At 46.4% G+C, this 144,179-nt stretch overlaps 1 long non-coding RNA gene across 1 annotated transcript; it reads left to right on the forward strand.

Moving 5' to 3' along the window:
- The first annotated feature begins 18,345 nt into the window (after positions 1–18,345).
- LOC144106243 (uncharacterized) lies at positions 18,346–103,868 on the forward strand. The gene is made up of 2 exons (XR_013308940.1): positions 18,346–18,638; positions 102,344–103,868. It is a non-coding gene; the product is annotated as an uncharacterized LOC144106243 (long non-coding RNA).
- Positions 103,869–144,179: the final 40,311 nt, after the last annotated feature.

Genomic DNA, 144,179 nt, shown 5'->3' on the forward strand with positions numbered 1-144,179 from the left:
GCCGATGTTACGGTTGAGCGTCTGATCTGTTGTCTGGATAAACAAAGACTCCAGATATTGGCGTGACATCCAGTTTTTCTCACGGCCGATAATTGCCGCTTCTTCCCAAGCGATATCATGCTTCGTGTTTTCAACGTGTTCAGCCAGTGCGTTGGAACAAGCCTTCTTTTTCTTGACATCATTCTTGTGCTCATTCAGCCGTCTTTCAAAGTTTCCGCTTTCTCCTATGTAGGAGTGATCGCAGTCTGAGCAGGGGATTTTATAAGTTACTCCGGGAAACTTTTCCTTTTTTAGCTTGTCCTTTACGGACACCAACTCGTGACGAAGCTTGCACGCAGGCACGTGAGCTATATGCACATCGTAGGTGCGAAAAACGCGGGCCAATGACTCGGCCACGCCTGGCACATAGGGTATTGCAGCTCGGGCACGGCAAGGTAGGCGAACGGGCTGAGCTGGTCTCGTTGTCTGCTGTATTACAGCGTTCACGAAGTGCTGTGGGTAGCCACAATTGTTGAGCTCGCGTCGCACTTGGCGTATGTCAGAGGCTTTTTCTTCGGGTTTCGAGCATATTCTTTCCGCACGACGGACGAGGGTAGAAACGACGGAGCGCTTATGGCACGTAGGATGGACTGAATTAAAGTGAAGGTATTGGCCTGTGTGCGTGTCCTTTCTGTACACCTTGAATGATAGGCGGTCATCACGTCGCTCCACCATGACGTCCAGAAAAGGAAGACGGCCAGAAATCTCCTCCTCGACGGTAAACTGGATGGAATCTTCCATGCTGTTCAAATGGTTCGTGAAAGCAGCCAAGGCATTCTTTTTGATTATGCAAAAGCAGTCATCAATGTACCGCAGGAAAACCTTCGGGCGCGGCTCGAACGAAGCCAAAGCGCGGCTTTCCAGTGCTTCCATTGTGAGGTTTGCGGTTGTGACCGAGATAGATGCTCCCATGGCAGTGCCATGAACCTGCTTGTAGACAGTGCCCCGAAAGATGAAGTACGTGTTCTTCAAGCAAAACTGCAGAAGCTTCAACAGGTCCGATGGATCGATGGGTGTCCTAGCACTCAGTCCGTCGTCGTCCCGAAGCGCTGAACGGCATACCTCCACCGCCAGACGAGATTTCGTCGAACCTTAGATTTCAATTTTCAGAAGTTTTGCACACCTCTCTTTCTTTGTGATTTTCTTTTAAAACTCCTTCGTTTCCCACGGCTTTCGAATATTTTTTATTCATTTCTCGCTCTTTAGAGACAGTTTTTTTTCCGGCGTGAACAAACAAGAATACGGCCTAGATGGTGTTGCGGGGTGAAACTACCAAGATATCTGCAGGGCACTATGGTACACGCAATAAGGTTCAAAGGAACGACATGAAAATAAACGAGGAGCACATCTCCTCTTATGTGTTGTGTCCCCATGCTGTCCAAGCACTTTAGTTTCTCACTGTGTTTTTCGTCGGTTATAGTACTTTATACCATAGGATGTAATGTCAGCACTGTTTCAGTGTACAAGCATCGAGCTGTGCACTGTCATGCCGCGTGCTGACGACATGAACGTCAGGCACTGCAAAGGCAGGAGATGGACGAGTGCTCTTTGAGTTCCTTGGTCTGTAACTTCTGAGTGCTGCCGTAAGTGCCAGGAACTATCGTCTTTCTTCTGCCTTGCGGAAGTAGTCCGTGGTCAACATTTTCCGACTTCGCCACCTGTCCATCAAGATTTGCATTTGCACCTGCACAGATATTTACACCACCTGCTTCCGTCAGAATTCTCCAGGGTAGCGAGGAGGAGCTTTCAGCAGCTGTCATGCAGGTTCTAGCCATTCGTGACGCAGCTATCACCTTGTTGACAGCAGCAGCCTTCGAAATTATTAGGCTACCTGCGGATAGCTATTTTGAATGGAAAACTCCACACACCTTCCATGTCGCCAGTCCGTAAAAGGCAGTGTCGCACACTCCAGGCCGGTCTAAAAACCGGCCACAGGCGGAACTCATGGGGGGCTTCTCAAAGGAGCCTGCGTGTACTTTCGCTGAACTCATTGCGAATGCCCGTTCCGAGAGGCAAATATACCCACCTCCCCGACTCTTTCCTCACTACCAGGGAGAAGACCTTTGGCGATGTCTGCAAACGCGGACAAAACCTGCCCCTCTCTCCTCTCCCACCACAGACCCATGCCACCTTCCTGCCCTCTGTGCAATGGACAGACGGCAAACCTGACCCATATCCTCCTGGCCTGCTCGGCTTCGCCTCCACCCGGCGGGCCGGTGCCACTCCAAACATGGGAGGACTGGGAGACCTCACTACTCTCCACGGATCTGGCAACAGAGAAGGTCGTCGCCAGCCGCGCTGCCAGCGTCATGGACCTTTTGGGCATGAACGTTTTAGTGTGGTGGGGTCGTGCGGGGACCCAGGAGGCATGGGAGGCCCGAATTCCTCTGCACAATAAAGTTTTTTTTATCTCTCTCTCTCTCTCGCCAAGAGTCAGTGCAAACGTAATACTGGTCATAGCCGAGCAGGTGAGAGACACTAACTCATTTGAATGAGTGCATTCAAACGGCGCTAACTTCGAGACGACGAAGTAAAATATATACTGTCGATGCTCGCATCTCTGGACTTATAAGCCTGCATGAAAGCACACTTTCGGGGAGACTTTCGGCTGCATTGCACAGTTATTTATTTTATTTTCATTTAATGCTGCGGAGTCGCTGGACTCCAAGCACGGGTGAGCACAGGTAAAAGGAAAGAATAAATAAGATATACACGAACGTCATCCAAACGCAAACAGATGATGCGATAAAAGAAGCAAAAAACAAGGGTTTCACATACAAAAGGCTCTAAAATTATCAACAAACATTTCAACATTCGGGCTACTCGCTACACACTTCGGAAATTCATTCCACTCTGTAAACGATTTGACAAACAATACGTGTTAACTGTATTAGAATATGCACGAAATCCTTGCGGCATTTTTCCATGGTTATAGTGCGTATACTTACTCGCGAAACAGGAGTCATATAATCATGACTGTTTATTTTAATCAGATTATTATACATTAGGCGCTGAAATTTCCACCTTGTTTCAGGGCGCCTTGTCTGAAGAGATTCTAGGCCAATAGAACTGATCATTGCTGTTACACTATCTGTTCGTTTGTATCTGTTGCAAATGAAACGGGCTGCGGTCCTTTGCACTCTTTCAAATTTTGAAATATTCTTGGCTGTAAGTGGGTCCCATAAATAACAGGCATATTCAAGACGAGGCCGCACCAAAGCCTTATACGCTGCTGCAGTTTCACATATTTTGGAGCTTTCGGCTGTTTACGCCTCTATCACCACTGCGGCTTCGGTTGTAAGCGTACCGAAAGCATCCTCAATTACCACTGTCGCTATAAGTAACCACACGCTTTGTTCCTTCACTACCTGTCGGATCCATGCACATTGGCCTGTGCATTCCGACGGCGACACATCCGACGGATGGACCACATCCATCGTTGCGGCTGAGTCGCGCAGCATCTTGCATTGCTTCCCGTTCACTACCAGGCCATGCATGTAAGGTTGCAACAGCTTCTTGTTTTCATCGCAGTTAATGACATACGAGAACGCAACCTTTCCTTTTTGGCAGTTCCTTGCAACGTGGCCCGGTTCATTGCATCTGTATCAAGTGAGCTGCCTCCTAGCCTCAAACGCGACTTGTTCTTTCTGCGCTTTGGCCACGTTTGTACCCTTCTCATTGTCATCCTTTCTCTGAGGTTTATCGAGAGCAACCTTTCATTCCTCTTTCTCGACTGTAGATCTCCCAAAGTGCCTCTCGTGACGACAATTTGCACTTCTACCGAAATTATGAGGCTATCAACTCTAGTGTTGTTGCTAAACTGCCGGCGTGAAGCATACTCCTTAATGAGTTCGGCAGCTTTGTCGCAGATGTTACGTTGTCCCGGTCAAGTAGCCAATTTCTTTCCTCTTGAAGGGGTTGTAAAACTGCTCCAACAATATTCTCTCCACTACAACGTCCCGGTCACTGCAGGACTCAGTGTTCTTTAATCATTCGACCAAGTTAACTTTGAACTTGTACAAGAAGTCGGGATAGCTCTCGTCCCTCGATTTCTTACCTCCCCGAAACCGTTGCCTGAGCGCTTCGGCGCTAAGTCTGTATTTTCGTAAAAGGCAAGCCTTGACCTTCTCGTAGTTGTCCGCGTCCTCCTTCCTGAGCCGCGTGACAACTTCCGCTGCCTCGCAGGGCAGAACCGTCAGTAGCCCCTTTGAGACCAAGTGCCTCGACTTAATGACAGTTTCTCGCACGTTCGTTCGAAATTTGCGAGATACAGACCGATATATCCCCCGATGCCACATAAGGCTGCATGTAGCTACACATCTTGAACTCAGACTCCTTGTTGAGAAGAGGTAACACTTGCTGAGGACAATTGCCCGACTCTTGCTCAAATCCATTTCTGTCTTACGGAGCCCGATCTCCCGCTCCTAATTTTTGCTCACGCCATTTCTGCTGTCTGAGCTGCTCTTTTTTTTTGTTCTATAGGCTCCACGCTTCACTGAGCTCCTCATTATCTGCCCCCAAATCAGTGATTGCCTGAATTATCAAGGGTTTTCGTGCCAAACCGTTTGTATCAATTCCCAATTCTTCACGCAAGAGCAACAGGTCAGTCTTCTGCACCTTCAGTAGGTCCATAAAAGTTCTCAGTCCAGGCTATTTCCAAAACAACTATTCAAATATACCAAACCGCGAGGATTTAAGCACGTATCTCTACGAGTTCTAAATTTTAATCATTTTTTTTAGAACCTTGTCCACATCAGAGGAGAGCCGAGCACTCACCCACACATGTGATCATGTCCTCAGACAGCTGCTCTCTCACTGGCCGACCGTTGTTGCCGCTTGTAGATTTCGATCCCACCGCTGCCACCAGTTGCCGTGGACGCAGGGTGTTGAAGGTGGGGATCTGGGTCGCTGCTCGACGCAACCTCGGTCAAGACGACGCCCGCTCCGTCCCGGACAGGAGTGCTGCTGAGTGAAGAAGTTCGTCGGTGGAGAAAGAAGACTTGGTTTTAATTACATATGTACAAGCGTCAAGATTCAAAAGTGAGCTGACTCAACTGCAGCCGCTGTCTAGTTTTATATCCTTCTTCCCTAAATTCCCCAGATTGAGGACGCCCTCGCCGAGGTGGGAGTGGCCAGAAACTTCCACTCGTGCGCACAAACTGACACCTCCGCACATATGGACACGCCCCCGTCACATGTTGAGCCCGAGAGAGAGGAGGAGGCCGTCGGGGTCATGCCGACCGCGGTAGGTTACGTCAGCTGGCCAGCCAAAGGTTGCCACGGGCTGCGAACCCTGTTCTTCATTAGAGGAAACCGACGCGCAAGGCCGGAACACAAGGTCGGGAAGAGAAGCCGAAAGTGGTCGTGTGATTTTATAGATGCCGGCGAAGGTTGGAGACGATGACGGCCGCTTGCTGGCTGCGGCGGCGTCGGAGACTTCAGAAAGGGGTTGTTCTCAAACTTCAGCTCTCCGCTCTTTCGGGCCCCGCACCACGACCGGGCAAAGCTCGGTAATTGCAACTAGCTGACCCTTGGGTCCTCTCCGTGTCGTCTTTGACGACCGGCCTGGGTGCGACCCTCGTCAAGTTGCTCGGAGCCACACAGCAGAAACAGATGTGCTCGCTGCCAACAGGCGAGGCTTGCTGTCTGCGTTGCTAATAACGAGACTTGATGTCGCTGCTCCTAATAAGGGGCACTCGAACCCGGGCTCCAATTAGGTAGCATGTCCGAGCCTTCGGGCTGAGGAAGCAAGGAACTCGAAGTTTGGAAAAACGATAACAAGCGGGTTTAATGACACTTAGAAGAAACTTATTTACATAAGAAGAAAAACAAACAGTGAAAAATTCAAGCGTTTATGCGTTGAGAGTCTGGATGAGCCTTGTCGACAGGGCTCAGAGCATTCGTTCTCAGTCGACACGCTCCTCAAATCCCCTAAGCTCCACCCCTTCACCCGGCGGTGACCAATACCTTACGTGGCACATTTCTTCAATATGGGAGAAGTTGCACAGGACGTAGCAAGAGGAGGCGCTCGTTGCAGAGTCCACGAGTGGAAAATGGCGAGGAGGAATCACAAGGCCGCTGCTACTTGGCAAGGTGGGGCGACAGTATTGCAAGCGGCACACAGGTGATTCGTGCGGCGCTGCGGGCCACACGAATAACCAGTCAAAGGGAAAGCCATTCCCCCCCTCCTCCCCCCGCCGAGCCAAGCGTGGGACAATCTCCGCAGGTAGTTTCACAGCCAGGCATCCTTTTTTTGTGCGGACACCGGATGACATATCGTCGTATTGCCAGCAGGGTTGTAACAGTGCATAGGCCGCACGACCAGCCACGGCGTGAGCCCGCGCCCCCTCGTGCGTTTGCACAACGATCATTGCTGCTCGTCCCAAACCGCGACACAGAGAGCTAGTTCCAGCAGACTTTGTTCGTGCACTGTGCATGCCGTGCAAACCGCTCAGCCGCGTCCGCCGCTCCGCAAGCGAATGGACGGACGGACGGACGGACAGACGGACAGACGGACGGATGGACGGATGGACGGATGGACGGATGGACGGATGGATGGATGGATGGATGGATGGATGGATGGATGGATGGATGGATGGATGGATGGATGGATGGATGGATGGATGGATGGATGGATAAATCAGCCCTGCTACTTTCCACTGCAAGGTGAAGCCCTTTACACAAACGTATCAAGTGTTCAGCCGTTTCCTCCTCCTCTCCACACGCACCGCACAGCGTGTGTATCTCGTGGTAACTTACTTGATCTGTCTAAGTCCGCAAAACTTCAGTCCTGGTCTCAACCAGAGCTCCCCCTACAATTATCATAGATATTTTCTTTAGCAATTTCCTGCTTAAATATACTGTATGTTCCCAGTGCGGACTTCGTCAGCATACCTGATTTCCAAAGAGCTCTCTCTTTCTCTTTAACATTTTTGTTAAACGATAATTCCTGATTTGTCCCCAAATTGCCGTCCATATATTTGCTTGTAAATTTTCTAGTTTGTTTTCTCCCTTTTGTGTCCAGATTCCTCATGTACAAGTATAAGAAAATGTTCCGAGCCCCCCACTGCTTTTCCCCCCATTTTTCTCAATCGCTCCTCAAATGCTATCTTACTGCTAGCTTCTCTGCTCTCGAACGTAGCCCAACACTTATCACCCTGTACCCCCTGATTTAGTGTATCGCCATGTGCTCCCAAAGCTAGCCTCCCTACGCCACGTTGTTTAATTTTGTAACCTTGCTAGAACATCTGGTCTCACCATCACCCCATTTCTGATCTCTCTCACCACATAGTACGTATTGTAATTCCACAGTGCCATATTTTTATGACAGCTGTATTACTTCTAGCTTTAGTCATTACATATTTTTCATGCTCTGTCATTTACTTAGCGCCGTATTTTATCCACACCCCAAGCTACTTGTACTCATCGACTACTTCTAGCGTGAACTGCTGCATTTTATGCTCGCCGCCCTCTTCATTAAATATCACGACTGAAGATTTTTCTTTACAAAAATTGAAACCTAATCTATCTCCTTCTGTACCGCAGATGTCTACCAACTTCTGCAAATCTTCCTTGTGGTCAGCCATTAGCACTATATCATCAGCGTACATTAGGCCCGGTAATGACTGTTCAATCCCTTATCCTTGCTTGAGAAAAGAAAGGTTGAAGCCTAGTTTGCTCCTCTCTAGTTTGGTCTCTAACCCTTGTAAGTCCAACATGAACAACAAAGGAGACAGAGGGGTCGGAGTCATGGGCATCTGGATCGGGGAGCAAGAGGGGACGGCTGCACTCCCCTGAAAATTTGGACAATTTTTTTCGCTCGAGCTAAAAAGTTGATTAGCACACTCAGGTTCCTCATATCCGTAGAAGCGCCATTCAGGATCGCGAGCAAACTTTGCACTCTGCACACTATTGTCACGTAGTGGTGACGGCAGTCGAAGCAGCGATGAAGACGGACGAAAGGGTCTTCTAAAAGAAAACGGTTTATTGGGCCGACTTGCACCCAAAATGGACTGAATCACTCGGCGGCGGCGAAGCGACAAGCGTGATCGGCGGTCGTCGAACAGAATGCCCGCCGCTGTCGGCCGTGCTCAATTTAAAGCTGATAGCGAACTTTCGAGATAAAGCGCGCAAAGTTACTAGAACATTCCGGAACAACGTAGAGTCAGCTCTGCCTGGCTGCGATCAATCGAGATAAATCTAGTCGCGTCTTGCGTCGCAAACAAAGCGATAAAGTGGTGTGGCGGCAGATTTCAAAAACGAACAAACACTGCAAATATTCGCCGCATTACTCCCCTCTCACAGAAGCATCGATCCGATGCATTAAAACAAATAATGCGACTAGTAAGAGAAAAAGAAACGGATCTTTAGAAAATAGAGCATGGAAATGCAGCGGTCTTTAGCGCGCATAATACGGCTTCAGACGGACTACATGGACAACTTCTGGTCGTACGCGGCGTCGCTGGGATGCAGTCATTGCGTCAGGGATTACTTCATAATCCAGTTCACCCAGCCGACGAAGAACCTTGTACGGGCCGAAATAGCGGCGCAAAAGCCAGGACCTCCGACTTAGAAGTGACTATCGACGGCCAGAAAGTTACCGCTTTAGTCGACACAGGAGCCCATTACTCGGTGATGAATGGAACATTCGCTGCGCAGCTGAAAAAAGTCAATGGCTTGGGACGGCCCACAAATTCGCACCACAGGGGGCCACCTCATTACGCCTTCAGGACGATGCATAGCGTGAGTGACTGTCAAAGGACATACCTATCCTGCCACCTTTGTTGTGTTACCGCAATGCTCCCGCGAAGTGATCTTGGGTATGGATTTCCTTAATGAGCAACAGGCGATCATCGACCTCCGATCCAAGCAGATCACGATTTCGACGGACAAAGCCATCGCTTCGATGAAAACTGGGGAAAATCACGTTGCCCTGAGTGTCCTGGAGGAAGAAGTGAGCGTCCCACCCCGATCAAGCGTTATCGTGACCGTAGGCGCCACAAAAGCCATTAACGCTGAAGCCATCATCGAGGGGAACATGCAGTTGCTTCTAGACCGAGGAATCAGCATCGCAAGAGGCATCGCAAATTTCCGCAATGGCCAGGCCGAAGTACTGCTGACTAACTTCAGCGAAGAATACCGGCAAATTAACAGGGGAACGACGATTGCTTTCTTCGACGAAATATCGTACGTACGAGACTCCTTCGCCCTCTCGGACCCCTCCGCAGAATATTCGCCTGACCAAGAGAACTCGCCCACTTTCGACATCAACCCAGCCCTGCACCGGAACAGACAAGACCAGATCCGCAATCTGCTCAAAGCTACAGTGAGTGTTTTTCGACATCGCCGAAGGTGCGACCGGCGCCAATTGCCAAGCATCGCATTATAACGGACCAACACGTCCGACCTCTCCGTCAAAGCCCCTACCGTGTGTCACCGCGAGAACGACAAGCCATCCAGGACCAAGTCGAAGAAATGCCTCGCGACGACGTCATTCAGCCTTCAAACAGCCCATGGGCGGCACCGGTTGTTCTAGTGAGAAAGAAAGACGGCGCACTTCGATTCTGCGTGGATTACCGCCGCTTGAACAACATAACAAAGAAGGACGTCTACCCCGCACCTTCACCAGATGTCACGTAGTGGTGACGGCAATCGAAGCAGCGATGAAGACGGACGAAAGGGTCTTCTAAAAGAAAACTGTTTACTGGGCTGACTGGCACCCAAAATGGGCTGAATCACTCGGCGGCGGCGAAGCGACAAGCGTGCTCGGCGGTCGTCGAACAGAATGCCCGCCGCTGTCGGCCGTGCTCAATTTAAAGCTGATAGCGAACTTTCTAGATAAAGCGTGCAAAGTTACTAGAACATTCCGGAACAACGTAGATTCAGCTCTGCCTGGCTGCGATCAATCGAGATAAATCTAGTCGCGTCTTGCGTCGCAAACAAAGCGATAAAGTGGTGTGGCAGCAGATTTGAAAAACGAACAAACACTGCAAATATTCGCGGCACTATGACGTAATCTTGCTGGTGATGGCACGGGAGTGAAAGAATGACAAGCTGAATATAGCAAACAATTCTGAGAGGAACGCTTGAGGTTTTCTATCTTGAACTTAGTACGCAGTATTATCGCGAGAACTTCCGCTTTCTCATAAATTGCCGGCTACATTTAGGGAAAAGGCTAGACCGCCAAACTTAGTAAGAAAAGTGTGGCACCTTCCCGTGGCCTCACATTTGCTTGTAGGCACTCCTTGCCGAAATGACGAAGTTGCTACTACCCCGCCACCCCCTACCAAGTCAATATAAATCCGCCCCTCAAAAAGCTTGTACGCTTGTAGTGCACTGAAAGCCTAGGCCAGTAGTGGCATTATGCGATCCATTTCAACGAATTAAGATAGGACCACATAATTATTTTGGTCCCAGATAAATGCAAAGGCAACTAAATTTTGTGTATTGCTACCTATCAAAATGGGATCGTCAATTAAATCAGCTTTTTATTATTAAAGGAAAAGTGTAACTCGTAGGAGTCTTTGCTTCGGTGCATTTGCTGGTTATGAAAACGATTTTCAAGCGCTTCGGACGATTTTATACAATGTAAACACCCATGAAAACGGCTGCAGTGCGTCTGCGATATGATCTGCCGGAGAAAGGGGAAGAAGGCAACGTTTTTTTCTCATACATAAAACGTTTTCGACAGAAACACCAAAAGCGGAGGCCCGCGTGCCTTTTCCGTACTGTAATGAAAACAGGTATAAAGGAACGCTGCAGCTAGGCTTCAGAGAGAACGAGTAAAAGCATATGAAACGACCAAACAGGGTAAATGACGGCCATAAAAAAGAGCCGGCACTCTTCGAGAACGGGCGCTGGCAAACGCCAGGACGCTCTTAATGACCAGCGAGCCAGCGACTTAATAAGGGAGCCGAGAGGACCTACAACGAGCAGATCCTGCTTTCGAAGCGCCCGGCCGATAACGCAAAGTAAAGTAAAACCAAATACACGGCGCAGTATGTCCGTACACCGTGACCAAATACAAGATCTCTCTTTCCTGAAAAGGCATCCGAGTGCTCTTCTGTCGGTAGCCTTCTCTTTCGACCTCCTCTTCTCCCCCCCCCCCCCCTCCCCCCCGCACATCGCCGCCGTCATCCTCGCATTCAGTGTTACTGCGACGAGCCTCCTCACTCAAACCGTGAGTGATGGCTGCGCCGACGGCGAAAACGTAGGGGAAAGCGCCGCATGCCAGCCAGGGTAAAAACAGCCCCGCTTCCACGCTTTGGGTGACACCTGCGAAGTGCCGCGTCTGGGCACGCGTCGTTCCGCCGTTTTCAAACGACGCCATTGTTAGCTCTGCTGAAGGGCGACCTATTGCAGACATACAGCGGCACCGGTGAGCATGTGTTTCGAGCCGTCTTGAGATGGGTGTCTGTTTCTTTGATCTCTAGAGAGATGGCGACACGGAGGCAGACAGTGCACAGGGCATCTTGTTTTCGCCTTCGCCGCTTGTTATAATCAGGATACGTTCGTACGTTGGCCACTGAACCGGCAACCATTGTGAATGTGCATTTGGCTGAGTGCCCCTCCGGCGTGAGGGGCCTCGCCACAGCGGCGGCAGCGAGTAAATAATTCCGACCATCTTCCCGCAAGAGGAGTCGACACGACCACGTGTTTCCCAGCACGTGAATCTTTGTACAATGAGAAACCCTTTGGGTGGATCCTTGGCAGGCTCGTATCGGGCAGAGTGGCGCCGCTCTATCTTCTGCGGGGTAGGTGTCATACACTAATAAAAATGAATGTAGCCCAAACAAGCATCGGCCTTACAAATACATTAAGAACATTGAATCAATGTTCGACCAAACAAAAAGTAACATTGCTATAATGTTCTGGTGCTACCTGGAAAATTTGCACATAGTCATCAACAAATTCAGGGCACGGGAAAAATGATAGGAGAAAACTTGGAAAGGAAGGACAAACATATTCCAAGCTATAGATGAGGCAATTGCTACCGCGCACTAAAAATCGTTAGCTATTGCCCTCCACATCTTCGCACCATGTCCACTGATATTGATCCCATGTAGGACCGAAACATTATAACAATATTACCTTTTTTTGCTTTAGTTGTGAGTTAACTGTAAGTTCTTGATGTACTTTTTCTAGTGTTTATGCAATGTTATATATTTAATGTTTTTATAGCACTATATAAAAATCAATAAGAAATAAATGCAACATTTTCAAAAATGTTAAAGCAACCTCCCACGAGCATGCGGGTCCACAAGTTGTGACGATACACAAGTTGACACTTTTCAAAGACAAACGACGGCGGTGGCACTTGAGCTCCACTCACAGCACAGCATACAATTCATACATTCGCCTCCGAACGAGTACTCTCGTGCCAAGCCTGTACACCCGTTACCAACGGGTGGCTGGTGAGTAATAGTGACGAATGGGCAATAAAGAAAGCTTCCTAACAAGATATTGGATCTGTGCATAGAATGCATGGCAGGCACAATATAAGAGATTTAGTTGCAACGTAAAGGTAGTCGAATATTCTATTTACTGTAGGAACAGTGATAAAAGGTCTGGGACAAAAATATTGCCCTTTTGTTTGTATTTATGATTCCAACATTGTAATACAGTTTAGAGGACTATATTAAAACAATGTTCATTTCGAACATTAAAATAATGTTTTGGCAGAACATATAACATTGTATTGTAATGTTTAAGAGTATATTAACATTAAAAAGTCACCATATCAAAATAATGGTTACTCTCACTGTTTAACTAATGCTTTCTTTATAACACATAATGTCATTTAATAATGTTCAACACTAATGTAATATTCCAATGCGGCGCTTAACGTTACTGCCATTATTGTAATGTTCGGCGTGACCCGCGACTCATACACATCCTATGAAAGCTATTGTAATTGAGCGCCCTTTAAATCGCGTCCTTTCCGTGCGTATATGTTTGTTTCTGTGAGTGCCTCCTTTACATTTTGCGACCGGAGCCTCGGCGCGGTGGTTCAGCCGGTAGTGCTCTCGACTGCTGAGCCCGAGTACGCGGGTTCGATCCCGGCCGACGCGGCCGCGTTTCGATGTAGGCTAAATACAGAAGGCTCCCATGTACTGTGCGATGTCAGTGCACGGCAGAGAGACCCAGGTGGTCGATATTATCCGGAGCTCTCTACTACTGCGTCCCTCATAGCCTAGGTCGTTTTGGGACTCAAACCCCATAAAAACACGCAAAACAAATTTTACGAACTGAGTGGCGAGTGTCCCCCTCGGAAGTCACGCGGCGTTTCTTTCACCCCCAAAGTGGTGGCTGGTGAAAACTTTAATGGACACAGGGGAGTTTAGGACACCTAGGTCCTTGGGCCCCCGCACGGACTCACTGCACCCAAAGTGAGCATTCGGGGACATTGCGGTAAGTAAGCCCCTGCACGTGTGCGCGCCTCTGTTTGTTCGTGCTTCGGTGTTTTTAAGTGGCCGGTTGTCAACGGAGCTGAAAACAAACACGGCAGCGGACGAGAGAGCGACGAGCGGTGAGCAGTATGTGTGCGGTTACTCGACTGTGCGGATGCGCGAGCAGGATCGAGCGAGGTGTACGAAGATGCGAGCGTGCATTTATCCTGTAAATAAGTTTTCGTTGTATATATAGCCATTTTTTGTTTTCAACGCACGCGTTCAACTGTTTTTTCAATCAATGTGTATATATTTTCTAACACTATCCACCGCGAGGAACTCCATAGCCAGCTTTATCTCGCGCCGTCCCGAAAGTTGGACATCCGACGCTTCTTCAAGCGTCAGCGGTTGTCTGACGAAGCGTTATCCAACTGCGCCCCTGAAGATTCTGGTGTGACATGTGACAACGGTGTAGCATTTGACCAGAGTGATGCAAGCTTTCATCAGCGGGCAGTAGCTTATGTCGTCGACTCCACGCAAGGGACACCGCCAACAGTGAGCTCCAGTAACGCAGCAGGCCGAGATGATTCCCTTTCTCCTTTGTTAGGATTGAAGTCCGGATTTCACCAGAGAAATGCAAGCTTTCATCACCGGACAGTAGCCGATGTCGTCGACTTCATGGAAGGAACTCCACCAACAGCGAGCTCTAGTCTCTCTAATCAGCAGAGACGATTCCCTTTCTCCTTGCTTGGGATTGAAGTCCGGAGACAACAGCAAGAAAACAACTATCTTGCGTCACGAATGATTTAGGAGAGTTTCTAGGCCTTTTTGCCACCAATGGATGGGAGATTATGGCCCTTGGCTTGCGTACCTAGCGACTGCGAAAGGCGCCCTTTGTCGTTTTTTCGTCACTTTTCCTCCACGTGTTCACCGGGGTACTCAAGGTAATTTTATCGCGCGCGCTTTCAGTAACTACAGAAAAATGGACGAGGCATGCAGGGATCATGTAAAATCCCCATGGCACCAGGAGGCAATGACGGCCTCACTGAACTTTATGGATGTGATGAAAGGCAAGCAGCTACCCCTTGTACAGCACCTGAACAGAGCACTGCACGAGCAAGTTGAAACGAATTGTGAGAAACTATTTCCAATAGTTTCCACCATCGTCTTTTGCGCGACGCATGACTTGCCAATTCGCGGCAAGCAGTCCGATAGTGGAGTCTGTAGCAGCAGCAGCGCCCTTTCGCAGCAGGAGCAGCACCAGCAGTCGGAAATGATGACGCCGAAGTGTGATGGATTGGAAAAACTTTATTGCTCTAAGTACAGTTATTTAGTAGTCCAGCAGAGATCTTCCATCTTCAGATGGTGTCTTTTGTCTTCGCAGGGTAGGCGCCCCTATTCCAGGGGTAGCTACTCGTCGGGCGTGCTGCATGAGCCCCCGTTGTGTGCACGGGGTGCCGCTGGAGAGCGCCCTCCCCACTGTTCCGCACTCGAATTTTCGATCTGATGGAATGCTTTGTTTCCTTTGGATTCCCATGTGATGTGGTATAGCGTGGGCTTTTCGCCGCACCATAGGCATGTTTCCGCCATTGTACCGCTTCGGGCTCGTTTAGCATATTGTGGGGTGGGGTATATCTGATCCTCACCCCTCTGAAATAGTTTAGTATGTCTTGAAAGCCTGGGTGTACCGTTATGGGCTCCTCGAGGTCGGATGTTAAGACCGCTCGGTTTGTGTGCACTCGAGCGGTCTTGTCGGCCTCTTGGTTGCCCGCAATATCGGTATGCTCTGGTATCCAGAACAGTGTGTGTCTGATCTGATTATTGAAGCCGCATGAGCGTAGGATCTGGAGTGCTCTGCGTCCTATTCTGCCGTTCATGTAGTTTCGGCAGGCTTCTTGTGAATCCGTTAATATTTTAGGGGACTTTTCGGTACGGTAACCCTCCGCGGCCGCTAGAGCAACAGCCATTTCTTCCACCTCTGTTACCGTACAGTCCTGTGCCGACGCGCAAGTGATTTCTTTAAGATCCGAGCTTATCACTGTCTCGACAATTTTTTGTTCTTTTGTTTCTGGACCTGCTGCTCACCCTCGGTCCTCCGCCGCCAAGTAGTGCTTTGCTGTGCGACTTCCGCGCCGCCCTCAGTCGCCTGCAATCCAACGGCCGCGGTACCCCACTAATGCAGGACATCCGCTCGTGCATCGAGCGCCTCGCGCAGAGAGGATGCGCCGTGCGTGCACAGTGGGTGCCCGGTCACTGCGGCATCGCCAGCTACGAAGAAACTGACGACCTCGCGACCGCCGCACATCAACTACCTGCCAGCGATGTACCCCTTGCGGTGGAAGACGTGCGTGCGGTCATCCAGGACCACCTCCGAATGGAGCACACCGACCCATGCATCGCCGGAGGTGAGCGCATAGACAGCTGGATGGAAGGATGCATGGATACGGCTGAACCCTTTAAATCGGGCGGTGGCTCAAGCCACCTAGCCATGACCTATGAAATTTTACTCTTCTCTTGATTTTAGCCACCAATCAGACAACCTTCGCTTGGTTATTTCTACCCGCTTAAAATCTACTTTCCCTTCACTGTCCTTAAACCCCAATGCCTTGGATAAATCAGCCCCGCTGCTTTCCGCAGTAGGGTGAAGCCCTTTACAGAAAAGTATCAAGTGTTCAGCCGTTTCCTCCTCCTCTCCGCACTCAATGCACAACGTGTCTATCTCGTGGTAACTGACTCTATGTGTCTTAGTCCGCAAAACTCCCGTCATGGCCTCAAACAACAAAGAGCTTCCCCTACAATTATCATAGATACTTTCTTTTGCAATTTCCTGCTTAAAAATCCTGTATGTTGCCAGTGCTGATTTCGTCAGCATCCCTGTTTTCCACAGAGCTCTCTCTGTTTCTTTATCCTTTTTCTTAGCCGATAATTGCTGATTCCCCCCCCCCCCCCTCCCCTACTGCTGTCCAGATATTTGCTTGCCAATTTTCTAGTTCGCTTTCTCCATTTCGTATCAACATTCTTTATATACAGGTATCTGAAAACTTTCCTAGCCCACTGATTTTCCCCCATTTTTTTCAATCGCTCCTCAAATGCTATTACTGCTAGCTTCTCTGCTCTCGAACGACGCCCATCCCATATCACCCTGTACCCCCTGATTTGGTGCATTGCCATGTACTCTCAAAGCTAGCCTCCATACGCCACGTTGTTTAATTTCTAACCTTGCTTGAACATCTGGTCTCATGCACAGGACCGCACTACCGAAAGTCAGGCTAGGAACCATCACCCCTTTCCAGATCCCTCTTACCACTTCATACCTATTGTAATTCCACAGTGCCCTATTTTTCCTGACAGCTGCATTCCTACTAGCTTTATTCATTACATATTTTTCATGGTCTGTCAGATACTCAGCACCGTTATTTATCCACACCCCAAGATACTTGTACTCATCCACTACTTCTAGCGTGAACTCCTGTATTCTATGCTCGCCGACCTCATCGTTAAATATCATCACTGCAGATATTTTCTTACTAAACTTGAAACCTAATCTATCTCCCTCAGTACCACATATGTCTATCAACTTCTGTAAATCTTTCTTGTTGTCAGCCATTAGCACTATATCATCCACGTATATTAGTCCCGGTAATGACTGTTTAATCAATTTTCCTTGCTTGTAAAAAGAAAGGTTGAAGCCTAGTCCGCTCCTCTCTAGCTTGGCCTCCAACCCTTGCAGATACTACATGTATATCAAAGGAGACAGAGGACGTCCTTGACTAAGCCCCAGATGTATCTCTACAGGCTCTGATACATTTTTCCCATTATATAAGCACTCTGGTACCTATATATATATATATATATATATATATATATATATATATATATATATATATATATATATATATATATATATATATATATATATATATATATATATATGCACAGTGAAAAGGTCACAACTGGTTCGATTATCTAGGTTTATTCACCAACGGTTTCAGACGGTGGACCGTCCTTCATCAGGGTAAAGTCTGACCTTTTCACTGTGCAAGTTTTCACTGGCCCGTTGAGCAACCCTGACTGCTTCCACTATATATATATATATATATATATATATATATATATATATATATATATATATATATATATATATCTTTTAAAAGATTAATTACTCCATCTCCCACGTACAATGTGCCCAGTATGTCCCATAGATACTCTTGATTAACGTTGTCGTAGGCTCCCATAATATCCAGAAATGATAGCCATTGGGGCCTGTGTTCCTTTTCAGCATTTTCAGCAATCTCTATACACTGCGTCAATGAAAACAGATTGTCCTCCAACCTCCTTTGTTTCGGGAACCCATTTTGTAGCTCCCCTAGCACACCCTCGTTCTCCACCCAAGCGTGCAATCTGTCCTTTATAATCTGCATCACCACCCTTTAAACCACAGATGTCACTGTTATGGGACGGTAACGGTAGTTACTTACGTATCACTGACTGTCGCGCACTCACGCGGTGGCAACGTGCACTGATCCTCCGCGCGCGCATTGGCTGCGTGTGGCCCGTGGAACGACGGGAGCGTCACGGAATCGCGACGAGTGCTGTGTGTGACGGATGCGGTGCAGTGGAAAAACTGGAGCACCTGCTCCTTCGTTGTGCCAACATGATAGGAGACTATACTGAATAGAAATAATGCGCTATGAAGGCATGGCAGGCCGCTACACATCAAACAGCGCGCGCCTGAAACAGAAACCAGAAGTCTCTTGCCTAGCCTCTTGCTGCGGTAAAGTGGCATCAAGCCAACTCTATCGAAAGACAAATTTCAAAATTTAACGTATTACTTACAGTGTGCCTCACTTATCATAAGTAATTTTAATATTTGGTCTTGTACTGTTGCTGCACAACGCTCGAATTAGTAGGGTGTTGAGCGGTTTGGCTAGTTTGGCTACCGACCCACTCTAACGTTACTAGACTAGACAAGTCTAGTAACGTTGACCCTCACTTTCTATGCTGCTGCAGTCACTCTCGTACTTGGTTCCCGCTGGTTCCCGCCTTCGGTGCTGTTTTAAATCCTCCTCGCGTGGTGTGCCGCTTGTGCCGCGCATTTGCCGTGTTTCGTTCGAACGTGGAAAAGTCTAGTCTTCCGTGTGCCGTTAATCGACCTGTCAGTTCAGTGGAGAGGCAAGACATCGACTTTATTGCGGCACTAGTTCTGCATAGGTGGGTATATCGCTTGTTGCATCAAATTAGTCTTGCATGGCAGTGCGTCAGTGAATGGTGTTGACTTCACTGCCGTGCATTGGTAGTAATATAGTTGCAACATTTACAGACGCTGTTTTCGCTAATTTGACATGCATAAGTTTTAACGCACGTCAGACGTCACTTTGACCCGCACCGCCTACTCCAGGCAGGTATGGTTGTCTCTGAAGCTCCATTCTTTTTAGGGGACAAGTAATTTCTTTTTACCTTGCATTTAAAAATAATAACTGGTATCGAACGCATACTCCAAGTGGCGCAGTCGAACGCGTGCGGGAAGGCGTCTAAATACAGCGTCAACCACGCTCATTCGACGAACGTGGCGCATTCACTGCACTACCTTTAAATTATGCGGACTTCAGGTAGGCATCGTTTACGTCGCTGTTTTTAGTGGCTTGAGCGATTCAGATGTTCTAGAGGCATTCAGGGGGTTAGATTGACGACGCCATGGACAATGTGCGAGCGAGTGTGCGCAGAATTCAAACTTTATTGGGAGGGCTTGCGCCCACAAAGAACTGAACAGCACGGCGGCGGCGGTAGCAACAGCATGCTCAGTGGTCGTCAAACAGAATTCATACCGCTCTCTGCCGCGTTCAAGTTAAGGCTGGCAAGGACCCATCAAGATAAGGCACTGAAAGCAACTACAATAATCTGAACAATGTAGAATCAGTTGCATGTATTGCGATCATTCGAGATAAATCTGCTTGCATCTCGCATCACAGACCATGCGATAAAGCCGAGTGCCGGCTGCTTTGAGCGTGAACAAACTGTACAAAGATCCCCAACATTATGCAAGATCTAATGGAGGAAACCTGAGTGGCGACATCGTTGGCCATTGCAGCTCTTATGATGGCTATTCTATATAAACTTCAAAGTGTCATGATTCTAGCTTAGAGTCAGCACCATAGCATCTCAAGCACCAGACTCTGTTAGACTTCAGCTGTTACCGAGATAGGAAATCCGTGAAAAAAGGATTTCGTCGTGCTCCCAGTGGCTTCCCTCTTGCGTTGGAGACAATGGCAACATGGCGGTGGATTCGCTTGCTAGAAGCTTGGCCACAAGCACCATCAGTTACAGTTCTAAAGAAAAAGAATTTTTCATTTTTGCGGCACAACACACTTTCGACTGCCTCTGCATATTCCTTACCTATTACAACAGAATGCCACTGTGTTGTCTGTGCACCAATTTCACCCGCACGCCAGCACAGCTGCACAAGGTCTATTGTGCTGCTGTACCCTCTGCCCTGTACTGGAGTTGTGCCAATGTGGGCGACATACATTTCTTCCCAGTGTGCCCCTGTTTTTATGATGCGGTAGAATGTGCCATTGGACAGTGTCTCTTGGAGCTCCCTGCATGCTCGGGGATTAAAAGGCATGCAAGGGTAGCTATCAAATTTTCAGATGACACTGTCTCTCTGGGCAGTGCGAGGAGTTATATTTTGTTTAGGTTATGTGACAAAGGCAGAGCAGTTGACGACATGCTCAGTGTAAGGCTAATCCCCTACAATGACCAATTTGATGATGGCGCTGCCCTGCTCACAATTTTTAGGGAGGAATTGCATTGCATGCATGATTACCTGAACAATGTGCAGCAGTAGGTTTAAATATTATTATGAATAAAAGTGAGGTAATGCTCAACAGTGTGGGTAAAAAGCAATAGTTTGGATTAGGTAGTCTGCTGTTGGAGACAGCCAAAGAATACATTTATGTAGGGCAGTTAGTGACCGCAGATGTGGGCTATGTGAGCAAAATGACCAGGAAAGTAACAATTGGAGTGCATTCGGCAGGCACTGCTGAGCATTGAAGAGCTGCTTACTGATATTTCTCACTTAAAAGGCATAATATTTGCGTCTCATCAGGTGTCACCACTGGGGCTATAATTTTTGCAGTTTTTCAGCCTATGATCGTACCTACCTGTACTGCATTTCCTCCCCTATAGTTTGCGGGCACCAGTGTCATTGCATCGCTCAAAATGTCACTGTAGATGCATACATATGAAATAGAAGCAGAATAAAAAAAGACAGCTTAGATTTGGCTACTAATTCCTGCTGTTTAAAATATATTCTTCTGTCATACTTAGATATTGAATGCAATCATCGGATTGGTCTTTCTAACCTGATAAAGTTCGGAGGAATTGGAAATATTGGAATAAATATGTCTTGGCAAAGTAGTGCGTTAAAGAAAGCGAACTCATTTGCCGAGTTGGCCTTGTAGTGCGTGGCATTAAATTTGGGCTAGAGTCTGAAGCTACTTTGATTCATTAATGGGTGCAAAAATTTTAGATGTAGAAACTTGCATCTTCATTGGAGGGTATATGGCCGCCACCGCGGTGGCTTAGTGTGGTTATGGTGCTCAGCTGCTGGCCCGAAAGACGCGGGTTTGATCCCGGCCGCGGCGGTTGAATTTCGATGGCGGCGAAATTCTAGAGGCCCGTGTGCTGTGCGATGTCAGTGCACGTTAAAGAACCCCAGGTGGTCGAAATTTCTGGAGCCCTTCACTACAGCGTGCCTCATAGCCTGAGTCGCTTTGGGACGTTAAACTCTCATAAACCATAAACCAATCATTGGAGGGTATGAATTTTATCGGTTGCTCTGACAGTAGCTAGGAAACTGGTGGGACCATACTTGTACATAAAGAGCTCAGTGCTGAATTATTTCTAATGTGTCGGTGTTGTTTTTCAGTGAGGGGGCCCCAGTGACAAGTGTATTCTACTTTCAGAGGTATCAAGAGTAGTGTATGCTGGCTAGCTAACTTCAAGTGCCATGACTTTAAGCTTATGACTTATTAAGCAGAGTTTGCCTAAGGTCTATGAAAAAAACATCACTGATATCAGTTGTCAAGCTCAGGTCACTTGTAGTCACTCCCAAGTATCAGCATTTTATTTATTTATTTATTTATACATACTGCTAATCCCATTTGGGATTGTTGCAGGAGGGCAAAATAGGGTTAGTAATAACAGTTCAAAAAATACATCATTTTGGTGAAGATCATAAAATAGACAACTAATAGTAAGGGTAAAGCAAAGGCACTGGCACTTGCGTGGCCCAGCCATGAAATAAAAATTCATGACAAGGCAGCTGATGGTTCTTTAAGGTAATGGAATGCATTCCAGGAGGGGGTAAACATGGCAAGGGGCGTCGAGAGTCGGGTGGGTGGAGCAGCTTAGAAAGTTGGCAAGGGTGGCCGTAGCTGGCATAGTACAGGGTTAATTGGAGAGATATAAGAGGGGTCTTTATCCTATAGTGGACATAGGCTGGTGATGGTGATTGCAGTGAGGTGATTACCCAGGATAGCATTTGAGAACTGAAGACAACGTTTTCTCTTTTTTAGTGATGCGAAGAGAGGCTGATTTCTCAGTTTCATTTCATTCCGCACTTACCAGTCCGCTTGCTGCAAATGTAGTTAGTTTGTGAGTGAACAAGTTTTTAAGGGTTCACAAATTTATTTATTTATTTTCAAATACTGCCGGCATCATTGCTGCCCAAGCAAGAGAGGATTATAGCAAGTGGGCTGACAATGATTGCGCAAAAGCATTTAAATCGGAACAGTCAACAGCCGACACTGGCAGACTATTCCACTCTTCTGATGTGAGCAGGAAAAGGATATCCGGAACTGCTTAGTCTTCGCAAAGTATGGGCGAATAATATTCGGGTGGTTAATTATAGATGAGCTGTGTGGTGCAGGGGAAATTAATTTTCGCGCTGCAAGCCACTTCTTTTGTAATAGATTAAATGAAACAATTTTAGTCTCGCAATCTTTCGGCGTACATGAAGGGGCTTTAGATTCAGTTGCTGTAGCATATCGGTAACAGAAGAAGAGGATCAGTAGTCTGATGCAATAAATCTGGCAGCAAGTCGCTGATTTCGTTTCACTTGTGCAATACATTTAACACAGTGTGGCTCCCACACTGGGGAAGCATACTCAAGGACTCGGCGAGCTGCAGTGCGGTATGCCTCCAAATTAACACCTGGCGGTGATTTTTTAGTTTCCTGCACAGAGATCACTGTTTGTTCAGGTGTTCTTCAAATGTTTATGCCATTTTAGATCACTTGTGATAATTAGTCACAGATATTTGACAGACGGGACTGAGTGAATATGTTTATCAGCAATGTAATATGCATGAGATTGCAGCCTTTTCTTGTTGGTTATTGTCACTGAAGCTGTTTTGTCAAAATTAATTTGCATGCCATTTCGTTCCCACCAGTCCGTCAGTTTACAGAGGTTATTGTTGAATAACGTTTCACAAGTGGAACTTCTAACACACACAATTATAAGCACACAATTTCACAATAACAGTTATTGACGTTAGAAGCAGTGTCATTTATATAAATTAAAAATAACAAACGACGAAGTACAGTACCTTTAGGTACTCCTAACAAGAACGGCACATCAACAGATCTGACACCAGCACATTCTACAAACTGTGTGCAATTCTTTAAATAGGCCTGCAACCATAGGACCAATTTTTCGGGAAGCCTGGCATCCCTTAGCTTGTCATTGAGTAAACTGTGTTGCACTCGATCAAAAGGTTTTGACATATCTAGAAAAATTGCATCTATTTGTTCCTGATTGTCTAGAGCTGAAGCAAAATCATGTGCAACTGACAATAATTACGTAGTTGTTGAGACAGTCTATCAGAAACCTTGCTGATACTCAACAAAAAAGTTTTTTGATTTGAGGTGCTGCAATACATCGTGAGCTATTACATGTTCAAGCAATTCACAGCATGTGCTTATTAAAAAAATTGGTCTGTAGTTGCAAGCATTTAGTCTGTTACCTTTTTTAAATACAGGAATTACTCTTGCCATGGGCCAATCTGTAGTAAAGAGCTTTGAATTAGTGATGCATTAAACAAAACGTAGAGATAATCAGACACAATCTGAGTATCGTGCAAGGAAGGCATTCAGTATGCCGTCAATGCCGCATGAGTTTTTCTCTTTAACATTTAAAAGAAGAGAAAATGTGCCTTCGCGACCAAGAGCTAAATCAGGGAATAGGGTTGCAGTGGGTGTTATACCAGAGTTCTGTGTTCGTATATAGTGAGCATTTGGCCTTGCAGTAAACACATTGTGAAAACTTCTATTGAATTCGTTAACAACTGTAGTAAGATTTGTACACATAATACCTTTAATTTTGAGTTGGTTCACGCCTGAATTGTAGCTTGAAAAATAGCGCCAGAATTTCTGGAGAGATTCTTTCAAGAAAGGTGTAAGAGTTTCTCCATAAAACCTACTACATGCAGTCTTCAATTTAGGAACCAACTGATCTTTAATAGCGGTTATTGTTGATGAGACTTTGTCCTTCCTTTTTCGTTTAATATGATGCTTTAGGTGGATGATGTCACGACTAATCCATGGGTTCCAACGGTTTGTATCCTTTCTGCGCAGAGGAACAAACCTGTCAGTGCATGACGACATTAATTCCTTGAACTTACTCCAAAGATGGGAAATGTCACTAGCAGGCTCAAATTCAGAAAGCGAAAAAGGCGAGGACAGGTTCATGATCTGCAGCAGAAAAGTCGCGAAAAGTTTTAACTTGGGGGAGTTTTAATTTTTAGATTTGGCTGAACAAGCTTATGGTCCGAGATGCCATCAGCAGTAGTTAAGAAGTAATCATCAGAAAAATTTTTGAGAAATGTAAGGTCAAGAATCGATTGTATAGTTTCAGTGATCCGAGTGGGGATGGTGACTATTTGTTTCAAGTCATGGAAAAATGAACACTCGAGAAGTAGGCGTGCATTGTCGGCATCATCGGGCCTCGAGATAACGAGTGCATTGCAGTTGATGTCTGGTAAGTTAAAATCGCCAGTGAGTATCAGCTTGTGAATCGGTTTGAGCATGTGCTCTAGGTAAGCTGCCAACACTTCTATGTATGACAAAGAGCTCTTTGGAGGTTGGTAAACCATGCCAAGCAGAGTAGAAAAATTTTTATAGTTTAGTTTACACAAGGTATTTTCATGATCTGGAATACCTTCAAGTTTGACACATTGCACTTCATTTTTTTTTATTATTGCCACGCCCCCTCATCATCTTTTGTGGTCATGCTTATTTTATAGGACGGTAGAATAAGTTCATCATCCTTAATATGAGATGTACGCCATGTTTCGGTTAAGGCAATTATATGGGGATCGGGAAGAAAAATAATGTCTTCAAGATGACTGGAATTATGGCCAGACTGTGGAGACGTCTTCAAACAGGCGTCTACCCACACTAGATACTAATTAAACATATTATCCCGGAAATTGAGGATGACAAATGTGGGAAATATGGAGCGAGAGGGACCCTCGACCATAATATTCGGGAACGCACACAATCCCTAAGCAGGGCAAATAAAATAGAAGAGGCGCCTGGGAGACCTCGCTGCGTAGCCCAGACTCTGAGCACCAGCTCCGCGCTGCCCGACTGGCTGAAGAGGCCGCCAGGATTCAAGAAATCCAGGCCAGCATCTGACACGGCGACCCTGTCCACCCCAATCCCTCTGGGCTCTTATCTCTCGACTGAGAGGGAGAGCCGGAGGGTAGGATGAGATCATCTTCTGTTGGACAATAACGTCTTTCACTCACTCACTCACTCACTCTAGCATTAAGCAAACAATTCTGACTTCTTTCATTTTGGGTCAGGGGGGTGGTCATGTAGGTTTAGGTCTATGGACCTGGATGGCCTGTGAATTTACTTCATCTCATATATATATGTCGTCATCTAAACCTAGCCAGTCATAGTCCCGTAAAATATTTCATGCCTGATGTTTAAATTGCTTGCCATACCGCCAAAGATGCAAACGTTTAGTCAGAATTTGCCTTAGAGTAATCGTGATATGTCGGTATAACTTTCCTTGAGCTTAAAGCAGTTCTGCAGAACATGCACTTTTTCATTGTAATAAAAAAAATTCAGCATAACAGGCTTAGTTTTATTGACACATTTTCTTATTTTGTGTATTCTTTCGACAGTGTTGGCTGTGACGCCTAGTTTTGCACAAAATACATTATCAAAAACCTGCTTTCTCAAGTCACTAGTGCTCTCGTCTGTTGGTTCTTTGAGGCCATGAATAATCAGGTTCCTTTGTTGACTTCAGTCCTCCAGGTTATTTAACTTTGGTTGTTGATTGCTTATAATTTTTTTCAAAGAAGTGATCTCTGACCGTAACTGATCAAGCTCCTCTGTATGATTTGCAATGACACTGAGTGTGTCGTTCAGCTGATTGAATCTGTCGTTCACTGTTTTTTCAAGAGATGACTGTGAAGCAGAAGCGCTGTTTATCGAGGCCTGCAGGGCTTCTTGAATGTCATTTAACATTTGCTCAATATCAGGAAGCCCAGGATTAACTTCCACATCCCCCGCCAGCAAAAGAAAAAGCCCATTCCAAGCCTCATCAATCAACGATAAGCACAGAGCCGGGCATGGTGCGACAGTAGGGAACCTATTGTAACTACAAAAACACTTAGAGGAGCATTGCACACTGACCTGTGCTAAAATGAGCAGCAGTTTCGTTGATGTGCCTATGACGGTCTGGCCATGCCCTCTGAAGTAGTTCCTGTCGGCGTCGCTTATATAACTCATTGAAGGCGCTGCCACTTTGTCAGGTTGATCAGGCGTCGTAACGAAAGTTCACCTTCCATAGGCGAGCATGTGGTGTAGGTCGTCGGTTATCAAAGTCGTCGCATCCGATGCATTTCATGCCAGTGCTGGCGCAGTCGCAGTCAACATCATGATGACCTGTGCAAAAAGAGCAGCATTTTCTTTGATGTGCCTTGACGGTGCCACCATGCCTTCTGAAGTGGCTCCTGTCGGCGTGGCTTATATAACCCATTGGGGGTGCATTTCATGCCAGTGCTGGTGCAGCCGCAGTAAACAGTGTGACCACCTGTACAAAAAAAAGCAGCAGTTTTGTTGATGTGCCCATGACGGTCCCGCCATGCTCTCTGTATGCATGCCCTCTATATGTACATTGTTGTTAAAAAGTAGCAAAAACAGAAGACGTCTCATGACTCTTACCTGAGGTACTCTTGACGTGGCTAGTAAGTTATGTGAACTGTGTTCGTTAATGCTAACATACTGAGAGTGATCAGTTAGGTAAACGGAAACCCAGGCAGTTAGAAAAATCGGATAGTCCAGGTGTTTGTAATTTCAGAATGAGTTGGTCATGAGATGCATAGTCGAAAGCTTTATTACAGTCTAAAAATATTAAATCCACCTGACCTACTTTGTCATGGAAAGAAATGAAGAAACAGAGAACTGTTGATAGCTTAATGACAGTGGAAAAACCCTTTTACAGTCATGCCTCATTCATATGGACACTATGGTTCCCGAGCAAAACTGTCCATAAAGTGAGTCGTCCGTAATAACAAATCACGCTGGAAAAAAAAAACGTTGCGATTAAGGCCTGCTTCTCTAAATGGTGGTGTCCAGGGAAGTTGAGCTTAGGCATTGTTTTCGGAGCTACAGGCCCATTATCTTGGTCGCCATTGTGTTTAAAATAATGCGCTGCAGCATTACATGCCTAGTGGTCTGTGATATGCTAGAAGGTGTCTCGTGGCTAAATGACCTGACTACTACGACTGCTCACATCTCACAAACCGCCCAGTCGGCCGATGGCTGCTGAATGCAGCTTTCTACGTGTCACAAGCTGGACTGAGTTTTCACAGCAATCATTCATGCAATATGGAAAATAGTGAGGCGCTTGAATTGAGTAACTTTGTACTGTAAAGTATGAAACCACCAAAGAAAAAAAGCCATCACTAACCCTTTCGCATTTTGTCATTACATTCCTCTGATGTCCTAGCTCAAAATGTAGAAATCTAAACACTTCGTCGGAGCATTAGAGATTTTGTTCTCATTGCCATCCATATTATAGAGACAGAAATACATGGGCCCTATTGGCCACTGTGCATTTTCCCCCTGTCCAATGTCCGGACAACGATTTTCCATATTAATGAGGCGGAAATACATTGAAAATGTTTGGCGCCCAGAAAAACTGTCCATAATCCGAGTCGTCCTTATTAATGGTTGTCATATTAATGAGGCACGACCGTATAATAAGTCTGTGCTGAAATGGTGATAACGTGCTATGTTCATCTAGGAAGTTATTGACTTAGGTTGCAAGTGGAATATAGAAATTGGTGGTAGTTACGAACAGAAAAAGAGTCACTTTTTTTAGAATCCGTTAGCCCTTTGTCGGACAGCGCACATTTTTTACAAAATTGATTAAAAATTTTTGATTGCACGGGCAGATGAGGTACACAGAAATGACTTTCAACAAATTTCAGAATTTTAATGCGAATAATCCAGTGAAAAAAAAGTCGGTCATATTTGTCCCATTGGCACTAAATGGGGATAAAGAAAATGAAACGTATTTGCCTCATTGCCAATGACCTACATGGTTTGCTCATTGATTTTGTTTGTGCTAACCACTGCATGAACTTGTTCACTTTTGTTGGCTTGTTGTTGAACCTGTTCGCACTACCTTTCCCTTCATAGAACATCACTGGCATCTACGCCTTTGTTCAACTTTCACATGGTTGTGTTCTTCGCTGATAAGCCAGACTTCACCCGACACGTTAGTGATTTTTGGCCATTTCTTTTACCCTCCTTGTTCATTCAGAAGGACCTCGTGCTGCTGGTAATTCTAAATATTTGGTCGTTAATGATTTGGCACCCAAGGACAAACTCTGCACACAAGATTTGAAAATTAGCACTCAAAATTCAGACATGCGGCTGAAGTAAATCTCCAACTAATTTCAGCATGGTAAAAAAAAAGTGCTTTTCTCTTGCTACTTGTCATCCCAAATCTTCAGAAGAAGGGCACATTGTGATCTAGAATTGTTCCTCTCTGTGCAAAAAAAGGAATCACTTACTGGGCATTTTGATTTTTGTTTTTGCCAGATCAAATACAACCAAAAACTTGGAACGCGCCCGCAAAAAAAAGAACGAAGGTTCAGGGTCTCGACTTGCTACTTCATTTAGTGGAGGCAATTGAAACCATTTTTAAACAAAGCATTCAGACTGTAAGATAGGTGGCAGAACAGCACAAGTGGTACTTCTGCGTCCCACTGCTTCTATGAGCCGTTTAGGGTGAAAAAGAAAGCGGAACGTATGTGTCCCATAGTGGCACGGGCAGGGACATTTTCTTTTTCGTTCTTTTTATTGTCCCCCAATAATTTTTGACGCACAAAGGGGTGTGCAGGCAGGGGCTTATTATTTTTCAATCTTTTTAGGTTGCCCCAACCTAATATTTGTCCCACAAAGAAATAAACTTGTACAGACTTGCAGTGCTGTGCCGGTGTTGCGTATCACTGTGATGACTAAAACGTCTACGAGAAACGTAGCCAGTGCCTCTGCATAACATTGTAAGAAAGCATTATGAATTCTATATGGGCTGGGTGAAGATTTCACACTTAACTTGAGGAGCATGTTAACCATGTCTTCGTGTGCAGCAACAAAATTATTTGAAAAATTTGAGGAGTTTGCTGTCAAGACGGTGAGCTAAAAAGAGAGAAAGCACCATGAAAATGAGAAATCAAATCAAATCTTTATTTAACATTATAGATGGTGGAGGGCACAGTCAATAAGCCAGTTAGTGGCTTGACAGAGGCTGTGCCCCATGTACAAGGCATCAGTAGCACACAAATTTGTATACATTGTTATTCATCACTGCAAAAAAAAACGACACGTTTTGGAAATATTTGAAAACTGTCAAAAGTAAATGTGCAAGAGCAGTACAGCTCAAACATAGTTTCCAGCACACCTTTAGAAACACCTCCCAAAAACACACATTTAAGACCTGCACATCCATGATACGAGAAGAAAATTCACAATACATTTTTGAAAGGAAATGGGTGAAATGTAAGTATCCAGTGAAATAAAGCATCAACAAATAATGCGCAGTTTGGCTAGCATGATTTATGCATATGCCGTGGTAAAAAACTTAACTCTAATCTTAGCAGTGTTTGCTTTGCCCCCAAGAGAAAACTATACAGCACTTCAGCAAGGCGGAAATTTGGGCGAGTTGGTAAGTGTTCATTTTCGCTCTCAGCGCAACACGAACGGGACACAAGACGAAGGACTAGCACAAACAGGCGCCGACTATCAACTGGTTTTTTATTGAAGAACGAAAAGCGTATAAATACAAACAGTGAACTACTTATCAATCCACAAAAGTTATCTGGAAGGCACGTGGGAGGTCAGATAGCTCTATTCCCTCTCGGATAACGTTATGGAAGGGCTGTTGATACATTTTGCGCCGTTGTGGTGAATATAAAAAGCTTCCATTACCTCGCGTGTTAATTTATTGTTATGTCGGAACAGAATGTGCGTGTTCTTGTAATCGGGAACACATTGGCACTTTTTGCACTGGAAAGACGCCTGGGCAAGGGGGTCCCTCCCCTTTAGCTCTCCTTTCTGCATGATCCTTTTCATGCCTGCATTGGCATTGCCTGCTGTGGGAGCCTGTGTGAGACAGGGGGTCATTTTTCCTGGTGTTTTTTCCTGGGTACCCAGATAAACTCATTTCCAGGGCAGCGGAGAAACTTCTTAGGCAGCTCAAGAATGGGGCTCAGCCGAAAGAAGCCAAAAAGAAGAAAAAGCCGGTTGTGGTCCCGTATGCACACTGCTTGTCACATGGGCTGAAAAAAGTTGTGGGCAGATACGACGTTGATGTCGTCGTTTCTGCACCTAGCAAACTTAGCACAATGTGTAAGCAGGTCAATCAGAGGCACTACGGCAAGAGCAAGAGGGATGCTTGTCAGGTGCGTCATGTGTCGCCATCTATACCTTGCGAGGTAGGGGTGGTATACCAGGTCCCCTTCTCCTGCGGTGCCATGTACATTGGCCAGACTGGCAGGTGCATTAACAAATGCTTGATGGAGCATGAAAACACCAGGAAAAATGACCCCCTGTCTCACGCGGGCTCCCACAGCAGACAATGCCAATGCAGGCATGAAAAGGATCATGCAGAAAGGAGAGCCCCTTGCCCAGGCGTCTTTCCAGTGCAAAAAGTGCCAATGTGTTCCCGATTTCAAGAACACGCGCATCCTGTTCCGACATAACAATAAATTAACACGCGAGGTAATGGAAGCTTTTTATATTCACCACAACGGCGCAAAATGTATCAGCAGCCCTTCCATAACGTTATCCGAGAGGGAATTGAGCTATCTGACCTCCCACGTGCCTTCCTGATAACTTTTGTGGATTGATAAGTAGTTCGCTGTTTGTATTTATACGCTTTTCGTTCTTCAATAAAAAACCAGTTGATAGTCAGTACCTGTTTGTGCTAGTCCTTCGTCTTGTGTCCCGTTCGTGTTGCGCTGAGAGTGAAAAAAAATACAGCACTTGTATCTTACTGGTCCTCACCTATGGGGAAAAGCATGGAGGCTAACAAAAAGGGTTCACTTTAGGTTAAGGACAATGCAGCGAGCTATGGAAAGAAAATTATAGGTCTAATGTTAAAATGCTGGGAGCGGGCATTGTAGGTGAGGGGACAAACGCGGGTTGCGTAATGCGAAGGCAAGATAACCGCTGGTCCTTAAGGGTAATGGAGTGGATTCCAAGAGAAGGCAAGCTAGCAGGGGATGGCAGAAGTTAGGTGGGCGGATGAGATTAAGCAGTTTGCGGGCATATGGTGTCTGCAGCTGGCAAAAGACAGGTTTAATTGGAGAGACATGGGAGAGACCTATGGCTGGCAGTGGGCATAGTTAGGCTGATGATGATGATGATGATGCTTTTGTGCAAGTCTGCTCATGATTGAAGATGGATTACTTCATAGCAAAACACATGTAGCACTTGTCCTGTCTACCCTTTTGTGCTGTCCTGTGCCTTAAGTAATCCGTTGATTAACTATTGTTTTTCTTTCTCAAGCTTTTTGAAGTCATTTTCTGTATCCCAAATTCAGAAATAGGTTTTAGTATTGTCGAGATTTTAAAGTTTGGCAGTTTTTACTTCACTTCAGAAATTTGATTGCAATGTCACGAAACCCTCAATTAGGGCTTCTGTTCTGGATTGCAACTGGGAGGAGGACGACGCAAAAACATTTATTGAAAGCAGTGCGGGCTCAGGAGGAGAGCCCATTGGCTGCCACCATAATCCGACCCCTCTCAGCGAATGGTTTCTCATAGAGTAGGCTGTGGCTATGGAGGGTTACCTCCCAGCCCTCATCTCTTTTATCGGGATTGTTGTCCAAGTCTGTGTTTTCTTGACCCTCTAGAACTGTGTTGAAGTATGCAAACTACGCCACAGCAGGGGCAGGATAAATCGTATTTGTAGGATATCATTTACTCATTAATTATGGATTGGGTATAGTATTAGTTTATAGCCGCTTGATTATGTGTTCTTCCGATTCTCTAAGGCTTTTGCCAGGAAGAGGATATTTCCTTCTCATCTTATAGTACTCCCTAATTTCCGTATAACTTAGGTGTGAAGGGGTGCAATGGTGTTAGAGGCTGCTTACTGGATGATTGGAGAAGGAGAGCTTGAGCAGCTGCGCTGGCCGCCTCATTGCCCGTTATTGAGAGGTGTCCTATTGTCCAGCTTATCTGGAAATTCAAGGGATTTGACATTTCCAAAATTTGCCTACATGGAGCACCCACTCTCTTCCCAATGTGTTTAGAGCCCGTTTAAAGAGACACTGAGGGCAGTGCTATCAAATTTTTGTGTTTGTAAAATTCGATAGTTCGGCATTTTGTGGCATTTTTGCCGCTTGTCTGGCAGCGAAAGGTGCATTTTTTGCTAAGAGATTTGGATTCGAAGTTGAAACACTTTTTCCCGCCACTACGACTCAAACTCTGAACTCTGTGATGACGACATAGGAGACAGATAGATAGATAAGCTTTATTTTCCATCAACGATGGGGGAAGACGAGCTTAAAAGCTGCAATCGCAGCTTGATTGGTCCTCGCCCCCCTACATAAAAACAACAGGTGACACGTAAGAGCAATAACATACAAGAGAGAGCATCAGAGACGCAGCATTTAACATGGGAACGTACCATTTGGATAGCGGCTTATAAGTATGAACAACATGTGCAGCTCATCAGAAACATGAAAAACACAAAATTGTTTACATGGTAATGTATGTACAATGGAGAGAGGGGGATATAGTATGAACAAAATCAGTCAGTAGAGGGGATTAAGATATCAAAATTTTCAAAACCATGGAAAAAAACAAAAGAACACCACCAAAATGAGGTGTCAGTTCATGAATTGTAGAGTGCTGTATCCAGTAGCGTATGACACAGGTATTATTGAAGAAAAATTTTCTTAAGCTATCTAGTATTCAACTGTAAAATGTTGGTATTATTAGATAAATAGGAATTTAAGAGGGTGGGAAATGCAGTCATTTACTGTTTGTGTAGCATAGTTTGTTCTGCAGAAATCATCTTGATGAAACTTCAGCAGTTAATGTCCCTAAATTTGTGAGGATGATAGAGTTTTGCTTCCTTTCTCTTATTAGTGCCAGGCATATATTGTAATTGTACATGACTTCCACATGTAATAGCCCAAGCTTTGAAACAATGGCTGTACATTGCAGTCGTATGGAGAGCTTGTAATAATTCTAACGGCCTTTCTCTGTAATCTGCTGAGTTTCTGCATACTGGTCACTGTATTTGTACCCCACACGAGTATGCAATAATTTAAATTAGACAGAAGAAGTGAGTTATATAAGAGTATCATAATATTCTTGGGTAGGAAATACTTGTTTCGGTGCACCATACCAACTACTGACGAAAGTTTTGACAATATGTAGTCAGTGTGCCGGTCCCAGGACATTGTTTCCGTAAAAAAGACACCTAACGTTTTAAATTCACTCGCGATTTTAACCTCCGAGCCATAAATCTTAAGTTTTAACTCCGATGAAACCATCCTTGTTTTTGCGTGAAAAACAATTGCTTTTGTTTTGGAATCGTTTATTATTAAACCATTCTGCTTTGCCCATTCACCTACTTTAGATAATACAGTTTCCAATGCTCAGCAGTTCTGTACAATTTTCCGAAACACAAAAATGCTGGTGTCGCATTGGCGTAGATAACAAACTTAGCTTGCAAGTCCTCATTGGCAATGTCGTTTAAGTAGATATTGAATAAAAATGGCCCTAAAATACTTCCCTGGGGAACCCTCGAGTGCGTACAAGTTAAATTTGAAGAATGCCCGTTAATCTGAACGTATTGGACGCGATGTGAAAGGTATGATTTAATTAGCTCTAACGGTAATCCACGAACACCATAGCTTTTTAATTTTATAAGAAGGAGATTGCAATTCAGATAATCAAAAGCATTTATAAAATCTAGAAATATCCCTAGTACATATTTCTTACTATCTGTATTTGTTAAAATGTATTCTTTTTGGTCTAGCAAACTAAGTTGTGTAGATCTGAATTTTCTAAAACCATACTGGGCATCGGTTATACGGTTCGCTTTTTCAAAAAATGATTCAAAGCGCACAAGCATAAGTTTTTCTAACCCTTTGGAAAAAAACAAGAAGGATCGATACTGGGTGATACTTATAGTCACCTTATTATTATAGTCACCTTTCTTATGGATAGCCCTTACTTTTGCTATTTGCATGCTCTCTGCAAAGACTCCAGAGTGTATGCATAAATTAAATATGTGTGTTAGGAAAGATACTATAACATCGAGAACATATTTTACTGGCCTAATTTGCATGTCATTGACATCGCAGGTGGTGGTATTTTTTAACTGCATAATTGTTAAATACACTTCACTGTCGGTAACAGCACTGAGGAAAACACTATAGGGGTTTTCATTACTGAGCGGGTGCATGATTAGATAATGTTGGTACCGGCAAATTTGCGAAGTGTTCATTAAAAACATCCGCCAGAGCGGAACCAGATACCAGCTGATCATTTATGTTTCAGCTCACTTATTGTGTTAGACATAGATACACGGCCCAAAACCTCATTTAGTTTCCACCAAGTAGACTTGCAGTCATGCTTGACCGTGCTGAATTTTCAAGATAGTCACTTTTAGCTGTCCTGATTTCCTTATTAAGGCTGTTTCTATATTTCTTAAATTCCTTCAGTTTAGTCGTATCTCGAGTTTTAATAAACTTTTGAAACATGTCGTTCTTGACTCTAATTTTGGCCAATAGATAATCATTTATCGAAGGTTTCCTGATTTTTCTAGATGCGCTAATATTTCGGAAAGGTAAATGTTTTCTGTAAAGATTAGTAAATTTATCAGTGAATAAGCAAAATGAGATGTTAGGGTCTTCTGATTCTTGTACATCTGACCAGTCCGTTTTCTTTATATTGCTACGGACGCTGGGAGGACGACGAAGTGGTTGGTAACGAAGACGACGCTGAGGTGCGCGCTTGTGTGCTGAGAGTCTACTCCAAGCCATCGGCTCCTTGCGCAGCAGGTTAGGTTACCTCTGCTCTTTCTACTGCTGCTAGCCGCCACGTATCATTTGGTGTAGGTGCTGGGTAAAGAGGACATTACGATTCAGAATCACAGCGGTGATAGGGCAGGCGACGTAGTCTCCATCAGGGATGGGAGGAGAAGGCGACAGAGGGATGTAGACAGCAGTTTGTGGCGGGAGACGAGCAAACTCGGTGGATTGAAGGCGAGGTGAGCTGGTGGAGTCGTCATTGCACAGGGGCAGATCCAATCGAAGAAGGCCTGAGGAACAGTCAATAAGAGCTGAATGGGCGGTTAAAAAGTCAAGGCCAAGGATTATGTCCTGAGGGCACCGGGTCAGGACGGCGAACAGAACGGGTATATGACGCCCGGCAATGCTGACTCTCGCAGTGCACATTCCAATCACGGCAGCGGGGCTGCCGCCGGCGACGCGAACCGTGGACATGGCGGCAGGCGTTAAAACTTTCTTCAGACGGCGGCGCAAAGAAGAGCTCAGGACAGACACTTGGGTGCCAGTATCAATGAGGGCAAGGACCGGGACACCATCCACGAGAACATTCAAGAGATTACGTTGGGCAGCGGGGGTCAAGAGAGGATTTTCAGGCCGGGTCAATGATGCGGCGTCACCTCCGGGGGCTGCATCGGCTAGTTCTCCGAGAAATGGCGGGAGGTCGAAGGAGAAGGGCTGCGGCGTGTGGGAGGAGAACGGGAGCGGCGGCCTAATGGAGAAGGTGAGCGGCTGGACCCACGAGCATGCGGAGCGGGCTCGTCAGGGAGCGGATCGGGTCGTGGTGTGAAGCGGTGCGGGCCGTAGTCGTTGCGGCGGTCGACGAAGGAGTAGGGGCGAGGTGGCGGGGACCAATGGCTGCGGCAGTGACGGGAGATGTGTCCGACGCGAGAGCAGGTAAAACAGATCGGCCTGTCATCAGAGGTACGCCATTCGGCAGGATTGCGATATCGGTACCGAGGCGAGAAGCTGCGACTGTAAGTGGCAGCTGCGATCACTGGAGGGTCCGGGCTGGCATGAGCGTTGTCCACGATGCAAGGAGAAGGGACGGCCAAGTTCGCAACCTCCTGGCGAACGACGGCTTGGATGAGGGCCAAGGTGTTGTCCGGCAGTGGCAAGGAAGAAACAGCGGGCGTCATCGCCTCCAGTTCGCGGCGCACGATACGGGTTAAGTTAGCCGGGTCGGAAGGCTGCCGCAATGTTGGCAGATCTTCACAGGAGGAGCTAGCAGCAGTGTTCGGCAGCCGGTCAAAACGGTGAGAAATGCGCCAGTGTTTGGCTTGCTCGAAACGGCGGCACACCTCAAGAACAGAAGCGACCGTGGAACTGTCTTTGCATAGAAGCAGATTAAAGGCATCGTCGGCAATGCCTTTCAGTATGTGGCCAACTCGATCTGCTTCGGACATGTCTTTATCAACTTTACGGCACAAGGCGAGGACGTCTTGTATGTAGGCTATGTATGGCTCGGAGGAAGTTTGGGCGCGGGACGCGAGTGCCTTCTTGGCAGTGAGTTGGCGGCCGATGGGTTTTCCAAAGAGGTCGCGGAGCTTCTGCTTACATATGTCCCATGAGGTCAAGTCATCTTCGTGGGTTTCGAACCACACTCTCGCGGTGCCGGTCAGGTAAAATATCACATTAGCGAGCATCAGCGTTGGATCCCACCTGTTGTGCGTGCTGACGCGTTCGTAAAGGGCCAGCCAGTCGTCCACATCAACGTCGTCTGTGCCGCAGAACGTGCCCGGTTCGCGGTGGTGGGCGACGACGACAGCTGGCGGTGTTGACGGAGAGGGAGATGGCTCGGACTCGGTAGACATGTTGGCGAGACGGCACCCACGACGGAGAGCCAGCTTGAGGGCGGGGATCGAATTTAGCAACCTCCACCAAATGATACGTGGCGGCTAGCAGCAGTAGAAAGAGCAGAGGTAACCTGCTACGCAAGGAACCGATGGCTTGGAGTAGACTCTCAGCACTTTCCCCACACCATTGTCCACATCACCAACAACTGCACCTGCCTCCCTGTCCTCAACTTCAGCCTGTCCCCTCAGGTACTTCCGACCAGCATTTCCCTTGCTGATCTGTCCCCATTGACCGATTGCACAGTTTCTGTCCTGGCTCCTGACCCAACGACTGCCGTCTCCAATGTCCCTACATCGCAACCCTCCCGTGAGGACTCTATTTCCCAGATGATCGCGTCCGATCTGCCCTCTGCTGATTCTACAGCTCTTCACAGGCTTTTGACCTCCTACAGTGATATTTTTGACTTTGGGGACCGTCCCTTGGGTCAAACCTGTGTTGTCGCCCACCACATTGACACCGGCGAAGCCCGCCCTATTCACGGACGGCCCTATAGGATCTCCCTCGCAGAGCGCCGTGTTATTCAGGCAGAGGTGGACAAGATGCTGGCCCGCAACATCATCGAGCCTTCGAGTAGTCCTTGGGCGTCCCCTGTCGTGCTTGTTAAAAAGAAAGATCAAATCTGGCGATTCTGCGTCGATTACCGCCATCTGAATGCCGTCACAAAGAAAGACGTCTACCCTTTGCCCCGAATTGACGACGCTCTCGACTGCTTGCACGGCGCCAGTTACTTTTCCTCCATCGATCTTCGCTCAGGGTACTGGCAGATCGCTGTCGATGAACGGGATCGGGAGAAAACCGCCTTTGTCACCCCGGACGGCCTGTACCAATTTAAAGTCATGCCTTTCGGCCTGTGCAATGCCCCTGCGACCTTCGAGCGCATGATGGACTCCCTCCTGCGCAGTTTTAAGTGGACGACATGCCTCTGCTACTTAGATGACGTGATTGTTTTTTCGTCCACATTCCAAAGTCACCTGCATCGCCTTTCAGCCATCCTTGCCGTCTTCCGCAGCGCTGGTCTTCAGCTGAACTCGAAGAAATGTACCTTCGGCCGCGATCCTTTGCTGCCCTTCGACAGTGTACTGCCCGCCACCGCCTCCACGAGTCCTTACGCTCGGGACGCCATCGCTCGCGCCGACGATGCCCGTCTTGTCGCCCGCCAGCGGCTGTCGGCCTCCCAAGTCAATCAGAAACGACGTCATGACTGTCGCCGTCGTGAAGTCACCTACTCTCCTGGCTCCCTTGTGTTACTCTGGATCCCTTCCCGCCGTGTGGGCCTTTGTGAAAAACTGCTCCCCCGATATACAGGCCCTTATCGGGTCGTACGTCCGGTGACCGCGGTGACGTACGAGATCACCCCGCTACATCCGCCATCTCCGGCCGCTGCACCCCGCACCGACATCGTCCATGTGTCCCACCTCAAACCTTACAACTCGCCGTCTAGCTGGCCTGTGTAGTGCGCACCGGGACGGTGCTTTTGCCGCGAGGGGGGGTCATACTACGGACGCTGGGAGGACGACGAAGTGGTTGGTGACAAAGACGACGCTTAGGTGCGCGCTTGTGGGCTGAGAGTCTACTCCAAGCCATCGGTACCTTGCGTAGCAGGTTACCTCTGCTCTTTCTACTGCTGCTAGCCGCCACGTATCATTATCATCACGAAATTGGTTTAACTGGGATAGCAAAACTGGCTGGTAGATAACTTTGCGATTTACTTGTTTTTCCTATCTACAAGTTTCGCACAGACAAAAATAGGAAGGTGATCACTAAGATCGCATGCAAGGACTCCCGATTTAACTTTATGGGCTGCGTAATTGGTTAAAAATACGTCAAGCAATGTTGACGAACTGGACATAACACGTGTTGGAAGGCATATGGTATTGGTAATGTTTTGTGATTCAAGCAGCTGCTTAAATTCCTTAACAGGACCTGGGGTTGTACTAAGCATATTTACATTAAAATCACCTCCTCAGATAAACCCAAGGCAGCACTGATTGATGCATGTGAAAAGAGACTCAAGAAAATTAAAGTAAATGGATATTTCCTTCGGGGGTCTGTACAGCACTACAAGCACCAACTTGTTGCAACGTAAAGATAATACCTCCAAATCTGTTGTTGATTTCGTGGAAGCTGGGAGCAATTCATATTTTACATCTTTCTTTATCAGCATAGCAACACCACTTCCTCTGCTGTAACTTCGACTAAGATTACATGTCTGATATCCCTGCATACTAAGTGCATCATTATCATCGTGATACCATGTTTCACTCAACATGAGTACACTGAACTGGGTCTTAATCTGGTTTAACAGAACCTTTACTGAAGTGCTTTCATTCCGAGCAGATTGCATATTAGCGTGAAATGCATTAAAGGAAGACTGAAAGTCGCCGCCAACATAGTTGTCAAAATCATTTGGAGATATATAGTGTTGTCTATCCATGAAAGAGTTTGGGGAAAACAACTAAAAACAATCAAGTGAGCTAAACTTGCGATGGAAGGGTACTTACGGCATGCCTCTTCTCTAACCATTCTTCACATGTATCTTGTCGGGTGAAGCGAAGGATAATACCAAGGATTTTGCCGGGCTTGGAAGGAAGGCGATGAATGGTGACAACTTCATGTTGGGCTAATTCTGGAACAGCTATCGTCTTAGCGAGAGCATTGACTTTACTAAGCAAATCTTCCTTTTCAGTTCGGGCAATTCCGTGAAACTCCAAGTTCAGTTTACGGTTCCTCCATTCAAGGTCATTTAATTGTTCCTGCATAGTTTGCACTTCAGTTACTTCCCTTTGGTCAAGCCTTTGTACCTTGGTCTTAATTTCCTTGATTTCTGTCTCGTGGCGTGCAGTATCAGCAAGAATCTTGTCGTATTTATCAGACATCAGCTGCACAGCTTGCTCAATGTTTTCAACTGGGTCCTTCAGGCTGAGAAGGGTTGCAAGTTTTTCCTGTATCTGCAAAAACGAGACCAGTCTGAGGCATTTCACCTGCTGATTTCTCTAGCGCAGCAGCCTCCGAAGCACTAAGTTTCTTCGGTCCACTTCGTGATCGTCCCGCTCGACATGTCTGGCATCGCCATGACTTTTTTGTTGTTTCCCTCATGGAATCGAACTGGCTTTCAGGGACACCAGAGCATTTCCCCAAGTGATACGCATAACTGCAGTCACTACACATCAAGTAAGAATCATCCATGTCAACTTCTGTTGTACATATCAAGCTTATCACTTCATCATCCATGCCTGCAACACAGTTTCTGGCAGCAACAGGGAACACAAGAAGTAAAATTTGTCAAAATGGCAAAAGAAAAATGGCATGACCTACAAAAAGTCAGAACAACGTTTAGACAGAGCTGTCAACGTGTTCCCTGTCACTGCCAGAAATGCCCGCCGGTGCGTGCCGTGTCGACATTATGGTCAGTGCTGCAGGTGGGCGTGACTTCAGGGAGGCTTCAATGCATTGGCTACGGTGACATAATTCTGCAATCCGAACTTCGGAGTAGATAGTCCGCTGATACTCGAACTGATACGGCTTTGTAGGCTGCAGCAGGTTGTGTGGTGCGATGTGCCACTGAAACGCTCTGGATGCTGCAATAAGTTAGAACAATGTTTAGACAGAGCTGTTAACGTGTTCCCTGTCGCTGCCAGAAAGAGTGACGCAAAGCGACGGGAACTGAAACGAGGACTCTGTGATTGCTGGCTGTGAGCGCTGCGCTCCCGCCTAACAGCAGCCGAAATGAGACTACTGCTGGCCGTACACTGAAGGCCTCTATCAGCTTTCATTGCTTCGTTTACGATTGCACCAACGTTACGATGGATGTCGTTCCCGATGGATGGCATGGGGAACCCTGCAGCTTCGGTGGCCGCAGTGGCTGTTAGGCTAACGAAAAAGACAAGTAGAAAAAAACTGCACGCCGGCACAGCACATCACAATCATGTCGCCCTCTGTTGTGGTAAAAGCTACTGGGCATGCAAGCTGGCTAGCATGCCGTATGACTATGAGCTGGTGTGCAAGGTGTTCATTCTTAAAACTACTGTCCTTCTTTCCAGTGCATGCATTGAGAGCGTGTTCAGCGCAGCTGCTTATCACTTCACAAGGAAATCTGGAAAAATTAGGAATAAGAACTTCAAAAAACAACTCCTTTTGAAAATTAACATCTACCAAAATATCAAACTATTAACCGTAGTAGTTCATTGTAACCTGAGTAAATTTATATTATGGCAGAGTACATGGGCGTCTTATTGTGTTTTGCCTCCATCAAAACGCTGCCGCCGCCGCCGCCGCCGTGGTGGCTGAGTGGTTATGGTGCTTGGCTGCTGGCCTGAAAGTCGATCCCGTACGCGGTGGTCAAATTTCGATGGAGGTGAAATTCCAGAGGCCCGTGTATTGTGCGATGTCAGTGCATGTTAAAGAACCCCAGGTGGCCGAAATTTCCGGAGCCCTTCACTACGGCGTCCCTCATAGCCTGATTCACTTTGAGACTTTAAACCCCCGTAAATCGAATCGAATTGAAAACGCTGCCGCCGTGGTTGGGTTCAAACCCGGGTACTCCGGCTCAGTAGCCAAGAGCACCAACCACTGATCTACTGCAGCCGGTTCCATTTGTTTTCCTTAAAACCAATTTTTGAGGTCATGAGGCCTTTCCTTTCCTTAAAACCAATTTTCCAGCGTTAGCAATCACTACTATGCAGAAGCCAGGAACCTTCACCTTAAGATTTCATCATCTTTTTTTCATTTAATTTGTTTTTAGTTTTCCGTGTACAGAAAGCTAAAGGATCAGGGACAAAAGGTACTGTGTACCTGACTAGGTTCCTAAATTCTTTCTTTGTTTGGAAACCGTGCAAATTTTCAGAACAAAAAACACAATTCAAATGTAGCAACTACAAATATAGCACTAAAAGAACATTACATAGATAATTAATAAAGAAGCATTACAACACACACATAATACTTCAAGGAAAACAGTACTAGAAATAATCAACAAAGCAGACATAATTCACCAAGTAAAACAGCACAACAGGTCTTTCACAAAAAGGGATCATGTATTAATAAATTGAAAAGCGTTATCAGACAGAGGTCGCCATTATTAAGACATAAATTCATCAAAACATGTCAAACAGCGGAACATTGCTCAAATAAATAATTAACTATGTCTGTCTTAAATAATCGGTTCAAGAAGTTTCCATTGCAATGTTAATTTCGCTATTGTGATTTAGAAGAGAGGATATTAAGTATTTAAAACTTTGCTGGCCATAGTTGCGCCTATGCCATGGCATTCTATATTTAATTACTCTAAAAGGAAAGGATTCATTTTTTTCAAGGTATAATTGCTCAAAAAAGCACGATTATTCCTCCTCTCTGGATAAATGTGCATTGCAAGTTTATATGTATATAACTGATGCATATATGTACAGCACGGTCTGCCTTCTGAAAAAATGTCTAGTTGTTGTCCCAAGATTTAAACTGTCTATTGCTCTAATGGCTCTCTTTTGAAGGGTTGTTAAAGCTTTGATGTTATTAGAAGTTGTTGTTCCCCAGATTAAAAGGCAGTAATTTAAATGAGACTGTATCAAGCCATGATAAAGGGTTAATTCAAATTTCTCAGGAATTTGGTTTCGAAGCTTCCTTAATGCACCAATTACCTTTGCTAACTTTAATTTTAGGTTGTCTACATGTTCATTCCAAGATAAAAATTCATTAAAGTATACACCAAAAAATTTAATGCGTGACGTTGATTGTATGGTTTTGTTGCGATAATACAAGCTGAAGTTGCTATCTGCCAAGACATTTCTTGACCGAAAAACAACATATTTGGTTTTGTGTGTATTTAATTCTAACGTATTGCAGAAAAAGCACCCAGAAAGTTCTTGTCACCAACAATTCGCAGTTTCATTTATGTGCATTAAGTCAGATCCACTAAAAAGACATTAGCATTATCAGCAAATAGTATTATCTCATCTGTATTAGATATATTGCATATATCATTAATGTAAAGTAAAAATAAAAGTGGGCCTAATATTGAACCTTGCGGGACGCCTATGTATACAGTGCCACGACGAGACAGTCAATCTCCTATCATCACATACTGTTTTCGATTTGAAAAGTAATCTTTAATAAGGGTTAATACAATGCCTCTTATGCCATAACAACTGATCTTCTTTAACAATATATCATGATCTACAGAGTCAAAGGCCTTTCTAATATCAAGAAAAATTTCAACTGTGTACAGCTTCTCAATATAATAATAATAACTTGTTTATTTCCATCAGTGATGGGGGAGACTGCGGATAAAAATCGCTTGACAACAAGCGACTTGACTGAAGCCCGCAGCCTCCCTACAAAGCAGGCAGCGATAGGACAACAACGACAAAAAAACAAAACAAAAAAACTCGCAGAAAGCACAATATTCAAAATTAATGCACGCACACTTGATAGTCACAACAGGTAAACATAACAAAAGGCAAGATAACACTTTTAGTTGTTATTGTAAGCAAGGATTGTTAATGAAATGTTGGCGTAGGGTTCGTACAGAACTATTCATTTCTTTATGGGTCTTAGTGCTAATTCTGTAGATTTGTTCTTTTGAAAGCCGAACTGATTCGAACTGATAGTCATTAGGCTTTCTAGAAATGTGGAAAGCCTACTGTAGATCAAGCGTTCGACAACTTTAGAAAAAACACTTAATATAGATATTGGCCTATAGTTGTTTAGGTCTTCCTTTCCTCCTCCTTTATGTATTACCGTCACTCTTGCAACTTTTAGTTCTTCAGGGAAACAGTCGTCACTCAGAATACAATTACAAATATGCAACAACAGTGCTGCAAGAACATCAGCTACTACTTCTATTGGCAAGGCTTGAATATCATCAGGGCCAGCTGCACCTGAGCTTTTTAATGATTCAGTAATCTCCAAAATTTTCAGCCTCATCAGAAGGTGCTAAAAATATTGAATGTTCGACATGTCTTTTTGTGTATTTTGTTTGGTCAGATAACAACCCAGAATTTGTTTGCCTATTACCACCTGCGAGAAAATGTCCATTAAACTTTTCACAGAGTTCCAGCCTTGATGTTATTTCGCCACCCAAGTTTATGTCAGTTTATCATCATCATCAGCCTGACTACACCCACTGCAGGACAAAGGCCTGTCCCATGTCTCTCGAATTAACCCTGTCCTTTGTCAGCTGCCCTATGCCAGCAAACTTCCAGATCTCATCTGCCCACCTAATCTTCTGCCGCCCCCTCTTACGCTTGCCTTCTCTTGGAATCCACTCCATTACCCTTAAGGACCAGCGGTTGTCTTTCCTTCGCAGTACATGCCCTGCCCAAGCCCATTTCTTCCTCTTGATTTCGACTAGCATGTCATTAACACGCGTTTGTTCCCTCACCCATTTTGCCCGCTTCCAGTTTCTTAATGTTACACCTGTCATTTTTCTATCCATGGCTTGCTGCGTTGTCCTTAACTTAAGCTGAATCCTTTTCGTTAGCCTCCACGTTCCTGCCCCGTAGGTGAGTACTGGTAAGATAGAGCTGTTGTATACTTTTCTCTTGAGGGATATTGGTAACCTGCTATTCATGATCCGAGAGAAACTGCCATATGCGCTCAACCCCATTCTTACCCTTCTAGTTATTTCCCTCTCATGATCCGGATCAGCTGTCACTACTTGCCCTAAGTAGAGATATTCTTTTACCACTTCCAGCACCTCGCTGCCAATTGTGAACTACTGTTTATTTGCTAGACTGTTGAACATTACTTTGGTTTTCTACATGTTAATTTTAAGCCCACTGTACTGCTGTGTCTGTCTAACTCATTGATCATGATTTGCAGTTCATCTGAGTGATTCAGCAAGGCAATGTCATCAGCGAATCGCAGATTATTTAGGTATTCTCCATAAACTCCTATCCCCAGCTGTTCCCAATTCAGGCCTTGGAATACCTCCTGTAAACAGGTGGTGAATAGCATTGGCGAGATTTAGCGGTCTAAAATATTCTCTGCCAACACTGCCTCAGTGTTCAACTTAAGAGCGATAGCTACAAGAGCTGCAAATGTTTACATCGATGTGCTCAGCAAACCTGGAGAAGACCACATCCAAGCATCCACAGATGTTTCCTAAAACATCCCTTCTACGACACAAGCAACGCCATCTAGCTCATGGATCTTGCACTATTATTGTGATTTGCGGCCACCTTCACTATGTCCGGCGTGTATCATTATATCTGTTAATAAATTTTAGAAACGTGTGCATCACCACACAACGAATCGTTTGACACCGTCCGGAACCCCCTGCGACGAATGGTTCAGCCGTATTGGTTGTCTGAAAGTCCTCGGAATGCAGAATTTGGGGGCTAAAAGATCATCATTACGAATCCCACACATATCTTGGGCTTCATCTCAATTAGTAATTTTATCCTCGGGAACATGCCAAGTCATTTGACGAACTTGCCCAGACCTCCGCCTTAACACAGTTGACACCACTTCCAAGATTCTGTGTCAAACAGGTGGGCCCCAGATTTTAAGCAAATGGTTGCCCCCGGGGGGGGGGTCCCACTTCGATGGCCGCTATACCCGCACGTATATAACGGATTAAAAGTACAGGTATGAAATGAGGCGCTACGTGCCCACTGTTGCTATGTGATACGGTATGGTCACGTGGTAACTGTTTTGGTGAATTTGACTTTCATTCCAGACTTATGTGTCCTTGACAAACGTAAGTAGTAAGAGCTCATGCTCTTAAGAAGGAATCTGCTGACTAGAGGTCATCCAAAGAAAAGCAGTTGGTTTAATTTTTCAGATATACAGATCTGACTCCCGAACAGAGCTGATGAAAGATGGTAACATTCCACTGCTTCATATGTACACAAAACTGAACCACATTTCCTTCCTTCATGGAATCTTTACAGGTAAACTTAGTGCACACAGGTTCCAACCTATATCAAAGGCGAGATTCACCTGTCTGTACCTGAGATGATGATGTTAGGACGAAAACTGACAAAGGACACAAAAGGTTAAGGGGACAGTGTATGTGTGTGTGTAGCTGGCAAGTGGCCACTCAGCATTTGTATCCTCAGGCAGGAGAATAAATAGCTGTGTTACAGCTAAATAGTCAAGTGGTGTCAGCATGGTGCTGGAAGGTAACACACTTCAAGCTCGGCCAGTGAGGACAAGTGCCAACAGTGAGGAATGAACGAAGACAGACTGGTGTGTTCAATGTGCGAGAGAGAGAGGTGTACAGGAAGTGCAGGGAGGTTAACCAGGAGGGTGCTGCAGTTGGCCACTCTCCACAGGGGGAAAGGGAAGAGCAGTGTAGAAGGGAAAGAGAAAAGAAATGCGGTCTGGTGCAAGCACACCAAGCTGAGATATGAGCGCTGGAAGTCAGGCCACCACAACAGAGGTCTGCACACCTTGAGGGCTGTCAAGCTCTGTGACTTCAGTGCAACACAGCATTCGTCCTTCACCACCAAACACAGAGCAGTCACATAGTGCAGACTTTCCATCATGAAGCAAGTTGCCAATGAGGTTAATAATGTTGACGATAAAGCAAGACACCCGGATTTCTCGAAACGATGGGGCTGATGGATCGCCATTGTGGTGAAGTGATGCAAGGACCGGAATGATCACGTTCAGCACCTGCAGTGCATTTCGTGCAGCTGGCATGTGCAGGCTAGAAAGCAGTACGCATGGTGTTCATAACTTGCTTATCTTCAGTGTGGATCAGTTCTTGGTCTAGTGCCTGACCATCAGTTGGGTCAGGGCATTCGGCGTGCGGACCTCATTGAGGGCGCGCGGACGTCATTGAGGGCGCGCAGTGCTTTGGTAGCAATGGCCAAAGTAACTTGCAGGTGCAGCCTTGGACTGGAGTTTGGCTTGATGGTGCTTCATTAGCATGTTGACGAAGAAGAAGGAGCGCCGACCAAAGAAAACAAAAAACAAAAACAGACGTTTCGGCTCCCGTACGGGAGCCTTGTTCACATTGAAAAGAAGCAAGCAGCTCAGTGGCATTACATATGCTTGAAAAGAGGGCGCAGGGAGCGTGCGTAGATTGGGTTAAGATTTCCATCGTTGCGGTTGAGGGTGTGACTAGTAGTTTGGGTGATTAATGATTCCAAGTGCAGGCGAGGGTAAAGCTTCTTTTCCGTTGAAAGCACGTGTGCCCGACCCCAGTCGATGTCATGGCCTGTAGATACTGCGTGCTCGGCGATAGCATTTGAATCCACTTTTTTGTTACGTACATCGTTACTATGTTCTTTTAGCCGCCTCTTGAAATTTCCGGTTTCGCCAATGTATGCGTAGTCACAGTCGGAACAAGGAACCTTGTACACTACGCCTGGATATTTTTCCTTGGGAAGGGGGTCTTTGACATTTACCAACGCATGGCGCAGTTTTCTTGTCGGAACGTGGGCGATATGAACACCAAAGGTGCGCATGATGCGTGCTAAAGCCTCGCTTAGTCCGGGAGCATAGGGCACGGCAGCACGTTTCAAGGGTGACAGAGGAGTATCGCTTGCTGGGCGACATAACTGTTTTTCCACAGATTGCACAAATGAGGTCGGGTAGTTGTTGCTTGAAAGTTCTTGTCGTACAGTTTGAAAATCAATGGTCTGGTCTTCAAGGGAGCTGCAGATGCGTTGCGATCGTTTGAACAAGGACATAGCGACTGATTTCTTCTGTGTAGCAGGGTGAACCGAATTAAAGTTAAGGTATCTTCCGGTGTGGGTCGGTTTTCTATAAACACTGAAACTGAGCTTATTGCTGTCTCGCCTTATCAATACATCCAGAAAGGGCAACGCACCATTCGCTTCTTCCTCGGTAGTGAAGTCTATTGCTCGTTCTATAGAATTCAAATGGTGCGAGAAGGCGGCTAAGTCAGAATTACGAATCAGGCAAAAGCAGTCGTCAACATATCTCAGGAAAATTCTAGGAGGTGATGCAAACGTTTCAAGGGCACGGCGCTCGACGGATTCCATACAGAGGTTTGCGACGATCACTGATATAGAGGCACCCATTGGTGTGCCCTGAAGTTGACGGTAAAAGCGTCCTTGGAAGACGAAATAAGTATTATCCAGGCAGAACTGCAGGAGTCTACGGAGATCCAGAACTTCAATGGGGGTTCGTTTAGGTAGAGACTTCTCAGCTTCGAGAGCAGCAGAGCAAACTTGTACGGCCAGGTCGACAGGAACGCATGTGAAAAGCGATTTGACGTCAAACGAGACCATGAGCTCGTCATCGCCCGGTGCTATGTCGCTTACCTTCTTGGTGAAATCAGTCGAGTTGCGAACGTGCGTTGAGCCAAGGCCGACAAGAGGGGAGAGGATACGATGGAGGTAGCTGGATAGACTGTGAAGGGGGGACCGACTGTAGTCTACGATGGAGCGCATGGGCATACTAGGTTTGTGCACCTTCGGTAGACCGTAGAGAGCAGGGGCTGAGCCGTTGGTGCACAGCAGAGTGAAGTAGAGTGGCTTGTAGGTCGGGGGAACGAAACGAAAGACGCCTGAAAGAAGTTTCTGCAAGTCGCGCTGAACTTTCGAGGTTGGGTCCTTGTCAAGACGGGAGTAGGTGCTTTCATCTTCCAGGAGGCTTTCCATTCTGCTTATGTAGTCAGTTCGGTTCAAGAGAACTGTGCTGTTTCCTTTATCAGCGGGGAGTATAACGAGATCTTTGTTGTCTCGCAGGCAGGCTCTTCACGGCTTTTTGCTGTTCTGTGGTAAGCTGGGACAGGTGTTGTCCTGGGCGATACTTGGAGAGGACGCTGACTGCGCGAGTCCTTGCTTCATCGCGGCGCGACGCTTCCACCTGATTCACCGCGTTTTCCACAGCACACACAAGTTTTTTGGGGTGAAGAGTAGGTCCAGTGTTGAAATTGAGGCCAAGGTTTAAAACAGAAATTTCAGCGCTGCTAGGTTTGTACGAGGAGAAGTTTTTGACGATGGTTGTGGGCATAGCTTTTTCAGTTTTTGGGCGTTGCGGAAGAAGGCGATGCAATTTGTTTTTGTGTGCAAGTTCAGCACACCGGGACTGTACAGCTGCCTTGTGATTGGCGTGCAGTTGAATGCTGGCAAATTCTTCAGGGTAGTGTGATTCCAAGCGACGTCGAGTGAAGAATGCCTCGTGTTCTAGAACTCTTAGCTTATCTTTGCATTCCAGTATCCTGGCCTGAAGGAGCGATCGTTCGGCTTTGGCGACAACGCTCAGACCAAAGCGTGTGCAGACTGGACGGATCAAACGGAGGGACCGTGGAATAACAGAAAAGGACTTGCATGTCAGGTTGAACTGAATATGGCCTTTGAACAAAGAGATGCGGGTGATCAGGGACACGTACTGGCGGATGCTTGTGACGATGGGTTGGCCATACGCCCGGCGAAGATTGATGAAGTCGAGAGTTCGACGAAAACTCGTCTGGTCGGGAACAAACATGTTGACGAAGAAGAAGGAGCGCCGACCAAAGAAAACAAAAAACAAAACACGTTTCGGCTCCCGTACGGGTGCCTTGTTCACATTGAAAAGAAGCAAGCAGCTCAGTGGCATTACATATGCTTGAAAAGAGGGCGCAGGGAGCGTGCGTAGATTGGGTTAAGATTTCCATCGTTGCGGTTGAGGGTGTGACTAGTAGTTTGGATGATTAATGATTCCAAGTGCAGGCGAGGGTATAGCTTCTTTTCCGTTGAAAGCACGTGTGCCCGCCCCAGTCGATGTCATGGCCTGTAGGTACTGCGAGCTCGGCGATAGCATTTGAATCCACTTTTTTGTTACGTACATCGTTACTATGTTCTTTTAGCCGCCTCTCGAAATTTCCGGTTTCGCCAATGTATGCGTAGTCACAGTCGGAACAAGGAACCTTGTACACTACGCCTGGATACTTTTCTTTGGGAAGGGGGCCTTTGACATTTACCAACGCATGGCGCAGTTTTCTTGTCGGAACGTGGGCAATATGAACACCAAAGGTGCGCATGATGCGTGCTAAAGCCTCGCTTAGTCCGGGAGCATAGGGCACGGCAGCACGTTTCAAGGGTGACAGAGGAGTATCGCTTGCTGGGCGACATAACTGTTTTTCCACAGATTGCACAAATGAGGTCGGGTAGTCGTTGCTTGAAAGTTCTTGTCGTGCAGTTTGAAAATCATTGGTCTGGTCTTCAAGGGAGCTGCAGATGCGTTGCGATCGTTTGAACAAGGACATAGCGACTGATTTCTTCTGTGTAGCAGGGTGAACCAAATTAAAGTTAAGGTATCTTCCGGTGTGGGTCGGTTTTCTATAAACGCTGAAACTGAGCTTATTGCTGTCTCGCCTTATCAATACATCCAGAAAGGGCAACGCACCATTCGCTTCTTCTTCGGTAGTGAAGTCTATTGCTTGTTCTATAGAATTCAAATGGTGCGAGAAGGCGGCTAAGTCAGAATTACGAATCAGGCAAAAGCAGTCGTCAACATATCTCAGGAAAATTCTAGGAGGTGATAAGGCGGGACAGCAATAAGCTCAGTTTCAGCGTTTATAGAAAACCGACCCACACCGGAAGATACCTTAAGTGCAAGTCAAGTGCAACTTCCCTTGTGGAGAGGAATGCTTGCCAGTTTGCTACCATTACCTAAAGTGCTTAGTATGTCCAGAGACATGGAGTCAGCTGGAAAGAATTTGCATTGTTTTGCACTGCCAGCGGTTTCAAGTAACATGGTGTGAAAGTACAGGCTGCAACATTCCTCGTGACCACTGATGACGATGCAAGATGTGTCTACAAAATATTCCAGTCTGCTGACCCTCGTGATGGACTGAAGGTTGAAAAATAGCAGAACTTTTCAAGTGACACTGCAAACCAGCAATGGACACCACGTATCGAAACTTCAGGTTGTCTACGCGAAATCAACGTGATGATGAACGCTTTGATGACTGGCTCACAGACCTCCGAACACTTCCAATGGAGTGAGACTTTGGTGAGCTACACAACTTCATGTTATGGAGCCGAATCGTTTTCAGAATTAAGAAGCGTCTGCAAGAGCATCTAATCAATGAAGACCGAACTTTTGATCAGGCTGTCCAAAAACGTCATACCGAGGAGCTCGGAGTGCTGTAGTTAAAGGAAATGCAAGGAGGCACAGCTGTTCGTGCTGTTCATGGATAACAGTCACAAAATTGTCCTCGATATGGATATTGGAACCACTTTAGGGGTATGGGCCCAGCAAGAGGTGCGAAGTTCGAAGTCTGTGGACGGAAAAGCCACTTGGCCATATGTGTTGCACACCAAACAAGTCGTTCGAAGCTGAGACAATGCCCCAGAGGAACACTTTCCAGATCAAACAAGCCAAGTCACCCAACTACAACACGGGTGACAAAAGGCTGATGTGTGGCCTTTGTGACAGTGGAGAAGTTTTGGACTGCTGACAGTGCAGGTTTGACAAAAGAGCAAATTGTTCTGTTATGGCTGGAGCACAACTCAGACGTTTGACAAATGCTCGGACGTTGACAAGTGAGAAGCCTCAAGAGCACAGCACTGAGATGGGCTTGTTTTTGGACACAACACGGCAGAAGGCCGTATTGTGCTCCCTGTCACCTATAGCAATGTCAGCATCAAGGTATAATTCTATGCTGTATGAAGGGACGTTGCCACTACTTTTAATGGTATGGTTACAGAATGATGAAACCTGATTAAATGCATCATGTCAAGGGACCCAGCTCTCCATTGGCTAGTGAAAGAGTGAAAAAGTCTTCCATGGACTCTGAACGAGTGTCATGTATAACATGAAGCTAAAGCCAGGTGCCCAAGAGAGAATCCAGCAACCATGCATGGTTCCAGTCACTATTAGAAGTTGAAGAGTCACCTGGATGACCTTGTGCAGCACAAGAGACAATAACTCCAGGGAGACAGAAGGGTGAAAAAGGGTTTCTATATCTGTGCATGGATACTTAAGACATCAGCAAGGTCCTTATGAGGGAGACCTACTACATGTTTGTTAGAGGACGTTGCAACATAGCTGGGTGGTGCAAGATATTTGTGAACACTCTATACAATCGCAAGGTTCTGGCAGACAGAACTTGACATGGCTAGCTCGTACCTTTACACATTTCAGCCCCCATTGGCAGGTACAGATTTCTTTGCAAGCCTTTCGGCAGAACTTCAGCTTCAGAAGTGTAGCACAAGGCTATGGAAATGGTCTTCAAAGGTCTTGATGGAGTGTAAATCATGATCACCCACATTTTGGTTTGGGGCAAAACTGCAGAGGAGCACTACCAAAGATTGTGTGCAATGCCGCAGAAGTGTCATGAGGCCAATCTTCTGCCTAAAGGAAGAGAAGTGCAAGTTCTTCATCAGTCAGATCAAGTATCTGTGCCATACTTTGTTAACAAAGGGATTGTTATTAGGTCCTGAAAAGGTAAAGCACGTCTTGGAGCTGCCATGGTCCACAAATGTGAAAAAACTGAAAATTTGTCCCGTGATTATAAACTTCCTGGGCCGGTTTATACTGAACATGTCAGAAGTGCTTCTGTAAGGCTACTTGTAGAAAAGAATCTGCATGGTCCTAGACAAACAAACAGGAAGCCAGTTTCCTGGCCCTTTGATAAGCACTGACTGTGGTACTAACGTTGCAGTTCCACAACAGGAGGAAATTGGTAATTTTTTCAGCGGATGCCAGTTCCAGAGGTGCTGTGCTTCTTCAAGAAGGACAACCAGTGGCCGACTCTTTGGGGTAGTTGAGCGATGTTCGGAGAAGTATGTCCAGGCAGAAAAAGAAATGTTGGCTATCGTGCATGGTTGCAATCGATTAGAGGATTACATATTTGGAAAGACTGTCATAGTCGAATCAGACCTTTAGCCCCTGGAGGCCATTTTCAGGAAATTCCTTGGCCAGTACCCTCTCAGGTTGTAGAGGATGAGATTTATCTTTCAGAGTTACAACCGTCACATAATAATAATGATACTTTATTGCACCAAATTTTACAAAAAATGTACAAAAAATCCGGCCTGCCAAAGCCTCATAGAACTTGAGTGGCAGAGCCTGACAGGCAGCGGAACTGCGCCAACATACACACAGGAATAAATGCACTTTAAAAATTATGGAGCATCAATTAGTACAGTGGCAAAATAAAAATAGACAGGAAAGCTAAAATGGCATGACAATACATCAGATCAGTGCAAAAAATACAGTAGTAACCAATGAAATCACAGGATTTACTTGACAGGTGGTAAAGCATATGTGTACAACATCTTAAACCCACTAATTAGTGTATCAAGGTTCGTTTATTACATGTTTATGGTACAAGGTTAGGAAAACACAAATACAGAACAAGGTCCCAAAGTCAGAGACTGGACGGGACCTCCTGTAAGAACAATTGTAAAAAAGAATTAGACAGCAGATGCAAAAAAAAAAGTTGTTGGCATCATAAATGAGCAGTGAGTGAAATACGAGAAATAATGCAAACCCTTATTTGAATGAAAGATGATTACACACCTAATAGCATACAGACCGATGCAAAACACAAACCATTTAATGATATAAATGACAAAACTAGTACCATATACCAAGTAAAATACTATTAGGGGGATTGTAAAAACTGATGGAGAGCAGATTTAAAGGCACAGATTTTAGATGATTGCTCAATGCTAACTGGTAATGAGTTCCATAACGTGGCGGCAGTGAAACGAACTGTTTGCTTTCCATAATTAGTGTTAGGTTTAGGGAGTAAAAAGTTTTTTTTTTTGGTCACTACTAGTTAACGAAAAAGGAAGTAGATTTCTAACAGATTTGTACGTAAGAGTACATAATTTGTAGTCGATTATTTTGGGCACCAATAAAATATTGTATGATAGGAGCAGATGAGGGGCATTTGCAGAGTAGTGACTATGAGTGATAATTCGAATTGCTTGATTTTGAATAGTTTGCAGAGAAGATAAATGCGAATGATACGTGTTTCCCCAAGATGAAATGCAATACTGAATATGGGAGTGGATGAACGAGTAATAGAGGGAAATGAGAATGGGAATATGGAAATACGGGTGAACTTTAATTAATACTCTAATACCATACGCCATTTTTCGAGAAATATATGAGATGTGGGTCTGAAATTTAAGATGTTTGTCCAGTACTACGCCCAGAGAGGATATGTGATCAGCTGAAAGGATTGAGTTTGAGCCTATGCTAACAGACGGGTTTTCGCAAAGATTTTTATGAGGTGACCTATAAACTATAAAGCTGGATTTTGATGCATTAATGAACAGCAAATTATTTCTGCACCAATCGAATACATTCTGTGCATCGATGTTAAGTTTATCGACCACTTTATATGTGGATCTGAGGCCAAGATAGTTGTGTCGTCAGCATAAAGAAAACAGTTGGAAATATAAAGACACCTAGGGAGGTCATTGATATATAATAAAAATAGTATCGTGGCATGTTTTTTTATTTTATATTTAGTTTTTGCCCGGCGAACACTTGGAGGTCACCTGTTAAATGAAAAGGGAACGTAATAATCTCTTACTCGCTTTCCATATCTTGTAGGCTCTCGGGGAATACAAAAAGGCTCTTCGGTTGAAGAGACTGTGTGGGAACATATGGAATCTTATACTCACTGAACCAAAAATGTTTCAGTACAATCGTTTCCATCAAAAGGCGATTAAAATCAGGTAGCGAAAATACCTTAAAGACATCAGAATTGGAGTGAAGGCCTAAATCATAGCCAATATTTTTTAACAAAGATCGTAGGAGAGAGTTTATCCTGTACTTCCAGCGAACTACACAGTGACCATAAGTCGTTATGCCATAACGCAGTGCACTATAACCAAGAGCGTCTACAATAACTGCGTATGGAAAGCGGCATGTGGTACCTAATGTTGTAAGGCACACAGGAGACGGTTCGGAGCTTTTTACAAACGTGGGATAAGTGATCATTCCATGAAAGAGCACTGCCAAAGTATACTCCTAGGCATTTCGCTGTACATAGTTGTATACCTCAGGGGCATTCAGAACAATACCAATGGCATTCAGAACAATCAGATCTGTGCAAGAACAGCTGATGGTTTAAAGCTACCTTCTTCATCGGGCTCTGAAAGCATATAAGTTGAGTCTTAGAGCTGTTAACTTTGATTAGGTTGTGTGAGAACCAGTCCATAGCAATAGTTACAGCAGCTTGAAGATAGTCAGAGTAGTTCGGTGACTGGGATACGAGGACGGTATCGTCAACGTACTGATAGAGGCCTACAGGCACACCGTTTGAAAGGTCATTCCTGTAGACGTTAAATAACAGGGGACTAATAATGGAGCCTTGAAGAGCGCCAGCTTTTATTAGCAAACAAGCACTCTTTGCTCGCCGAATCGAGACTTATTGCGTTCTCTGGCGTAATTTTTCTAGAAACGAAATACTCGATGGAAGCCTAGCCTGGACAGTTTACACAAAACGCACCGTGACACACGCTGTCAAAAGCCTTACTGACATCCAGAAACAGTGCACACACCACTTGGTTCTGTTCACAAGATCGATTTAACATGTCAGAAAAATCCTCCAAAAGCATTTCCGTCCCTTTACCGTGTACAAAACCATACTGACACGGTGACTGGATTTTGTGCTTATCTAAAAAACTTGTCATTGTAAACAGCAGATGTTTTTCTAATATTTGAGTCAATCAGGGCAAGACTGAAATAGGACGATAATTCTCATATCTATTATGTGGACCACCTTTGTATATTGGGGTAATTAGAGCCACTTTCATGTTCGCCGGGATCATGCCACTTGAGATAATTCTGTTGAACAGCGATAGCAACACGCCTTTAAGTATGTCAAACAAGGTTCGCAGATCATCAACTGAAATGCCATCTAGTCCCACAGATCTATTGCGTTTAAGACCAAAAATAATTGAACTTAGCTCATCCTCACTTAGCAGAGGTAGGTGTGCAGATTTGACTGTGCGGTTCTTAAGAGTGGAAAATAAGGGATGCTGTTGTGCACTACTCAAAACTTGCGAGAAAACCTTGTTGTATTCATTAGCTATTTTTTCTTACATACAAAATCTTTTCCATCATTGCCGCGCCTTTTGGCACCTCTTAGATTATTAATCAAAGACCAGGTTTTTCTAGTATCTGAGCCAGCATTTTTAAACTTGCTACGAAAATGTACTCGTTTAGCCTTAAAAATCATTGCATTTACTTTATTTCTTGCAACCTTAAATTTTGACTACCAGGATAGATGCAGGTGCCCTTCTTGACTGGGCCCAGAGCAAATTTTTTTCTTTTATAGCTTATAGTATTTAAGGGTCATCCATGAGTTTTCTTTATTGTGCTGCCTGATATCAACCACACAAGTAGCCGCTTTCTTAACCTCTTGTGCTAATTCAACAAGCTTATCATAAATGTCTATCGGGAACACGTTTTCCAAGAACACTTTCCAATTGTATTCTGATGCCATTATGTAGAAGATTTTGGGATCACAGATGGATATTTCTTTTTTACTGCGATCCGCTGTTGGAGGGTTCGATTTCAGGGCTAAAGAGCAACAAACAAAGTAGCGGTCTGACAGTTTTCCTTCGACGATAGCAGATTGTAAGGCGAAATTCGGAGCTCTTGTATTTATATGGTCGATGTAAGAGACAAGTTGCCCCACCAGAAATTCTTCTCGCATTGCCTTCTAAAGTGGAGCTGAGAGAGAGAGTAATGGGCTGAATGTCATTATTCGAACTGCTTTGGTTTTGAAGGCACGGAATGTGGTCTGAATGTGTGTACCACAGCAAGACAAGCAGCAAAAAAGACGACTATGTGTATGAGCATTTTACAATGATAAAATAATATGGGGCTGAAGATGGTGGTGTGTTTTGATAATCTTGTTTGTCGCGTATTGTTGAAATGGGTGTCGAATTGAACACGTAGCGCATTCACATTGGCTCTTTCCTTTACCGTGGAAAGTAACACGCTCAAGAGTTGTCCTGATGTGGTTGACAGCTGGTTGTTGGTGCCCCAGCATGAAAGCGATTCTGCTTGCAGTATGCATCATGAAACTGATGCTGTGTTCTGGCGATATAGAGCTAAACCAAAGTCCTGATCAACTGCACCAAATCCTGGAAGCAATCAACAACCTTGTGATAGCAGTCAGTACTATCGATGAGCATCAGAAGAAGATTGAATCACAACTTAAGACAGTGTCTTCGGGGACACATGATCTTAATAATCGAGTATCAAGACTTGAAGGGAACAGTAGCGAAAGTACTGGATTAGCTGAGGGAGTAAGTACAATTAAATGCAGTATAGATGTGCTAAGATCAGAAATGAACGGAAACAAACTAGTGAGGGTTTGGCTGGTGGTGTGGTTGATGATCTGAATAATAGACTTCGCAGAAACAAAAATTAAAGGGTTACCTGAGTCCCGGTCTGAAAACCTGGGACAAGACGAAACTATCATAAAAACATTTTTTCGAAACCATTTGATGGTTGAAGCTGGTGATATTAAGTGGGTCCATCACATTGGGAAGTATAATCCTAGATCTTGCTGCCCTATCATCATTAAGTTTCATAACTATAAAAGCAAGAATGCTATTTTAGGCAATACCCACAAACTGAATGATGTATCGGCACCTAAAGTGTGGATAGAGGAAGATTTTTCACCGAAAGTTCAACTCACTCATAAAAAGTTGAGGGACTTTGTGAAGGCAAGTAAAGGTGAAGTCAAATACAGCTTTTCTTACAAGCTAAAACTTAACGGCGGCATCTACATAAATGATGCAACCTAGCGCCGTGTCGTGCAGCTTAAGGAAAAGCCCAGCGATATTTGAATGACAATCAGAATCAATCCTATCAGGATCCACTCGGTTAGAAAACTTGGTCCGTTACCTTTTCTTCTTGCAAATTTCCACAGCCTTATTCCAAAACAGGATGATTTGTTGTCTCTTGTTGCATGTGATGCACATGTCATGCTAGGAACAGACACTTACTTAATCCAAGCATCTCAAACTCAAAACTTTCTTTTTCAAATATATTTACAATTTACAGAAAAGACCGTATTAGAGCTAAAGGAGGCAGTGTTATGATTGCTGTGGCGAATTCGATTCTGTCTCCATTAGTGGAGCTTAATTCAGAGCTGGAAATGTTATGGGTTAATATTGGACTGGGCTTTTAAAAATCTTTACTGGTGCCTGCTACAGGCCACCTGTCGTTCTGACTTAAGTGCTATTCTTCACGATATTGTAGCTAAAGTTCAGTTGCAGCTCCTAAACTGTGTTTTAATTCTAGTAGGCAATTTCAATTATCCAGGCATCAGCTGGAATAAAAACGTTGTGCTTAGCGAGTGCACAAATAAAAGTGAATGCATGAAAATGCTTCATATAGGTCAGTTTTTTTGTTTAAAACAACTTGTGACTTTCCCAACCCGTGTCAATGCTCTCTTGGGCCTGTTTTTTACAATCCACCCTAAACATTCTACAACATCGATAACTGACAAAATAAGTGACCATTTTGCTGTTCACGTTACTCTTTCTCTCGAAGTTCAAAAATGCGATCGTGCAAAGAAAAAATGTATGATTACAGAAGGGCAGACGTGGAATACCTGACATCAATGTTGGCCAATTTCATGCCTTTTTATCTGGATGGTTTTGAGGATCAGTCGGTAAACAATAACTGGCTATTGCTTCGTGAAAAATTGCTTGAGTGCCAAACTGCATGCATACCAGTGTTAAAAATTGCCTCTTGTCACTATAATGACTGGTTCACGAGATCAACTTTGTGAAGTATACGCAAAAAGAAACGCTTATACAGCCATGCAGCCAGCTCAGACTCGGAGGAGCGTTGGAACGCTTATCATGCACAGTCTCTTCTAGTGAAAAACAGATAAAAGAAGCTACAGATACCTTCTTTATACTGATATTTCTAACATGATCAGGAACGATTTAAAAAATTTTGCAAGGTTGTAAACCCAAATTCTTCTAATGTTCTCCCGAGTTTGGGCATGGATGGCATACCAATCGATGAAACCCTTTTGGCGAATCAGTTCAATACGTTTGCTTTTTAGCACTGTTTTCACTGATGAAGACTCGTTTTCTCAAATGGGTCTTCTCGAAGCTTTCGGTCACGCCATGGAAGCTATCACTGCTTCCTTTCTTGGGGTTCAGTGTGCTATTGATCGTTTGCCTTCGAACTGTAGCCCTGGAGTGGATGGCATCTCCACAAAGCTACTAAAGCTAATGGGACCACTGTCGTGCAATCTGTTCCAAAAATCTGTTGCAGCTGGCAAACTGCCTGATGATTGGAAAACAGCTCATGTCATTCCTTTCTTGAAATCCGGAGATAAAAATTCTCTTAACAATTACAGGCCCATCTCGCTCACTTGCATTTCGTGTAAACTCCTTGAACACATTATATCATCCCAAATCATGCAGTATCTGGTGAATTCCAAGCTCATCTTTTCTAACCAACATGGGTTTCAACGTGGGTGTTCGTGCGAATCACAGCTGTTTGAATTGATCAATGATCTTCACCAATCTGTTCATTCGTCTCATCCCATCGACGCCATCTTCATTGATTTTGCTAAAGCCTTCGACTGTGTTCCTCACGATCGTTGAATCTACCTATAAGCTTAACATATTCAGTTTGTCACATCAGGTCATCAAATGGATCGAAGATTTTTTAACCAATCGTTTTTCAGTCGGTTGTCATTAACAAAATTGTCTCCGCTCGTGTCTCGGGGAAATCGGGAGTTTCTCAGGGCTCCATCTTAGGACCAGTTCTTTTCCTCATGTTCATAAATGACTTGCATTATAACATCACCTCTAGTATTCGTTTATTCGCAGACGATGTGTCATTTACCTTCCCATTAAAAACCCTCGTGATCACAATTTCTAGCAAGATGCCTTAAATACTATTTCTGATTGGTGCGCAAGATGGCAAATGCAAATAAATATTGACAAAATGAAAGTACGAATGTTTATTAAAAAGAAACAGGTTGTATTTCATATGTACTTCATTAGAGGCAATGCCATTTAACATGTATCGACTAAACATCTAGGAGTTCATTTATCTTCTGATTTTACTTGGAATGTTCATATTGAGTACTTTATTAGCAAGGCCGCTAAAACATTGTTTCCTGTAGCGTACCTTGTATCAAGCTAACCAACAAACAAAACTTCTAGCTTATTCATCCCTTGTCCGATCCCAACTTGAATACTTTTCCATCTTCTGGCACCCTCATCAAGCTTACTTAGTACACTCCATTGAATCACTTCAGAGTCAAAGCAGCCAGGTTTATTGCCCACAATTATTCATTTCGAATCAGCGTAGATAACCTTAAGCAACATGGTTTTTCAGCAGTGCAGGGGACAAAGGACGTGACAAGTGCACAGGCACAGCGCCGTGTCTGTGCACTTGTCACGTCCTTTGTCCCCTGCGCTGCTGAAAAACCATATCACACCAACTTGCCCAAGCTTCTACAGTATCAGCTTAAGTAACAATTTAGCTTATTGCCCCTCCAAACTAGAAGACGAAATGTCCGCCTATCGCTCATGCACAAACTAAACTACAACCTTTGTCCGTAAAGTTCCGAGACTCAGTCCATTAAAAAAAATGCGTTTAACATTGAAATCATTTGTGCAGCACCCCTTCGAAATAGTCTCCCTTGTAGTCTATACACAGCTTCCAATGCTTCTTGAGGTCTTGGAAACAGTTGGGAAAACGCTTCTTTTGACAGGGCCGTCAGCTCCTTTGTCGTGGCGTCTTGAATGGCCTCCACGCTCCCCATCCAGTGACCTTTTAGGGCTCTCTTCACACGAGGAAACAGGAAAAAAATGACATGGGGAGAGGTCAGGCGAGTATGGCGGATGGGGAAGTACAGTAATGCTGTGCTTAGCGAGAAATTTGGTCACGCTGAGAGCAGTGTGCGGCCTTGCGATATCGTGGAGAAGGCTCCATTGTCCAGGTGCCCATAAGTCAGGGCAACGCCGTCGCAGTGCATCACGCATGTGTAGGAGCATGCGGATATGAAACTCCCGATTCACCGTCTGCCCTTGTGGGACGAGCTCGTGTTGTATGACACCTCTGGCATCGAAAAAAAACTATCAGCATCGTCTTCTGTCGCCGCACCAGTCTCGACGCCGGAGAGCTTGTGGACCGCCATTCGGCGCTCTGCCTCTTTGCTTGAGGATCATATTGAAAACACCATGTTTCGTTTTCAGTAGTGATGCTGTTGACGAATGCAGCATCCTTCTCTGCCTCGGAGAGCAAATCAATGATGCCCGCTCGCTGATGCCCACATGTCCTTCTGGTCTTGTGTGAGGGAGTGCGGCACAAGTCTGGCATTCAGCTATCGTTTCCCCAAGTTCTCATGCAAAATTTGGTGGCATGTTGTCTTACTAATGTCAAGAGCATCTGATAGCATGCGGACTGTAATGGTACCGTCTTGCTGTACAATTTCCCTGATTCGAGCCACGTTTTCATTCCGTGAGGTTGAAGGGCGCCCCTGCTTTGTGTCGTCTTCCACCGACGTTCTCTCTGAGCCGAACCTCTTGTGCCACTCGAAAACTCGCACTCACGATAATGCCTCATTTCCCTAAGCGTCACGAAGGAGCTCATACGTCTGTGTGGCTGTCTTGGCAAGCTTCACACAGAATTTTAGCCCATCTCTCCACATTCACTCACAGTAGAATGCACAGACGACTAGTGACAACGTATCTTTCTACATGTAGTGCCATCTAGCAGCTGCCGCAGCAATTAACATAAATAGCTCAGGTTAGCCCGTAAAGATGGCCCTACACCCATGCACCAACATTAGTTTTGGGGAATCATTTCTAGAGAAGAAAATAAATCAGTCTCGAAACTTTACGGACAAAGGTTATGTATCATGGTTCATCAGACATTCGAGAATTATTTCTGCACCCTGCTTCCCACATATCTTCTGGTTTAGACCACCCATTAAAATCAGCCCCATATTCGCGCGCACAAATTGGTTCAAATATTCACCTCTTTTACTTGGCCTCTCACAATGGAACAGTTTGCCTGGAGATGTCGCCTCCATATCTGACCACGCAACATTCCTCAAAGCTCTGGAGAGATTAGAATCTTAAGCTGTTTTGATTGCTTTGTTGTTATTGCTCTAGTGTTTCTGACTGTATTCTTTGTTGTATTGCTCTCCCTGCCTGACATTGTGCATGTATGTAGCTTATTCTTTCATAGGTTTATGAAATCGTTTAGAACTCTTTATGTATTGTATAAATACTCAGGCTTCAAAAATTATTTTAAGTTCTTCGTACATTTTTTTCCTGTTATCTATTCTATGGGTACCTCGTAATTGCGATTTTCGCTTATGTGCATGTGCAACCAATGTTGTTTAGTTGCTTCCCCCATATAATGCCCTATAGGGTTCTTACTTCTTAGGGTAAATAAATGAAAAAAAAAAGCAAAAGCTTTCTTAGTAAATAAGTAGCTTGCAGATTAAATTTCATATTTCTATCTAAGACTACGCCAAGAAAAGTGACTGTCTCAGAAGGTGATAGAAAGTGCCATTAAGGCACACTGATGCAGATATGGGAAGTGCAATCTTAGGTGAATGAAATATAATGAACTTAGAACTTAGTTTTTGCTGGATTAATATGTAGAAGGTCAATTTTGCACCACGGTAAAATGTTATTGAGATCAGTGTTAAGTTTTTTTTGCAGTACATATGGGCACAGATTTTTCAGCTGTGAAAATCGTGGTGTCATCTACTTACAAAATATAGTTAACAGGACTCGCAGAGTTAGACAAATCATTAATAAATAAGAAATGTAAAGTGCCCAAGATAGATTTCTGCGGAACTCCCATGGTTACTGGCTTTGCAGATGATACATGATTGTTTATTGTTTACTTAAGCATCTTTAAATCGGTTAAATAAGTAGCTTTGAAAAAGTTGCAAACATGGACCGTTAATTCCTGCGCAAATGTTTTTGCAGGCTAGTTGGTTCATACTGAAGGGAGTTTACAGCGTAGACCGCCGACAAACACAGGAAAAAACGAAGTGACAGAACAGAGCGCTAACAACTCAGGCATCTTATTGACCGATCAGTCGCTTATATGCAGCAGCTGCTGATATCAACAAAACAGAATGGCAGGATAAAGCAGGAAGAAATCACAGCAACTGATATCCCGTCATCGCACAAAGTGAAGACATGCAACTAGTGCTCTAGTGCTAATGTCAGTTCTTTCTTTGATAGCAAAATTGAGGCGTTGCTGACACACTTTGCAATCTCATCAGCTTCGGTAATCTCTCTTCCTAGCTGCATCTTCATCACTGTATTATCTAGTCACGAAGCACGAAGCTGCATTTCGTAATGTGTTCAATCATTGTACTGCCCGAATTATTTCTAGTATCTTTTGCATGCTCCCTTAACCTCTCATTTAGGCACCTCCCGGTTTGACCAATATACCGCTTACCACAGGTCAGTGGTATGGAGTATACGATGTTCTTCGAACATCTTACGAAGCGCTTTTGGTGGCGTTTTGAACAGGGTACATGCAAGTCTTCCGCGTTCACTCTCCTTCATATTCTGGAGAGTTTTTCAGGTGCAGAAAATACCACCTTGATGCCTGTCCTGTCTCGTCTTCTTAAAGGTGCACTAAAGGGAAATCTGAACTCGTCTTTTTACCGCGGGAACTCTATCTGCACGTTCCGGGCATTCTTAGAAACTTTGGATTATTACCCTGTGTGGCCGATTGGCCTAATTAAATCGGATTTATTGTCCCAGCTCCCGCCTTTTTTTGAACTGAACGTGGTAGGTAGACGGAGTCAACCAATGCGTGGAGTGCCTTCAGCCAGTCCAGTGGCGGCTTCGCTTTCGCTTTTATCTTGTTTTTTAGGTTTCTGTGAATAAACAGTTTGTCACAGTGGAGCTCTGCTGGCGCATCGAAGTTGTCACTGAGGGCATTAGGAATGTCATTAGGGCCAGTGTATGTGCATGTGTTTTTAATTTTAGTTGGATGGTGGTCAGAGTGCTTATTAAAGAATTTGTCAGTTGTCGTGTCATTAGGATTTTTAAATACTTGACGTTTAGCGCGTTTTAAAATTGCTGAAATTATGTCAGAATACCTTCGGAACTTATGTCTAAAAGCAATGTTAAATAGCTGTGACGACTTTTTTTGTGTAGAGTATTTCTCTGTGGTTCGTAGTAAGCCCTTGGTGAAAAAGACCAGAGGCTAGCGCAGCAAACCAGTTGTGATGCCACAGACTAAAACTACTGCTTATCGCTTCTCGTTTTTCCGTAGAACTGTAGCAGAGTGGAATGCTCTACCGCAAGAAGTCGCTAGTGTATCTTTAGTCGAATTCTTTGTCTGTCATGCGATCTTTGCAATGAAGCGCGTTAGTTTTAGAGTCACCAGTTTCCTGTTTTTGAACATTGTATTGGTGTGTTGGTTCTTTTTCCTTCTTTTCAGGACGTCAGTGTCCGCTTTATTGTAATTTTGTATAACTCTTTCAGGCGCCAATTAAATCTGCTAAAAGGGAAAGTTTTCTTTTGCATGTATAAAAGAGAGAGATGGGCTAGTTGGTTGACTATTAGTAGAATGCATCTTGAAACTGCACGAAAAAGACAAGGGACGAGGAACGCAAGAGACCTGTTGCCATCCCATACTACCACCAGATCTCGCATCGCTTGAAAAAGTGGCTCAAAAGGGCGATGTGCCGGTGGTCTTCACCGCACCCCAAAAACTGGCCGGCCTATGCAACAAGGTGCAGGGAAAGCACAAGAATGAATGCGGTATCAAGCACGCAGAAAGATTTGTCTCATGCAAAAGGGGCGTTGTTTACCGTATACCCCTGTCCTGTGGCAATAGCTACATCGGACAAACTGGACGTTGTATAAACATCAGACTTTAGGAGCACCACGCATGAGTAGGCGCATTGGCGCAGGGAGGGCATGTGGCCGACCATTGTCGCCACTGCCGTGGTTGCACGCCTCGGTTCCGCGATACGAGGCCTACTGTATCAAGAAGGAATCCGGCTCGTGTGTAAGCAAAACCTCGGTAAATCTGTCTGATAAAGAGTATTCATATCTAGATTGCATGATGTCCCGTGCACGCCTGCTGTCAACACTTCGCGCACTTCTGCGTGCGCTCCCAGACACCCTTAGAGTGTGTGGGGGTAGCGGTCTCGGTCACAAAGGAGATGCCCTCGACTCAGCGTGGCAAGCTCAGCCGGAGACCAGCTACCGAGTGACAAGGGGATTGGTCATTTGGTGCCCAGCATTCGCCGGTCTCAAACCAGGGAATGGGTCGGAGCCAAAGGTTCACAAAACTAAACAAAGTTTATACAGCAGAAAGACGATACAGAGGCTTTCACAATCACTTGCACGAGCACATACGAAGTGATTAACAAGTACAATGCAACTTGTGCAACGTAACACCTGAGACAGATCACAATACAACAAAATCTTTGCACCTAAAGTGCACTAACACAGAGAGAGACAATCAAACAAAACACAATTTGTTCACCGGGCACTGCGACAGTCCAATGACCTGAGGAGCACGACGGGGCCGATCCGCAGACTGGCGCACGTTGCCTCGCTAGTCAGTGGCTGGTCGAGTGGTGTTCTCCCGGAAGTAGAGCGGGCGTGCTTATCGGAAGCTTAAACGGCAGCTCAGGCTAACAGACAGCGGTTGAAGCCCCTCATTTATAGGTGCAGTCTGCGTCTGTTTGTTCTTGGCGCCAAGGCAGGCACGCACATACACGTAGTTTCAACTGAACAAGCTCCTTCTCGCGCCGGGCGCGCAACTTCATTGGTTGAGGGCAAAGACAGCCTTCGAGAAATTTATGGTTCCTTCTCGCATGCGAAGACGCCGGCGCGAGAACGAAGAAGAGTGGGTGTCACTTTAGTGCGGTCAAGGTTACGCCCTCTCCGTCAACGATGAGTGAAGACTACTCAGACATTCTAGAGAAATCGACATCACGCACGGCGATGTGTACTTTGGCGCTGGGCCGGCGAGCTGAGTGGAAAGGGCTGCAGCACGCACAAAGTTACGCGCTCTCCGAGGTTCCTTCCCCGCTGTTTTTTTTTGTTTTATTTTCCAGCGCGCGGGTGCGATTGCTTACGCGCACTGCCGTTTTTCGAAGATGCACCGAATTTTGTGACACTGCCCCTTCGTTTAAGAATATTGCGCAACAATATTCACAAAACACAAGATTCATGCGCACATGCTTGCGCTCACAAACGGAATGGTAAATGCCAACATGCACACATCACTACAATGATGTCTGCATGCACATCACACTTGACAACTGTCAAGATTGACTGCAAGCCGCCACTCGGCAACACATTATTACAACACAAAGAGGGAGCACACAAGTTCAAGGCATTCCTGCGCCTATATTTCTAAATTCGGCGTATGTAGTCAGCTCGGCATAAACTTGCCCCACTCGAGATTTCGGAAGCGTTTGTGGCTCGCTTTCTAAGGCAACTCTGGGTTTTCTTCCTGACGCGAGTTCTGCTCTTTTTCCGCCTTCTATTAAGGGTTCTCTTCCTTACGCCATTTTGGCTCTGCTCCCTACTCGTACTCCTCTGTGTGGTTCTGCACGTACTTTGAGCCCTTCCTCTTTTCCTGCGGCTAGCGCGTCTGTTGCAAACAGATTTTACGCCAGTTCGCTCATAATGGTTTCGGTTCTCGTGTGTTACTTCTTGGCGTGCGCTTTTCTGTTTGCGTGTACGCTTCCACGCTGAGTCCTTTCTGAAACTTGGGCTTATTCGTCTCAGCTTCTTTTTCGCCTTGATGCGATGTTCATGCAGCTTGCTTGCACCTGACTGAGCTGTTTTCAGCTTGCTTCTGTTTCGTCCTACTTCCTTCCTCAATATTCTTCGGGGCAAGCCCATTTCCTTTTCACTTGCATCATCCGAGATGGGGTCTTGCGATGAAGCCACTGTTTCAGTCACTTTTTGTTCTTCATGGACTGACTTTCCTCTTTCCGATTCCTTCTTTTTTCTCTTGTTGGATTTTCTTCGTGCCAAGTGCTCGGAGCACAACTCTAATTATTGGAAACGCGCTCCTCACTTGCACTCAATTCTTTTTGAATTCCTTCTTTCAGATGGTCACTTTCAGTGCATTCACAAAAAGGCTTTCCTTCTACTACACATTCGGCTTCCCCACAGGAAGAATTCACCTCGCTTTCCTCATCGGGAAAGGCCTCCTCGCTGGTCGAGGGTTCACTCGAAACAGATTACGGTTCTTCACTGAGGGTGCTCTCCTCAGCGGCAAGTGCGCCGGAGCTTTCGTCCTTTTTGACCTTTGACCATTCTGCCCCATGGTCACTACTGCAAAAATCAGGTGTGCAGCTCTCTGACTTCTCGGTGAAGCTCCTGCTTTCTTCCCCATCTTTAAGTGACTGCCCTAAGATGTCCTCTGACTGAAGCGCCAGGGTGGCTTTCTCTTCAGTGCCTACTACCTCTGTAGTAACATTACACTCACTTTCCTGAGGAAGCGACGCTGCGCTCTGATCCTCGCTCTCTTTAATCTGAGTTCTAAGAACGGGCTGTTCCACAACCACACTCTCATTAATGGAGCTAGTTACAACCACTTCCGTCGTTACCAACAAACCAGACTCGTTAGTCTTCCACCTGGCCTCTCCGGGGTTGAGCTCCACTGGTTCCCTGACGTTGTTCAAACGCCGCATCTCAGCAAGCTTCCTCGCAAGGTTTGCATACTCTCTTTGTAACTCTTTCTCTTTCTTTCTCAGCGGCTTCTCTAGCCCTCTGTTTTTCCTTTTCAGCCTTCTCCCTCTCCTGGTTCACCCATTTCCGTAGTTCAGCCCCGGACATCCCCATCTGGATGCCAACCTGAACTAGCTCCTTCATGTTCATTTTTGGATACTGAACTTCTCAAGGTAAATACTACCTCTACACGGTGAACCTCAATAACAGCTTCAGCGCGGCTCCTTACAATATCGCTCTGCTGCAAGAACCTCGTTCACGACCTCTTCGTAAACTCCTTTCGACTCTTTCTCCGTTCTCTGCACTTACAAAGCACCAAACATCTTGTTGCAGACGCCAGAATATGTCACCACTTCGCGCACTTTTGCATGCGCTCCCAGACGCCCTTAGAGTGTGTGGGGGTAGCGGTCTCGGTCACAAAAGAGATGCCCTCGACTCAGCCTGGCAAGCTCAGCCGGAGACCAGCTACCAAGTGACGAGGGGGTTGGTCGTTTGGTGCCCAGCATTCGCCGGTCTCAAGCCAGAGAATGGGTCGGAGCCAAAGGTTCACAAAACAAAATAAAGTTTATGCAGCTGAGAGACGATACAGAGGCTTTCACAATCACTCGCACGAGCACATACGAAGTGATTAACAAGTGCAATGCAACTCGTGCAACGTAACACCCGAGAGAGATCATAATACAAGAAAATCTTTGCACCTAAAGTGCCACTAACACAGAGAGAGTCAAACAAAACGCCATTTGTTCACCGGGCACTGCGACAGTCAGACGACCTGAGGAGCACGACAGGGCCGATCTGCAGACTGGCGCACGTTGCCTCGTTGGTCCGTGGCTGAGCGAGTGCTGTTCTCCCAAGAGTCGAGCGGCGCTTCTCAGAAGCTTAAACGGTGGCTCGGGCTAACAGACGGCGGTTGAAGCCCCTCATTTATAAGCGCAGTCTGCGTTTGTTTGTTCTTCGCGCCAAGGCAGGCACACACGTGCATGTAGTTTCAACTGCACAAGCTCCTTCTCGCGCCGGGCGCGTGACTCCATTGGTTGAGTGCAGAGACAGCCTTCGAGAAATTTCTGGTTCCCTCTCGCATGCGAAGACGCCGGCACGAGAGCGAAGGGGAGAGGGTATCGCTTTAGCGCAGTCAAGGTTATGCCCTCTCCGTCGACGATGAGTAGAAACTACTGACATTCTAGAGAAATCGACGTCACACGCGGCCATGTGTACTTTGGCGCCGGGCCGGCGAGCTGAGTGGAAAGGGCAGCAGCACGCGCAAAGTTATGCGCTCTCCGGGGTTTCTTCCCCACTGTTTTTTTGTTTTATTTTCTACCGCGCGGGCGTGATTGCTTTTGCACAGCGCCGTTTTTCGAAAATGCGCCGAATTTTGTGACACCTGCACACAAGTGTTACGTGATGATCATTTGTCATGTTATAATGCGTTTACGATGATTGTATAAATGTGGCGCACTGTTGTAATAAACCAGTCGAAGTATCCGCACTCTGTCCTGTTGGTTTCTTTCTCGTCCCTTGTCTTTTTTGCACGGTTTCAAGATGCATTCTTCTTTTGCATAAATGATGATCAGTATACTACGCAGAAGTCATATGCAAAAAATTACACAAAAATATTCATATTTAAACATATTTTGTTCGCGTCCACATTTGAGGGCATAGCACCTTAAACCTGATTCATGAGCGTAAACATTGGTATATTTGCTTGCCTTTTCTAACTGATTGTTAGACATGATCCAATGTTTAGCTGTCAGAATATACGCTTCAGGGAATTATACTGAGGTGCATGAATTATAAAACAGATAAAAGCAGTCATTCTGTGACAACAGGCAGAGGAAAATTTGGTATATTGAGCACCAAACGTGGCTTTCAAATGTGCAGCCTTCACGTCGGCACCGTTGTGTAATTAACGTGTTCAGAAGTTGGGGCCAATGGTTGCTTTCACCATAAGCAATGCTTCCAGTCCAGCTGTCTCCAGCGTGTCTACCAACCGGGAAAAGTGTGAAAACCGGGAATTCTCAGTGAATTTGGATAATCTGAAAACTCAAAAGGAACTAAACTCACGATAATGGTGCCTGGTGTAAACAATGCGAACTGGCATTTCACGTATTGTCCAGTGCGGCGTTACGCGTCAACCTCAGTGACCACTGGCCTCCAATGTTGTGCTGTCAAGTGGAGCATCCCAGCATGGCGGCAAAATGCTTTGCGTACTACGTCGAAAGCGTACTAAGTCGAAAGCGGACACTTTTCCGCGCTTCCCTGGCGCTGTGGCCAACGGCAGAGCGCGTGCTTCTTACGGTTCGTACTTGCGCTGTTCAACGGCCAGCGGCCTCCCTTTGTTTTCCTGTTTCCAGCAAGGTGGAAGAAAACGTGAGAACTTGCAATGGTCCCAAATGAACTCTTCCTCCCTGTGCACCTCCTTGATGGAAGCGTTCTTTTCTACTGTGGGGGTGCACGCATGCGATGCAGGCAGCGCAGCTTTGGGAGAAAGGGAAATAGTTTTGCGCCTTTTCACTATCTGCCGACGCTATCAAAGCAACGAATTCTGTCCGCACTTAACTGCGCCATTTCGAACTGACTTAGTTTTAGTACATTAACACCTCTTTTTGGGCTAGTTGGTGCATATTTGAATTAAAGAAAACCTAGCTTTTTTTGGCTGCCTGCCCGTTTCTGCAAAGCGATGTTGCCTTTGTTCACCTTCTCCTCCTTGTCACCCTTCTCTCCTCTTGAAGATTCACCGTATATAAGCTGCATCCTGGCTTCAATAAAATTCAGTTGTGAGTATAGCGCTTGTGTCTCGTAGTTCGTCCTTGTGGTTTGCATGGTTTTGACGCTAGGTTTTCTCTAATTAGTTTTAATGACTGCTGTGGTGCCACAGGCAAGTTGTGTGCGACGTGTCAAGCATGACGGCCTTCAAGTGCACTTTCATCCAGGACTGGACGAATGCGGAACATTGCGAGTTTTCAGCTTGGATTAGGCCAGTCGAAAGTAACCCGGACGCAGCATACTGTGCGCTATGCAGAAAGCAGTTTTCGCTCAGCAACATGGGAAGAAGAGCGGTGGCAAGTGACGCTGAAAGCAAGAAGCACTGACTGGCCATTACAGGAGCCGGGACGTCCTCTGTAGCTTCATTTTTGACACCACCGGCCACCGTTGTCGCCATTGCCGGGACACCCTCTGTAGCCTCATTTTTGACACCTCCGACCACTGTTGTGACCAATGCTGGGCTAGTGCTATCAGTTTCTGCGCATCTTTCAAGTGATTCGACTACTGTGAAGGACGTCCAATACAATTGACAACAAAGGATATCTTTCAGCGTGACTTAGAGGTCACAAATGCTGAAGTGATGTGCCTCAATACTGTTATGAGGTACACATCACTCCGTGCTGCCGCGGCATCGGTTTCTCTGTTCCCTTTGATGTTCCCATCATCAGCTACAGCCAAGAAAATGCAGCTTGGCAAAGGCAAGGTAGGATATACTATTGTCTATGGCCTTGCACCTTTCTTCAAGGAGAACCTCATGTCGGAAGTAAGCCAAGCCTCCCGCCTTGTTGTGGCGTTTGACGAATCGTTAAACAAAGTTGTACAAAAAGAGCAAATGGACGTGCTGGCTCGCTTTTGGTCAGATGCAGAGAGCGTGAAAACGCACTACTTGACGTTATGCTTTCTAGAGCGCACGCGGGCTGAAGAATTGGTGTCCGCTTTTAAAACTTCCACAGGTGCACTCTCCCGATCAAAAATTCTTCAGATCTCAATGGATGGGCGCAATGTAAACATAAAATTTTTCTGTGAGATCAAACAAGAACTTTATGAATCCAGTGACAGCCATCGTATTCTCCCATTTAGCTGTGGCCTTCATGTTGTGAATGGTGCTTTAAAAACAGGACACGCAGCAACAGGTTGGAAACTCAAAAAATTTCTTCAAGCTTTGTACTACTTATTCAAATGTGTACCTGCCCGATGCGCTAATTGCGCACGTATAATCAGGAGCAACATTTACCCTATGAAGTTTTGCGCTGTGCGGTGGCTTGAAAATGTTCGTGTAATTTCAAGAGCTATTGAGATTCTGCCGTACCTAAAAGTGTACGTCGAGTCGTGTCGAAACGGAAACAACCGACCGACCAGCTCCAGTTACTGCGTAGTCGAAACTGCCATTCGCGATCCTCTGCTATCTGCAAAGCTAACCTTTATGCTTGGCATCGCGGAGTAACTGCAGCCGTTCCTGGCTCAGTTCCAGACTGATTCGCCTATGCTTCCATTTCTTGACGCAGCATTGGAGAACCTCCTACAATCGCTAATAAGTATAATAGTAAAGAAAGAAGTAATAATGGCGGTGGACAGTCTGTTGAAGTTGATCAAGGTGGCATGGACCTTACTGCGAACGTAGTTGCGATGCCCGAATGCACTCCAAAAGGCCCCGAAACTTTCAGATTCGGCTATCCTGGGGTTCAGAAGGGACTGCGCCACTGTCATGAAGAACTGCGCCAAAAATATCCCCTAGCGGTCGCCATTGAGGTTGAAGCTGGCGAGGGGATCGTCATCTTTCGATCCCTCGTGCGCGCTGATTTCTGATCTCGGGGAACGGTGTCTAAATGATGTACTTGAAGTTCTAACGGAGTACCAGTGGATGACAGGAACAGAAGTTGAGCAATGCGGTCCTACAAGAATGCATGCTCCGTAGCCTTGACGCAAGCGGCTATAAAAAATTTCATTAGAGCACACATCGGCTGGATGCTCTTAAAGCAGGCATTTGTGGATCAAACAAAGAACTGTTCACATTTGGGAAGGTGATTCTGTCTCTTTCGCACGGAAATGCGTCTGTCAAGCGGAGATTTTCTATTAACAAGGAATGCCTTGTTGAAAATCAGAAGGAGCAATCTGTGGTCGGCAGGAGGAATTGCGAACGTTCAGCTGACCAAGAGGATGCTCCAAATGGTTCGTGGGGCGAACGCACGGTGGAAAGATGAGCTGGAGAGGACGAGAGCAGAAAGGGCCTATGCACTGAGAATGGAACGAGAAAGGAAGCATGCCGCCACTTCTGGGAAAGAGCTTGAGCTTGAGCTTGGGCTGACGCCGGGATGCAAGTGCCCCTCATCCAAATGAAAATAAACTCTCTAAAGCAGTGAAACAACACTGGAGTGTTGTGCACAAACTTGAGATTGACTTTCCAGTATTATACAAAGTGTGGGCTGACGCCGGGATGCAAGTGCCCCTCATCCAAATGAAAATAAACTCTAAAGCAAAGAAACAACACTGGAGTGTTGTGCACAAACTTGAGATTGACTTTCCAGTATTATGTTGAGGTTTGTCGCTCTTTCACTTCTACTAACTGAGGTTTCTATAATCTGCAGTTTGCCATAATAGACGTGCTGAGAGAATCGCACTTGTGACGCTAAAGTTCAGGTCCCACACCATTGCGGTTACTATCAGTAGACAGAAATATCTCACATTTGAAAATATTTGTTTCCGCATTTACCGTCCTTTTAGTTCGTATTTGAAAATGTTCAATTCGATTCGTAGTCTGTTGTAGCATTTTTTCTAAAATGTTCGATTTGTTAGGCATTTTGCTAATCTCTCCCCCTTTTTTTTAAAATGAAGTGAACACTACTATTTGCTATTCAAATAGGATTAAATCGTTTTATTTTTTATATGCTTACTGGAGAGTGATACCATCAAGCGGCTTTTTGTCAGCTTGTTTTCACATAAAACAAGCTACTGTGTCATTCACGGAATTTTACAAATGCACTCGGAGAAAAACTGTAAAACGCAGGGAATTTGGAAATGTTAACTTGGTGGGCACCCTGGTATCGAAGGGGGGTTGTGTAATCTTAGTACAGGTGGAAAGGCCGCCACGGTGGCTGAGTAGTTATGGCGCTAGGCTGCCGGCCCGAAAGACGCGGGTTCGATTCCGGCCGCGGCGGTCGAATTTCGATGGAGGCGAAATTCTAGAGGCCCGTGTACTGTGCGATGGCAGTGCACGTTAAAGAACCCCAGGTGGTTGAAATTTCCGGAGTCCTTCACTGAGGCGTCTCTCATAGCCCGAGTTGCTTTGGGACGTTAAACCCCTATAAACCAAACCAACCAGTACAGTTGGAAAGAGAGGGAGAGATAGCATCTTGTGGCTTGTCTTACACATGGTTTTTACAAAAATTAGAAGTCATTTTTAAAGGTCGCTGTTTGCTCAGTTTAGAGACCTGAAACAAACTGTCCCCTCGCTCTACTGGTGTGCTGATTGTTGTTTTGTAGCCTTGGAGCTAAGCGGCCAACTCTGAACTGACCATGGTGTGAAGGCACGGGTTCCCGTTTTTCATACCCCTCTTGTGTAGTGCTGCCACTTTGTATATTTCTCGTCTCGGCTTTCATAGAAAATGTGACGATTCTTGCTAAAAACAGCAGTGAAATTTTCAAAATAGAGAAAAAATGTTCTGACCACCGTTGAAAATGGTTGCTTCCTCCGTATTCATGCCTTCTACAATCTAGCACAGATGGTCTCAGATCCCTTTTTGAATATTGGTAAGCGGCGCAAGACCCTCCTAGACCTCCCTGACTCTAAGCACTGGTCATAGCACACTGTGTTTGTCCGCAGCGGCTCAGCTAAGTGGCGGTTCTTTCCAACCATATGCGGGTCTTCACTGCTCGGTTTGGCCGTACTTCTTTGGAGGTGCTTCTATATTGGCTATTTTTATGAAAAATGCTTCAGCGCTGGAGTCATCCAACGTTCTTTGTACAAGTATAGTTTTCAACGCCTGTAAGCAGTAAGCCTATTTCCTAATGTACGTGCACAAAAAATGGCACGTTGGGGCAATAAATTGTTACTTCAATATTTTCGGCATTAAGGCACCATGTCCACGTTTGTGGACATGCCACTCTGAACGTTCTTCGCAGCACTTTTTCTTCGTCTGTGACTATGAAAATTGGTGTGCCGTTTCTACATTAACCTATTGCAATATTCCGAGCCCTAAATTGCATCATTCACGATCATTTGTAAAGATAGCATGCAAAAAAAAAAGCCATTTACTCGTCCTGCCAAAGAACGGCGTGATGCACATATTTTCTTTTTTTTACAAATGCATTTCACTGTAGCTGCAAGAGGTGGCCCCGCAGACTTGACAGGGAGGTTCAAAATGTTAAGAGCGCGGTATTCAAAGATGGAAATTGGCCTTGCGTACGACAATATGAGGAGGCTTAAGTCGCATCCACGTATGTGGTCACAGCAGCTGAAGGGGATAAGCTACGTTTACTGACGCAATAGTCTCTATTTCTAAGCATTTTTCTCATGGTTCCCTTTAACTCACATTTTTGCTATTTTGACTTGCAGTGCTGACTTTGTACTCACTCACACCTGTCTAGACTGCCAAGAGGCAGTTGTCAGTGTAATAAATAAATAATAAATAAAAGCATTGGGGTGAGGGGGATCTGAAGGAACCTTGAATGATGTGTTGCGTTTAATGGTAAATGCGGTCAGCAACTTTTGCTACTGCATTCTGAATAATTTGCTATCCATGGTCTTCTTATTTCAGGCAACAAGCTATAAATATTAGTCTGTGCAAGTGACCGTGCATTTTGTAGGCTGACAGGAGAGTTTCGTTCAGTTCCTGGTGCTCGAATAAATTATACCAAAAAATTGTGATTGGTGGTCAGATTGTGGGCTTTTTCACTGGCTGAACAAGCTGGTGTTGCCTAGTCTTCTGTGTCACCTAAGTACCTTGACATGTCATTAGATTAAACACCTGTAAACTTAGTGCACATTAAAGGAAAGAATGCATTTTGACTACAGCACTGTGCTCGGGCTTCGGTATTGCAGGGTCTCGATACTTGGCAGCACTGTCCCTTGTAACTTTTTGGCTGCATAAATGTATTATGTGTAGCAAATTTTTTATTGTGCTAGACTTTAAATTTAACTTCCTCAGACATTTTGAGAACTTTTGCATTGGATTAGGATTAGAGTTCATAAAGACTTAAATGTCTTTGTAGACATTTGTGTGTCTATTAGCACTGGTGGGTTTGGTTTAGTTGGTCGTTATATATAACAGATTGTTTCATGTTTAATTTTCTTTGAACATATTGTCCGGACTCGGTAGAACCCCGAGGAGAGCTGAAGGTAAAACAGTTTACTGGCTAACCAGAAAAAGTCCCTGCGCACTTCAGCTTCTTCTTCTTGCCTCGCGCTCGTAGACCAAGTCTTTGTCTTTGGCGTCTCCTTGCATGCGGCATTTGCCCCCTCCTCAGGAAGCATCGTCTCGATGGTAACAAAAGGAAGTAGAAGGTCAAGATCGGTGCAAGTAGTACGGCTTCATACGTACAACATGGACGACGTCGACTTGTTGCTGGCGTCGCTTGGATGTCGATGACCCGTCCGGCACCACCTCATACGTGACGTCAGTTAAACGTCGCAGCACAACATAGGGCCCAAAGTACCGTCGTAATAATCTTTCGGAAAGTCCACGACGGCGAATAGGCATCCAGACCCACACTTTGTCGCCAGGTTCATACATGACATGTCTGTGGCGAAGATTGTAGCGTCGTGCGTCAGCTTCAAACGCGTTCCCGCGGGAGCACTCCGGTACCTTGGTGTTGTGAAGAGTCACCGCCGACGCCGACGATGTCGATCAGGACGCCGAGGAATTCGCACAGCGCGCAGAGGAAGCTCGCCAACTAGCGCGTGTGCGCATCAGAACTCAGCAGGAGGCCAAAGTCAACCAGTGGAGCGCGGACCAGAAGCTTTGCAATGTTTATTTTGCACTTCAGGGTACTGCTAGAACTTGGTATGAAAACCACGAGGCCAGCTTGTCCACATGGAATGAATTCCGCCGCCAGCTGGTGGACACTTCTGCCACTACTGATCGACGAGAGAATGCGCTGCGCCTGCTTGAAGTGCATGTCCAGAAGCCAAATGAAAGCGTAGCTATGTTTGCGGAAGACATGGCTCGACTTTTTCGCCGTGCCGACCCCGATATGACTGAGCAAAGGAAGCTACGACATCTCATGCATGGCGTCAAGGAGCAGGTGTTTGCTGGCTTGGTGCGCAACCCACCTCAAACCGTCAGTGAGTTCGTCAAGGACGCTACAGCTATAGAGCGAGCCCTCCAAGAACGGTGCCGCCAGTATGACCGACCCTTCACCAGGGTTCTACCGACTGCGGCGGCACTCACTGCAACCAATGGGAACACTCTTCGAGACCTCGTTCGAGAAATTGTCCTTGAGTTGCTGCAGCGAATTACTGCTACGAGCGTTCAGTCACCAGAGGCCGTCGCAGCAGCCGTTAGGAAAGAGCTCCGGCATGCTCTGTCACCGTCTGCACCATACCACGAGTCTCACCCAATTGACAGCGAACCATACCACGTGCCCTAACCCAACAGCAACACGGCCGTCAACACGGCGCCTTACTATGAGCCGGAGCCGCAACCCGCGAGCTATGCGGAAGTCCTTCGTCGTCCGCCGCCAGACCACGCCCCACCGAGCTCAGTGAGCCGTCAACAGACGCGGTTCTTCCAGGAGCCTCAGTGGGCACGTCCCGGCCGCCCTCAGCCATGCCGAACTGACCTGTGGCGCTCTTATGACAGCCGACCACTCTGCTTCTTCTGCGGACAACCTGGCCATGTGTATCGGTACTGCCGCTACCGCCAAGAGGGGCAGGCCTTTCCGCCTGGTTCTGCTCGACGCCATTTCGACACTGGCCGTGCCCAAATCGAGGACCCGCCGCTCAGCAGGGAAGCCGACTCACCGGGCTTCAGCCGCCGCTCCCCATCTCCACGGCGTTATTCTTCACCGACGCGTCGTAGCGGTGCTGACGTTAGCGGACGGCGGACCCCGAGCCCTCGCCGGGGAAACTAACCGCCGCAACCTCGCGAGGGGAGGTTGCAACCAGTCGAAAAGTTTCAAAGCCCTCACTATCGTCGCAACCCATGACTGTGACGCCTCTGTTCACATTGACACTGCCACGCTACCACCGAAAATGCCGCCTACATTAGCGCCCAACATGCCGAACCAGATAAGCAGCCCCGACGACGAAAATGACAGCGCCGACCTTACCGCACTTCCGCCGCAATGTTGAGAGAGACGAGCAACCCAGACGACGTTGTTAGCGCTGACCTCGCCGTTTGCATTGATGGGCTGGAGGTACACGCTCTGGTGGATACCGGGGCGGATTTTTCAATCATTAGTCAAAAACTGGCTGACAAGCTGCGCAAAGTAAAAACCGAATGGACTGGGCCAGTAATAAGAAGTGCTGGGGGTCAGCTACTGGCACAGACTGGGAAGTGCACTGCCCGCATAGGAATTGGAAACTCAGTGTTCTTTGGCAGCTTCGTTATCCTCTCAGACTGTTGCAAAGACCTCATCTTGGGCATGGACTTTCTGCGCATTCATGAGGCTGTGATCAGCTTTCGGGACAACGTCGTTGCCTTCACCAAAAATCATGGAGACCTTGGTTATGCGCAAGTACCACTGATGCCCTTGCGAGTTGCCAATGAGGGGGTGGCATTACCTCCGCGATCGCGTTCTCTTGTTGACGTGGCACATACCGGCGATGGCGTCGCCAAACGGGCCGTCACCCTGATACTCAGCCGAGGTGTTTCTATAGATCGAGGACTAGTCAGTTTGGCCAATGGGCACGCCGAAGTGCTGCTGACAAACTTCAGCGACGAGCATCGGCAAATTCCGAAAGGCACAACTGTGGCCTTCTTCGATAGCGTCCCAGGTGACCAAGACTATTTCGTGCTGCAACTGGAAGGATCAGTGAGCAAGGCGCCCGCACCCATAGTCGATGTGAGCCCAAATCTGTCGTCTTCAGAACGGGAACGTCTTTTGGATCTCATAGATCACTTTCGAGACTGTTTTGCTTCAGAATCGCGGGTTGGCCAAACACTTTTGACCAAACATCGCATTATCACGGATGACGCGATTCGCCCGATTCGACAAAATCCGTACCGTGTGGCTCCGAAAGAGCGCGAGGCTATTCAGCTTCAGGTGGCCGAAATGCTTCGAGACGACATTGTCCAGCCGTCACAAAGTCCCTGGGCTTCCCCCGTGGTACTTGGTTAAAAAAAAGACGGCAGCTTACGATTTTGCATTGACTACCGCAAGCTCAATCAAGTGACCAAAAAAGACGTGTACCCCGCACCTCCACCAGTGTCAGGACTTGGTAGAACCCCGAGGAGAGCTGAAGGTAAAACGGTTTACTGGCTAACCAGAAAAAAGTCCCTGCGCACTTTAGCTTCTTCTTCTTCTTGCCTCGCGCTCGTAGACCAAGTCTTCATCTTTGGCGTCTTCTTGCATGCGGCAATATCTTACACCCAAGTGTGTGTTCATTCTTTCAGGTAAGTTATTTAAGGCTCCACCAATCCTTCATGTGTCATAAGTGGTGACTTTCGCAAGTGCACAACAGAGAGAGCCATTCGAGCGCTCTCGACAAGTGTGTGGGATATACAGTGCATTTTTTGGGCAATGTGAGCCAAGCACTGCCTGCACATGACGCAGAAGTTTTCTGCCATTCGAGCGCTCTAGACAAGTGTGTGGGATCTACAGTGCACCTTTTGGGTAATGTGAGCCAAACACTACCCACACATGGTGCAGAATTTTTTCAGCCATTCGAGCGCTGTAGACAATGTGTGGGATCTCTACAGTGTAATTTTTAGGCAATGTTAGCCAAGCACTACCCACCCATCACAAAGAATTCTTCAGCCATTCGAGCTCTCTGGACACATGTGTGTGGCATGTACAGTGCATTTTTTGGGCAAAGTGAGCCAAGCACAACCCACACTTGATGAAGAATTTTTCAGCCATTCGAACTCTTTAGACAAGTGTGTGGGATCTACAGTGCCGTTTTTGGGCAATGTGAGCCCAGCACTACCTGTACATGCTGAATTTTCCGCCGTCGTTTTTGTTTTTATTTTGCCTTGTGACACTATGGCCGCGACAAGAGCCCTTGCGCCACCGCGGTATATGCTGCCATACTTTCTTTGACATACTCAAATTATTCGGCCTTCTCAGGGTCATTTTGAGTGTGTCCTGAATTCTCTCTTGGAGCAGTAATCTAGTATATCGGAGGAGGAATAATGTAGTATATCGCATATTTTCATGTGTCGCAGCATATCTTCTGGCGGCCTGGTGTGTGGCTTCACCGTGGAGCAGCATTGGCATGCGGCGAATGAACACACCAGAACGAATGATTCAGAGTGCGCATCAGTGAACCACTTGACTGTGAGCATATTCCTGACATGCCAGTACAATAATAATACAGGCAGTAGCCGGCACAGTGGCTCAGTGGTTATGGCACTTGGCTGTTAGCGACTGCCTTCAATGAGCACTTTTCCTCTGTATTCCTGAGTAACAGCAACTCAGTCTCCGAATCTCGAACTAGCCATTTCAATCTGCCAGACCTAATTATTAACGAGGAGGGTATTGTTTCGGCTCTATTGCAGTTGAACACAAAAAAATCCTCTGGACCAGACGATATTCCTAACGCTTTTCTGTACAGATATGCTGAGTGGTGCGCTAAATACCTTTTCATTATTTTTACTGAAAGTCTCAGGACAGGAGAAATTCCAAACGATTGGAAAACAGCAAAGGTGATACCCATTCACAAATCAGGAGACAAGCTTTGCGTGAAGAATTACAGGCCAATTTCTTTGTTATGTTCGTCCAGTAAGGTGTTAGAACATTTTATTTTCAAGCACATAAGTTCATTCCTAGAGGGAAGCGGTTTTTTTATTGAAAGCCAGCACGGGTTTCGGCAAGGCTTGTCGACAGTGACGCAGCTTATTCATATCACAAATGAAATTATGATGTCACTAGACAATAATGGACAGGTAGATTTAATTTTCATTGACTTCGAAAAAGCGTTTGACAGGGTATCGCATGGCAATCTTTTGTTAAAAATAAGGTGGTGTTTAAATAATCGGCAAGTAGTACAATGGTTAGATTCCTATCTTACACAGCGGCATCAGTTTGTTCAGATATCTGAATCTCACTCCACAAAAGCGCCGGTACTTTCAGGAGTTCCCCAGGGCTCAGTCCTTGGGCCGCTTCTCTTCCTTATTTATTTGAACGACCTGTCCTTCAACTCACACATACGCTGTCGGTTCTTCGCCGACGACTGTGGTATATACCATAGTATCACATCAGTCGAAGACCAGACACTCCTAGCCGAATACTTAACAGCAGTTTCCAGCTGGTGTTGTACTTGGCAAATGGGTATAAACAGTTCAAAATGCGGAAAAATGACAGTAACTTGAAAGAAACAACCGCTCCAATGCACATACAAAATCAATGGCCTTCCGATCAACTCAGTGACTCAGGTGAAATATCTTGGGGTAACCATGACATCCAACCTGAGCTGGAGCGTACACATCCAGTCCATTGTCTCAGCAGTGTCCAAAAAACTTCGATTATTGAAGCACCGCCTAAAGCATTGCACGAGCAAAACTAAACTGACAGCATACACATCACTTGTGCGTCCAGTGCTCGAATACGCCGACGCTGTATGGGATCCGCACACAAAAACGGATATAAAAAATCTTGAAGGCGTCCAGAGGAAAGCACTCCGGTTTATTTACCACGCTTATGGTCGGCAGGTCTCGGTGTCTGATTTGCTCAACAGATCTGGGCTTCCCACTCTTGAATCCCGTCGCAAGCAGCACCGACTAAAAATGTTGTTCAATATCATACATAATAAAACAAAACTGAATTTTCAGAGTTACATGCAATACAACACAACACGTCCCACCCGTAACAAACACGAAAGGACTATCTTGATGCCACGATGCCGAACAAAAGCATATTCTTGTTCCTTCTTTCCACGCACCATTTCCGAATGGAACCGACTGCCAAGCGATATCACCAACCTGGTATCTTCAGAATCCTTCTTGTCTGCTGTTTCGGCTCATGTATCGCAGTAGCGTGTCTAGTACACAGTGTATTTCGGTTTCCTTGTTTTTATTCTGTTCACTTAGACTGTTTGACGTCGGATGATTTGCCTGTACTTTTTTTTTTTGCTTCCCGTTGGTCTTATTGAATTTTGTCCTCGTACTGTAATCGCCCTTTGTCGCTGTTATTTTGTTGTTACCACTTTGTAATTTTTTTTCCTTTGTGCACTCCTGCCCTGACCGCCAAAGGGCAGTCGGCAGTATTTATGAAATAAATAAATAAATCCCGGCCGTGGCGGTTGCATTTCAATGGAGACGAATGCTAGAGGGCTTTGTACTGTGTGGTGTCATGCACGTTAAAGAACCCAGGTGGTCTAAATTTCTGGAGCCCTTCACTATGGTGCCCTTCATAGCCTGAGTATAGCTTTGGGACATATATTAAACCCCCATAGACCATAAGCATAAACAATAAAGGCGATACCCAACATTAAAGCTTGTGCGTATTGGGTTGTCACTTTTCCAAAATTCTCCATACATGCAGACTTTCACAGTTTCTTTGGTCAGTCTAAACCGTACGTCGAGGCGAATTTTTGTGTCCACGGTGGATCATTCAAAAGATGAATCGCGCTGGAAAATCGAGGAAAGAAGTATGCATTATGTGTATTAATTACGCAGAAAAACTAAAGCATCCAGAGAACCGCAAATTGTCACGGATGTGATTCAAAAGCTGAGGTAGCACATTTTTTTCCTTTTTATTACAGAGCAAAACGATGTGGAACAATCTTCGAAAAAATCTGCGTGTAGTGTTGCAATAGTTGCGTGTACTACCTGTCAAGAAACATATCGTTACCTCTGGGTGCCACATCGAACTCTCTTGACGTCCGCACTGCGTATTTCTCATGGTGAGCATCCAGAGACGTCTCACATTGATGCAAATCATTGTCGGACATCCATGCCAGTAGCCACCTTCTGTGTGTTAATTGGTCAGGTAATTAGCGCGGCAGATTGAGCATTTTGTCCTGGCGTTCGGGAACGTCGCTCATCGCTGCTCAGAAAGTTGCAGATAAGGCGCGTTGCTTCTCACGCGACAGCGCGCATACAGCTCTTTTGGTCGAAAAGCCATCGCCGTAGTAGTAGTAGTCGGCACCACGTGTCGGAAATAATCGGGAGCTGCGTAAAAAAAAATGCATTTCAGTCATATTTGTATTGATAACATAAATTGCTCTCACGTGAAGGGATCACGTGATCTGGAGGGTGAACTTAAAAGGACCTTGAAGTAATTTTGATGCGTGTGAACCTCTTCTAGAACATGAGGGAAGCTGTCTGTGGTGGCATCGAAACATCGGTGCCAAGGCGAGGAATGATGCCAAGGTTCATGGGTGGCGGCGTGCCACCAAATGACCCCTGTTTATTCTGATGACGATGTTTATATACAGATGAATGTAGGTGGTGCTTGCAATAGATAACAATAGCGCCCTCTATACACAATATCTTTCCCCCCTTAGAACAACACAAAACAAATGCATGCTAAAACTCCAAAATTGCTTCCAGCAGGCAAAAAGGAAACGGAAACAGAACACTAACTAGCATATTTAGGTTACACAATCCCGGTACCACACTGTCCCTTGTCGCTGTGATCTACACGGCACTTCTGCAGCCGCATTTTCTGTCCGCAAAGTGGTTCCTTGCTGTGTAGCATGTTCCGCCGGCTGCCCGCCAAGCACTTCACACTGTGCACCAGCAGTCGGTGTAACTTCTTGATGCCTCGTGTCTCCTTCTGCTGCACCCTGCACAGACTCCTGACGATCATCAGCCGCTGTTGCAGTGTCTGCTGCTGCCAAAGTCGTGTCCCCAGTATCGAGGCCTGCAGAAGACTGGAAGTAAGGCACATCCGTCTCCAAACCAACCGCTCCAGCATGATGCCTCTTCACTTTCTCAATCAACAGCCGTGCATCTTGATTTCCCCGGGCAACTACTGTCAACTTCAATACATTCCATTTCTTCCCGTCTGCTAGTAAAAATGAATTCCTACCTATACGCTTCTTCACCTCCAGTGGCAAGGAAAACTTTTTCTCGCCTTTCGTGCGAATATTTCTCTGTATTTTCACAAAGTCCCCTATGTTGATGGTGGAATCTCTGGCACCTCGTGTTTTATCCGTGTACCTTTTCACTTGCTGTCGCCGCTTGACCCGCTGTCGCAAGTCTGCCATGTGCGGCACTGGCTCATCGGAGAATCATTCTCCTGGAAGGCCAACCACATCTAACAGAGTTCGAGGTCTCCTTCCATGTACCAAGAACGCTGGAGACACCCCTGTTGTGGCATGTGGTGTGGCCCTGTAGACACTCAGGTACTCCTGGATGGCTTCCCTCAACGGCCTACGCTCCAGTGACGCAGTCTGCAGGTACTCCTTTAGGACGCGATTGAACTGTTTGACTTGGCCGTTGTACTGACGGTAATACAACGATGTCACACAATGCTCAGTGACCCTGGCCTGTAAAAATTCCTGAAAATATGTGGACATGAATGGATGGCCATTATCTGTGACCGCACTCTCTGGGTACCCTTCCCATGCAAAAAGCCATAGCAAGACCTTGACTACTGACTGTGCACTTGTAGATGAAGCAAAAAAAACTTCAAGCCACTTGCAGTGATAATCCACGACTGTTCTGCAAACCTGCAGTCGGGCAGTACTCGTTTCATTGGCCTCATAGTATCTATTCTCAACTTGTGTCATGGCTTCTCTGGCTATTGTACTGGCTGCAGGGGGGCTATCAGCTTTTGCAGACTTATCTGCCGGTTTGCAAACTGCACTGCTCTTGATGGCATTTTCCACATCGTGATCCATTCTGGGCCTCCAGTACAACTCCCGCAGCCATTGTTTTGTCCTGACAGTGCCCATACGAGATTCTTGAGCAATTGCAACAAACTTAGATGTGAGGTGTGAAATCTGCTGGAGGCACTATTCACTCTGCACGAAACACCTACCCCTCCACAACAGAAAGTTCATCCCGAATGCTTGCGAACACCAACAGGCGAACACGGTATAATTGGTGTGGTAAAATGGACACAGAGGAGCCCGTGTCAACCAGTAGCTTAACTCATTCGTCCTCGATGCACACATCAACGACCAAGGTCTCCCGTTCCGCCTGCGTCACCGTCACCGTGCCGAACACATTTCAAATGTCCAATCTTGTGGCACCTTGCACGTTTCTGTCGCGCCTTGCATTCCCGCGAGTTGGCTAGGTGTCCTGCTGAGTCGCACCGGTAGCGCTTATGCACCGGACCTGACGAGGAACCGCCCCTCATCAGCTGACCTCTTGCCTTCGTCACTCGCTGGACCCGGTAAGCGTCGTAATAGTCCTCATAGAGTCAGGCACTGTCTACTGCCTGTTCATACGTCTGCAGGATGTCGACTGCCTCATCCAACGTAAGCGTCGACCCTTTCAGTAACAGCTTCTGTCACAGTTCTACTGTCACTTTGAATGCCATCGACAACCTTGTCACAAAAGCCGCCTCAAGAAAATCGCCGAAGTTGCAATTCTTTGCCGGTTGTTGGAGAACTGTGATGTAGTCATGTATTGGTTCGTCCGGGAGCCGCTGTCGCAGCGTGAATCGATGACACTCAACAAGAACATTCACAGCACTTGTGAAATGGCATTCCAGCAAGGCTAGCGCTTCTTTGTAAGCGTCCACAGGAGTACTTGCTTGTCCCATCTTCTGCTGAAGTGAATCCGTTGCAGCGCTCGGGACTTTCGGTCCGGGAGTAAATGTGCAGAAAACTCGACGACCCTCAACACCTAGGCATTGCAATAGGATGGCCCTCTTCCGAACTTGTGACTTCTCGTCGAGTCTTGTTACTTGTAGAAAATTTTTGAATTCCTACTTGTATTGGTGCCACGGTACAGGCAGTTGTCCAGGTACTTCCAGAAAAAGGGCCACTGGCGGTAGCACAAGTGAATCCATCGCCTTACACGCCCCTCGCGCGTGGCTAGCCCCGACCCTGTAGTCGAGAGCGCCAAACGTCAAGCCACCAGGCCGTCGACTGCGTCAGTATGTTGTGGCTCCGAAGCATCGCTGCCAACGCAAGGAATGACGCCAAGGTTCATGGGTGGCGGCGTGCCAACAAGTGACCCCCGTTTATTACGATGGTGATGTTTATATACAGATGAATGTAGGCGGTGCACGCGGTAGATAACAATAGTGCCCTATATACACAACACTGTCTTTAGAAGCAGAAATAGAAGTGGGGGCCGGCTCTAATGATGAGAGTCGTGGGCCACACTTGGACCTGCGAGAAGCTGTGAGCTGCAGTTTGGCCACCCTCACACTAGAGTATCGAAAATTGAAATTGGTTTTTGAGGAAAAGAAATGGCGCAGTGACTGTCTCAAATACTTCGGTAGACACCCGAACAGCACTGTAAGGGAAGTGGGCATGGCGGACAAAGCATAGGCATGTGACCTAACATGTGCTTCTTCTGCCTCATGCAGGTTGTTTTGGTTAGCCTTGCCGGATCGGATCGTCATCGCTGCAAGAAGGATCAAGGATTGACACATGCTTGGCGGATTCATTTGTATCAGCGACGCCCCATTGTTCATATCCCGTGCATCGTGGCATCATCAGTTTAGCGCTACCTAGAAGCGACGTCACGTCATCAAACGTTCCTATAAAAGAGCCTCTGCAACCCTTCGAGTTCAGTGGGCATGGCGGACCAAGCATAGGCATGTGGCCTAACATGTGCTTCTTCTGCCTCACGCAGGTTGTTTTGGTTAGCCTTGTCGGAGCATCATCGCTGCTAGATGGACCAAGGATTGACACATTCTTCGCGGCTTCATCTGTATCAGCGACACCCCATTGTTCCTATCCCGTGCATCGTGACATCATCAGTTTAGCGCCATTTACCAGCAACGTTATGTCACCAAACGTCCCTATAAAAGAGCCTCTGCAAGCCTTCGAGTTCAGTGGGCACGACGGACCAAGGATAGGCATGTGGCCTAACATGCGCTTCTTCTGCCTCATGCAGGTCAGTGATTATAACAGCACAATTAAGAGTGATTCCCGCAGTCTCTTGGTTCTGCCGTGCCCACGGCAATACATTTGTATTGCTTACGAGGTGTTTAGCATGTGTAGCTCATGATCTGCGGGGATGTTGAGTCAAATCCCGGTCCAGGGGAAACAAAAGAGCTACTAAAGCAATTACTAGCTGGCCAGAATAAACTTACTGAAGAAGTGGCAGCTCTTTGAGTACAACAGACAAACATGGAAAAAATATTGTCTGGCCTCACCTCCAAGTTTGCTGACTTGGAAAACCGCGTAACGAAAATTGAGGTCATTGAAGAAATGCTAAGCAAACTTAAGCAAAAATCACCGATATGGAGGACCGAAGTAGGTGTTCAAACTCGATAATTTTTGGGGTAGCTGAAAAGCCTGATGAAACTGTCAGAATTAAAACAAAAAATTGTCGGCACATTTATTGAAAAGCTTGGCATTACCTGCCAGTCGATTGGGAGAATTCATCAGATCAGCAGACCTGGAAAGCAAAGACCAGTGATAATATTTTTCCAGGACTACAATGAAAAAGTGGAAATTATGAAAGTGCTCACAAGCTTAAAAGAACAAACATATCTGTTCAAAATGACTGTTGGCGCGAAATGCTCCGCAAGAGAAAGCTTCTCTGGGCAAGCGCTAAACAGGAAAAAAAGAAGGAAGGAAAGTAACCCTGATAAACGATAAATTTAAAGTGCACAGTGCAATTTACGTTTGGGACGATGCCGCATGTGCAACTGCCCAGTCGTCAGTCGTCGAATTGCCCAGTCGTCAGACCAGACGCCGGTCCAGCTCAGACAGTGAGTGACGTCAGCCTTCCAACAATAGAGGGCTAAGACTTATACTAACCCTTAATGCCCGTAGCATAGTAAATAAAAATGATCAGCTTGAAGCTTTAATATTAGATTATAATCCGGATATTGTAGTAATAACCGAAACATGGCTCAAATAAATAGATGAAGTTTTTCCTCCGTCGTATAACGTGTTTCGCTGCGGCAGGCAATCAAGAGGTGGTGGTGTTGCTGTCTTGGCGAATCATAGTATCCAAGTTTTTGTTCTACCTTGTCTTAATGATCATGAGAGCGTCTCTTTAAAACTGTGCTGCTGGGGCCGTTCATTACTGTTTGCGGTTTACCGACCACCTGATTCACCAAAAATCTTTTTTTCAAACTTGGCCGATCACATGAGTTAGTTTATCCACGATAAAATGATTCTTGTTGGCGATTTCAACCTGCCTGGAGTAGATTGGAAGTGTCCTCTTTCTAGTTCTGACCCTGAGAAGTATCACATTTTTGATATTATGTTGCAACATAACCTTCAACAGATGGTTACAGAACCGACGGGTGTTCAGGGCACTTGTTCTTCTATACTTGACCTGGTGTTTATCAGCCGATCAATTGAAAATTTTTGCATCTCGGTGGAAAACGGTGTTTCCGATCACAAGATGATGTACTTTTCATGCAGCATTGACAAACCCGACACCTCTCCACCTGCAAGTCTGTCTGTGTAAAAGATTTTGCGCATGCCAGGGACGAAAGCGTGCTTGATTACCTAGACCTATGCCTAAGTGATTTTAAAGGAAATGACGTGTCCCTACTCTGAAATAAATTTAAAGAAATCTACACCTGCTGTCTAAAAAATTTCATTCCTAACAGAATAAAGAAAACGAACAAAAGAAATCCCTGACTCATGCGTAAGGTCTTGCATTTAAAGGAAAACGAGCACGTGCCTGCCGAAAGGCTATATCAGTTGCACAGCTTGCACTGCGTCAGGCAGTGAGCCATTCAAAACAGATTAATTTGAGCACACACTGCCGAGCTTTATTCGATATGCTCTGCAGAAGTTTTGGAAACATTTGTCCAAGAAAAACAAATCTGTCGACCAAGTTCTGCACAATGGCGTTCTTGTCACCGATAAAGCAACCATTGCCGAACATTTTAATACATATTTCCTCAGTGTATTTTCGAAATCAATCTCCCCAGTACGTCACCCTGCTGTATCATGTTTCTGAGAACTAAGCATTGTAGATTCTGCTGGCATGTTTTCAATGTTGTTAAATCTGAAAACAAAAGCGTCTCCTGGTCCTGACGAGATTCCAAATATGTTCTTGCACCGTTATAAAAAATGGTATCCAAATTCCTGGCTATAATTTTTTGTGCAAGCCTATCAACTAGCAGTGTTCCTTCGGATTGGAGAGTTGCGTAAATTGTGCCAATACTTAAATAAGGTACCACATTATCTGTTACAAATTTTCGTCCCATATCACTGACGCTTTGTTCCTGTAAAGTTATTGAGCATATTGTAGCCACTTATATAATTACCTTTCCAAACGACAGATATTCTCTCTCCCTTTCAACGTGGATTTAGGAAAGGACTTCCAGCCATCACTCTACTAACATCTGTAATTCATAGTCTTGCTGATACTTTAAACAGGTCATGGCAAATTGGCGTTATTTTTCTGGATTCTAAGAAACCATTTAACCTTGTTCCACATGAAAAACTAATATGTAAGCTTGCGTTTACTGGGCTTCCTTCTTTCATAATTAACTGGGTTTCTGCTTACCTTTCTAACCAAACACAGTTTGTCAGCATTGATAATCATTGTTCCATCTACCTCCCAGTCACCTCTGGCGTACCGCAGGGAAGTGTGCTGGGTCCATTGCTCTTTTTTATATATATAAATGACATTGTTGATGTAATTAGTGAACCAGTACAAATTAGGCTCTTTGCCTATAATTGTGTTTTGTTTAATGAAATCATTCGTGTGAAGATCAGGTCATTCTTAATTCTAACCTTCAGAACATTGATTCCTGGTGCAGTCGATGGGACATGAAGCTTAACAATGAGAAAACAGTTTTCATGAAAGTAACCAATAAAAGGAATAACCTATCATCTCACCAGCTTGAGGAAGTTAATGAATACAAATACCTAGGTGTTATTCCAGCCAGTAATCTTAGCTGGAATAAACACATATCAAACACATGTACATCATCTTTCAAGAAACTTTGCTTCCTCAGGCATAAATTAAAAGCTGCCTCTGCTAGTGCAAAACTCCTAGCCTACGCTTCCATCATCAGACCTAAACTAGAGTATGCATGCACCGTCTGGGACTTTTACACAAAACATAACATCGACATGTTGGAAATGATCCAGCGAAAATCTGTTAAATTCATTTTTAACAAATGTCGTTCCACTGACTCACCAGCCGCTCTGATGGCACAACACAACATACAAACACTGCAAACATGAAGAAAAATTCAAAGGTTGAAGCTACTTTTCTTACTCAAAAATAACAAACTATTCATGAGCCCTGGTTCATTCGTTAAACCCGGCACAACGTGACTGACAAGAAATCACCTGGAATCACTAACACCGTACAACGCTAGGGTCGATGTTTTTGAATACGCATTCTTTCCGCGCACAATAACCCAATGGAATAAACTCCCACCTGATCTACTAAACATTAATGCCTTTGACAAAATTGCTTGTTGACAGTTGCTGAGTGCTTGTTTCTTGTTCTGTGCCATTATTTATATTTGTTCTGTGATGTTATTTGCTGTATTTCTTTTATGCCTTTTTGCCCCTCCTGCCAGGACCCATTTAGGGTCTGCAGTATACTGTAAATAAATAGATAAATAAATAACGGAGAGAGTGAGAGCAAACTCAGTGGTGCCTGCAGAGTATATTCCAGAGTACATAACTGCACCACTTACATAGATTTTCAACTTATCTGTTGAATCGGGAGAATTTCCCACTGCAATGAAAAAGTCTAGTTTGTCAGTTGTATATAAAGGAGGCTATAAAAACTTGCCAAAAAATTACCGTCCAATATCAATAATACCCACGTTTGCTAAAGGTTTCGAAAAGATATTGCACTATCGTTTTAACTGATTTTTTGAGAAGAATCATCTCATTTCTGATGCACAGTTCAGCTTCAGAAAAGGACGTTCAACTGAGCTAGCTTTATTGGTGTTGAAGGAACATGTGCTGCAAAATATAGAAAAGAAACTAATAACCCTTGGCCTCTTTATAGACTTTAGTAAAGCTTTCGATTCCCTTGATCATTGTATTCTAAATCATAAGCTCTCAGTCTATGGAATTCATGGCAACTCTTTGATAAAATCTTACTCAGCTGACAGGCAACAGTGTGTGTCTACAAAACCACCAATCATCTCTACTACCTATAATCAGAGGCATACCTCAAGGAAGTGTACTAGGCCCTCTTCTATTTAATGTCTATATAAACAGCATTGTGAACATTGACATAAGTTTAAAATTCGTTATTTACGCTGACGACTGCACGATTTTGTTCTCTGGTCCTGATGTAAATGAACTAGTCACAAAGTGTAATCAACTTCTTAATCGGCACCATGAATGGTCTGATGTTAATCTACTAAAAATTAATCCTGCAAAAACGAAAGTTATGTTACTTTGTGCAAGAAACAAAAATTTTCGCCTAGAAAATGACATCACTTGTGGTGGTGAAGAAATTGAAATTGTTCACGGACACACCATACTAGGAGTAACATTTTCTTCACACCTTACATGGAATTCGCATGTCAAGAAGTTAAAAAATCTCTCATTGGTGGCAGGTGCAATTGCTCGTTGCCGTGCATTCCTTCCAGCTAAAATAAAGCTTCAAATATATAATGCTCTATTTGTGTCGCAAATAATATATTGCTCATTAGTCTGGTTCACAGCTACTAAGACCAACCTAGAAAAAATTTACCTTCTTCGAAAGAAAGCCATACGTCACATTGCCAATCTTGATTACCAAAGCCACACAGGGCAAGCTTTTGAAACGTTCAGTGTGTTAAGAATTCAAAGTATGTATGAATTCCGTATATTGCTTTCATTTCATCTGTCGTTATCCTTTAGGTCAACGATAGAAGGCACTGAGCTATTGAAACAGAACGACCACACAGTTAATACTCGCAACACAGACACTTGGTTAATTCCCCCTTTTCGCACTGACTATTAGTTCCAAGCATTACAGCACAATCTTCCAATAATTTTAAATAGATATAAAGATATAAATAACCCTACTAAGAAAGCATTGCGTGAATTATTTCTTAAATAATTCCTGACTTCGTCGCGCCCAAGTACAGCTGTTCCCTTGTATGTTTTTGCAAATTTGTTTTTTGCACTTCCGTATTTTCATTAATGATAATTTTGTGCTTTTTTACTGTCGTGCTTTTGTGAAAACTGTAACCTATCTATTTGTTCGCTTTTTCATTTTGTGTATGTAAAGATTTTCAACTGAATCTGCTCCTTTTTTTCTGTGCATGTAACGATTTTGAACTGGGTCTGCCCCTGTTTCTTGCAACGGCTGCCTGGGCCTCGTCAAGCTATATACCTACAGCTTTTAGTCCAGGCAGCCAGCCAGAATTTTCTGGGAAATAAATGGAATTGAATTGATTTGATAAGAACTCTTCTCTGTCCTGTCATAGTCAAACACTTTGATCCCAACATAGATGTGCGTTGCCCGCACTGTGATCTGCGATATCTTTCACTTGGTGTGGGCATGTGCTGATAATCATCACCTTCCCTCACCCCTACCCGAGAGGCATGGGAGACTGCCCTCCTCAATGACTGCGCATGCGAGTCCCAAAAGGCTCTGGGGGCCTCGTCGTGCGGTGTCCCGGGCTGAGGATATGACCGTGTCATGACTCCCAAACTCTCTCTTTGAGCATTAAAAGTTTTAAGGCATAAGCCTTTCTTGGCTCATGAGTGGCGTGGACGGAAGTTCTCCGCAAGAACTGTCAATCAATAGTTCATAAGCAGCATATATGTAACGAAAGAGAAGCAAAAATGAAAACAACAAAATTAATCAAAATAAAAAGACAAATACAAAGGAAATGAGAAATGGGGCAGGAAAAGAGCACAGGGAAAGGCATTTGCATTTCTGCTATTAAGCCAGGGGTGGGACTCTTGCTCCAATTGTGCCATTTTGACACAAACACAACTTCTTGCTCCAAACTGCACCAACCAGAGAAGAGGCGAAAATAGCGCCACTTTGTGCCAGAACGGCCAGATAGACTTCAGCATCTGTGCTCCGGAAGCGGTCGCGAACAGCGGGATCATTAGCTTTTTTAAAAGAAAATGCGGCCATAATGTTCCACACGGTGGGCACCTCCTGCACAGTTTGGAATAATTTTTGCACTCTTTTAGGTGGTTCGAGCAAGGCGCGCGCGCGCCGCTGCTCCCAAGTCCCGGCTGTCGTCACTACTGACATCGAGGAACTGAATGAGGGTGAATGGGGCAACGCGGCCAAGTGCGTGGCATTTCATAACTTACGCATCAAAACATTGAAAGGTAGGCTGAAAACGCTGCGAGCTGGCTCGGTATTAATGGGGCACTGAGCCATGTTGATTCTGAGGGCATGGCAGATATAGAATAAAGATGAATTGGAACAGTTTTACGTTCACCAGCCCGTGGTCGAATGCTGCATCTGTGGGTCTGCGGTAACTCAAAATATGTTACCACGACGATCGGACCGTGCATTTGGGAGCATTTTTGCCTGTCATAAGTGTCAGCGCAGCTATGTATAGTTCGGGGGTAGTGCCGCCAGTATTTTCGGATTTGCAAAGAGCCTGCGCCGTGCTGCCGTCCAGGCATTTCAACAACACTGTGGAGTCATGAAAGGATTATAAATAGATAAACAAATGTCTTAGCCAGCATTTTGAAATTTCAGGTTCATTGTTGCAGACTATATACTTTTTCTGCTTTGTACCACTGTTAGAAAAACTACAGTGCCTATTAATAAAATTTGCATTCATTAGGCAGTTTCAATGTGGGGCATATCGGCTTCAAGATTCAGCTTATATGAAGTGTTCATACTGTTTTCTTTTCTTTGGTGGGCTCAAACCGTGCTACAATGTTCGATTATTCTACCGAAATTTGGATAGCTCTACTCAAAACTGCAGAGCCACCACGATGGTACAGTACGGTGCTCACCTGCTAACCCGAAAGACGCGGGTTCAATTTCGGCGGTCGCATTTTTATACAGGCGAAGTGCTACAGAGGTATGTGTATTGTGCGATATCATCATCAACCTGACTACGCCTACTGCAGGGCAAAGGCGTCTCCCATGTCTCTCCAATTAATCCTGTCCTTTGCCAGCTGCGCCCACCCTGTGCCTGTAAACTTCTTAATCTCGTCCACCTACCTAACCTTCTGCCACCCCCTGTTACACTTGCCTCGTCTTGGAATCCACTCCGTAACCCTTAAGGACCAGTGGTTATCTTGCCTTCGCAGTACATGCCCTACCCAAGCCCATTTCTTCTCTTGATTTCGACTAGGATGTCATTAACCCACGTTTGTTCCCTGACTCACTCCGCCTGCTTCCGGCCTTTTAACGTTACACCTAGCATTTTTGTTTCAATGGCTCGCTGCGCTGTTAACTTAAGCTGAACCCTTTTCGTTAGCCTACACGTTCCTGGCTTATAGGGGAGTACCGGTAAGATACAGCTGTTGTACACTTCTCTCTTGAGGGATATTGGTAAACTGCCATTCATGATCTGAGAGAACCTGCCATATGCACTCCATCGCATTCTTATCTTTCTAGTTATTCCCCTCTCATTATCCGGATCAGTTGTCACTACCTGCCCTAAGTAGTCCTTCACCACTTCCAGCACCTCGCTTCCAAGTATGAACTGCTGTTCCGTTGCTAGACTGTTGAACATTACTTTGGTTTGGAGTATGTTAATTTTTAAACCCACCATTCTGCTCTGCCTGTCTAAATCATTGATCATGCTTTGTAGTTCATCTCCTGAGTGACTCAGCAAGGCAGTATCATGGGCGAATCGCAGATTATTTCGGTATTCTCCATGAACTCTTATCCCAAACTACTCCCAATTTAGGCCGCTGAATACCTCCTGTAAACGGGCGGTGAATAGCATTGGCGAAATCGTGTCTCCTTGCCTGACGCCTTTCCTTATTGGAATTTATTGCTGACTTTATGTAGGACTGTGGTAGCTTTGCAGTTCCTGTATATTTTGATGTCAGGTTCTTGCACAGCCTGATTCCGCAATGCCTCTGCGACTGCTTAGGTTTCCACTGAGTCGAATGTTTTCGTGTGGTCAATGAAGGCTATATATAGGCGTTGTGAATTTCTGAGCATTTCTATATCACGTGATTGGTAGTGCCAATATGGTCTGTTGTGGAATATCCTTTATGAAAGCCTGCCTGATCATTTGGTTGATTAAAGTCTAAGGTTGCTCTGAGTCTGTTAGCTATTACCTTAGTAAATACCTTGTAGGAAACGGACAGTATGCTGATCGGTCTGTAATTTTTCAATTGCTTGGTGTCTCCTTTCTTATGAATTAAACTAATGTTTGCGTTTTTGGTAGCTTCTGGTCCATTCGAGGTCATAAGGCATTGCGTATACAAGGTGTCTAGTTTTTCTAGCACAATTTCCCCTCCTTCCTTCAATAGATCTCCTGTTACCTGATCCTGACCAGCTGCTTTTCCCCTTTTTATTGCTGCTAAGGCTTTCTTTAATTCCTCTTTAATTACTGGCGGGATGACATATTGTTGTCCCGCCTCGGTGGCTGAGTGGTTATGGCGCTCGGCTGCTGGCCCGAAAGACGCGGGTTCGATCCCGGCTGCGGCGGTTGAATTTCGATGGAGGCGAAATTCTAGAGGCCCGTGTGCTCTGTGATGTCAGTGCACGTTAAAGAACCCCAGGTGCTCGAAATTTCCAGAGCCCTTCACTACGGCGTCTCTCACAGCCTGAGTCGCTTTGGGACGTTTAACTCCCATAAACCGAACCAAAAAACCAAACATATTGTGCACTACTGTCTCTCTCATTAACGCCCTGATTACATTGGCTACTCTATAGATTTGTGTAGAACTCTTAGGCTACTTTAACTGTCTTATCCATATTGCTAATGACATTGCTCTGCTTGTCTCTTAATGCATGCATCTGGTTTTTCATCATCATCATCATCAGCCTGACTACACCCACTGCAGGGCAAGGGCCTCTCCCATGTCTCTCCAATTAACCCTGTCCTTTGCCAGCTGTGCCCACCCTATGCCTGCAAACTACCTAATCTCATCCGCCCACCTAAGATTCTGCCGCCCGCTGCTATGCTTGCCTTCTCTTGGAATCCACTCCGTTACACTTAAGGAGCAGCGATTATCTTGCCTTCGCAGTACATGCCCTGCCCAAGCCCATTTCTTCCTCTTGGTTTCGACTAGGATGTCACTAACACGCTTTAGTTTCCTCACCCCACTCTGTCGGCTTCCGGTCTCTTAATGTTACACCTAACATTTTTCTTTCCATGGCTTGCTGTGTTGTCCTTAACTTGAGCTGAACCCTTTTCGTTAGCCTCCATGGTCCTGCACCGTAGGTGAGTACCGGTAAGATACAGCTGTTGTACACTTTTCACTTTAGGGATATTAGTAACCTGCCATTCATGATCTGAGAGAACCTGCCATATGCACTCCACTCCATTCTTATCCTTTTAGTTATTTCCCTTTCGTGATCGAGATCAGGTGTTACTACCTGCCCTAAGTAGACGTATTCCTTTGCCACTTCCAGCATTTCATTGCCAATTGTGCACTGCTGTTCCCATGCTAGACTGTTGAATATTACTTTCGTTGTCTGCATGTTAATTTTTAGACCCACCGTATACTGCTCTGTGTGTCCAACACACTGATCAATATTTGAAGTTTATCTCCTCAGTGACTCAGGTTTTTACCTATGCCTAGTTTCCTCTTCGCCTCTTTCAGGCTACCTCCATTCTTTAGAGAATACTGAAATCTCTCCATATTGAACTTCCTTATGTCAGCTACCTTGAGCTCATTTATTTACTTCACGATCTCTGCTAGTTCTGTCTTTAGGGTTAGACGCCCTCACGGTTTGGTGTTTCTTAATCAGATCTTTCGTCTCCTGAGATAGCTTGCCGGTATCCTGTCGAACCGTCCTACCGCCTACTTCTGCGCACTCCGTAATGATAGCTGTCAGATTATCGTTCATTGTATGAATATCACTATCGTCTTCCCCAGCTAAGGCTGAATTTTTGTCATGCAGCAATATCATGAATTCCTCTATTTTCCTTCTTATCGCTGACTCGTTAATGGACTTCCTCTTCGCCAGCTTCTTCCATTCCCTATTCAAGTCTAAGCTAATTGGAGACCTTACCATTTCGTGGTCGCTGCAGAGCACGTTTCTGAGGACGTCCACATCCTGTACGCCAAGGATAGCTGCTGAGGTTACCCAACCCTCTTGAAAGCTTCTTGTAGTACCTATTTCTAAAAAACTTCCCTATCTGTTCACTACATAGCACTATCATTTGAGGCCCTCTACACCAAGGATGTTTTTCATATTTCTATAAAATTCAGCAAAAGACTTCTCCTGTACGTTGTGCTTGGCGCATGATGGCCTTAGTTGCCTATGTGCCATAAAACACAACACATCCTGTACAATGCCAGGTTGAGCGCCTCCATCGAAGCGCAAAAGGCGCCCGTGTGCTGTGCGATGTCAATGCTCGTTAAAGATCCCCAGGTGGTCGAAATTATTCCGGTGGTGGCGGTGAAAAAAATTTTAATGCTCAAAAAAGGGAGTTTGTGAGTCATAAGATGGTCGGTATCCTTAGTCCGGGACACCGCACGAGGATCGAAGCCCCGTCTCGCGCCCGCTTTACCAGAGCCATTTGGGACTCCAGTGTGAAGCAGTTGTGGAAGGCAGTCTTCCGTGCCTCTCGTGTAGAGGTGGGGAAAGGGGGAAGGTGAGGACTTTCAGTACATACCGACACCATGTGAAAGATATCGCAGGTCTCTCCACAGTGCAGGCAACGCTAATCTTGTTGGGATCAAAGTGTTTCGCTATGGCAAGACACGAAAGAGTCCCTTTCTGCAGGCGCCGCAGAGTTCGCTCTCACTCCCTTCTTTATCCCTTCTCTTACGGCGCGGTTCGGGTGTCCACCGAGATATGTGAGTGTCACGGATCTCTCCGGAGAACACTCGGACCGAAAGAATGGACTAGGCGACAGGTGTACACACACAGACGCACATTTAAAGCCCCCTACGTGACACACACACACTAGAACACAAAACTAACACAAAGACTATAAATACACACGACCCGGGCACACTTCTACCAGCGTCTACTAGCATTCTACTATTAGTGGTCGGCGTTCGTGCTTACGGTTGGTTCGGTGCGGCTGCGGTGTTGTATTGATCCAGTAGCCGGCGTCGAGGCGGCGTTGCTGGCTGCGTCGTACAAACTCCCGGTCCATGAGCCTGTGGAGGTGATGCCGGTGTTGTTGGCGTTGGGGGCACCACCCAGATGGGTGTCAACATCGCTGGAGACACCCCTGGCCGTAGCAAGTGGTAGCGTCCTTCGTTGACTCCCTGGAACGGGCTCGGGCGCGGCGGCAAGTCCACGATGCGAAGCCGTAGAACGCGAGCTCACCGGAGCAGTAGCCGCGTCGCTCTCTTCCAGCCGATGCGTCCCTGACTCTCCTGAGCCTCCGCTTCTCTGCTGCCCCCCCCCCACTCCTGTGCCTCGCTCTCACTCGCCCTTTTATAGCCTTCGCGTTAGTACATGTAAGCCTTGTGGTCGTCTTCTCTTCTCCACCAATCATCTCTCTCCACCTTACCGAATGCTTCTTCATCTTCTTTATTCTTCGGTTAATCCACCTCGTATTCTTCACCCTCTTTCCTTCATAATTTTATTTTGGCCTCCTTATTGTCTATGACAGTGAGACAGTTACTGCACCATTTCCTTTCCTCAGAAACCAATTTTCAATTTTCGATACCCTAGTGCGAGGGTGGCCAAACTGCGGCTCGCAGCTTCTCGCGGGTTCAAGTGCGGCTCGCGACTGTGTCATCATTATTACAGCCCCCCCTTTCTTTTTCTGCTTCTAAAGACAGCTTCCCTAATGTTATAGAAGAGGTGCGCGATGCAGGCAACTGTTGCCATTTGGCGCCAGCCTGTGGAGAATTCGAGGAATGATGCTCTTGGAAGAATGAAAAAACTCTCACTTCTAGTTCACTTTACATTGCTGCTGTTCACTAAATAGATTCCTTCTTTATGATTCTTTGTATGTGCCTATCTGGCCAGCCATGCTCTAGTGCAACATATCTGTGGAGAGGGTCCTTAATTGTGAGCATTCGAGTCAATTTTAAAACCTCGCATGGACCCTATAAATTACAAATTTTAAAAATCGCTGCTCGACATCTCAGCGCACACCGCGTACCCGAATGACGTCAGTGAGCAGTCTGTGGGAGCCTTCTTATTGGGTGTTCCCAGTTGACAAGAGCAGGATGGGGCGCGGAGGGGTGCAATCTCGACCTGCCCTTTTTTCTGTGGCTCGCATGCGTGTATGAGTCTAGGGGGGCGAGTGGGCGCATCCTTTTTAATCGCCGATATCTTCGTCGGTGCTAATGAAGCTAGAAAAGTTTTCTAGATCGCCAAGCGAAACTTTTAAACCGTGGGATCATCTGAATAAAATTTTGAATTTTAATACAAAGACTGCAATTGATAGTATCATAAGGGATGGTAAACTTATTAAGGGCGAAGAGCTTTCAAATGAACTAAACAGTTTTTTTGTTAATTTCACAAAGGACCTTTGCGGTCCTTTTACTGGTGCCACAGGGTATGATTATCAAACGCCAAGTGTTCCTGAGTCGATGTTTTTTGAGCCTGTAACAGAGCACGAAATAATAACGGTATTCACAAACCTAAAAACTAGTAAAGCAGAGGACAAAGACGGCTTTCAAATCAGGCCTTTCAAGTATGTGATTAACTTACTCGCACCGGTACTGGTAGGCATTTACAATCTTGCTCTTTCCACCGGAACTTTTCCAGACCAATTGAAAATCGCTAAGGTTGTGCCTATATATAAGGGTGGTGCGAAAACAGAACTGTCCAATTATAGACCCATTTCAGTTCTTCCTGTACTATCCAAGGGCCTAGAAAAAATTATTTATACCAGAATAACCAAATTTTTAGGAAAACACTCCGTGCTTTCTGACTGTCAATACGGATTCAGGCAAGGGAGGTCAACAGAGATCGTGCTTAATAAACAAAAGGAACTGATCATAGATTCTTTTGAGGACCGAAAAATCGTTCTTGGAATTTATATTGATTTTACAAAGGCGTTTGACTGAGTCCACCATCGTCTACTACTGCATAAGCTACTCCATTATGGAATCAGAGGAACAGGTTTATCCTTAATGGAATCCTACCTAGAAAACCGCATGCAAATGGTTGTCAATGACCGCACATCGTCAACATTAAAACCTATTTTTTTCTGGAGTCCCATAGGGCAGCATTTTAGGCCCCTTACTCTTCAATATCTATATTAATGATATATTTTACATGCCCTTACCTGTGACTAATATTACGCCGATGATCTCACAATGCTTTTGCCCAGTGATAATGAAAGAAATCTATTACTGTATGGAAACCAATTTTTAGAATATTTGTGCGAATGGTCGAGAAAGAATTGCTTAAGAGTAAATGCTAAGAAAACTAATGCCATTATCTTCCGTCCAAAGAACAAGCCTATCTCAATGAGTTTTGACCTCATGCTGGGTGACACTAGAATTGAAATTGTAGACACTATAAAATGCCTTGGTGTGGTGCTCACGGAAACCCTGAGTTGGGACAAACATATAAACACTATCCACAAGAAAATGAACCGAGTCAATGGTGCCCTGTGTCGACATAGATACACACTTCCAACAAAGATAAAGATTCTTATATATAATGCATACTTACTTCCAATCATTACCTACTGTATAAGTGTCTGGGGTACCACAACAAAACATAACAAACACAAGATCTTAGTTGCACAGAAGCGTGCTGTCAGATTGATTGCAAATGTACCATGGCATTCCCATGCGTTTCCTTACTTTAAACAATATGGTATTTTGTCTGTTGATATATTGCACCCGTTCATATTGTTATGTGCATAAAAAAATGCAGTTAAAACAAACAATCAACTGTTCCTTGCAGCTTTTAATCTACATCAGTACACACCAGTGTACAATACCCGATGTCTTTTATCTTGGCTTCTACCCTTTTGCCGTACTTTATACCGTAAACAGTCCTTATCCTATAACCTAGGAAATTACCTCAACACATTGGCAGAAAATAATGTTTGTATAGAAGACATCTCAAAGAAACAGTTATTATCTATCATGTGCATTTTCGAATTATTTTGGCATCAATGTAAATAGGTTTGGTGTATTATATTGTCTATTGTTCCTATTGTTTATGTGCATCTCTGTTGTGTACGCGGTCAGGGTTACACTATTGTTGTCCTTTTTCTTTGTTTGTTTTGATGGATATATTCAGCTCAACTTCAGCCTGATGTTTGCGAAACAGACTGCTGTCGTATTCATGGGGCACTGGGTGCTACTTCAAGCTGCATTATGCAGCTTTTTGCCCAGTGTCCCCTTTTTCCACTGTAATGTGTGTGGAGAAATAAATTTTCAATTCAATTCAATTCAAATGTCGCAGTGTCTGTCTTGCATGTATAGCGTTGGACACCTGAACCGTGCCGTAAGGGAAGGGATAAAGGAGGGAGTGAAAGAAAAAAGGAAGAAAGTGGTGCCGTAGGGGAGAGCTCCGGAATAATTTCGTCCGCCTGGGGATCTTTAACGTGCACTGACATCGCACAGCACACGGGCACCTTAACGTTTCGCCTACATTGAAACGCGGCCGCCGCGGTCGGGTTCGAACCCGGGTACTCCAGATCAGTAGCCCAGCGCTCTAACCACTGAGCCACCGCGGTGGGTCTAATGAAGCTAGCTTAAAACTTTTTCGGGGGGATGACGAGCGCTGAAATACCGATCGGTCGTGTGCTTTTCTTGTCAGATTGGTTGTTGGTCTTTAGGGAAAGGAAACGGCGCAGTATCTGTCCCACATCTCGGCGGACACCTGAACCGCGCGTAAGGGAAGGGATAAAGAAGGGACTGAAAGAAGTGCCGTAGTGGAGGACTCCGGAATAATTTCGGCCACCTGGGGATCTTTAACGTGCACTGGCATCGCACGAGCGTCTTTGCGTTTCGCCTCCATCGAAATGCGGCTGCCGCGGTCGGGTTCGAATCCGGGTGCTCCGGATCAGTATCCGAGCGCCTGTGTATAGGATTTCATGGCCCCTTTAACGAAATGTGCTGTGTTACGGCAGCCCGCTGCTGTTGAGTTCAACGCGAGTTGGAAAGCTGAGCCACAGTTGAGACTGGCTGTGTAACAGGAATATAAAGCTTCTAGACACGACGCAGCGTGGTCACACTTTTCCAGGTAAAAACTAGCACATTTGCTTACATTGCCAAAGAAGGGCTGCTTATTTTTGCCTCCGTTAACCATACAATCTCCTCATGTTCAGGGATTTCTCGCGTTGACTTATTTCTGTTCTTCGGAAATCTTTCCGTCAAGTATGGCTTGCGAAGCTCGCTATCACCAACTTAGCCGCCGCGGTGGCTGAGTGGTTATGGCGCTCGGCTGCATGGCCCGAAAGACGCGGGTTCGATCCCGGCCGCGGCGGTCGAATTTCGATGGAGGCGAAATTCTAGAGGCCCGTGTACTGTGCGATGTCAGTGCACGTTAAAGAGCCCCGGGTGGTCGAAATTTCCGGAGCCCTACACTGCGGCGTCCCTCATAGCCTGAGTCGCTTTGGGACGTTAAACTCCCATAAGCCAATCCATAAACCAAACCAGCTATTACTAACTTAAATAAAGTGGTACTAAGAGAGAAAAGAATTTCTTTTTAAAGAATGTCATGCTTGTACGGCTGACCGCTTCTGTGCGTCCAGTACGGGTACTGTTCGCCTCCACCTGAAATAACTGCCCATGGTGGGACGAATCGCCTCCGAAGCGACTCGTCGTGTGCCGGATGCTGTTCTGTTAATTTTTGTTTTATGTCATTGGGAGCGTTGTCAAATTCCTAACATTTGGGCGTTCTCATCTTTTCAGAGCAAATGCTGCGGTGAAGCGGACTGCGTCGTCTCTCCCTGCCTGTGTTTGTGGTTGACCAGCAGCTGCCCTGTTCTCTGGCGCTGCCGAGAACTGCAGTTGGCACCGACATCTTCGCCTTCTCCCCCACTCAAGGATAAAAGCAACCTGAGAGATTGTGGAAAGATTGTGTTGCAGTGGCTTCTTGAACAACGACATCCCTGAAAGGTTTCGCGCCATCTCGTCGCTCAGAACGGACCTGGCTGTGTTCTGCTTGTCGTAGGAACCAGATTTGTTGGAAAACTGTCTGCGTGATCTTGTGTTACAGTGGCGAGCGGAAGGAGGGTCAAATTTCTGTTCTGGTTGTTTTGCTAGCTCCGGACCACCCTGCAAATTATGTCTGGCGCGGAAAACGAAGTCCGTTTCGTTGCCCTTCAGGATAAAATCGTGCTGGAGCTGCCCAATAGCGTTGCCGTCGACATGGGGAGGGAGAAGTACATGTCCGATAAAACGTGGGTTGACATCTGTCTCTCGCGCACGACCAGTGGAGGCGTCCACGCTCAGTCATGTCCAGATTTAGAAAAGCGTCTAAGCGCCCGCTGCGCAACCGCGAGATTTATGTACAAAAAGTTCAGAGGCAAGCGTAGGGAGGACTTTCTGAGAAAAATGCTCACGCTCGTTTTTCCTCTGGAGACGCATTCGGAGGCTCTGAAGGATGCGGACTCGCATTCGGAGGATCTACAGGATGTGGAGCGCATAAAGAAAGAACTCTGCAGCGCAAAGGAGGAGAACAAAAAACTGAAGGATCGTGTGCAGCAGCTTGAAAGCGTCGTCCGGGATTTGCGGGAAGAGTGCTCGACACAGAAGCGCAAGGTTGGCGTCCTGATGCAGCTGTTGGAGCTATTGGACTGCGATGCCTGAAAACGAATAAAAAGGCAGAAAAGATTTCTCCGGGCCTGAGTTTATGGTAACGCTGCTCTCAAGGACCTGGCCTGATTCATCACAGGAGCCGCGACTGAATGGAAAGTGCACCGCTCTCTTGAACCTGCGCATTAAAAAGATTACGATCACAACTCGCGTGCATTTAATTTATGCTGCCCTCTCATGAGGCTTTTCCCAACAGTGTTCCCTTCGCAGAGGGTGGCTTCTCTTTCTAATGTCTTCCCATGGTGTCTGTAATAGAAACAGGAGAGCCTACTCCGCTAAGGGCACCCAAATAATGCTTCATTGGGGTGGATCTTCGTAGCACATCTGATAGGTGGCGGCGCGATCGGAGGCCCTGGTAGGGGGCTCCCGTCTAGACAGCTGGCGCAACGACCTATTCGTGTGTGGTCATTGAAAAAGCTTTCACAGTGCCGCACTCTTGTCCTTCGGGCCGCCGGAAATTGGAGGCACGTGGCTGCTGCAGTCCAGTGTTGTCACAGCAGCGAATACCAGCTTGTGCAGCTGACGCGCGCAGAGCAGTCCTCTGGGTAGTGCTCTAGAACCCTCATAAAGGTACAGGTTTAGCGAGTTACAAACGAAATTAAATTTATTTCCTGCTTCACCCAAGTGTTCAGGATATCGTCGAAGTTGGCTACGGTAGCTGCTAAGGGTTCGAAGTTATCGCGAATGATAAGGACGTGAAGGCAGACACACAGGAAGCCATAAAGGTGTTGAGAACGGTATGCACCGGCAGCCGCATTCCCGCTCAATCCCGGATTTCCAGTGACCCTAAGCGTGCGTGTGTGGAAGGTGGAAAAAGTAGAAAACGCGCTTCAGAGGCGCGTAGACGAAAGAAGCGGGGGAGGAGAGCACGTTGCTGCCATGTCTTAAGCGGATTTCGGCGCTCTCATGTCGGCTCAGCTTTCTTCGTGGTGCTGGCCAAGCGTGGCACACATCAAACTTGCTGTCGCCGGATGCAGAACGAGAAGGGGCCGGGCAGTGTCTGAGCAGAAGCAGTCAGCTGTTCTTGCTGCAGCCTCTGAGATGCCCTTCACGGCAGAATCCTCTCGGATGAAAGCTGCCGTACACATCAGTGATTGCAGGTAATGTACGACACGTTGCGTGTGCGCTCAACTGACGTCATGAACCGCAAGTCTTCAGACTCTTGAGAGGAGAGGGGGCACACTTGGAATTATCGGTTAAGAAAATGGTTACAGACACTGAGAGGGGTCCGTGGAAAACTGGAATGCAGGTAAAATTGGCATATGTAACACAAAACGTTGTAGAAAATTTGAAAAGAAAATGTCTACGATAATTTTAGACGGAGCTCTTTGTTGTTAAAACCCAGGACGGGAGTATTGCGAACTAAGAAGTTTCCGAGTAAAGTACCTAAGATGGACACGTTATGCGTTGCATGTGGAGAAGAGAAAACGGCTGAACACTATGGTTGTGTTAGAGGGGGTCACTCAGCAATTCAAAGCATTGTGCCAGTGCACCTTAAACGGATATAACTAACCAAGCGGAGGTTATCTGATTGGTGGCGGAAGTGAAGGCACGGGAGAAATTTCACCAGCACTCTGAAGGCGATCTTGGAATGGCTCGCGCTTAAAGGGACACTGAGGACAACGCTATCAATTTTTTTTGGTAACATCCCATAGTTCAGAATTTTGTGGCTTTGTTGCCGCTTGTTCGACAGCGAAGGGCTCATTTATTCCTAAGGGATTTGGATTCTGTTTCCCGCTGCTATGATTCAAACTCGGGATTTTCTGCTGACAAAATGCGAAAACGGCAGCGGAAACGAGGATTCCGTGATTGCTGGTAGCGAGCGCTTCGCTCCCGCCTAGCAGCAGCCAGAATGAAAACTATTGCCGGCCGGATGTTGAAGGCCTCTATCAGCCGTCGTCGCTTCGTTTACGCTTGCACCAAGGTTACATGGATCCCGTTCTCGCAAATAACTGCGTTCAGCGACCTGAACCCCACACAGCGTGCGATGCTTTTGAGGGCTTAGGCGGCGGGTCTGGCAAGAAAGTCCTAGCGCTGAGGAGTCAGCAGCGTTGCTCTCAGCGCCGAGCCAACGTCACGTGCACGACTTATGTGTAGCGACTGGTACGTGCGGGCATATTTAAATTCTGTAATAATAGTCCTCAAAGGGCTGGTTATGCAGCCGAGCGTCTTGGTACGGTGACGATGCGAACACGCCGAGCGGTGCGTTTTCTAATGTGGAGGCGCTTTGAACGTTGACTATCAGCAGCTCTTCTTTCTGTGTCGCAGTTTCATGTCGTTGCACGAACTTCGTCCGAGGAGCACTTGGAGGTCCTCTGCTGCTCCGCCCTTTAAATCGAGGCGTCTAACGAAACCATGGGGGCACGCAGAACGCATAACCGCGCCGCACCCCAAAACATACCGAAACTCAGCTGGCCGTCTGTTGCGCCGCAGGTTTCATTTGACTTCCAACATTCAGGTTGTCTTTTCTGTCTTCCTCGTGTGATAAAAGTGCGCTAGTGGTTCAAAACACTTTTCTGTCTTCCTCGTGTGATAAAAGTGCGCTAGTGGTTCAAAACACAACTTATATACTTCAATATCGATCAAACACGTGACATTCATGCACTTTTGCCAGCCTCATAGACGTGGCCGATAACGTGCAGCCCTCGCAGCGACGCCAGACCCGATCGCCATCACCAAGGCGGTTCCCTTCGCCCAGCCGCCCGTCGTCCTCTGGCCGTTTCAGATACGTCCCCACATCGTAAAAACTAAAGACGGCGTCCTCCAAGGGTAGGGCCGCCGCTACTGGACCGAGTCAAGAGCCTCCACCCGACGATCCGACCGACGACGTCCTCAACGGCGCGCTGCGACCGACTGGTTTGCGCCGAAATTCCGGTAGCCGCCGACAACCACGACGTTACCGCACTGGTGGATACCGGCGCTGATTTTTCTGTAATGACCAAGCGGTTAGCCACGGCCCTCAGAAAGGTTCTGACCCCTTAGTCTGGACCGCAGCTCCGCAAAGCCGGTGGTCATGCGGTGACGCCGATTGGCGTCCGCACTTCGCGAATACAGATCCGTGCTGTTACTTTCCCTGGTTGCTTTGCTGTGTTACCCGAGTGCTCCAAGGACCTGATTGATACTCGGTTTGGATTTCCTTCGGGAGTACGGTGCCGTCATCAACCTTCAGGAGCTAATCGTGTCGTTTTCCACCCAACGCCCTGTCGGCGATGCCAAGCCACACAGGACTGAGTTAAGCGTCTGTGACGACCCCATATTGATCACGTCAACAGCCAGCACGTTTGTTGCGGTAGAGTGCGACAGCAGCATCGGCACTCGTGGCATCGTTGAAACAAACATTTCGCTGCTCCTGGGTCAGCAAGTTTGTGTCGCTCGCGAAATTATTTAACTGAACAATGGACGAACCGAACTTATGGTGACTAATTTTGGTTGTGAACCTCAGTGTTTGCCTGGCAAAACAGCTACTGCGTATTTCGATGAACTCAGCTAATGCGCGGAACAGCACGCGTTGTCTCAAAACCCGGCATCAGTGGAGGCACCGACCACTCCCATAAAAACCGACGCGAACCCGAACCTGCCGTCTAATCAGAAACGCTGCCTGGAGAGCATTATCCAATCTTTCCGCGACTCTTTTGCCTCGACCTCCAAGGTTAGGCAGACTCCGCTCACAAAGCACCGCATTATAGTTGACGCAAGCCAGCGACCGTTATGTCAGCCGCCTTATCGGATCTCTTCGCAGGAACGTGGTTCCATTCGTCTACATGTTCAAGAAATGCTCCCGGACGACGTGATACAGCTGTCGGCGAGCCCTTGAGCGTCGCCTGTTGTACTGGCAAAGAAAGATGGAACCCTTCGTTTCTGTGTTCAATACAGACGTCTAAACAAAGTCACCAAAAAAGACTTTTATCCTCTGCCAGGAATTGGCTACTCTCTGGACCGGCTGCGCTACGCCACGTGTCATCGCAAGAGTTACGCAGTCGCTATTGAAAAATCGAGGTTGAAGAATGCGACCGGAAAAGACCGCATTTACTACACCAGACGGTTGGTACGAATTGCGGGGGCTACCTTTCGGCCTGTGCTCGGCTCCTGCGACGTCCCTGCGGATGATGGACACCGTGCTTGCCGATCTGAAATGAAAATCCTGCCTCCATTCCATTCCAAAAACCTTTATTTCCACCAGAGAAGAGGCTCCCCTACTCCCCATCTCTGGCACGCAGGCCTAGGGGTGGGGGCCGGGAGCCTCGCATCTAAAGGCAGGCATAGAGTTCTTGGTCTCTTGCGGCCTCCAGCGCCAGGTGAATGACTTTTTTCTGCACGGCGGGGTCCGCGCTTTGCAGAAGGGTTTCCCAGGCTTCCTTGCTATTTATTCCTTCTTTAATCCCTGGGGAGTGTGTACATTCCCAAATGATGTGATCTAGGGTCCCCCTATTCTCACATTTTTTGCATTTTTCCTCTATTTCCTTTTCCCTAAATACGTGTGATGCCCACACCGGGTTTATGAAGTTCCCAGCTTGTAGTCTACGCCAAGTTGTAGCTTCTTTATTCCCTAGTGTTTTGTCCGGCGGAGGGAAAATCCTCCTTTGACTTCTATAGCTCTCTATTATTTCTGCATAGCTGATCAGTCTCTCATCCAGGTCCTTGCAGTCGGGCGGCTCTCCCCTGGCTCGGAAGTAGAGGTCTCGAGCCAGGGTGTTTGCCGCCTCGTTTCCAGGGATGGATGCGTGAGCTGGTACCCACACGATGCGTACGTCCCTCCCAATTTCCTTCTGTTTTAGAATTTGTGCTGCTTCTAAGGCAATCCTCCCTCTGCCATAATTGTAGACTGCAGTTTTGCTGTCACTAGCTATAATTTTAGCCTGCGTTCCTACGCATGCGAGCGCTATTGCGACTTCTTCCGCCGTTTCCGGGTTGCGGCTTCGAATGGATGCTGCTATCTCAGGTTCCCCCTTTCCGTTGACCACTGAGGCCACGGCTGCTCCTAGCTTCCCACTTGCTGCATCTGTGTATGCCACTGCTTTCTTATCTAGACTGTCCAGTCCTCTGGCCATGGCTTCTGCCCTCTTTTCCCTTCTTTCCTTGTTGAATTCTGGGTGCATATTTTTGGGCAATGGGTCTACTCTGATCTTTTCCCTAGCACATTTTGGAATGTCTTGTTTCTTTTGCATCCCCCTGTCGGTTTGCCTGTCGACCGCTTCTAGTATAGCTCTGCCGGTGCTCGTCCTGCTGAGCCTATCTAGCTGCGCTGATCTTACCGCTTCAGCTATCTCACTCCAGTTGTTGTGAAGCCCCATATTTAGTAGCCTTTCGTTTGAGGTGCTTATTGGCAAGCCCAGCGCCTTCTTATAGCTTTTCTTGATTATGGCATCAAGCTGCCTTTTTTCTGTTGCCCCTATCTTGAGGAAGGGGGTCGCGTAGCTGATCCTACTTATTATATATGCCTGTACTAGTTTCATTAGGCTCTTCTCTTTGAGGCCTCTACCTCTAAGCGATATCCTTCTGAAAATGCCCGTGACTTGCGTCGCAAACTTGTCCAATCTTTTTAGGGTTTCATCATTGTAGCCGTTACTTTGTATGAATAGGCCCAGAATCCTGATCATATCTACCTTAGGCACCAGTTTTCCTTCCACAGTGATTTTAAAGTCCTCACCCTGCTTGAGCCTGTTTCTTTTTGGGTTGTATACCAGAAGCTCAGATTTCTCTGGTGAACATGCCAGTCCTCTTTGTGCTGCATACTCTACCACAGTGTCTGCTGCCTTCTGGAGTTTCCTTTCTATTTGCCCGTCGTCTCCTTTGTCCATCCAGACATTGATGTCGTCTGCATACATACTGAACTTTAGACCCTCTATTCCTTGAAGTAATTTAGGTAACCCTCTCATTGCTATGTTGAAGAGGAGTGGGGATAGGACCGACCCTTGGGGGGTGCCCCTGCTGCCCAGTTCTATGTTCCCTGATTCTATGTCCTGATATTTGATCCTCGCTGTTCTCCCAGTTAGGAAGTCCTTGACATAGTTATATGTTCTCGGACCTACCTCTAGACTATGTAGTTCCTCTAGTATAGCCTCGTGTTTGACGTTATCGAACGCCTTTTTGAGGTCGAGACCTAGGATTACTTTTGCATCTTTGGATTGGGATTCGATTATGTCGTGCGGCAGCCTCAGCATCACGTCTTGCGTACTCAGCCCCGGGCGGAAGCCAATCATCTCGCTTGGCCAGAGCTCGTTGTCTTCCATGTATCTGGTTAGCCTTGTCTGAATTACGTGTTCCATTAGCTTCCCTACGCAAGATGTGAGGGATATGGGTCTTAAGTTTTCGAGCTTCGGCGCTTTTCCCGGCTTTGGAATGAGTATGATGTTCGCCTCTTTCCATTGCGCGGGAAGCTTTCCGGTTTCCCACACCTTCTGCATATATGCAGTGATTGCTGTTATCGAGCCATCATCTAGGTTCCTCAGGGTTTTGTTGGTGATGCCGTCCGGGCCCGGGGCCGATTTTGACTTTAGCTTAATTATTTCCGCCCTTACCTCCGCTTCTGTTATTGGGCCGTCTAAAAGCTCCATCGGGGGACCCTGGTACTCTGGGAGTTCTACCCTCTTCGTGTCCCCTATATATGTTTGTATAATTTCTTTAACGAACTCCTCGTCCGTCCCCTCATAGATGTGCTTTGTCTTGGCTAGACTAATGCTCGCCTGCGTTTTAGAGTTGGTAGGGTCGAGTAGGTGCCTTAATAGGTTCCAGGTCTTTGTTAAGCTCATACCCCTTTCCATCTCGTCGCACCTGCTGCACCAGTTTTGCTCACACAACTGTCGTGCATATTTTTATATGTCCCGATTTAGTCTTGCTATTCTTCTCCTGAGGTTCCTATTCCATCTCTGCTTCTTCCATCTGCGTTCGAGTCCATTTTTGGCCTCCCACATGTGCAGCAGTTTGTTGTCTGCTAGTTCTAGATCATATTGCCCCTTCAAAGTTACGGTCGCTTCCGACACGTGCTTCTTAAGGGTTTCTGTCCATTCCTCTATGTTTTGGATGGTTCCCCAATTTTGCTGGTCCCTTTGGGCCCTGAATTTGTCCCATTCCGTGATTTTGGGCAGTCTACCCGCTTTATCTTTGATGCCCGTGCGTACCGTCGTGGCGATAATGAGGTGGTCACTTCCTAGGTCCGTTCCTGTGTTCATCCAAGTGGCTGCCCTAACGTTTTTGGTTAGCGTGAGGTCAGGTGTGGTGTCCGCCATGACGCTATTCCCTCTCCTAGTTGGGCACCCCGGATCTGTTTGCAGGGTTAAGCCTAACTCCTGTATGTCCTCCCATAGGTGTCGTCCCTTCGTGTCCCTCGTACTGTATCCCCACTCCTCGTGATGGGCGTTGAAGTCCCCTACTATGATCAGTGGGCTAATGTTTGCCACTTTCATTGCTTTCCGAAATATTGCCCTGAACCTGACTTTTTGCTGCTTCGGTCTCGAGTACACGTTTAGTAGGAACAGGCTTGGTTCATTCTTTTTGCCCGTTATCATTTCTACTAGGACGACTTCTGCCTCTGCCGTGTTTAGCTCATGCTCAATTGTTGCTATGTTCCTTTTAACGTATGTGGTGACGTGAGATTTCTCCCCTCTATCACTGTGGAATGCTTGATACCCTGGTAGATTTAGCCGCTTACCAGTTTCTTGCAGGGCTATGGCCAGGGGCTTTTCCTCTAATGTATCGATATATTGTTGCAATACCGCTCGCTTGCTTCGGAAGCCTCGGCAGTTCCACTGCCAAATGAGGGTCTTGTTTTTGGCCTTTCTATCCATGTTGGATTCGTGCTATTGCTTCCTCCGTTCGTTTATGTTGCTCCGCGTGGGCTATCAGCTCCGCTCTCTGGCTTTGTAATTCTGTTCTCTGAGCCTGGACTTCAGACTGCAGCTGTCCTATTGCCTGCGTTATCTGCATCATGAATGCCCTCATCTCGGCTTGTAGGGTGGAGATTGCTAGCCTATTCGCTTCGCTCTCTTTCCTGAGCGTTTCCCATATATCTACCTCCTCGTCCCCTTTGCGTTTGAGTGGGGGTCTCCTTGCTTCTTCCGCCTCCTCCGTTACCTGCCCTGTCGCCTGGGGTTTCTGCGTAAGAGGTCCGGTCTGCTTTGTACCTGTTTTGGGCTGTTGTGCTTGTTTCATCTCTAGTGGAGCTGCTTTTGCGCTCCCCTCTATGTGCTTTTTCAGGAGTCTCTGTAGCTCCTCTACCTGTTTTTTAAGTTTTTCTATCTCTCTGTCTTTATCATCTTTAGCCTGAGAGGCCCCTCTGTTAAGTTTTTCTATCTCCCTGTCGTTATCATCTTTAGCCTGGGAGGCCCCTCCTGCAAAGCTTACTGTTTTCGGCGCCTTGCTCGGCTCTCTGCTCCGGTCGCTGCGTCCTTTTCCCCAGGGGTCCTTTGGGTCCCTGGGCCTCGATCTCTCCGGGTCCCTGGACCGTGATCTGGATCTCGTCCTTCTTTGTTCCCCGAGTCCTCCCTGTCCTTTGGGGGCTCCCGGTTTTCCTGGGGGCGTCTGGGTCCTTGCCTCGCCTTCCCCCAATCTGGGGAAGCTGTCGTCTCGGCGATCCGTTCTTCCTGTAGGCTTCTGGTCCTTCCTGCGGGTCTCTTCTTCCTGCCTTTTTTCCCAGATCTTCTTCTTGATCTCGTACGGTGTTCTGTATATTTCCTTGCATCTTCGGTCTCCTAGTGGGTGTTCCTTTGCGCATAGTTGGCATTTGGTCTTGCATTTGTGGCCTTCTGCTGGGTTCTCTTCTCCGCAGCTTCTGCACTTCTTGTTTTCTGGGTCCGGGCAGACGTCCTGTCGGTGTCCCAGTCGTCCGCATGCGTAGCAGACTTCGTACCTTTTCTTGTAGAGGACGCACCTCGTCGGCGTTGGGGATAGGTACACGTGCCATGGCACCCTGTTGCTTTCGAACAGGATTAGGACGGCCTTGGATTCTCTCCCTAATCTTCTCACTCCCAGTATGGGTGGGTTCTTGGCTCCGTGTTGCTCTAGTCTTTCGAAAATTTCTTCCTCCGTCCAGAAGTCCGGGGCGTCGTAGATCACTCCCTTCCCGCAGTTTTCCGGCGGGGTCAGGTACGCGTTCAGCGTTGTCTCTACGTCGCCTATCTTCAGCTCTGTTAGCGACGCGTATTTCTCTCTTCTATTTCCATCTCCGGTGGCTATCATGATGGACTGCTGTTTCCTGTTGAAGGTGATTATGTCCTCTCTGCTGCCTTCTCCGACCGCGGCCGCTTCGGCGATGGCGTTCGCCAGAAACGCTCCTCCGTGCACAAGTAGCTTCTCTATCCCACCTCTGGGACGCATGATTATTTTGTCGAAATCTTGCGGAATTCTCGTTATTTGTTTCTCCACCGATTTCGCAGCCTCGTGTACCAGGATGACGTCATATTCTCCGCCACGTTCGAAGAGCGCCTGCGCGCTGTGGTCGAAACAATTCTTTCCGCCGGTCTTTCCCTCAAGCCCGAAAAGTATCACTTCGCTTTCCAAGAGTTGAAGTTTCTCGGTACATCGTGAGCGCTAAGGTAGTGAGCCCTGACACCCGATAAGACAGCCACCGTCGCTGCTTTTCCCTTGCCAACCGATAAGCGAAGTGAGCGCCGCTTTCTTGGTCTCTGCGCGTCTTATCGACGTTTTGTGAAAAACACCCATATCGCTGAGCCACTCACTCGCCTCACGAAAGATGTCGAACCGTTTTTCTGAGACCAGGAGCAACAATAGGCATTCGAAGACTTCCGAACTCGTCTTGCAAAGTACGCCTATACGTGGACACTTCGAGGAATCATCCGACACTGAACTGCACACAGACGCCAGCAACATCGGCCTCGGTGGGGTCCTTGTGCAGTGGCAGGATGGTCTCGAACGCGTAATTGCATACGCGAGCCGCACCTCGTCACGAGCCGAGGCGAACTGATTCACCACTGAAAAAGCATGCCCGGAAAATGTGCGGGCAGTGACCAAATTGCGCCCGTATTTATATGGCTGCCCTTTTAGAGTCGTCAGTGATCACCACTCGCTGTGTTGGCTAGGCAGCCTCAAAAATTCCTCGGGACGGCTTGCACACTGGAGCATTCGCCTTGAAGAAGTCTATAAGTCCGGTAGGAAGCACAGTTATGCTTACTGTCTGTCTCGTGCTTCTATCGAGGACCTCCGAGCTGACCCCGACGATGATTAAGTTTTTCTTGGCGCCATCTCCACGTCCAATCTCATTCAACACCAAAGAGACGACGGCGAACTCCGGCCCCTCATTAGACGTTTTTAGCATACCGGAGGCGTACTACCGGAGACATACCGGTTTACCGGACCCCTCTCGCGCATGCGCAGATGCATTGTTGGGGTGAGGGAGAGCCACTGCGCACGCGCAGCCGGCGTCCGGTAAACCGGTATACGTCTCCGGTAGGATAAAAACGTCTATTGAGTATCTTGAAAGAAGCACTCAGTCCACGCCGCGAATCTTCTCGCGCGGGCTGTTGTCATTCTGTTTACACGGCGGCATCCTGTATAAGAAAAACTACAGCCCGACGGAAGCTGTGTATCCATTCGTCGTGCCTGCGGCCCTTCGCGACGAAGTCCTGCAGGTGTGCCATGATGACCCATCTTCTGGTCACTTGTGGTTCTGCCGAGCTTTGGCACGGATACGGCAAAAGTACTACTGGCCCAGTGTTGCTCCAGTTGTGAAACTTTACGTCAGAACATGCCGTGAGTGCCAACGTCGCAAGACGCCGCCGACTAAGTCAGCCGGACTAGTGCGGCCTATTGATCCGCCATAAGTCCCCTTCCACCAAGTCGGCATGGAGTTACTCGGCCCATTTCCGGAGTCGTCACAGGGTAACCGCTACATTGTGGTCGCCATCGACTTCCTCAGCCGGTACTGTGAGACTGAAGCTCTTCCCCGTGGTACCGCTGACTAAATTGCGAACTTTTTCATTCAAGACATTGTGCTTCGCCACGCTGCACCCAGGGGCAAGGGAACGGCGTTCACCTCGGCCCTTACAGAGGAGATTATGCGCCTGAGCGGCACAAGTCACCGCAAAACAACCGCTTACCACCCTCAAACGAACGGCCTCACCGAACGGCTCAGCAAGATGATCGCCGACATGATTTCCATGTATGTCGACGCGCACCACCGGAACTGGAGCGCCATACTCCTTTACGTCACATTTGCATATAATACTGCGGTACAAGAGACGACGCGCTTCACTCCATTTCGTTTAGTGCATGGTCGCGAAGCCACAACCGCGAAGCCACAACCATGCTGGACGCAATGCTGCTTCCAACTATAGTACTATCTCCTCTGTTATGGGTGCTGCCCAATTCGTTACTCGCGCCGATGCCGCCCGCCAATTCGCTCGACAGCGCAGCAAGCCCACGACGCTCGCCGCAATAACCTCCGCCACAGAGATGTTACCAGCCCGGCGACCAAGTCTGGGTGAGGAGCCCAATCCTCATGCGAGGGCGCTCCGAAAAGATTCTACGCCGATAGTTTGGCCTCTACGAAGTGCTTCATTGATTCAGTGAGGTCGACTACGAAGTTCTTCCCCGAAGAACAGTTTGCTCTCCTAGACGGCCGACCTCCGAAGTCGTCCACGTCGCCCGGATGAACTCGTACCACGCCCGATAGAGCCTCACGCGTGCCTACACCACACTCCAGACACATGCAATGTCCCTTCTCTTCCCGCTTCCCATTGCCACAGCACCGAGCCGACGCCCTTCACAGAGGGAAGTAATTGCACAGTACGAACGCCGCTGTTGGCGTCGTACCGCGGCCGAACTGTATTACCTGGCACTTGGCAAGCCTTGGGCATTTTAGGGGCTATAGATTTGCCGTCTTTATCTCTCGAGCTACCCGCTGTCTTCCACGTCCCAGCACGGCTAAGTAAACCGGTCATCTGTACGTCAACCGTTTGTTGGCGACAGTATGACGTCATATTACATCGTTATCACGCGACTTGGTGTGACGTCAAATTGAATCATTGTCACGCGGCTTGGTACGTTGACTCGCGACGTCACGTGGTACCGTTTTCTGCGGACACGTTTTGAGGAAAATGACCTTGATCTGAGCCATATAATGCTTTCGCATTAAAAAATGCCTCGCCTCCACTGTGTAAAAGCAAAGTGAACAATTTTTGAGTAGTGAACCATGACATGGTTTTCATGAGCCAGGACGGCTAGCAGGAAGATCAAAGAAGTGAAGCACTAATTTCCAGAAGCGCTGTAAGACAAACTGGCCACAATGGTCCTGGCAGCTCCCAGGTGAAAAAATTCAAAGTGGGTCCTAGCTGCTTTCAGCTGGAACCAGTTCAGCTGCGTTATGAAAAAATTAAGAGGGCACTTGAGACTATACTTACGTGCTGTGAATGCGAAAGCATGCACGCAGGGTGTCCGGCTGCGGCGATGATTTACTACTTTAGTGCAGAGACCAACGAAGCTGATCTCGTCATATTGGGAGCAGAGCTAACACAAGGCGAAGCGAGAACACGACATAGGCGCTGACTAGCAACTGGCGTTTATTTCAGAACGCCAGTGTTCTCGCTCTGTCCTGTGTTAGCACTGTCCCCAACATGATCGTAAACCAACAACCCAACTCTTCCTCTTCGAAGCTGATCTGTTCGCACCTCCCAAATGGAAGTTGATGAAGACGACAATACCCAAATCCAGCGCGAGAGGCTTCGTCGCTTCTGAGGCAACAACAACGACTGGCAGTTCAGTGCGCGGGGTGTTGTGCTGCGGTGATGGTGTACTGCTCTAATGCAGTGGCCAGTGTATGCTCGCGCCGCTCGAATGGAAGTTGATGAAGACATCATCATCATCAGCCAGACTACGCCTACTGCAGGACAAAGGCTTCTCCCATATCTCTCCAATTAACCCTGTCCTGCGCCGGCTGTGGCCACCCTATCCTACGGCCGGTCTCGAGGGGAGCGCGCGCTTTTTTTCTTACGGCGTTCGCAATGAGGCCGGTTTCTGCCCTCCACTGCTGCGACCGCCGTTCACGAGCAAGGACAACGCGCCAGCGGTAACCGTCAAGCCTTTATATTTTGCCTCTTGAGCTTTACGCAGGGACAGCGTAGTCAGCCTCATTGCCATGGGAGAAATCTGACACAACAGATTAACGTTTGCGCGCTCTCTCCTTTAGCCCCACTGTGTATGGTCGAATGTATGCTTCGAGCACAGATGTCAACACGTTCTACCCTTATATTTGGCTAAAAAGCAAGCTTCTGTAGTTCGTGTTCCGAGAGGTCCGAATGAGTGTGTAGAATGATATGCGACATGGAACACTTGGATGGCAAGTTTCATAGAGTAAAGTGTTCTGCAGCATAAATATAACTCCTAAAGTTTCAAGTGCAGCTGCTTTAATTTTGCACAACGGTATTAGCAAGAATTCAGGGTGTTCGCCAGGAAAACGCATCATCTCATTTGCGAAAGGAACCGCTATAGACGGAAACCAACCCTGGCCGCAGGAGCAGAGCACGTTGCACGCACGCGACCTTCAAGGTGTCCTCTTGGAAAGGCAGTTTGAAGTTTGCTGGCATCTCAGGAGCGCCCATCCCACCCGATGACAGTGGAAAAATTAAGTCAGTTGACAGTAACTGCAAACATGGACTAACTCCGAGTAAAGCAAAAATTAGTTCGGAACTGCTCTCTGTCTCAATAAAATCGGCCTTCACGAGCGAACAGACTTATCTGAGAGGCGCTGGCTACCAGCTTTGCATTATTCACCTGCGTTTCTGCAGCCTCGCCATCGCTTTCAGTAAACCTCCCGAGAGCATGAGCTTCCCTCACGTCATTCAGGAAACGAAGTAGCGTGCCAGAAAGAAGTTTTCCGCAACCTAACGGAGCTCCAATAAACCTCACAGCAATGCCCGTTATACCAGCTGTTTTAGCTTACAATGTAAGGAACTAAAAATTAACATTTGCGATGCTTACATGTTAATTAATGTCCCTGAACTTAAGAGAATAGAGGGCACATGGCATCCAGCTGCATAATGTGAGATCTTTTACAAAGATATTTAAACCAAAAATTTTCAGGTAGCTTCAAGACACGCCGCAGCCTGAATATACGTTAACAAAAATATAGCGCTCTTTATGGCAACTGAAGTAACTCATTGGACATACGTAATTTCTGAAATTGCAGTACTCAGTACGCGTCAGTGTCTGCGGCAGCATATGCAGCTTGTACTGGTTGCTTATGTTACGTTCTGGTAACGTTAGTCAGGCCATAATGACGACAAGAAAGCTTGCGTCGAACTCGAAAACTGTTTATTGGGCGAACTTTCCTAAAACAGAAAGGAGTTCGGCGGCGCAGCAATAAAACAAGTGCTTGTTCAACTAAGGTCAGAAGGACGGTCGCTATCGGCCTTGCCAAATTTAAAGGTGACAGCGAACTTGAAACATTAGGCACCTAATGTGCTTACAACAATTTTGAACATGAAGAGAGACTTGCGTGCGGCTACAGCCATTCCAGAGATATCTGCTGTCCTCTCGTTTGACACCATAAGCGTGAAGGCCGCGTGCCATTGGCTTCAAGCACAGAATAATGAATTACAATGCTTCTTTCACTTGCTGTCACATTAACAGTTAGCATTCTTTTGAGCTATCGATACAGGCCTCTCGTTTCAGGAAGTAGTGATGTATATGAGGGTGAAAATAAGTACATCCATGACGTGCGAAAGGCGATATCGGCGTAATTAAGTACTATATACATCTCCCAATAATCACCTTTTTTGACAGTTCAACGTTAGTGTACATTGCTCTGACCTTCAACTCTAAAACTGTCGTCTCAAGCCACCAGCTACGGCAATATCGGATTTACGGCTCACGCGCTGTAGAGAATTTTCTCCGCAATATATTACAATTTTATGGGTGAGCGCAAAACTCGTTTTCTGAGTTTTCATTCTCTTCTCCTTAGCATTAACATGTCATTTAATCACGGACCATGAGAGATACGAGAGAAAGTGATCAGAGTATTTCCTTCTGGATTTAAAACCACAAATGCTCGACATAGTTCTTAGGAATGGGACAGTGAATCCTAATTTTAAATGTTTTCATCGAGCATAGTCTGCGATGAATCTGTGCACATGTGGACTGCGTTGAAGATACGCAGCCTATGCATCTGCATTTTGTTTTCTTTGATTTCGGTGCTGCGCTCACCATGAACCATGCAGAGGGCTACAGCGCGAAACCAGGCAAAAGCCACCCGCCGCCGCAGATACAGGCGTGGAGCCAATGGATGGATGGATGGATGGATGGATGGATGGATGGATGGATGGATGGACGGACGGACGGACGGATGGACGGACGGACGGACGGACGGACGGACGGACGGACGGACGGACGGACGGACGGACGGACGGACGGACGGACGGACGGACGGAGTTTCTACTTTGAAACGGGGCTATGGCAGTTGCCACCATGTTCAGCTTTTTCCCTTTTATTTTTGTTTAACTGTGTTGTAAGTTGTTACTAAAACTCGACATTTTCTTTAAATACGTCTTCCTACACTTCTAACCTTATGTCACCTCTCCGCTTTTGAGCCACCAATCTTTCAATCGCTTTTTGCTTATTTCTACCGCAGATTTATTTACATGACCATTGTTATTTTTAAACCCTCGGTACTCAGGAAGAGTGATTGTGCCTGCATCGACATTGGGATGAATACCATCACATTTGAGTACGGGGTGTTGTACTGTTTCTACAGATATACCGCACACAGCACATGTGTCATCTTCGTTAAATTTTTGTAGCTGCGCGCTCTAAGACACATTGACCTATAGCTTCAAAGAGTAGGGCACTGCCTCTTGAGTTTTCATAAAACGCTTCCTTCCTGATCTTCTTTTTCCAGCATCGATATAGTTCTACACTATGCGTCTTTTTCATTTAGTAAATCCAATTTTTGCCTTCGACGTTTTCAACCTGTCGTTTAATGCACTTTCTTTGTTCGTCCTGGCATACTTACTGGTTAGCTTCCTAGTTCTTTTGCGCCATTGTGAGTCAACGCTTTTTCTGTGTAGGTGTTTAAATACCTTAGCTGCCCACCTGTTATCGTCCAATTTTCTCAGGCGTTCTTCATATAGTATTTTACTCGGAGCATCCCATGCTTCGAACGTTGTCCAGCCCATATCCCCGTGTACTGCCTCGTTTGTGGTTTTCCCGTGGGCACCCAGTGCTAATTCTCCAACAGCTCTCTGATTTACTTCTAGTCTCGACTGAACTGTCCTTAAGTACAGAACCTCATTGCCGAAAGTAAGCCCCTGAACGATTATTCCTTTCCAAATACCTCTCAGTACTTCATACCTGTGGTACACCCACAGTGCCCTATGTTTCAGGCTGTATAGAACGGAGATTATCGCAATCGTTTGGAAGGATTTTATGTTCATTTTATCGCCTTTCCCCTCATAAATCAAATTCATTATACTCTGTTTCCAGCTGTACGGAATTTGTTTATTTCTTATGATTGCCTCCATTGCTTTTATCAGCGTTTCCTTGCCTCCTGGTCCAAGTTCATTGATAAGCTTGATTGGAATTTCGTCTATCCCTGAGGATGTGCATTTAGGATTATTTGCTTCTGCCTTTTTCCTGTTAAGATTGGTCAGTTCTAAGCTGTTTTCTATTGTGCTGTCCTGTGTTTCTTCCTCATTTGGGGAGCTTACCGTATCGTCGTTCTTAAATGACTCAGCTATAACTGATGCAATGTAGTTCACAGCATCAGCTTCCTCTAAACATTTTCCCTCGGGACCGTGAATCTGTTGGAGCTTTATTTGATTCGCTTTACCCAGCCAGCTTATATGGTACCAGCACTTTCTTGACCCCCCTTTAGTTGCATCGCGAACTTCAGCCAGCCAGCGATCAGAGGACTGCTTCATTTTAGCCTGGACGAGGGCCTGCGCTTTATGTTTCTTTTGTCGATAAGATTCCCATTTTTGGCCTATTTCCTCGACAGATAACTGCGCCTTGTTTGCTTCTCTGTGTTCCCGTGATACCAACCGTCGTTGTTCAATAGCCTCCCTAATTTCCTTATTCCACCAACTTCGTGGCTTACCCTTTCCTTTCCAGCGGTTTGTCCCTGTTATTTCTTTTATTTTTGTACTAATGAGTAGTTGTAACTGATTATAATCCCAATTTTCCATTGGATGTTTATTGCTTCCTCTATGCCGGCCATTATTTGCGCTATTTGTTCGTCATTTAATTTTGCGCTGTCTTTTTTACTTCTCTGCATTTCTCTTTTGACCAGGGCTCCCAACTATAGACAAATACGCTTATGATCACTTCCGAGGCTGTACTTCCCCTCTTCGTCTATTTCCATTATTGCGAGCTTGCTATGCATCCCCTGCGGCATTAAGCAGTAGACAACGGTCGTCTGCCTGGATTCCCACCTGATTTGTCCTTGACATTTAGTTTCTCTATTTACTTAGATCGGTGAACTTGTGGGTGAATCTGTAACTGATACTGACATCGACATTTGTCATCGGGTGCCCACGGCCCGCGGAGAAGATAAGAACATCATTGTACGGTTCATATCGCGAACCAAGCGCAACATGTTCCTTGCCAAATCAAAAAAAAAAAAAGCTGTCATCTGAAGATGTGGGATTTGCGGGCAGAGGCACCACTACCATTTAAGTGAATGAGCACTTAACACGACAGAACAAGCAACTTCTTGGTGCTGCCCTGGCGGAAAAGAAAAAGGCCGGATGGAAATACGTCTGGGTCAGCTCGGGTAAAATTTTGGCACGGAAAGATGAACAGACCGATGCCATTCGAATTGCAAACAAAGATGATATCGCCCGCATCAAATAATCTTAGACGTCATTGTGTTGGTCCGGGCTTTTCATTTAAGCAGTATGATGCTCAACTCGGCCTCTTTCATTACCGAATCGTCTACACTAAAATCAAATCTTCGTTATTTATACCCGTGTTTTTCCTTATTAGACTTGAATACCCGTAGCATGAGGAACAAACAGATGAGCTGAACATTTCGCAAGACTCTGAAAGTTATTTTTGATGCATTCATGTTCACAGAAACATGGTTAAGCAAAGAAGAGCCTTCCCCTATTTTTACTGATTAAAATACGATTAGACAGAACTTGTAGAGGTGGTGGCCTGATTATTTATCTACAACGAAAGTACGCATATCATATTGTTGATGAGTGCTCAGTTATGAACAGGTATATAGAGTGGCTAACGGTGAAAACGAGCACGTTTTTAATTGCTGACCTGTACAGACTACCGACTGGATACAAACGGCATTCCCTACAGCATTTAGAAAATGTAATAATCTGTTCTATTAATACTAATAAGCAGTTCTTTCTCTTGGGAGATGTAAATATCGACACGTTGGCTGACGACTCTTCTGCGCGCGACTTGATAATCTCGTATCCTCTTATGGGTTCGAAAATGATATTACCATGCCAACCCGAATTACGTCACAAAGTTCTACTTCTATAGATATATGTGTTTCAAACCTGAATGCGTCAGATTATAAAGCAGGGGCATTATCATGCGACATCAGTGATCATCTGCCCATATTCTTTGCCGCACAACAATGACTCCTCCTGAAGCTATTTTCATTCTTTGAGCGGGCTGACTGGTCAAATACCGTACCTACAGCAGGAAGCGAATTCTGCGTCGAGGTTTTTCTTCGGGTCTTTCTTAGTTGCTACAATGATGCATTTCCTCTGAGGGAGTATAAAAAATGCAGCCGGAAAATTAAAAAGCCCTGGATTGACTCCGCCTTACTAAAACGCATTAGGAAGAAAAATAGTATGTTCCACAAATTCAGAAAATCCAAAGACGGTGACTTGTTCAAAGAATTTAAAAAATATCGCAATAAATTAAACGCTGATATGAAGAAAGCCAAACTTGCATATTATGAAACAATGTTTGCCAGGATAAGAACGGATCCGGCAAAGATTTGAATGCAGGTAAATTACCTTACTGGCAGAAACCCATCACCGGTTAAGGCTGACCAAATAGTAATCAATGACTCCATAGTAGGCAAGACGCTAGCAGATGAAATTAACGAGTATTTCATTAATGCAGTCGTACCTCAGCCGTCTGTTCAACAAAGTGGGAACTACTGGCCTTCTCGTCGAGTGAATTCATTCGTTTTGGAAGCCGTTACTGAAAGAGAAATCAATGGTCTTATAATACACTTAAAAAATAATGTCGCAAGTGGGTATGATAAAATTGAACCTGTAAAGCGAGTGTCAATAATCAGCCCTGTCCTGGCCTATCTCATTAGATTCACGTTTTCTACTGGATTCTTCCCGGATAAACTAAAGCTGGCCAAAGTTATTCCAATACACAAAGGAGGTAGAACTGACAGCATTACGAATTACCGACCAATCTCAGTGCTGCCGGTGTTTTCAAAGATTTACGAACTGTCTATCATTAACCGGCTGTCAATATATCTAACCAAGTATCATATAATATCACTCTCGCAGTATGGTTTTCAGAAAAATAAGACAACTCAGGACGCTCTTCTTGCCGTCAAGCAGCAAGTAATCAGAAATTTTGAATATCAGCTCTTCACCTTAGGAATATTTCTCGATCTATGCAAAGCTTTTGATTCCGTTGAACACGAAATCTTAGCTATAAAATTAGATTGCTATGGGATTCGAGGCATCACATCGGACCTTATCGAGAGCTACTTATCGTTTCAGCGTCAGTTTGTTAAAATAGACTGTACTTCTTCAAAACAACTTGACATTAAACTAGGTGTCCCGTAAGGTTAGATATTAGGCCCGTAACTTTTCCTTTTTTTATGTGAATTACATAATGGAGCTACAAAGAACACCCACAATAACCATGTTTGCAGACGACACTAGTTTATTCTTTTCAGGTAGAACACTGCATGACATTGAGCAATCGGCCAATCTGTATTTAAATGATTTATCCACATGGTTGCAATACAACAAACTTCAGTTGAATGCAGTAAAAACGAAGTACATGATATTTAAGCCAATCAATAAGCATAAAAAAATAATTAACTTACAGTACAGAGGACATATCTTAGAACAAGTAAGTGTGCAAAAGTTTCTTTGGGTATGGTTTAGTGAATAGTTGTCAGAACAAATTATGGAAAACAAGATCTGGAATACCAAGTAATAGACATTTTAGATAACTCCGCTTCTATTTTAGATTTCTGCCTACCCAGAAAAAGGTTCAAACGTGAACTGCGGGCAATTTTGTTTCCGTGGAGATTGTTAAGTAACAATGATAAATGTAAATTTTGTTTTCAATTGTGGACTTCTTTTTACGCGTTTTTGTGATATTTGAGCAAATCTTCAATGTGATTAAAAAAACTGTCCATAGTGCTTAAGTACAGCCATGTTGTATGTATGCGTGTACTATCTGTAACGATGCTTCTCTTTTTTTTTGTACCAGCTCTCGACTGTACTGCTGTACGTTGCACCTTTTGTTACGGGGGCAGAGACCTCGTCAGGCAACCATGCCTTTATTCTCTGCCACCCGCATGATGATGTGATTTTCCTGCAAATAAAAACTGACTGACTGACTGACAATAACTAGGATTTTTTTCATCATCAAGGTTTTCTATTCTGTTTTTTTTTTCAGAAATACAAAACAGTTGCTGGGCCCACAGCGCTTGGCTAGGAAAGGGTCCAATAATGACATATGATACAAAATCTAACACAGCAGGGGAGGAAAGTAATTAACAAATGCAAAAGTAATTCTTGACGCACACATCTTAGGCAACGCAATAATATTGAGTCACAATTTGATTTAAACATCACAATAGTTTCCAAAAAGGTATTCCTTTAGGGCAGTACTAAAGTTATAGGCTTGCTTGATGCGTACTGGCAAAGAATTTCAGATCAACATAGTTGAGGGTTCGACGGAAACCCGTCTGGCGAGGGAAATTCAGCATATCCTTTTAAACGAACACTCGCCAAAGTCATAAAGGAAAAAAATAACCGTAAGAGAATTGACGTTTCGGCACCACTACGGGTGCCTTGTTCACAATGGGATGAAAAACGAGACGGGCTGCTGCTTATGTAGGGAAAACGCTGCGTATCGTGCGGATGTATATCTCGGGTAGATTGCCCTGCGTCCTGTTAATCGCTTGGCTTGTCATTTGTATGTGAAGGGATTCCTTGAGCAGACGAGTAGATAATGATTTTTCTTTCTCAAGTATGCGCGTGGAATCCCAGTCAATCAAGTGGCCCGTGTTTTGCTGGTGTTCGGCGAGAGCGTTAGAAGTCACTTTTTTGTTTTTGACGTCACGCTGGTGTTCTTTGAATCGTCTCCTGAAGTCCCCTGTTTCGCCTATATAGGCTGCACCGCATTCTTTGCAAGGAATTTTGTAAACTACCCCAGGGTAGCTGGTCTTTTCAAGCGGGTCCTTTGCTCGTACCAAATGGTTTCTGAGCTTGCTGGATGAGACATGGGCAACTTGGATGTCGTAGTCAGCCAGTATCCGGCATAACGTCTCGCTGACCCCAGGGGCATATGGGATGGCTGCACGTTTTTTCTTATTGGCTGCTTTTGCTTCGGCTTGAGGGGCCGCAGCGTGTCGTTCTTGTGATTGTAGCACTTGACGCGGGTATGCGTTCTTTGAAAGCTCCTTTCTTATGCGGCGGACTTCACGAGTTCTTTTGCATGGGCTTGAACAAAGCTTGAAGGCACGATTGTAAAGCGCCGCGGCAACGGAGCGTTTCTGCCCTATTGGGTGCGCGGAATGAAAATTCAGGTACTTCCCTGTGTGGGTAGGCTTCCTGTATACGCTCGTCGTGATGCCGTTTGCTGTTCGTTCGATGAGGACGTCGAGGAAAGGGAGGCGCCCATTGCTTTCTTCTTCCATCGTAAACTGAACGCTCTCTTGAAATGAGTTCAGGTGCCGTAGAAATTTTTCCGCATCCTGTCGTCGGATGATGCAGAAACAGTTGTCGACGTAGTTCAGATCAAGGCTCCGTTAAATTTTATGAGCCTTTTCCCGTCCATATAATGAGATGGAGGCAGGTTAAAATTATGATTAGTTGCAGCTCTTGTATTTCGTAATGGGAGTTTAAACAAAGCTATGGGGGAGTATAATTAGTCTCTAAAATTCTATGTATAGTTTGTGCACTTTTTAATACGTACAATGCATTGAATGGCAGCACATGGACAGAATTATGCAGGTATCTACTGGTTTTACCGCGACTTGAAAATGTAATAATTCGTAATACACGTTTTTGCAGACGGATTACAGGTTCGATTCGAGATAAGTTGTGAAAGTGGCACCCCAAGACTGAATACAGAAAGAGAGATGACTATGACAGAAGGAAAAGCAGAGAAGGCGTATAATGGGGTATGCGAAACATTCACGAGCTTTAAGTTAAACATAGCAAGCGTATGCGAGCTGCGAACAAAGGTGTTTAATGTTTGGTTTCCAGTGCATGTCTGATTCAAATAAAATACCTAAATATATGTAAGAGGCAACTTGTTCTAATTTTGTGCCGCGTAATGATATGTGCAGTTTCTAAGTATTTATTTCCTTTTTTCTTGAATTAAAAACTGTATAGTTAGTCTTACTGAGATTAAGGGTTAATTTATTGGACGAGAAGCACGGAAAAACATTATTTAGCTCTGCGTTTATTTTATCCTGTATTTCATCCAAATTCTCTCCTATGAATACAAGTGCGGTATCGCCAGCATACATTAAAGGTTGGGAATACTTACGGATTGCAGGAAGATCATTTATGTATAGTGAGCATGGGCATAGGCCCAAGAACCGATCCTTGTGGCACGCCAGTTAACACGGTTTGTGAAGTAGATGTATATTTTTCAATGACTGTATGCTGCTTGTGGTCGCTAAGATAGCTTTTGAGGAAGTTCAAGAACTTACCCCTGAATCCATAATTGCTAACTTTGTTGAGTAAAATCTTGTGGTTGACTGTGTCAGAGGCATTTTTTATATCAATATATACAACGATAGCAATTCTATTCTCATGGACAGGTGTATTTAGCATTTGCATTAGGTTGAGAAGCGCAGATGACGTAGATTTATGCGGTCTGAAACCGTGTTGGTGGGGGCTAAGCACATTGTATTCGAATAGAAATTTGTTTATACGTGTACTGATTATCTTCTCGAAAACTTTATTGATAACACTGATAATTGATATTTGTCTATAGCTTGACGGATGAGAGCGATCTCCGTCCTTAAAAACTGGAACGACCTTTGCTATTTATAATTCAGCCGCCGCGGTGGCTGAGTGGTTACTGCGCTCGGCTGCTGGCCCGAAAAACGCGGGTTCGATACCGTCGGCGGCGGTCGAATTTCGATGGAGGCGAAATTCTAGAAAGAACCCCAGGTGGTCGAAACTTCCGGAGCCCTGCACTATCGCATTTCTCATAGCCTGAGTTGCTTTGGGACGCTAAACCCCCTAAACCAAACCAAACTAAACCTTGATCAATTAAACCAGGTAACATACGCTGCTCTGAACGAAGCCCTATTTCACCTCTTACAATGTTCCAGATTTTTTTCGTGTTGCCGTTAGCATTTGAAATGAGAGATGAATAATATTCTCGTTTGCTTTTTGCGTGCACGGCAAAGATACTGACGGGTTCCGAAAGCGCTTAAACTGGCTTAAAAATAATAGTTTTAACCTGTTTCCATTTGTGATGCCATTTTTCTTTCTCTTTCAGTATGTCTGGGATGTCGTTAGTCTTCCATGGACATAGAGGAACGTTATATTTATCCGATGTAATCATTTTGGAACTCTGCAAAATGGCAGCCTGAACAGTTGCAAAGAAATATCTATACATGGTGCACCTACGCAGCGAAGGCGTAGAGGTAGAGCGTCCGCCTCGCGTGCAAGATGACCGGGGTTCAAGTCTTGGTCCCGCGCAATTCTCCACCGGGTTGAAAAAAAAAATCCGCGTGTCGACGGAATTGCATAACCAGGTCTGGGGTGCGGCCTGATCTTGGTGACAAGAACCGACAACACACTACCTCACCAGAACAGGATTTGGGCAACCTGGTGTAGTACTTGGCCAAAACCTTCTACGAACAAACCAATTAACCCTCGGCCCTCAGTCTCCAGCGGCTGCGGAGCAATTGAGCACGGCAGCGGTCAGACCTGTGACGCAGCGGAGGGTGCTAAGAATTTCTGGCTCCGGACAGGCTGCCATTGGAATCTGAACCTGGCAACGTTTAACGCTAGAACTTTATCTAGTGAGGCTAGCCTAGCAGCGCTGCTGGAGGAACTAGCGGGAATTAAATGGGATGCCATAGGGCTTAGTGAAGTTAGGAGGACATGTGAGGTATACGTACTAAAGGACGGGCAGATACCGTGCTATCGCGAATTAGCGGATAGACGAGAACTAGGTGTGGGATTCCTCATTAATCACGATATTCTTGCATTGCAACGGATATTCTTGGTGAAGACGAGGTGAACGAAGTGTCTCGGAGGTGCGCGTGCTCCGGGCTTGGGCGCTCTGTGCGGGCCCTGTGCTCTTGACCTGCCTGCTGTCCGGGGCGTCCTTACGTCGTTCCCGTCTTGGACCACGTAACATCTTTGGTGGAGGTGCGGATTTTAAGCTGAGCACAACACGCAGCTTCGTAGTGGTCGTTAGGCCGGGTCTACCACCATGGCTCCACCCGAGAGCCAAGAGCCCCACTACTGCACCTTTCGTGATCATGGCTCCTACTCGCGACCCCGGCACTACCTTTTCCGGCACTGATGGCACGGATGTCGAAGACTGGCTTAACCTCTACGAACGCGTCAGCATCTATAACAGGTGGGACCTTACGTTAATGCTCGCCAATGTCATCTTTTATCTCAATGGCACGGCACAGGTTTGGTACGAGACGCACTAGGAAGACCCCACAAGCTGAGACACCTTTAAGGAGAATTTGAGGACGGTATTCGGTAAGCCTGGCGACCGCCAGCTCGCCGCCAAGAAACAGCTCGCGTCTCGAGCACAATCTTCGACAGAAAGCTACGTGGCCTACATTTAGGACATCTTGGCTCTTTGCCACAAGGTCGACGCTGCCATGAGTGAGGAACGCGAGTGCTTGGCCCTTGTGTGGGCCGTTGGAAAATTTCGTCCGTATTTGTACTGCCGCCCTTTTACAGTTGTCACCGGCCACCATGCGCTCTGCTGGCTCTCCTCACTGAAAGATCCTACTGGCCGGCTAGGTCGCTGAGCTTTACGCCTACAAGACTACGACTACACCGTGGTCTATAAGTCCGGTCGGCTACACACCGATGCTGATTGCCTCTCCCGATATCCCGTTGACTCTTCTGACCTTTCTGGCAGGGACTGCACCGCTGACCTTTTCTCGCTCTTTGCTGTTATTCACTTTGGCAATGAGGAGCGGCGAGTTATCGTGCTCCGCTCTATTATTGACCGCCTCAACTCCTCCCCACGTGACCCTGCTCTGCGCCGGTTTGCGCTGCATCATGACACTCTATACCGCAGAAGCCTGAACCCGCCGGCCCCGACCTCCTCGTTGTGCCAAAGCACCTGCGCTCCGATGTCCTTCACGAGCTCCATGACCTCTCCACTGCTGGACATCCGGATGTCTTGCGTACTTACGCCCGCGTGCGTCGTCGCTTCTTTTGGCCCCGCCTCTACCAGTCCGTACGCCGCTATGTTCGTGCCTGCGACCAGTGCCAGCGCCGGAAAGTCCTGCCACTCTCTCAGCGGGTATGCTCCAACCTGTTGATGAGCCCCCTGAACTTTTCTATCGTGTTAGCTTGGATCTTTTGGGTCCGTTTCCTGAGTCCACCTCCGGAAACAAATGGATTGTCGTTGCCTTCGATTATGCCACTCACTACGCAATCACGCCGGCCCTCCCAACCAGTACTGCTACTGCCGTTGCCGACTTTCTCCTGTACGACCTCATCCTCCGTCATGGTGCACCCCGCCAACTTCTCACCGAGCGCGGCCGTTGCTTTCTCTCTAAAGTTGTCGGCGACATTCTCCGTTCCTGCTCCACTAAACGTAAGCTGCTATGCCCGGGGCGTTCTTGCGTCGTTCCCGTCTTGGACCACGTAACAGTGTTAACAAGAGGGTAGCAGCTATTGTAATTAGGTTCAATAGGAGGTACAAGCTGAAAGTGGTGCAGGTCTACGCGCCTACATACAGCCATGATGACCACACCGTTGAAAGTTTCTATGAAGACGTGGAATCGACAATGAATAAAGTAACATCACAGGGCACTGTACTGATGGGCGACTTCAATGCGAAGGTGGGCAAGAAGCAGGCTGGTGACCACGCGGTAGGCGACTATGGGATAGGTTCTAGAAATAGCAGGGGAGGGTTATTAGTCGAATTCGCAGATAGAAATAATTTACGCATCATGAATACCTTCTTCCGCAACGGAGGTAACAGGAAGTGGGCCTGGAAGAGCCCTAATGGCGAGACTAAAAATGAAGTCGACTTCATACTATGCGCTCAACCTCGCATCGTTCAGGATGTGGCTGTCCTCGGAAACGTGCGCTGTAGCGACCGCAAAATGGTAAGGTCTCGAATTAGACTTGAAGAGGGAACGGAAGAAGCTAGTGAAGAGGAAGTCCATTAACGAGTTAGCGGTGAGAGGGAAAACACAGGAATTCAGGATATCGCTGCAAAAGAGATATTTGGCTTTAACTGAGAAAGACTATCTTGATGTTCATACAATGAACGATAATCTAACAAACATCATTACAGAGTGCGCAGTAGAAATAGGCGGTAGGATAGTTCGACAGGATACCGTACAGCTATCTCAGGTGACGGAAGATCTGATGAAGAAACGCCAAAGTATGAAGGCGTCTAACCCTACCGACAGAATAGAACTGACAGAGCTATCGAAATTAATAAATTAGCGCAAGGTAGCCGACATAAGTAAGTTTAATATGGAGAGAATCGAGCATGCTCTAAAGAACGGAGATAACCTAAAAGCGGTGAAGAGGAAACTAGGCATAGCTAAAAACCAGATGTATGCGTTAAGAGACAAGCAGAACAATGTCATTAGCAATATGGATAAGATAGTTAACGTAGCCGAAGAGTTCTGAACAAATCTGTTCAGTAGCCAATGTAATCAAAGCGTTAATGAGAGAGGCAGTAGCGCACAACAATGCGTCATCCCGGCAGTAGCAAAATAGGAAGTAAGGACAGCCTTAGTAGCAATGGAAAGGGGAAAAGCAGCTGGTGAGGATCAGGTAACAGCAGATCTGTTGAAGGATGGAGGAGACGTCGTGCTTGAAAAACTAGCCACCCTGTATACGCAATATGACCTCGACTGTACCAGAAGCTTGGAAGAATGCAAACATTATCTTAATTCATAAGAAGGGAGACGCTAAGGACTTGAAAAATTACAGGCCGATCAGCTTACTATGCGTTGCCTACAAAGTATTTACTAACGTAATCGCTAATAGAGTCAGGACAACCTTAGATTTTAATTAATCAAATGATCAGGCAGGCTTTCGTAAAAGATATTCCACAATAGATCATATTCACACTATCAATCAGGTAACAGAGAAATATGCAGAATATTGTCACTCATAAACGGTCGAAGCACTCAAACTAGGTTTTAATTAAACGTGCTGGGCGTGCAAGACAGCGAGGAGCTCGAGCGAGGAAGAAGATAAAAATCCCTAGCCCCTAGAGTGCGCAAGGCACGGCAAGCCCTATCTAAAACAGTTCGGCCGCAGTATGGCGCCACTGGATTCATTGGTACTGTGGCAGTACTCCCCCTCTCTGAAGGGCAACGACTCGGTGCCGCAACAATGAGAAACAGGAAGGCAAGGGACGGCGAATGTTCCGGCGGCTGGTGTAGACACGCCTGAAGAGCTAGCGGGCGTGGTACGGCTTCCTCCGTGCGACATGGACGACTTCGGGGGTCGGCCGTCTAGAGGAGCGAACTGTTCCCCGGGGGAAAACTTCAAAGTTCACCTCACTGACTTGGCGGAGCACCTCGTAGGGGCCAAAATATCGCCGTAGAAGCTTTTCGGAGTGCCCTCGCATGCGGATTGAGCTCCACACCCAAACTTGTTCGCCGGGCTGGTAACGCACATTTCGGTGGCGGGGGTTATAGCGCCGAGCGTCGAGAACTTGCTGGTGCCGGATGCGCTCTCTAGCTAGTTGGCGGGCGGCCTCAGCGTAACGAACGAATTGGGCAGCACCCATAACAGAGCAGGTAGTGCTAGCTGTAAGCAGCACTGCATCCAAAATGGTTGTGGCTTCGCGACCATGTACTAAACGAAAATGAGTGAAGCGTCTCGTTTCCTGGACTGCAGTATTGTAGGCAAATGTGACGTAAGGGAGCATGGCGTCCCAGTTCCGGTGGTCCGCATCGACATACATGGAAATCATGTCGGTGATCGTCTTGTTGAGCCGTTCGGTGAGGCCGTTGGTTTGAGGGTGGTAAGCGGTTGTCTTGCGGTGACCGGTGCCGCTCAGGTGCATAACCTCCTGAGTAAGGGCCGAGGTGAACGCTGTTCCCCTGTCAGTTAAAACGATGGTGGGTGCACCGTGACGAAGCACAATGTTTTGGATAAAAAAAGTTCGCAATTTCGTCAGCGGTACCACGGGGAAGAGGTTTAGTTTCACAGTATCGGCTGAGGTAGTTCTGTGGCGACCACAATGTAGCGGTTACCCAGTGAGGACACCAGAAATGGGCCGAGTAAGTCCATGCCGACTTCATTGAAGGGGACCTGAGGCGGATAAATTGGCTGCAGTAGGCCGGCTGACTTAGTCGGCGGCGTCTTGCGACGCTGGCACTCGCGGCAAGTTCTTACGTAATGCTTTACAACAGCAGCAACCCTGGGCCAGTAGTACTTTTCCCGTATTTGTGCCAAAGTTCGACAAAAACCCAGGTGACCAGAAGATCGCTCATCATGGCACGCCTGCTGGACTTCGCCGCGAAGAGCCATAGGCACGACGAGCAGATAAACAGCTTCTGTCGAGCTGTAACTTTTCTTATACAGGATGCCGTCGCGTAAACAGAACGACGACAGTCCGCGTAAGAAGATTCGTGAGGGAGACTGAGCGCTTCCTTCGAGATACTCAATGAGGGGCCGTAGCTCACTGTCGTCTCTTTGGTGTCGAATCAGAACGGACGTGAAGATGGCGCCAAGAAAAACTGAATCGCCGTCGGGGTCAGCTCGGGGGTCCTCGATAGGAGCACGAGACAAACAGTAGGCATCACTGTGCTTCCTACCAGACTAATAGACGATGCATGGTGACATCGAATTCCTGAAGTCGAATGCTCCAGCGGGCAAGCCCTCCCGAGGGATCTTTTAGGTTTGCGAGCAAACACAGCGAATGGTGGTCACTGACTGCCCTGAAAGGGCGGCCATATAAGTACGGGCGGAATTTGGTCACTGCCCACACAACGGCCAGGCATTCTTTTTCCGTGGTGGAATAGTTTGCCTCAGACCGTGACAAGGTGCGGCTCGGGTATGCGATTACGTGTTCGAGACCATCCTGCCACTGCACAAGGACCGCACCGAGGCCGATGTTGCTGGCGTCTGTGTGCAGCTCAGTGGCGGCCGACTCGTCGAAGTGTCCAAGGATGGGCGTACTTTGGAGACGAGTTCGGAGGTCTTCAAAGGCCTTCTGTTGCTACAGGCCCCAGAAAAACGGTTCGGAATTGTTCGTGAGGCGGATAAGGGGTTCAGCGATCTGGGAGAAGTTCTGCACAAAACGCCGATAATAGGCGCAGATACCCAGAAAGCGGCGTACGCTTCGCTTATCGGTGGGCACAGGAAAATCAGCCACGGTGGCTGTCTTATCGGGGTCGGGGCTAACCCCTTTAGCACTCGCGATGTGGCCCAGAAACTTCAACTCTTCGAAAGCGAAGTGACACTTTTCGGGCTTCAGGGGAAGACCGGCCGACCGAATTGCTTCGAACACAGCGCGAAGGCGTCTCAGGTGCTCTTCGAACGTATCAGGGAAGATGACAACGTCATCCAAGTACACGAGACAGGATTGCCATTTCAGATCGGCACGAACGGTATCCATCATCCGCTGGAAGGTTGCAGGAGCCGAGCACAGGCCGAAAGGGAGCACCCGGAATTCGTACAGACCGTCCGGTGTAATAAAGGCTGTCTTTTCCCGGTCGCGTTCGTCCATCTCGATTTGCCAATAGCCGCTGCGTAAATCTAGCGATGAGAAGTACTAGGCGTGGCGCAGCCGATCCAGGGAGTCATCAATGCGCGGCAGAGGATAAACATCTTTTTTGTGACTTTGTTTAAACGTCGGTAATCAACGCAGAGCCGCAGGGTTCCATCTTTTTTTGCTACTAGAACAGACGACGCCCACGGGCTCGTCGACGGCTGTATCACGTCGTCCTGGAGCATTTCTTGAACTTGGCGGCGAATGGCATCACGCTCCTTTGAAGAGATCCGGTAAGGCGGTGGACATAACGGCCGCTGGTTGGCGTCGACTATAATCCGGTGCTTTGTGAGCGGTGTCTGCCTAACCTTAGAGGTCGGGGCGCAGCAGTCACAGAAAGCCTGGATAACGCTTTCGAGGCAGTGTTTCTGATTAGACGGGAGGTTCGGGTTCACGTCAGTTTTTATGGGAGTGGTCGGTGCCTCCACTGATGCCGAGGCTTCGCACAAAGCGTACTGTCCCGCGAAGTCGCCGAAATCTTCGAAATACGCAATAACTGTTCTGCCGGGCAAACACTGAGGTTCACAGTCAAAATTGGTTACCAAGAGCTCGGTTCGGCCATTGTTCAGCTCAACAATTCCGCGAGCAACACAGACTTGCCGATCAAGGAGCAGCGACATGTCTTGTCCTTTTTTGCGCCTAAAAACTATTTAATTATGAACCACAACCAACTAGCCCAGCAGCAAGTGCTCTTAGACCATATTTCTAGTACAGTGGGCCCTTCCTTTGTGTGTCATCTCCACGTTTCATTGATGATTGTATCACATGTGTCGTCGCCAACACCTGTCGTGCAAGGACAGTCGCCTTTTGCATCAAGAACGGCTTGGTCCCCGTTGAAGTAAGTGCGCTTTTTCGACCTGTGCTTCCTTCATGGGGTCACGTAAAGCGAATTAGCAAGATCCTCAGCTCGGAGTTTTGGCGCCAGAATCGCCTTTTTTATGACCTTCTGCGTGCTGCCTGCTTCGCACAAAGTCCCTCATGTGTAGCTGAGACCACCTTTCGATCCATCACCAAGTTGGCCTCAAGGATGACTGAGCAACAGTGGACGTGCATGCTCAGCTGTTTGCTGACGGAAGTAAGAAAGGACAAGAAGGTGAGATGAGGTGGAGAAGGATTGGTGATAATGGGTGATGTACATTTGCCAGAGAAGATGAATTCTGTTTTGGAAAAAGGACCGAAGTACGCAGTGGAGCCAAAAGTGCCGTCTCAAAATCTATTAGCCATCAACCGACAAATTGCAAGAAAAGCCACAGCAGGGGTGCGAGAAAAATGCCTGCTGGAAGGCGTTGAATCCCTTCTAAAGTCGGGCTGTCCGGACACCACAAGAAACAAGGGAATGTCGACGGAAGCCATTGTGTCGTACTGCAGAAGAAATCAACTGCGTCTACTACAAGCTGATAAGGAGGCCGGATTTGTAGTTATCTCGGACGATGACTACTCAGCGAGAGCAACTCAAGCGGTTAGAAAGAATTTCGTTCCAATATCTAAAAAATCTACAAAAGTGATGGTCTGGGGTTGAGCATCCTTACTAACCAGACTAGAGATAGCAAAAAGAGCGCGCTCAAAGTTTTCTTTTCTGCCAAAACTCACAAGCAAAGCATGCCGTTTAGAACTATCGTAACCGAAAAAGGCACGTGGCAGAAAAATCTTAGCATGTATTTGACTAAGCACCTATCCAAGCTGCATGTAAATGATCCTTTTTTGACAAAACGGTCAAATGATATTAGTGAATTTTTTGAAACCAACACTGATGTTGGGAGTGCTTTTTCAGTGGATGTTGTAGATTTGTTCTATTCAGTCCCTCATGGCCCCTTGTTCTCCGCTCTTAGGGAATGTATTGAGGAAAATGACCCGATTTCTTTTCAGAACTCAGCCGGTATTTCCATAGATGACTTTTTAACCTTATTACGGTTTTACCTGGAATCTACTTTTATCACTTTTGACCAGCAGTTTTTTTCTGCAGAAATCAGGCATATGCATTGGGTCCTGTGTGGCACCGGTGCTATGTCACATCTTTTTATCTCATACTGACCAAGCTCTGCAGCAAGTTTTACCCATTGACAAGGTTTTTAAAGTATTAAGGTATGTTGATGATTTTATGATTGTTTTAACTAAAGAAGGTCTTTACAACCTCAAGAAAACGGTGGACAGTGCTTTATCTGCCTTTAGAGAGCATGGAAAAGGTCTGGAGTTCACACACGAACTACCTGCTCATGATTCATTACAGTTTTTAGACTTGAAAATTGGGTTCTGTGGTGATCGGGTCTGTTGGTCTTACTTTCCGCGTGCAAAGAAGCAGCTGCTGCCTTTTGACTCCTGCCATTCCAAGCTTGTTAAACGCGGGATTGCTTCGCTTTGCCTTGAATCCGCTCTCAAAAAGTCATGCCCTCACAAAGTACGGAACAGTTTTTATAACCAATTGGCTAGGCTTTTTGCAGCCGGGTTCCCCCGTTCGCTCGTGACTGCGGTGGTTGAATGTCTCCTAAACAAGACAAAGAATGGTACTTGTAGAGCTAGGCCAGAGGTCCCTCGAGAAGAGGTAAGACCAGTGGTGGTGCCATACGTGCATCGTGTGGCCCATAATTTGAAAAAAAGTTGCCAGCCGCCATGCTGTACGGCTCGCCTTTTCGGCACCGAGAAAGCTAGGTGGCCTTTGCTCCCGTACTGATAAAGAGAACAGCAAGGAACGAGGCTGCGGAACAAAGCACAGGAGACCGTTCGTCAAATGTGCTGAAGGGGTGGTCTACGAAATCCCCCTGTCTTGCGGGCACTCCTACATAGGCCAGACTGGCAGGTGCCTGAATGAGCGAACGAGGGAACATGAGAGAAACGTAGAGCAGAAAAAGGAAGGCACACATCTAACCAAGCACATTAGTAAGTGCCCGTCCCGCAATTGTGAGCCTTGCTTCACTGATGTGCGCATTCTGGGCGAAAGCTGGAATACTAATGCTAGGGAGTTGATAGAAGCGTTTTTTTATCAAAAAGAAAGGCGACCTGTGCGTAAGTGACACATCGATAGAATTGTACGACTGTGAAAAGAAATTCCTGGAGCGCGCCTTATCAAGTTGTACTTGAGCTTTAGGTGACCCATCTGCACATGTGACGACAAGCTATTTAAGTACGTTTCACGCATGCAATAAAATCAGTTGGAAGTTGGCGCTTCGTCCTGTCACCTACCCTATGTGTCTTGTCCTTTTTTGCGCCTAAAAACTATTTAATTATGAACCAAAACCAACTAGCCCAGCAGCAAGTGCTCTTAGAATCTATGTTAACGTCTCCCACAACTACAATGCGGTTACTTTTCTTAGAGGTCAAAATTTTGTGAACCGATTCGAGTTTTTCAAAAAAAACTGAAATAGCAGAACGAGGACGGCGGTAGACCACTCCAACAATTATACCACACTCAATTTTTACAAACAGCGCTTCAATTGTATCGTCGCCGATACTAAGAATTGGCAGAACTTCAAAAGAAATATCTTCTACACAGAAGGCAACACCACCCCCACGTGTATATGAAACCTGCGTGAAGCCTGGTACGAAAGGGGATTCTTTATCCTTAAGCCACGTTTCGCTGATAGCGATAATGTCATATCGAAAAGTGTGCCAGGAGATATAAGCAGTCATCAAGTTTTGATTTTTTTCGGACACTGCGCACATTTCTGTGGAATACCGATAACACATGCTGTTTCGTTAACGGGTCAATTTCGTTTAGACTGAAAGCCATGATGAAACATAAGCACACAAAAAAATTCAACAATAGCTAATACTACTCGACACCAGCCAGGTAATTCTCGCTCTCGATTCTTAACACTGTTGAGGTTTCTGTCTTTCTTATCAGAATCTTTCCCTGCGACGACCAGACAAACTTCCATTGTTTGCTCCAGACGCAGTTTACGCGCTTTGCTCAGCAACATCTTGTTCTCGACTTAAAGATGCTCAATGATGTAAAGCGGCTCGCTCTTTTCAAAGCCAAGAATACTAGTGTTAAGCCTTGTCTTTTTAGCCGCAGAGAAGAACTTATCCCGCACAGCACGAGGGGAAAAGCGCACCACAGCATCTGGCGTACCTTTGTCCTTCGAGCGGGCATGAACGGTGTACAACGTCTATGGCAACGTCTGAGACATCGACTCCCGCAGAGGCAGCTGTTTTCTCATGTGCCGTGCGCAAATCTTCTTTAACCACTGGAATGCCTTTAATCTCGATGTTCTGACTCCTGGTACATTGTTTTAGCTCAATAATCTCCTTCCTAGCCTCCACGAGGTCTTTATGCATATGCTTTATTTCCTGCTGGCATTGAATGTTCTGGAACTTCACTTCGGCCACCTCACGCCTGAACTCAACATCCTTCTTGAACGCTTCAAAATTCTTATTCATAAAACCCGTAACCTGTCGTATGCCTTCAAGTTCAGAATGGATCTAAGTATTAGATGTGGGCATGGCTGTAATTTGTCTTTACTTCGGCCGTGGACACATTCATCTTTACCAGCCCCGCGGGTAACACGTTTGACAATTTCCTTGATGCTATTCGGCTGTTTTTCACCGATGGCTGTAAGTACGTCACCGAGAGTACCAGAGCTTCCCATAACTCAAGGGGCAGTGAGCGTGAACGTGCGCAGAATGTCTACGACGTTTCTCCAAGAACAGTGACAAAAGTAGCACACTCGTGGCAGCAACAGCGACGACTTAGTGTAACATTTTTACCAAATGTATCGAAATTACCACCAGGCTGCAAAAATAGGTGAGTGTTTTTACGGACTGTCTGTACGCCACCGCTGCCGCTGCCAAAGAGACTGCAATGCACAGGGATTCCGCCCCCTTGATGAAGCTGATAGGCCAGAAATGAGCCTCCAGCCGGCGAAAACAGATGGCAGCAGATGACAATCCAGTTGAAGCTTGAAAAATGGGGTCTTCTCAACGCTTGGCAAAGCAAAGAGGCCGCTTATGCGTTCCGGGTAAGGTTCCAAAACACAGGCAGTTGTGTCGCTCACAGAAGTCTAGCATTAGCTTCCCGTTATAATCTGTGTATCCATCCAGATCTTCAACGTGCCCATTCATGTCACCCAGCAGAATAATATCGGCACAGTCTCCAAACTGCTTTATATTGTCAAGAAGTGGTGACTGCAGTCCGGGGAGCAGAAAGACGGCGAAAATGGCGTCTAAACAAAATTGTTTATTTGGGCTGACTTGCGCCCACAATGGACTGAATCACTCGGCGGCGGCGTAGCAATAAGCGTGCTCTGCGGTCGTCGAACAGAATGCCCGACGCTCTCTGCTGTACTAAATAAAGCGTGCAAAGTTATTAGAACATTCTGGAAAAAAAGTAGAATCGGCTCCACCTTGATGCGATCAGTCGAGATAAATCTGGCTGAGTCCTGCATCGCAAACAAAGCGATAAATTGGCGTGCTGGCAGATTTGAAGAATGAAATATTCGAGGCAGTATCGTCATTGAGACACTTAACTAGATACTTGTTTTCTTGCCTTCATTTGTCCCCAGTCCCTAAATAAACTACCCCAGACATGTTCCTTGCAAGTTGACTTTACTCTTTGCCAATTAGTTCCTTGATGTATCAGTGTGTCTATCTATCCCCCCCCCCCCCCCCCCGTTCTTCTCCGTTGTTGTTCTGTTGCTCCCTTCCCAGACGTAGGCATCAATATATGGTGGGTCTTCTAGATCTCTGAGATGTGTCTCGCATAGCGCGTACACACCTACTTCTTCGTCCTTTAACTGCTGTTCTATTTCTTACCACTTCGCTCTCTTTTATGTACCTGATCCTGGTGTTCAATTTCCTTTTAGTAGTTTTCTTCCGGGACCTCCTAGTGGTCATTCTGTTGGGCTCAGCTGCCATTGCAACACTTTCTATTTCACTTCTACCCATCCCTACGCCCTGAGCCGCAGTGGACCTCCTAAAAAAGCTACTGCCCTGCCTGCCAGGCGCCAGCCGATCTCGGCTCCTAGCCTTCTATTATAATGGGTGTCATCTCATGTCAAGCCTTTGCCAAAGCGTGCTCTATGCACTTCCTTATCTCTAGCAGCCCTAATATCCTTGGCAACCTCTCCGTTCCGTCCTTGCACTTCCGGAACTGTGCACACCACGATCTGCACTTGCTGTGCTATCGCCCTTATTCCTTCCATTAATCTTTCCGCTACTTGGGCGGCTTCATCATTCAGGACATCACCGATAGTGTCGTCGCGCCTCTGGCGCTTGCGGGTGGCCTAACTCCAGGAGAAAAACTCGCATTGCTTCTGCGGGGAATGCGAAGGCCCTATGAAAGAGCGCGCACGCCCCCCTCGAGACCGGCCGCGTGCCTATCCCCCAAACTTCTTAAAATCTCATCCGCCCACCTTAACTTTCTGCCGCCCCTGCTACGCTCTCCTTCACTTGGAATGCCGTTGTTACCCTTAAAGGTTGACTAAATAGGAATCTGAACTCGTGTTTTTACCGCGAGAACTCCATCTACACAAATTCCGAGCATTCTTAGAAACTTCGACTTATTGTCCTGTGCGGCCAGTTTCCCTCATTTAAATCGGATTAAACGCCCCGGCTCCCGCCTTTTTTTTAACTCAACGCTGATGATAGGAGGAACCAACCAACCCGTCGAGTGCCTTTCAGCCAGTCCCTAGTGGTTTCGCTCTCGCTATTATTATTATTTTGTTTTTTAGGTTTCCCTGAATAAATAATTAGAGTCGCAGGCAATGCAGCCGCAAATTAGGCCCACAGAAATAAAAATACGCATTGACTCTTTGATTTTCGTATCACTCCGCCGATGGCAGAGCAGCAAGCCGCCGCGGGACAGGCTGAAAGGCACTCCTACCTTCAGCTTTGAGTGAAAAAAACAAAAAACAAAATGCAGGAGCGGGGACGTTTAATCCCACTTAAGTGAGGAAACTCGGCCGCATAGGACAGTAATTCGAAGTTTCTAAGAATTCTCGGAACGTGTAGATCAAGTTCCCGCAGTTTATTTTTAAAAGACGAGCTCAGATTCCTCTTTGATGCACCTTTAAGGACCATCGGCTATCTTGCCTTCGCACTACATGTCCTGCCCAAGCCCATTTCTTCCTCTTAATTTCGACTAGGATGCCATTAATGCGTGTTTGATCCCTGACGCCCTAACCTCTTCTTGTCTATTAATGTTACACGTATCATTTTTCTTTTCACAGCTCGTTGCGCTGTCCTTAAAGGGATACTGAGGCGGTTTTCGGATCTGCTTACATTCTAGGGTTATGAAGTAGACTCGCCGTTGATTATTTGTGTGAAGTTATTTTTTTCAACTTTGGCTAAAACACTGGCGCAATCACCAGTTCAACCGCTGCTTTCAAACCTCCCGCGTACTGCGTGAGAGAAGAGCGCAGGAGAGAACAGCAGAGAGGAATCCTCGTCCATGGGCCAACGTGACGTCACGTTGAGGAGCCGGTGATACTCCGGGCCACCCGAGCGAGCTTTCACTGAGCGTTGTTCCTCGTGTTGCGTGCGTTGTGGACATACAAAACGTGTCACTTGAGGTTGAGCACCAGGCTAAACACGAGGTACTCTTCTGCGTTCGGGTGCACGAACTTCTACGGCCGCGACTGTTTCGTCTTCTGCTGTTCCCCGCAAGATCAAGCGCTCGCAGCGCAGTGGGTCGCTGCTGTGAAGGAGAAGAATTTCAAGCCGGAAAAGGCAAGCGAACTCTACTTTAAGTACTTTCGTCAGAACGGCTGCATTGCAGCGCTTGTTCCTAACGCGATCTCCGGGGCTTTCTGTCATGGAGGCACGGTGGAACCACGACACCGTTCCTTGGATTTTCTCGCGTGTGGGAAGCGTGTTCCCGTCACCAAGAAGCGCCTGTGCTGAAACAGTAAAAGGGACTCAAAGGCTTCTACTTGCCATTCCAATTCCATTACTTTACGAAAGTTCCGGTCTATTTGTGTGTGCAGCTTTGCTTGAAGTGTTGACAACGATCAGTCTTCGGAGGGTGACTCCGCGATGGGACGGGCGAACAGCTTCAGCGCGAGGCTGCATTTGCTTGTCTCCTTTTTTGAAGCAAAAAGCTTCACTAGGCTCGTCAACACCGGGGTTCGCGTGAGCCACACTACTGATATGCCACAGCTGCGCATGCGCGAAACCGAGTGGCGCCACACGGAGCGCAGGTGGTCGCTTCTGCCGCAGCCGTCGTAGTCACAGCGCGATAGACGCAACAATGACAAACGAAGCGAGGAAGAGACAACGCGCTCAAGAGACGCCACAAGAACGCGCTGCATGACTCGATAAGCGTCGTAACAAAGATGTGGCTAGAAGTCGTGCCACGTCCCGAAGTGACTCTTCAACTGCGGAAAAGACCGGTTTGAGTTCTCGATAGCGTCGGAATCAGACGCTTTGTAGACGACGTGCCGAGGAAACGAAGCTTTCGCAACAAGGGTTAACCAGATCTAAACCACAGCCAATTTTTTTACTGATGGGGACACACTACAGGCCTCTGTGCTAATCATCCCGCAACCCCCATTAGCGGCACGATTATTCGCGTCTGGACCGGCTACAGAACAGAGCCCACTGTTGTGTAGAAGGTCGTGGTGGCGCTGCGTGATGCTTTCCCGCTTGGCACTTTCCTGACGTGTTCATGGAGCCCTCTGTAGAAGCTTTATAGAAACTCAGGCATATGTCGCGGATAGACCTCCTTGGGCATGCTGAGCAATGTGCGGTTCGACGGGTCCTAGCAACAAGCAAGCAAGCATCGAAGCGGCGGATATGCGGAATCTTGCTTTTACACCCGTTTTTGCCTCGTCACTTATAAGGGCTGCGTGATTATTATTAAAGCGTTCGTCAGAGGTCTCTCCGGTTTGGGATGTTAGTTTAAAAGAAAAGTGAACGCCAACAAAGTTCTTGTAAGAAAATACGATGTTTCGAAACCTTACTCCGTTTCTTCGTCAAGGTGTGACTGTGGTCGAGTTGCAGCTTTGCTTTTAACCTTTCATACAGTTGACAGCCAGGTCACTGAACTTGAACTGTGCATCAAGGAAGAAAGAGCGATTAATATTTCCCGGCGTCTGCCGAACATACCACGACTGAAGCAGCAGCCTTGTGCGCGGATTTGGCTTGTTGGTCTTGTTGGAGATGGGGCTTCAACCCCACCGCAGGCCACCAGTGTTGGAGACGGAGGGGCCCTTGGGTTGTCTGACTCGTTCAGCACCGCAGGTACCGGCTCCGAAGGACGGTGTCGGACTCCGTTAAGGAGGAAACTGTACAGTAGGTTTATTTTACATATTTACAGTCGGCATAGGATTGTGTCGGGAACAAATCAGCACCCCATTTAATACTCTTCGCATTCCCCAGATCCCTGACTGGGGGATAATGCTCGGAGAATAATGTCCAAATAAGGGAACAGATGAAGACACTGGTGGTACCGGCCACGGCAGGTGGCGGTGCTGTTGCTCTCTCGCAGCTCGGTCGACGGAAAGAGGGAAACAGTGCTCCAACACTGATGCGTCAATGACGCCACGGTGACCAGGTCTTCGTGAGGCACGTTGATTCCCCACAAGTGGACAGGGACAAAGGTGCATCGAACGCTGGCGCGACGATGTCACCACAGCTGACAGGTGGGCGACCCCGTGGGGAAGGAATGTCCAGCCGACTCCCAGCAGGTGGATGTACAGTCTTGGTTAAAGGTGTTAAGGCCAAAGGCTTTTCGCTTCAGCTGCATAAAATAGCCATTACGGCCCTATTGAAGACCGAATAACCTTTAAATGCCAACAGAAGATTTTTGCTTGCGGTAGACAAGCTTCCTGTTTGACTTGTGTTTTGAATGATACACTGCACAGAGAATTCTAGGAGCATTTATTCCGCTGCAACTGAACGCCGTGGCCTTAAAACTTTTGACCAAGACTGTACATCCTTGCACCTTCACGCTTGTTGTCCGAGACGCTGGTACTGTCGACGTCGCAGCCGGCTTTCAATTATCCCCAGCGTGACCGGTGAATAGCATGACTCCGCCCATCGAGCCGATGCAAATACGGCCACCGGGCTCCGCCATTGTCGCCGTTGCTGCAGTCACTGCCTCCGCGAACGCCAGAATGCCAACCCCGGGACTCATCCGCCTTCACGTTGGTCTTTCAAGAATTTCTTCCAGGTCAGAGTTCCCCGTTCTTAAGTCTCCAGCTGAATAGTTCCGTCTTAGTCTATCCGGTGGTCACATATACAATATACCCAAGTATTTAAACGAATAACCTTGCGTGATTAGGATAGAGTGATACGACAAAGAACTGTAAAGAGCGGATGGCTGTGGCAAAACAAGGATGGCACACTTGTTGACATTTAAAGTTAACATCCGGCTGTCGAGCCAGACGTTCAGAGCATTTAAATACTCTTGTAACAATTGATACAGGATATGAATATTTTTGGCATAAGCGAAAAAATCAGTATCATCTGCATACACAAACTTTGACGACCGGGTGAATAAAGATATCACGCATTAGTATACTAAACAAGAACGGTTCCCGCAGGGGGGCATCTGCAGCTTGCAGGCGTTGGTGAGTGGCGACACCACGGGTTCCTGATCATCCGCAGAGACATCCCCGCAGGGGGATGATGGTGAACAGTGCGTCACCACGGACCCGAGCACCCGCGCTTCGCCGTGCGTGGCATCGCCGTGTCCGGGGAAAAGGGGATCCGGGTCGTTGAGCCGATGCTGAGCGTTTGGACCTTTAAGGCCCCTCGGCGGAGGCAACACACCACTTTGACCCCAGCTTCCTGTAGACGGCACCCTCGGCCTGACCCGACCGGGGGAAATCGGCACTCGCCTTTTCCTGTCCTCTCCTCCGTATTTCACTTTCCTATCATCCTTCTTAGAACTTTC

The sequence above is a fragment of the Amblyomma americanum genome, chromosome 10 (assembly GCF_052857255.1).
Source record: "Amblyomma americanum isolate KBUSLIRL-KWMA chromosome 10, ASM5285725v1, whole genome shotgun sequence".
NCBI classification, from domain to species: Eukaryota; Metazoa; Arthropoda; class Arachnida; order Ixodida; family Ixodidae; genus Amblyomma; species Amblyomma americanum.